General features: G+C 40.5%; 1 protein-coding gene across 3 annotated transcripts; it reads left to right on the forward strand.

The window, feature by feature from the left end:
* The first annotated feature begins 33,424 nt into the window (after positions 1-33,424).
* GK (glycerol kinase) lies at positions 33,425-112,740 on the forward strand. Of its 3 annotated transcripts, XM_045994848.1 has the most exons (21): positions 33,425-33,638; positions 44,573-44,646; positions 46,717-46,823; positions 57,428-57,505; positions 66,733-66,816; positions 70,319-70,395; positions 72,658-72,795; positions 76,321-76,430; positions 76,928-76,994; positions 80,030-80,065; positions 80,456-80,523; positions 85,774-85,816; positions 86,240-86,320; positions 99,179-99,257; positions 100,046-100,142; positions 100,668-100,752; positions 101,503-101,623; positions 101,735-101,878; positions 104,950-105,030; positions 109,185-109,271; positions 111,154-112,740. In XM_045994848.1, the coding sequence occupies exons 1-21, from the start codon at positions 33,561-33,563 to the stop codon at positions 111,162-111,164; spliced, it is 1,746 nt and encodes a 581-aa protein (XP_045850804.1). In that variant the 5' UTR covers positions 33,425-33,560; the 3' UTR covers positions 111,165-112,740. The 3 variants fall into 3 exon arrangements, with proteins under 3 accessions (XP_045850804.1, XP_045850805.1, XP_045850806.1); XM_045994849.1 differs by lacking the exon at positions 66,733-66,816 and having other exon boundaries at positions 33,427-33,638; XM_045994850.1 differs by lacking the exon at positions 109,185-109,271 and having other exon boundaries at positions 33,428-33,638.
* The last annotated feature ends 31,439 nt before the right edge of the window (positions 112,741-144,179 follow it).

The raw sequence follows: 144,179 nt of genomic DNA on the forward strand, positions 1-144,179 counted from the left end.
ATCTATTGAGAGATATGAATTTAGGGCGCCTGGGTGGCTCAGTGGATTAAGCCACTGCCTTCGGCTCAGGTCATGATCTCAGGGTCCTGGGATCGAGTCCCGCATCGGGTTCTCTGCTCAGCAGGGAGCCTGCTTCCCTCTCTCTCTCTTTCTCTCTCTCTGCCTGCCTCTCTATCTATTTGTGATCTCTCTCTGTCAAATAAATAAATAAAAATATTTAAAAAAAAAGAAAAGGAGAGATATGAATTTAGTGCCATTATATTGCCTGTAAGGTGACTGTTACTGTATATTGTCTCTGTTCCTTTCTGATCTACTACTTTTAGGCTCTCTCTTTGCTTAGAGGACCCCTTTCAATATTTCCTGTAGAGCTGGTTTGGTGTTTGCAAATTCTTTCAGTTTTTGTTTGTCCTGGAAGCTTTTGATCTCTTCTTCTATTTTCAATGATAGCCTAGCTGGATAGAGTATTCTTGGCTGCATGTTTTTCTCGTTTAGTGCTCTGAATATATCATGCCAGATCTTTCTGGCCTGCCAGGTCTCTGTTGAAAAGTCTGCTGCCAATCTAATATTTTTACCATTGTATGTTACAGACTTCTTTTCCCGGGCTGCTTTCAGGATTTTCTCTTTGTCACTAAGACTTGTCAATTTTACTATTAGGTGACGGGCTGTGGACCTATTCTTGTTGACTTTGAGGGGGGTTCTCTGCACCTCCTGGATTCTGATGCTTGTTCCCTTTGCAATATTAGGGAAATTCTCTCCAATAATTCTCTCCAATAGACCTTCTGCTCCCCTCTCTCTTTCTTCTTCTTCTGGAATCCCAATTATTCTAATGTTGTTACATATGATGGTGTCACTTATCTCTTGAATTCTCCCCTCATGGTCCAGTAGCTGTTTGTCCCTCTTTTGCTCAGCTTCTTTATTCTCTGTCATTTGGTCTTCTATATCACTAATTCTTCCTTCTGCCTCATTTGTCCTGGCAGTGAGAGCCTCCATTTTTTATTGCACCTCATTAATAGCTTTTTTTATTTCAACTTGGTTAGATTTTAGTTCTTTTATTTCTCCAGAAAGGGCTTTTATATCTCTAGAGAGGGTTTCTCTAATATCTTCCAAACCTTTCTCGAGCCCGGCTAGAACCTTCAGAATTGTCATTATGAACTCTAGATCTGACATATTACCAATGTCTGTATTGATTAGGTCCCTAGCCTTCAGTACTGCCTCTTGTTCTTTTTTTTTTTTTGTGGTGAATTTTTCTGCCTTATCATTTTGTCCAAATAAGAGTATATGAAGGAGCAAGTAAATACTAAAACGGTGGCAAAGACCCCCCAAAAATGTGCTTTAAGCAAATCAGAAGAGACCCCAATTCGTGGGGGGGGGAGAAAGGGGATAAAAAGAGGTTCAGAAAAAAAAAGAAAAAAATTTAAAAAAGAAAGAAAAAAATATATATATATATTAGATAAACTAGTTAAAAATGTTAAGAAAAGAAAAGGGTAAAAGTTTTAAATAATTTAGCAGAAGAAGAAAAAAGAAAGAAAAAAAATTGAAAAAAAAATTGAAAAAAAAATTAAATTAACTGCAGGACTAAAGAATCATGGGGAGAAAGCCATGGGTTCCGTGCTTTGCTTTCTCCTCCTCTGGAATTCGGCTGCTATCCTAGGTATTGAACCTGCTTTCGTTGGTAGATGAACTTTGTCCTGGCTGGAGTTTTTGTTGATCTTCTGGGGGAGGGGCCTGTTGTTGTGACTCTCCAGTGTCTTTGCCCAAGGCAGAATTGCACCGCCCTTACCGGGGCGGGACTAAGTAATCCGCTTGGGTTCGCTTTTGGGAGCTTTTGTTGCCTGAACGCTTTCCGTAGAGTTCCGGAGGACGGGAATGAAAATGGCGGCCCCCCAGTCTCCGGCCCAGAGGAGCCGAGAGCCCAGGGCCCCACTCCTCAGTGCGCCCCCAGAGAACAGCACCCAATCACTCCTGTATCCCCAGCCTCTAGCCACACTCCGAGCTCACCCAGCCTGCAACCGGTTCAAGGTAACCCCGAGCTGAGAGCTCAGTCCTCGGCTCTGTCTCTGTAGCCAGCTTCCCCGTTCTAATACCTGTGAGCTCTGCGACACTGCGACACCCCCGATCCTTCTGTGACCCTGCGGGACCTGGGGCCACGCTGACCCCACGTGGTCTTCACCCCGGTTTAGCCTCTGGAGCAATGTCCCTCAGTGGAACAGACTTTTAAACATCCTGATTTTGTGCTCCATTGCTCTGCCGCTTGCCGGGAGCTGGCCCCTCCCCCTGCAGTCTATTTTCCCATCATTTTGGATCCACTTCTCCGCCAGTCCTACCTTTCAGAATGTGGTTGATTTTCTGTTTCTTGAATTGCTGTTCTTCTCTTCCATCTCCCGTTGGATATGTAGGTGTTTGCAATGTTTAGATAAGCCTTCTAGCTGATCTCTTTCTACCTGATGTAGTCTCAGCCTGCTACTTCTCCGCCATCTTGACTCCTCCTCCATTACTTCTTAATTTTGCATGGGATTTCTATTTGAAGTCAAATTGTATTCTCCATTTCTTTTCCTACCTAAACCTCCAGAGAAGATTGTGTGTATGTGTTCCTCACTCACACCATCTGTCAGTGAAGAGTGATGAAAAGTATTTCTGCAGGGGTTCTCATGAGTGGTAGAACTTTCTCAGGAAATGTGCTGAGGATGGACATGTTTTCATCCTAGGGATGTGGTAGTGTCGTTGGATGGACTCCCCAAAAGAGCAGAAGCACCGATGTGAACATAGGGCTGGCAAATTTTTAACTGGGGGAGAGGAGAAAAGGGGTTTGAACAATTGGGAGTCCTCTTTGCTTCCAGGTTTAACGTAGGCACGAAACTGTCTTAACAGGTTTTCCTTCAGCTATATCAGAGGTATGGTTAGACTGAGATTATAAAGCCACTTTCAGCCTCTCCAGATAAATTACTAGTCTTCCAGCTTCTGTGGCCCATGTTGGGACCATCCTTGTGTAGTCCCGGAAGTGGCTGGTGTCCTGACGTTCTTAGGCAGAATAATGATTGTCTCCAAAGGTCCATGTCCTGACCTCTGGAGTCTTCACAGAAGTATCCTTCCATGGCAAATGGGAATTGAGGTTGGGGGTTGAATTAAAGTTGTTCATCAGGGGTGCCTGGGTGGCTCAGTGGATTAAGTGCTGCCTTTAGCTCGGGTCATGATCTCAGGGTCCTGAGATCGAGCCCTGCGTCGGGCTCTCTGCTCCGCAGGGAGCCTGCTTCCTCCTCTCTCTCTGCCTGCCTCTCTGCCTACTTGTGATCTCTCTCTCTGTCAAATAAATAAAATAAAATCTTAAAAAAAAAAGTTGCTCATCAGTTGACACCATGACAGGGAGATTTTCCTGGATTATTCGGCGGGCCCAGTGTAATCACAAAGGTCATTAAAAATGGGAAAAAAGGGTGTCAGAATGATACCATGTGAGAAAGACGGGACTGGCATTGTTCACTTTGAAAATGGCCTGGGTCCAGAAATGCAAGCAGCCTCTGGAAGCTAGAAAGAGCAAGAACACAGATTCTCCCCTGGAGTGCCCAAGAGGAGAACAGCCTTGACAGCACCTTGATTTAAGCTCAGTGAGACCCATTTTGTACTTCTGGCCTCAGAGCTATAAGGTAATAAACATGTGTTGCTTTAAGCCACCAAGTTTGTGGTAATTTGTTACAGCAGCCATAGGGAAGTAAAACAGGCCCTCTATGGCTCCGTTGTAATATTTTTCATTTTATTTTTTTACCTTATTGGATTTTCTTAATTAAGAGGTTTTTTTTGTCCTGCTTCTCCAATCCTGCCCATCTAATGTTATAATGTGATATGTATTCTTCCCCAGGTTTTTTTTTAATGAAAAATTTCACTTTGCAACTTTCCTCTTTCCCTTAAAATTCTAGGGATGTTTTTCCAGGTTAGTTCAGATGTAACTCCATACAAAAGTTAAATGTTTATTCTTTTTATCAAAGCAATTAAAGAAAATATATAGAAAAGGAATAAGTTGAGATAAGAAACATAAACAAATATTAACCCATGACTCTACAATCTGTGTGAAGTCTGCTGATAATTTTAAAATATCATTAATGGATCTAAATAGGTAGTAAATCCATACTGTACATATTAGTACAAGATATTAAGTAAAAGCTTTCCCTCTTTTCCTTCCTCCATATTCCTCTCTCCAAAAGTAACTACTCTTCAAGGCTTCTTGTGGGTTTATTTTAGAATTTGTATATATGTGTGTGTGTGTGTATATATGCATATGTGTTTGTTTTTGTATGTGTCTATCCCACACATATAGGAGACCATTCATGATTATATACCTTGATTTTTTCCTCTTAACTTATGTTATAGATCTTTGCCAATGTGACATACCCAATCTCACTTTTAGTGGCTGTATAGTATTCTATCTGAAGGCTAGTCCCAATTTATTTGACCAGTTTCCAATTAATGAATGTGTTCATGATTTCTTTTTTTCCTCTATAATAATGTTGTAATGAACATCTTTTTGAACACAATTTGAAGAACTTTTGCAAGCATACATCTAGGGTATGTTTCTAGCAGTGGCATTACTGGATGCAAAGTGCATTTAAATGATTGTTGGCTATTGCCAAACTGTCCTCCAGAAATCACTGTATCATTTGACACTCCCTCCATCACCATATGGCAGTGTCCATTTCCCCAAACTCTCACCATCACTAGATACCATTATATATATATATATATATATATATATATATATATATATATATACAGGGATTTTATTTATTTATTTGAACAGTCAGAGATCACAAGTAGGCAGAGAGACAGGCAGAGAGAGACATGGAACCAGGCTCCCTGCTGAGCAGAGAGCCTAATGTGGAACTCAATCCCAGGACCCTGGGATCATGACCTGAGCAGAAGGCAGAGGCTTTAACCCACTGAGCCACCCAGGCGCCACACCATAATATATTTTTAATTTATTACTAACTATATAAGCGATACACAGCATTTCATTATTTTGATTTTCATTTCTTTAATTTTGAACAGGATTGAGGTAATAATACTTCTGACATTTAGTTGCTTTGCTTGATGATTCACATGTTCATTTGGAGGAATGACAAATCTGATTATAACAGAATAAGTGATGTTTGTATATAGTCTAAAAATTAATTTGCGGGGCACCTGGGTGGCTCAGTGGGTTAAGCCTCTGCCTTCAGCTCGGGTCATGTTCTCAGGTTCCTGGGATTGAGCCCCGAGTCGGGCTCTCTGCTCAACAGGGAGCCTGCTTCCCCCTCCCCCTCTGCCTGCCTCTCTGCCTACTTGTGATCTCTCCCTCTCTCTGTCAAATAAATAAATAGAATCTTTAAAAAAAAAATAAAAAAAATAAAAATTAATTCGCAACTGACAAGTTCTGTGACTTTGAGCAAATCTCCCTGGGCCTCAATGTTCTCATTCTCACAATTAGGTTGTACTAGATAATCTCTAAGAACACATCTAATTCCAAGTCTACAAGTTGGGTTGACACAAGAAAAAAGGATCAGGGACACCTGGCTGGCTCAGTGGTAGTGCATGCAACTCTTCATCTCAGGGCTGTGAGTTTGACCCTCATGTTGGGTATAGAGATTTCTTAATAAACAATAATAAAATTTTTTAAAAAGATCAAAGATATCACAATTACAAACAGTTAATGTCTGAGTCCATTTGGGCTGCTGTAATGAAATACCACAGACGTAGTTTATTAAAAAAAATTATTTCTCACACTTCTGAAAGCTGGGAAGTTCAAGATTAAAGCACCAAAATTCATTGTCTGGCAAGAGACAGATTCCTGGTTCATATGTCTTCTCACTATAACTTCACATGGCAGGAGGGACAAAGGAGCTCTCTGGGGACTTTTATAACGACCCAGTCCCATTTATGTGAGCTCCGCCCTTATGACCCAATCGCCTCCCAAAGGTCCCACCTCTAAACACCATCACATTGGGGATTAGGTTTCAATATATTAATTTGGTGGTGTGAGGCAGAAACATTCAGTCAGTAGCAATAAATAAGCCACAATGTATAGATGTTTTTTAAAAATTGAGAATAATAATGCACAGCCCCAGGGGAGAGTCTTATTTATTCTTGACTTTTTTTAAAATTTTTTTTTATTTGACAGAGAGAGAGATCACAAGTAGACAGAGAGGCAGGCAGAGAGAGAGAGAGGGAAGCAGGCTCGCCGCTGAGCAGAGAGCCCGATGCGGGACTCGATCCCAGGACCCCGAGACCATGACCTGAGCCGAAGGCAGCGGCCCAACCCACTGAAATGTATTTTCATATTTTTATGTTTTAACTTTTTAGTTAAATGGTATAGAGCCAAACCAAAATGTTTAAATGAGAGGAGAAACCCTTGTTTAAAAATTATTTCTTACTTAGCAACAGGGTCCTTTCCAACTCTGTGGCTTTTACTATGAATTTATTTTTATTTCTTTTTATTATGTTCAATTAGCCAACATGTAGCACATCATTAATTTTTGATGTAGTGTTCAACGACTCAGTAGTTTTATAAGACTGGCACCAACATTGTTCAATTGTATTAATTGTTTAAGTATCATTATTTTATGTATTTACTTCCACGTATCTATATGGTCCTAAGGTGTCATTTCTATTGGGAATATTAATTCATTGCCCAAACAGATAGCTGTTGCCTAGAAATTTCTTCACAGTGGTTTTTCAGATGCCTTCCAATTTCAACTAGAATTCTATTAACAAAGTATAAAAATAGCTTTTTTTCACATAACTCTGTCAACGACTGATTTATTTTTACTAATTAAATACAGTTAAGATGACACCACATAATTGCTCTCAAATTGTGCAAACACAATTTGAAATTCTTCTGGAAACTTAACTTTTGTGGGTATTTTTTGTTTGTTTGTTTTGTTTTTAAATTAAAGATTTTATTTATTTATTTGACAGACAGAGACACACAGAGAGAGGGAACACAAGCTGAGGGAGAGGGAGAGGGAGAAGCCGACTCCCACTGATCAGGGAACCCTATCGATCCCAGGACCCTGGCACCATGACCTGAGCAGAAGGCAGACGCTTAATGACTGAGTCACCCAGGCATCCCTGGAAGTTTAACTTTTGAATAACGTTTGATATATTTCTTCTTATGTAACTGTACATTCATATTCTTTGACCATACTTCTATTAGAAAATAGTTACTGGGGGCACCTGGGTGGCTCAGTGGGTTAAGCCTCTGCCTTCAGCTCAGGTCATGATCTAGGGTCCTGGGATCAAGTCCCGCATCAGGCTCTCTGCTCAGCGGGGAGCCTGCTTCCTCCTCTCTCTCTCTGCCTCTCTCTCTGCCTGCCTCGCTGCCTACTTGTGATCTCTGTCAAATAAATAAATAAAATCTTTAAAAAAAAAAAGAAAATAGTTACTGCCTTTATAAACCAGTATCTCTCTCGCTTACATATTTTGGTGTTAAAATTTCCATTCTGGCGCATCAGATACAAGTATCTTTCTCAGGGTGCCTGGGTGGCTCAGTCAATTAAGTGTCTGCCTTTGGTTTGGATCGTGATCCCAGAGTCCTGGGATCGAGTCCTGGGATCATGGCCCACATCGGACTCCCTGCTTGGTGGGGAGTCTGCTTCTCCCTCTGCCTGTTCCCCTGCTGGTGCTCTCTCTCTGTGCTCTCTAGCTCTCTCTTTCAGATAAATAAATTTTTTAAAAAAGTACCTTTCTCATTCAGTTGTTTTCATTTTATTATTCATTGTTGTGGAAAAACATTTCACTTATTAGATCCGTTTCACTAGTTATTTTTATTACTTTAATTCTCAGAAAATTACCTCCCTTGTACAATTGACTTAAGACCTGTGATTCCACTTTCTTCTAGCATTGTCTGTGGGTGGCTTTTAATATTTAACTCATTATCTAATTTGAAATATTTAGGATATGATTCAAGTTATTTCTATTATTTTTTTTCTCCATTTTCATATTCATTTTCTTTAACATATTTATTAGTGATTTATTTTTATTACTTTGTGACACCTCACATATCATATATTGACATCTTAAAAATGTTATTTGTCTACTCTTTATTGCTATTCTACTTTATCATTCTATTTTCTCTATTTAGGATAGTATCAGAAAATTATGGCAATCGTTTAAAGTTTGACATTGTAAATCCTACACTGTTATCTTTTCTTCTAAGAATATTGCTTGGTTGCATATTTTTCTTTTTTTTTCTCTTAAATATTTTATTTATTTATTTGTCAGAGAGAGAGAGAGATCACAAGTAGGCAGAGAGGCAGGCAGAGAGAGAGGAGGAAGCAGGCTCCCTGCCGAGTAGAGAGCCCGATGTGGGGCTCAATTCCAGGACCCTGGGATCATGACCTGAGCCAAAGGCAGAAGCTTTAACCTACTGAGCCACTGAGGCCCCTTGGTTACATGTTTTTCTATAAAAAGTTTACAGATAGTCAAGTTCTCTTAAGCATTCTGTTGGTATTTTAATCAGTAATGAATTAAACACAGAAATTAACTTGTGAGATATCTTTTTTATTACATTATCTTCCTAAACAAGAGCATATATATTTCTTCCTGTGCTCAGGATTCTCGTTTCTGCTATTAAAGATGTCCAGTCCTTTTTTGTAAGTTACAGATGCCCCTCATCAGATTAGTAGCCAACAGTTAATGTTTCTATCATCCCTGACATTTCTGAAGCATGGATCATGCAGACTTGGTTTTCACCACCCAGTCACTTAACATTTTGTTGTTTACACAGCAGTTTCCCATCCATTATCTCATTTGAGACTCACACCAACCCTGTGAGACAGGTCAAGTTCCAGACTTGTGACTCCAAAGATGAACACATGTAAGAAGTTAGCCCAAGGCCCATAACTCCTGAAAATAAATCTCAAGCTCCAGTCTGGAACCCTCTCCATCTCCATTTTGGATTGAGAAGAAAACGTGTAGGGGCGCCTGGGTGACTCAGTCACTTAAGCATCTTCCTTTGGCTTAGGTCAGGATCTCAGGGTCCCAGGATTGAGGCCTTGGTGGGGCTCCCTGCTCAGCGGAGAGTCTGCTCCTTGCTCTGCCCTTCTCCCACCCCTGCTTATGCTCTCTCAAATAAATAAATAAACAAATAAATTTTTAAAAAAGAAAACAGTGAAATGCCATGTGTTTTCTTTGTTATTATTGTTGCTTACTGTTATTTCCTTTAGATCAGTAAAAATTCATGAAGGTTCACATGGTGCAAGAAAAAGCAGAAAAATCCTGGCATCGTCATTCATTACTGTTGTACTGATAAGCAAGGCTTAAGATCTTTGAGTGAAATCGGAATACCACCTGTCACGTCCACTTGGTGAGGTTTTAAAGATAAAATGTCATCATGTAGCTGACAATCCCAAAGAAATGTTTTTAAGGCAAAGTCACCAAATTTCTCTTAGTCAAAATTGTAATGTAGAAAGTGAGGAGTGACCTCCAAGTTTTCTTCCTATGCAAATATTCCATCATTCAAGGCTGTTAATTAGGGGAGCAATTTATATTTAATTTAAGGTACAATATTCTTGCTTGATAATTGCAGTTTCCATCTTTTACTGATGGTGGCAGTGCTTGTCTCTGTGGACAGGAGAACTTTTGGAGTTAGGACAATCTTGGTAGATTTCATAAAACCTTTATTAGGTCTGCTACATGTTGTATAAGGCCCGGGGGTATTATGTAAATGAAAATGAAGTGAAACTTTGTCTTACGTTAGAATATAGTAATAGCCTCTTTTTTTTTTTTTTTTTTTTTTGAGGGGCACCATTAGGATGTCCCGGGCCCTGAGGTTAATTCCTGTCAGGTGATTGTGCAACTCTGAGCCAATTCTTTACACTAGAATGTTACGACATTCTTGTTGGCGGCCATCACTGTGTCCACGTCAGTTCTTTATGTAGGTTACAGGTCATCCCACACATAGACACCCCTTTTTTTATTGCCTATGTGAATGTCAGTGTGAACCTTTATTTCTTTTTAAGGATTTTTATTTATTTTTAGACAGAGAGAGCATGGATGAGGGAAAGGGAAGAGGGAGAGAATATCCAAGCAGACTCCCCGCTAAGCACGGGTCCCATTGGGGGGGCTCTATCCCTTAACCCATGAGTTCAGGACCTGAGCCAAAACCAAGAGTCCGGCGCTCAACCAACTGACTAAGCCGTCCAGAGGCCCCAGTGGTGTGACTCTTTAAAAGTACAGTCCATGGAAGGGATTAAGATACTCTGGTCTACCTGTTAGACACTGGATTTTGTATATTTCCATAAGCGAGGCAGTCTTGGGCAAAAATTGTGAAGGTTATGTCATTTATCCTCCAGCTTCTATCTTTTCTTCCAGACCTCTCCTTGACCTTTTGCCCAGTTTTCTTCTACCGGCAGGAGCCAGATCTGAGAGGCAAGATTTAGAGCAGAGAGCACAGCTCTGGCATCAAAAAAATCTCTGTTGTCATCCTTACTCTGCTACTTTGAATTTGATCTACCCCAGACTGACCTGGTTTCCTCACTTATAAACAGGGATGAAAGACCACTTAATGAAGGCTACCATAAAATAAAACAAATAGGGAAGTATTTATGTAATTTATACATTTAGGTTATTAATGTATCAAGATCTGAACATAAATATTTTATGTATTACTCCTTATAGTAATTTGTGAATAACCCCAGGGTCTTTGCACATGCTGCTGGCCATGCTGGAATGACTTCTGCCTTTTACCCTCAGGATTCAGATTCTAGAAGGCTGGTTCAAATACCCCTCTTAGAGGCTCCAGTAGTACTTATGTTTATTTCTGTTTGGTCTTTACCACATGTTGCAATTCCCGTGTACCAGTCTGCATCTCCCTCTAGCTAAACCAGAGGCTTTAAGAAGCAGACACTTTGAGGACATGCATTTTCATAGGTCCAGATAAACTATAGGACGTCCAATAGATACTTGGTACCCAGGGGAGAAGAGGAGTAAGAATGGATAAAACAAATATGGGTAAAATGATAATATAAGACAGATGAGATGTACTCTGGAAGGTAAAGTAGGAACGGGTCATATTTGCTTGAGGAATCCACTTCATAGAAAAAGTGGAACTGGAGATAGTCTTTGAAGGATGAGAATAGTTTGACAGGCAAACATTGAAAAGACAGCATCCTAGATGATGGGAGCAGCCCAGTCAAAGGCACAGACAGAATTCAGGAAAGAGCAGACTGTCTTGGGAGGGAATGGAAAGCACACTCATTGGCAGGGGTAGAGTACAGATAGGGAAGTTGTGGGCGGTGTGGCTGGAAAGGTAAACAAGAGCTTACTCTGAATTTGGAGATGAGGAAGTTGAAAGAGTTCCCACTGCTGTTTGGCCCTTGTCCATGCCTTCCCCTAAGTGCTCAGAACAAGCTCCTCCCCCTTTTCTCCTAACACTTCCAGTGAGGCCCCAACTTCCTTTCTGCCATCAGTAACTAGCTTACATCAGGAATCTCTTCTGGGACTATCAGAGTAAACCCCTGCCAGTGATTTACTCTCATTGCCTTTTCCTCCTACTATCTGTTTGGTGTCAAAAAAGAAAAAAAAAATACCTCTGTTGTCATCCTTACTAGGTCTTCGACTTTGTCACCCTGATTTAAACAATCAGAATCTACAGACATAGGGCTGCTTTGAATTTCACTTTTTTTAATGGTTACATGATTTCAATGTGATCCGTACATGACAAATAAACCGATAAGGTGAAACATGAGAAATCACCGAATGAGTCACTTGGACAAGTGGTGTGGTGGGCTGGGGTGCAGGAGGCAGAGGGTTTACAAGACAAAAAATTCAGATGAGCTAGCAGGACAAGTCCATGTTTTTTTTTTTTTTTCTTGCCATGCCCTGAAGACTTTCAATAACCTTGCTCTCTGACCCTAGCCAAGCCTGACCAGAGCAGGCGTGGGGCCTGAAGTAATCTTGTCCTGTTAGCCTTGTGCCAGTGCTTACTGTCATGCTAACACCTTGCCTCTGACCTCTTCCATGTTGGCCAGACACATGACTATATATCTGTGTTGCCTTCTCGATGTGCATAGCTATTTGCTCATTCCAGGGAGTACAGTGCTTCCCTGAACAACCTGGTTGGCCCTTTCCACTGTAGGGCCCTGACATGGCCTAGAGATTGCACTGTGGCACTATATTGAATGCTCTGGAATGATAGTTTTGATCCACAGCCAGCCACTATCCAGCATCTCTCTAACCTGCCCTTCTGACTGCTGACAATCTCAGAAGCCATTCCCATAGATAAGTGAGCTCCTCAAGCCCTTGGACTGCTCTCTTCCACCTCATCACCATTGGTCTCCACCACAACTATCTTTGCTGGGCCAAAGATGAGTATGTCAAAGACATGAAAAGGGACAAGCGTACTAGGTTGCGTGGCTGGCCCCAGTTTTTCACCCCTACAAGCAGGCAGACACTTGCCATGGTCTCATCCTGGGTGGAGTGAATTTCCCTGCCACTTGACTTTGGCCTTGGCCATGTAACTTGCTTTGGTGAATAACATCTATATGTTAGTGCCACCATGACAACTTTGAGCCTAGGCCTCAAATGAGGAGCCAAGGCTTTGCGCATTGCTATTTGTTCTCTTGCACTTATGCCATCTCCATAGGATGAACATGCCTAAGAACAAGCCACCTTGACCAAGGGAAAAAAGAACACACATGGAGCAGACCCACCCTATTCAGTACATGACATGCAGTGAGAAAAAGGGTCACCCTAGCTGCCACATCCTGAAGCAGTGACATCCAGCTGAGCCCAGCCTTGATCAGTAGAACCTCAGGCAAAGAGTAGATGCTCAAAGACTTCTTGTCTACCCTATCTGTCCCATGTCACCACTGCTGACCAGATCAGGGTGATCACTTGATTAAAGGGAAGCAAAAGGTACATGAGATGAGCTAATCAAAGCATCTTTTCAAGGGTTTGTATGTGGAAACAAATTGTAATCAGTAGTAAGGGACAGGGCCAGCTAGACTCAGAACTGGAGGTGTCATTCAGAGCCCTGGGCAACCTCATAAATAGATAGGGAAGCCAGTCTTGAGAGTGAAGTGAGAACACAGAATGCATGTTCAAAGAGTTTAAGAGAGGGGCACCTGGGTGGCTCAGTGGGTTAAAGTCTCTGCCTTCAGCTCAGGTCATGATCCCGGGGTCCTGGGATCAAGCCCTGCATTGGGCTCCCTGCTCGGCAGGGAGTCTGCTTCCCCCCACCCCACCGCCTCTCTGCCTACTTGTGATCTATGTCAAAAAAGTAAAAAATAAAATCTTTAAAAAAAGTTAATAGTTTAAGAGAAGAGTCCCAGAAAGTCAAAAACAAAAAGATGACTAGAGTCATCTTCCCAGAGGCCTCTAGCACCAACATACACAGAGCCTCATTGAGCAGCAGGTCTTGTGTCTAAGAAGTTGTCAATCCTGTCATTAAAACCATCTGTCATCTCCCACTCGGTGTGTGTACATCCATGTGCACATGCACCTAGGTATACACAGCATTTTATTTTTAGCTAGCTTAAGTGGGTTTTGTTCCTTGTAACTGAAGAACTGGACTAAGATATTTTCCATAGTGGAGGAAGAGGAAAGAAGAGCAGCCAGTTGTGTGGCTGGTATCCCCTCACATGATAGAAAACCATACCAACTGCAGGTGGGACCACGTGTCATGTAGCTTTTCCTGAATAAGAAACAACCTTGAAGTTGAAGGGGGTTCAACAACAAAATAGGGTGCTTGCAATTTTGTGGAATGTGATGGCTGGGATCTTTGGGACATTCGTGATGGCTCTTCTGGTCTTGTCTGGCTGGCCTGATGCTGGTTGTTCTAGGATGGCCTCGCATTTCTAGTGATCGCTAAGCCGTTTTTCTAGCAGGGCCTTAGTGGCAATGACTTGTCACTCCTCTGCGGGGATCTCTCACTTCCCAACAGGCTAGCCTAGGCTTCCCCACATGATGGTTTGAGGACTACCAAAGAGGAAGCAAGAGAGCAGTAGTCCAAATGAGGAAGCTCATTTTAAGTTTCTGTTCACGTCATGGTTACTAGTGCCCCCTTAGCCAAGACAAATCATGGCGTATAGACCCAGAGTGATGGAGACTAAGCAAGGGTCTACATACAGGGTGGAGTGAACACTTTGGAAGCCCTTATTGCAACAATAGAGCAAAACTACAACGGACAGGGAGGGAGAAAGGAATACTGCCAAGAAGGGCCTGAGTACAAGGGCCAAAAGCCAAGGGTGTGGTATTTTTAAGGGAATCAGTCTAGGAAAGCCTCCATTTTGCTATAACTCAACCTGTATACCTTTAGAAGGGCGCAAGACTTTAACTTGGGGACTTGTCACTCTACAGTCATGGAAACATTGGTCTTAATAGTTATAAAATGAACCATAAGTATCTATAGTGTTTTACCCTCACTGGAATGCCTCATCTCCATTTCCTCCTTTAGAAAAGAAGCATTTCAGTAGAATTTTGACAAGGGGGGAAAATATCGGAAGATTGAAAATAAAGTGTTCCCTGAATATAGTTTACATAATAAGCTCTCTTATACGTGGTAGTAGAGAAGACTCCCAAATAAGAAACATAATTATGGGGGGATACTGTTCTGTTGCAAACCCTTCACTGGGGTACCACCAAAAGCCCCAAATCCTTACTTGAAATGGGGCTTGTCCCTTTAAGTATCGTAACCACATAGCTGTGAATCATAAGTTAAATGTGGTCACTCTGTTCCCTATTCCTGAACACGTATGTCAGCCTGGGTAGCCATCTCTGCAAAGTTGGCAGATAAGAGGCTTCCAAAGGTCACAGCAGTATGGACTCTGTCACCTGTGGAATACGCAGGCATCCCAAAGTGTCTAGACATTGGCACTAGATTACAGCAAGTTCTCCTGAATAGGCAGAAATGTCGTGTCTCCCCATCCAGAAGAAGAGGGAGTCATGAAAGGAGAGCCATACAAATGTATGCTCTTCTCATCATACAAATGCTAATTTATAAATAGAGGTTATTTCTCCTTTAACTATGTTCCTCTTGCTATGTTGCCTAACTTGAAGTCAGCAATTGTGACATCACCGTCATTTCCAGGCAGCCAGACACGGGCTACAAAGAAAATTTCCATTCGTAGACTGCAGTGTTACTAACAGCACTTAGGGAAAAGGATATGAAGGGGAGTGGAGAAGTTAAGGTATACAGTATTTGAAAACGTAAGTCCAAAGTATATAGGACAAATTTCTGAAGAGCAGGGATTTGTGGACCAACTGTTTTTATTTTTTTAAGATTTTATTTTTAAGTAATTTCCATACCCAGTGTGGGGCTCAAACTTACAACCTGGAGATCAGGAGTCATGTGGTATACTGATTGAGCCAGTCAGGCACCCCAAGGGACCAAGTGTTTTTAAAAGAAGAAAAAAACCCTCTGTTCCCTATAAGCCAGTGATTTCACGTGTGCCAATATTTTGCAAAATTTTTACATGACCTTTTAAAAAATTAAATGTCTAAGCTTATTTAAGTACAACCAGAATGAATTCTAATAAAATTTATTTTATCATAAGCAAGGAAATAGCCAACATAAGCCATGTGGTCAAAAATAAAGAAGGTCAAAATCAGAGAATTGAAATGGCAATGAAAGGGAAGCAGGTGATTTCTCAACCTAGGTAATGAATGCCCAGTAATGCACAGTCAGCCAAGGAACATGAGTAGAGGCCAAAGCCATTCAAATATGTCGAAACTATCTCTACAGGTTTTTAAATAGACTTTATTTTTGAAAGATTTATTTATTTGTTTGAGAGGCAGAGCACTAGCAGGAGAGATAGAGGGAGAAGGAGAGAGAATTCCAAGTAGACTCTGTGCTGAGTGTGGAGCCCAGTGTGGGATCTGATCTGACAACTCTGAAACCATGATCTGAGTTGAAACCAAGAGTTGGTGGCTGAACCAACTGCACCACCCAGGTGCCCTAAAACAGACTTTATTTCTTTAGAGCAGTTTTAGGTTCACAGGAAAATTGAGCAGAAATAACAGAGATTTCATATATACCCCCTGCCCCAATATCCACAGCCTTCCCCATCATCACCATCCCCCACCAGAGTAGAACATTTGTTACAGATGATGAAGCTACATTGACATATCATCACCCAGAATCCATAGTTTACATTATGGTTCACTCTTAGTGTTTCCATTCCATGGGTGTAGACAAATGTATAATGACATGTATCTGCCATTATAGTATCATAAAGAGTAGTTTCATTGCACTAAAAATCTTCTGTATTTTGCCTATTCATCCCTAAGTCTCCCCCACATGTGCCCAACAACCCCTGGCAAGCACTGATCTTGCTGTCTCTGTAGTTTTGCCTTTGCTAAATTGTCATTTAGTTAGAATCACACTGTAAGTAGGCTTTTCAGATTGGGTTCTTGCACTTAGTTATACACATTTAAGATTCCTCCATGTCTTTTCATGGCTTGATAGTCATTTACTTTTGGCGCTGAATAATAGTCCATTGTCTGGATGGACTACAATTTATCCAGTCACCGACTGAAAGGCATCTTACTCGCTTGCAAGTTTGGCAATTATGAATGATGTTGCTATAAGCCTTGGGTGCAGGTTTTATGTGGACATAAGTTTTCACCTCCTTTGGGTGAATACTAAGGAGCATGATTGCTATATCATACAGTAAGAGTATATTTAGTTTTGTAAGAAACTCCCAAACTGTCTTCCAAAGTGGCTGTACCATTTTGCATTCCCACCAGCAACAAATGAGAGTTCTAGTTGCTCCACATCCTTGCCAACATTTCGTGTTTCTCTATAGCTTTTAATTCCTCATTCTCTAACATAGATTGATGACAGAAATAAAGACCTAAGTTTTGTGCACAGTGGTGAGGAATGGGGCCTGGGTGAATGGAGTACAAAAAGTATGGTAGAACTCTGAAAAAAGACCACAGGGGCACCTGGCTGGGTGGGTTGGTAGAGCATGCAATTCTTGATCTCAAGTAATGAGATCAGGATCAAAATCATGGTCATGAGTTCAACCCGCATGTTGGATGATGTTGGGTGTAGTGCTTATTTTACAAAATAAAATTTAAAAGAGCACAGCTTTTTTTTTTCAGTGATGGCCTAATTATTTATATATATAATGTTTATATGTTTGCTTTCAGAAAAGAGCACTATTGATTCATTGTAGGTTGGTTCATTGTAGGTTGGCTTATGCTCTGAGTTCTTTGGCTTATTCTCTGAGTCATCAGTAGCAGTAAATTCACAAGACACACATGTGTACCTCACCACTTGGTGGGCAATTTCCTACATTTACATGACCTTGGCAAGTAACTGAGATCCTTGCCTTTATTTTCTTCAGCTCTAATAAATGGAGTTGAGCTAGACAATTTGAAAAATTCTTCCCAGTCCTTTAAGAAATTACATCCATATGTTTCTTCACAAATAAGAAGTGTCCCTGAAGATAAGTGCTTTCAATGGAATGTTTCCTAAGAGAGGAGAGTTTCCCAGTAAAAAGGCTATGAATGTACTTAAATTAAGATCGTCATTCCTCTTTCCTTACATGCCATTCCTGTGTGATAAATGATAGTTTCTTCCAAAATTTTTCCTAATCAGGTTTAAATATGGAGCCTAAACAACTAAACTATAGTTACCTTTTCTTTTCAAAAGCATACTTTTTTCAAATATTTTATTTATTTGACAGAAATTACAACTAGGCAGAGAGGCAGGCAGAGAGAGAGGAGGAAGCAGGCACCCTGCGGAGCAGAGAGCCCGATGCGGGGCTCGATCCCAGGACCCGGGATCATGACCTGAGCCGAAGGCAGAGGCTTTAACCCACTGAGCCACCCAGGCACCCCCAAAAGCATACTTTTTAAAAAAGAATCAGCAAGGGGTTCATAGGTGGCCCAGTCAGTTAAGTGTCTGACTCTTTTTTTTTAAGATTTTATTTATTTATTGGACAGAGAGAGATCACAAGTAGGCAGAGAGGCAGGCAGAGAGAGAGAGGGAAGCAGGCTCCCAGCCGAGCAGAGAGCCCAATGTGGGACTCGATCCCAGGACCCTGAGATCATGACCTGAGCCAAAGGCAGCGGCTCAACCCACTGAGCCACCCAGGTGCCCCAAGTGTCTGACTCTTGATTTGGGCTTGAGTCACAATCTCAGAGTCCTGGGATCGAGTCCCATGTCAGGCTCCCTCCTCAGTGGTGAGTCTGTCTTCCTCTCCCTCTGCCCCTTGTGCTCTCTCTCTTTCTCTCAAATAAATAAATCTTAAAAATTAAATTAAATAAAAAACATCTGCAAATGAATGATTATAATCCCATTGAGAGTAGAGAATGCCCTCATTCAACATCTATTTTTAAATTTTTTTTTTAGATTTTTATTTATTTATTTATTTGACAGAGAGAGAGATCACAAGTAGACAGAGAGGCAGGCAGAGAGAGAAGCAGGCTCCCTGCTGAGCAGAGAGCCTGATGTGGGACTCGATCCCAGGACCCTGAGATCACGACCTGAGCCGAAGGCAGCGGCTTAACCCACTGAGCCACCCAGGCGCCCTCAACATCTATTTTTGTGATAAAGAGAATAGCCCTTTATTATCTGTCATGATCTGTATACTAGCTGGGCTCAGCTGGGTGGTTTTTCTGCTCTAGGTGATATTGAGTAAGGTCACTCATTCAACTGGGTTGATCATTCAGTAGCTGCAATCAGCTGGGAGCTCTACTGGGGCTGAAATATCCAAGATGGTTTCATTCACATTTCTGGAAGTTGGTGTTGGTCAGCTAGAGTGCCTAGTTCTCCTCCACATGGGTTCTCATCTGCACCCCCAAATTTATATTTTGAAATGGTTTCTACAGCTGAGATTCTGCGTGTACTGCCCTACTTGTGACAGTTGTTTGTGTTTATTTTATATCTACCAGCAAAGCCTAGAGTAGAACCTTAAAACAACGAAAGAAGTGTGGGAGGGTACAGCACAATAACGTTATTACCAGAAGGTATAATTCTATGATTATTCATTCATTCACTCATTCAACAATCCCTTATAGAACACCCAGACCCTAGTGCTAAAACAATGATCAGGGCAAAATCCCTGGCATCAAAGAGCCTAGGTCATTGCATTCTGAGTGGTCAGGTTAGGGAGAAGGTGGCAGGAATCTGCATCTCTAACAAGCACTTACATGACTCAGACTAGCTGTTTTGAACCTCTGCCTTAAGCCTTTTTCTACCAATATTCTACGTGTATTATTTGTTAGCAAAGAACCAAGATTTGGGAGAAAGGGTACTAACACAAGATAAAAGACAATTTTCTCTTAACAGGGTTTTGTCAAATCCTAGAAAAATGGAAACTCTAGCATACTCATAGTCCCGTGGTTCTCAAAGTGTGATCTCTGTATCGGTAGTATCAGCATTACCTGGGAATTTGTTAGAAATGCAAATTATCAGACCTCACCTACTATACCAGAAATTCTGGGATTGGGGTCTAGCAACCTGGGTTTTAACAAGTCCCATACGTGGTTCTGATATGGGTAGAATTAGTAAATCATTGCCATATCCTAATTCTTTTACAGTTGCAACATGGCATAGAGTGATGTATAATTTTAGGTACCTACACTGAGATTATTAAAGTCTTGTGAGTGGATTTTCTAATTTGCATGGGGGGAGAGGAAGTGTCCTAATACTGCTTTCTTAAATCAAGTATGTTTAAATTCTTAATGTCTTTAACTCCCTTTACTAGCTTCGGCAAATTACCTCTTACATCGGTGTAAATCATCTCAGACCCATAAAATAAAGGAGTGTCTGAGCTACTTATCGTAATCCTTTCCATCATTAACTTTCTCTCTTATGCTTTCCAGACCCATGTCAATCCCCATCCAAGTAATCATTGCTAGAATAGCAAGAAGAGATAAGGAAAGGCTAGCTTCCCAGATAGAACAGAAAAATAGGGCAAATATGGGAAGAGCAAGAAGCATTACTGGATCTCCCCTCTCCATGAAAAAAAAAAAAAATTCTCAATGGAAATGGCGTCTTTCTTCTTATATAAATTAATGGCAGGAAACACCAGAGGAGGAATCACTGAAACACCTAGAGACTCCCCAATAGGAGTTGACTTTGATTTCTTGCTCTACCTGTCAGAAATCATCACAATGAACTTGAGACAACTCAAGCTGTTTAATCATCTTTCTGAAGCCTCAGTGTTCACCTCTGGGTTTCTTTGGTGGAAACAGATTAGCCAGAGAAAGAGCATCTTGCCTTTCATGATTAAGGCTGCTTGTAGAACACATTCACATATCCTCCAGTCCAAGTCAATGACATTTGCCCGATTTGATAGATGAGCAAAAGGAAGCCAGGGAAGAAAATTAGTTACTCAAGGTCAGGAAGATCAAGTGTTGAACTCAGGGCCAAGATCAGACCAAGATCCTTAGCATTCCAAACCAGTGTTTCCTTCACTGCTGTACTTTCAGATCTGGAATGGGGTGAGCAAGGTGGACTAGTGTCTTGCCTTCTTCCTTTTTTTTTATTTTCCTGGCTTCCCTTCCCTCAGACTGCTGTTTAAAAGACCAATAGCCCTGATGTCAGGAGCTGGAAATTCTAGTCCTGGTTCTGCCACAGAAGGCTGGCTGGTCTCAGACAAGTCATTTATGTTTCCTGGGCCTCACATGCCCCATTGTTACTCTGCCTCAGTAATAGTACGAAAAAGGAAATCGGAGTATGTATTGGCTAATTTTTATGTTTATGTCAATTTGAGTTTTCAGACTGCAGCTAGGGTTTGAAGGGTTGAGAAAGAGCAGGCAAATGGGAGTAATTCCAACTGGATAAGAGGAAATAGGACTGGGAGGTTCAGAGTAAATATTTAAGGTGTGGAGATTAGATAAGGCGAGCTAGACTCTTCTGTTTAAGACCCTTGCCTTTGCCCTTCCCTGATCTTCAAGTGCGAGCTTAGGTATGTGTAACTCCTGAAGCCTTAAGTCATCTTTCGTCCTCTCAGTTTTGTTTTGGTGAAAGGAATTGGGATGTGAAATACAGGCTGTTGTGGAAACCACAGGATCAATATATTTAAGAGTCTGTCATGTACACCTAGCCCCACTTATTCTGAAATGTTTGAATTCTTTTTCTTAAAGATTTTATTTATTTCACAGACAGATATCACAAGGAGGCAGAGAGGCAGGTGGGGGGGGGGGAAGCAGGCTCCCTGCTGAGCAGAGAGCCTGATGTGGGGCTCGACCCTGAGATCATGACCTCAGCCGGAGGCAGAGGCTTAACCCACTGAGCCACCCAGGTGCCCCAAAATATTTGAATTCTGATCCCACTATACTGGTAGGCAAATAATTTGCTGTCCTCTTAGAATCTCAGTCAAAAGTATGTGAGAGTTGGAACATGGTCACTTTTTTTTTTTTTTAATGGTTGGATATGGTAGGTTCAGTGGCTTTCTTTTTTATCGCCTTCTAGAATCAAGGAAATCCTTATCTATATCATTTAATGCCTTTTGTGGTGTTTAGAAGCAAGTTAGCCTACGTCCTGTACAGTTGCCAGAAGGCCTGTCTGTGTCTTCTTCCAGGAAATTCAGAAATACTGATTCATCTGCCCTCCTCTCCTAAGCAGGCCAGTTTATCGGTAGTTATTAAGTCCAGCATTTCTGTAAGCAGGCCTCATGGGGAACACCAGAATCTGATAAGAAAATCTGATAGGAAAATTTCCTTCCAGAGCAAGTGTGGTTAAACTATAAACACAGAGATGGACAAGAGAATGTGGTGTAGGGACACCTGGGTGGCTCAGTGGGTTAAAGCCTCTGCCTTTGGCTGGGGTCATGATCTCAGGGTCCCGGGATTGAGCCCCACATTGGGTTCTCTGTTCGGCGGGGAGCCTGCTTCCCCCTCTCTCTCTGCCTGCCTCTCTGCCTACTTGTGATCTGTCTGTCAAATAAATAAATAAAATCTTAAAAAAAAAAAAAAGAGTGTGGTATAGAGTAAGGGGTAGAGGGGGAAAAACAGAAATGATGTTCCAGAATGCAGATTAGGGAAAAGGGTGGAAGGAAATGAAAAGGTAACAATAGTAGAGTCCTTTTGAAATTGACAGCATGGTAATTATTTTAGTGATTTTCAATCAGCATCTTTTAAAAACTGGGGAAATGTATACATTTTCTGTACACAAGAGACTCGCTTTTGAAGCTCCAGTTTTCTGTCCAACTAACGAACTATCAAACTGGGCCAGAGGCAGCAATTCTTTTACAAGCAATTGGTCATAAAATTTCAACAGAACAAGTAGCATTCAGATTATATGAGGCCAGTAAAGTGAATTAATACATACCAGGGACAGGTGTGTTTGACGGCACCAAGAAAATAATCAATAGTGTAGAAATCAGAAGCAGTTCCACCAGCTGGCACCAAATTACCAGGGTTTTTTTTTTCTTTTCTTTGTCTAAATCATGTAAGTACTGCTTGCTTCTTTCTCATAAGAACCCCTTGCTTTCCCCACATGAGCAGGACACTTTTTCCACTCCTCTGGAATTTGTGCACCTGAATTGCAATTCAGAGATCAACAAAGGCTTGTCTTCTTTTTCAGTTTTGCCCCCTTTTCTCAGTTGACATAAATGGTGTGAGAACAGCATGGAATCGGAAGGGATGCACCACTCTGACTCGGGATTCAAACATGGTACCTGCATAACCAAGCAGCTCAGGGTTGTGCTGGTGAGTTCTCTTAGTTCTAAACCTCCCTGTTTCCACAATTTTCTTTTTAAGTAAGCTCTATGTCCAAGGTGGGACTCGAACTCATAACCCCAAGATCAAGAGTCACATGCTGTACCAACTGTGCCAGCCCAGAGCACGCCACCCCTTACCCCCAAACTTCCTTTTTTTGGTTGAGGCTCAGACCCAGGTTTGGGGTGTCTTTCCCTTGTAGGCTTTTGTCTGTCTGAACTACGGTTACTCTCTTCTGACTGGTGATTACTCAATGGCGTTTTCAGTTTGGAAAATTGCTGCAGGGGGAGGCAGCCCCTGCCCAGCTGGGTGTATGTTACAGGGACATTTCTTTTAAGTTTCTATGTTGTTGGATCAATCCTACTTGTGTTACAGTGGCCACTCCCGGCATCTTCTGAGATTCCAAAATTAGTCTATTTGCATGCACAATTGGAAAGAGAAAAGAGACCAAGCAGCTTGAGTAGGAAGCACAGTTTACTTAGTTTTTAGAGTCCTCTGAGAAATTAAATCATTCTAAACTTGCTTCCTTACCCAAAAATAACTTAACTTTCTAAAGCCAACTCTGACCTCCATCAGAGATGATCTAAACCAAAAAAGCTTTGAGAAACTGCCACAGATCTTGCTCTTTCTCTACCGTCTCCCTCCTGCTCTTCACCCATATATCGTAGGATTTTCTTAAACATTTATTGATTCATTTATTTTGAGAAAGAGAGAGAGAGCACACGCACTTGAGTGGAGAGGTAGAGGAAAAGAATCCCAAGCAGACTCACCACTGAGCATGGAGCCTGACACAGGGCTTGATGTGAGTCTCAATCTCCCGACCCCAAGATCACGACTTGAGCCAAAATTAAGAGTCAGACAGTTACCTGACTGTACCATCCAGGCTGTCCTGTATATCCTAGTTTTATAGAACTTCCATTCTATAATATCAACCTGGAGGTTCCTCTGGACCTCCAGTCATTCAATCTCCTTCTAATCTTAAACCTAATGAAGGAGGTTCTAGGACTTCATCAATCATTTATACTCCTTGGACCAAGGCAGAATTGTGAGCTGCTACAAAGGACCTTCCCAATGCCCTTGAAGACCTTCTAGGATTTGCTAAGGAATTCATTTTAGCTATTCAGACCTATAAACCTGGTAATTCTGGTAATTCTATCAACTTATACACATGCTTGTAAATGAGGAGAATATAAGGGCATGAATGGGAAAAGTTGGATGGACAAAGCCTTTTGATGATTTTTCTAAGTGAAAAGCTATAGGTAAAACAGAAGCTTTTTTTTTTAAGATTTTATTTATTTATTTGACAGAGAGAGATCATAAGTAGGCAGAAAGAAAGGCAGAGAGAGTGAGAGGGAATCAGGCTCCCAGAGAGCCTGATGTGGGACTCGATCCCAGGACCCTGAGATCATGACCTGAGTCGAAGGCAGCAGCTTAAACCACTGAGCCACCCAGGCGCCCCAAAACAGAAGCTTTTAAGCTAGCTAAAGATTTACATAAAACTATCCCTAAGATTTTTTAAAAGACTATAGATTGGAGAAGCAAATAAACAACGTATGATTGTTGATGGCCAAATGAATCTGGTTTTTGATTATTATACTTTAGAGAAAAACCCTTAAACAATACTTTGGTATTGACAAAAGTAATTGTGAAAACACTTTCCAAAAAAATTTAACTCCACCTTTGCTACCTAAAAGACAAAGTTGGCCCAAACAGCCTAAGAGCACTCTCCCCTCTAAGGACACAAACAACAGGGTGGGGAAACAATGCTCATATAACAGAATAGGGCAGCTCCGAGGACAAGAGTGGATCTTTCCTTACTTCTACCCAATACCTTAGGGGAAATAGATGTTATTGGGAATAGGGTGAGATGAGATCTCTCTCTCTCTCTCTTTTTTTTTTTTTTTTGAGTGAAGTTGACACACAGTGTTACACTAGTTTCAGGTGTACAATATAGTGACTCAACAAGTTTATACATGATGCTACATTCACCACAAGTGTAGCTCCCATCTGTCACCACACAACTCTAATACAATACCATTGACTACATTCTGTATACTGTGCCTTTTATTCCAGTGACTTAATTCGTTCCATACCCAGAAGTCTATCTCCCACTCCTCCCCTTCACCCTAAAGACATGGGAGCAACACTGCCAGAGTTAAGCCGCATCAACCTTCCTTTCCCCCTTCTTCGGAATATAGAAACACTATAAGTGGTAGGAATGTCTCATATCCCATGACAGTTTTGAAATTCTTACCTATCCCTTTTCAGCTGGGGTCCTTACAAGGCACTCATCAATTCCTTCTCATCCCTACAGACCCTTATTTACCTGGCAAGAATGTTTAAAAAGCAGCTCTGTAGTCAAAAGTTGGCCAGATTAGAAGCTGGTATTCAGCACCCGATAGAAATTTTAAGGCCTCGGGGCACCTGGGTGGCTCAGTGGGTTAAAGCCTCTGCCTTTGGCTCGGGTCATGATCCCAGGGTCCTGGGATCGAGCCCCACGTCTGGCTCTTTGCTCCGCGGGGAGCCTGCTTCCTCCTCTCTCTCTGCCTGCCTCTCTGCCTAGTTGTGATTTCTCTCTGTCAAAATAAATAAAAAAAAAAAAAAAGAAATTTTAAGGCCTCTCCCCTAAGTTAAAATTAGAGCTACATACCCAATGGAAAGAAGCAAACTGAGGATAACAGAGTCAGAAGGGTAGATCAACCTATGATGTCATTTAAGCCACAACACAGTTCCTTGAGGGATTAAAAGGTATGGAATTTATCTACAAATCTTGGCAAAACTAGAAATACAGCCCCAGAAACAACTGAAAATCCTTCAGCCTCTCTTTTTCACCAAGCCGAAAACATCCACTATTTACCTCAAAAGTCTTGTGATGTCTCTGGGAACTCATATATAGATCAGTGTCTATTCCTAAAACTTGGTTGAGGGGGGGAGTTTTTTAAAATTACAAATGGATCTAGAAGCACCCTTGCCCAAAATCCAGCCCAGAGCTTTCATAATGTTACTTGTCAAGGACAGATGGAAATGGTTAAGTGCCTTCTCCACAAATATTAACAGAAAAAGTTTAAGCTGAGCAGGAAGCCTTAACTGATTGATTCCATGTGCCAGAAAAACACTTTGGATCCAATTTTTCTTTTTCTTTTTTTTTTTAAATTTTTATTTCTTTGACAGAGAGAAATCACAACTAGGCAGAGAGGCAGGCAGAGAGAGAGGAGGAAGCAGGCTCCCTGCCAAGAAGAGAGCCGGATGCGGGGCTCAATCCCAGGACCCTGGGACCATGACCTGAGCTGAAGGCAGAGGCTTTAACCCACTGAGCCACCCAGGTGCCCCCCAATTTTTCTTTTATAAACTAGTGAGTTCTGAATATCCTACTTGTCTCATGGATTAAAAATTTATTCTACTTTTTAAAAAAATATTTTATTTTTAAGTAACCTCTACCCCCAATGTGGGGCTCAAACTCACAACCAACTCCAAGATCAAGAGTCCCACACTCTTCTGACTGAGCCAGCCAGACTAAAAAATTTAAAACAATAGCTTTAAGGTTACTATTTGTGTTTTTTTGTTGTTGTTCATAGGTGTTACACATGTGTGGTATTTACTAATCTCTGAGTATGGCCAAATTTAATTTATAAAAGGGCTCTGTTTAATTGGCTTAAAGAAAATTAGTGCTTATATAAAGTTCTCAGAAATGTAACAGAAATGAACCCAGATATGTTTCCAATTCATGTGATCTAAGATTAATCCTTAATATATAAAAGCTAATTGAAGTTGGTTTAATTAAAACAGGCATGTTTTTAGAGTTGCCAGCATTAAGTATAAAGCTTTTATTCTACCTAGGTTTGCCAAAAGTCAAATTAGCTCATGTTATCTCTGTTATAGAATTTGTCAGCAAGGAATATAACTTAAAAGGTGATGGCTAGCTGTTTAGTGACTTGTGAAATTTTCATGACTAATCTAAACATAATTATTAAGAACAAGTGAATTAAATAGATATTATGCTTAATAATGAATCATTGAACACTACGTCAAGAACTAATTATGTACTATACAGTGGCTAATTGAACATAATAAAAATATTTAAATAAATAGATGTAAGTAAGATAAAAGTTTGTAAATGAGCTTTTCAGCAATATTTATGTCTACTTAAATAGTTTTTCCAAATCCTTTTTGATAACTTAAAACCTTAGAGTTTTGTTAAGTTAAATTACATGATAGATAGTCTAGATCATTTCCAAATCAGATAAAATAGTGAAACATTAATTGCTAAAACATAAGCTTATTTACTTTTGACTGTTACAGAGAAACTAAAGATACTTAGGTCTACTGGTAAACATGTTTTGTGCTATACTGAGAAATTTACTCTAAGAAGGCATATGTTTTTAAAAATTATGAAATGTATTCATAAATTTGCCAGTATAAAGAATGCTAGTATAGGGGCGCCTGGCTGGCCCAGTCAGTGGAGTGTGCAATTCTTGATCTCGGGGTTGTGAGCTCAAGCCTCACACTGGGTGTAGAGATTGCTAAACAATAAAATCTTAAAATAAAAGATTGGGACCTGGCTGGATCAATTGGTAGAGCATTTGACTCTTAATCTCAGGGTCATGGGGTTTGAGCCCCACATTGGGGGTAGAGATTGTGTTTAAAAATAAAAAATAAAATCTTAAAAGAAAAAGTGTGCTAGTATCACAGTTCATAATTACTTACTTCTTAGTCTTCATTAGAAATTAAGGTTTCCAGGGTCACCTGGGTGGCTCAGTTATCTGTCTGACTCTTGATTTTGGCTCAGGTCATTATCTGAGAGTTGAGAGATAGATCCCCATGTCCAGTTCTGCACTGGGTGTAGAAGCTACTCATGATTCTCTCTCTCTGGGTGGCTCAGTTGTTAAGTGGCTGTCTTTGGCTCAGGTCATTATCCCAGGGTCCTGGGACTGAGCTGGGGAGCCTGCCACTCCCTCTCCCACTCCCTCTGCTTGTCTTCCCTCTCTCACTGTGTCTCTATCAAATAAATAAATAAAATATTTTTTAAAAATCTTTTAAAAAAAGGATTTTCTCTCTCTCCTTTCCCTCTGCCCCCACCCCCTGCCCACCCCTCACTTGCCCACTCTCTAAAAAAAGGAAGAAAAGAAATTAAGATTTCCTGGAGTACCTGGCTGGCTCAGTTCATAGAGCATGTACCTCTTGATCTTGGGATTATTTGATTGAGCACCATGTTGGGAGTAGAGATCACTTAAAAAAGAAAAACAAGGTTTCTAAAGTTAAGAATTCTACTAAATATAATTTAGCCTACTAGAAATAATAAGGAAACATTTTCATATGCCAGGAAAGTAGGATGTTATGTGTTCCATAAGGAAAGATATGAGAAATGGAGTGTGTTTTTTGTTGAGGGAAAACAAAGTTTGTGCTAAAGCAAGGGCAGTTATTTAAAGAGGGAACACAGAGACAAAATCTGAATGTAAGAATGAATGTTGTAGAAAGTTTGTGAAAAGGGAATCTTTGAAAAAAATTATGCATGATCAGGACAACAATAGGAATGAATGAGTTTTTTTCAAGACCCAGAGAAAGTTGCATGCTCTACAGTCAGGTGCCCCTGGAATGAATGAGTTTTAATATCAAAGGTACACTGGTACAAGATTAGAATTGGTTTCCTCTCACTGTTAAAACAACAAAGTTTTCTCAGATTCTTGGTCCATTCCCAATAAGAAAGTATAAACAAAGGTTTTTGTCTTTGACGTACTCTAGGTAAAAAAGTACTCCAGGTAAGAAAACTGAATTTTTGAGGTGTTTTGTCTTTATCTGGTCTTTGATTACTTAAGGAAGCTGATCTTCTCAATATTAAAAGAGCTAAGTTTTGTTAACAACTATATAACCTTCTCTATTTGCTTTTAGAATCTTTTATTGTCACCTTGGATAATAAATAAAAGAGTATTAAGTTTTTTAATTATCTGTGATCCTATTTAGGCAGGTGTTTTAAAAACCTATGATATTTTTAACAAACTTCCCCCAATTCAAATTCTAAATGAAGTCTTTTTTGAATAAATTGTCAAATTGCCAAAGCACGGTCAGGTAAGTGATGCTAAATCTTGGGTTATATTGTATGGGTGAATTGCTATTACTATAACGACTCTAGAAATAGTAGTAAATTCCTAAAGCTTTAATATGTCCTGGTACAATGTTATCACTTGTAATTCAAATTATTAAAGTGTTGTGTGTCATAGAAATAACCACATTTCTTTGTCAGCTGCATTTTAATGAACTCTCATGGAACTCTCATCGGATCTTGAACCATGGCCATCTTGAATCTTTTGTCATTTACAGTTCTTGTTTTATACTTGATGCTCTTGCAAATGTGTTTCAGCTTCAAGGAGATTCATGGAGAGGACTTTTGATAAATACAGGTTTCTGATAACAAGACTGAACTGGATACGAATTTCTGTAACTAGTGTGAAATGTGGATTCAAACAAGAAGAATTAATGACACGGGCCGGAATAAACTGAGGAAGATAATCACAGTTTTTATGAGTCTTATTTGAAACGTTGCTGGTTTTCTAATGTTTGCTCTTCCGGCTTTAAGGAAACTTTCTTTCTTAAGCTATCTATGAACAGAAATTTGATTAAATATTCCTTTGTGAACAAATATGAAACATTTGTGTTTTTCTCCCTACCTGACCCCTCCAGAGTTTAGAAACTCAGTGAATATTTCTGTTTTCATGGCAGTTATAGTTATTTGCAGAATTTATTAAGAATCTGCTCTCCTTGTACCAGAACACCATTGTAAACATTGGTTATGTTACCAAGGCTTTGACTGGAATGTTGTATTTGAGAGAGAAGTGCATAGACTCAGATATGACCAAATAGCTTTAGGGAACTAAGGCTGACTTTGTGGAGCCAATGAAGCCCCTTGGAACAGTAAGCCTGATACCTTGCTTACAGGGTTCCCATCAGCCTTATAAGATGAGTAAGGAAGGTCACTCCCTGGCAGGTGCAGGAAACTCAGGATATTTGGGGGACCTCAAAAAGGGAGGATTCACCCAAATCCATGGCTATTAATTATGTAAAAGTCTGATGGCAAGTTATTGGCATTGGCTTCTTAGCCTGAGGAGGCTGCTGAAAAGTCAATCTAAAATTGCTTATGAAAAGTTTCAGCAAAGCAGATTTAAAACAAGCTATAGAATCCATCACTATTCTTGCTACACTTCAGAAAAGAATCAGGCCAAGGTGTTGAAATTGGACTTATTTTACAAATTAGTATTCATTTGGCTGTCTTTGGTGGAAATGAGGGTGATTTTAGAGACTGTTAAGAAACAAAACCCAACTGAATAAATCTAAAGATCTAATTGGTTTTATTAAATAATTCATGAATCAAGCAGCACCTCACCTAGCAAATAGAGGGAAGCTTTGAGAAATTGTACAAAATAATGGGTGTTTATAGGAAAGAAGGTGGGGCCTGAACGTTATTAGTAAAAGAAAAGGATTGTTCTAGGCAGGGTCACTTTCCCTTGGGGGAAAAAGCAGGGGGTCTTATCATGCAGATTACTTCTTCTTCCTTTGGGTGGGGGGAGAATGGAGAGGCCCTACAGGACAGACTCCTTGGCATTGAGGAGGAAAATTCCAGACTGACCCATCAGTTAAGATTACATTTCTGGATTTGCAATGAGGTGGAATGAACTAGAGGGTATTTTGCTAAGCGAAATCAGTCAGTCAGAGAAAGAAAATTATCATATGATCTTACTCATATGTGGAATTTAAGAACAAAACAGAGGATCATAGGGAAAGAGAGGGAGACAAATGGTAAGAGGCTCTTTAATCCTAGGAAACAACCTGAGGGTTGCTAGAGGGAAGGGGGGTAGGAGGATGGGGGTAACTGGGTGATGGGGACATTAAGGAGAGCAGGTGATATAATGAGCACCGGGTATCACATAAGATGGATGAATCACTGACCCCTACCTCTGAAACTAATAATATATTATATGTTAATTAATTGAATTTAAATTTAAAAAATTACATTTCTGGGGGAGATTGAAACTGAAATTACATTAGGTATTAGGTTCCAGTTTGGGAACTCGCATAAGTCACACCATTTTGGGCCTGTGGTTTTGTTTTTAAAGAGAGAAAAAAAACCCCTGCAGTAAAACACGTGTTCAGATATTAGATTCTAGTTCTGATTGAGGGTGGTGGTTTCCCCATAAAACTGCGGGATCCTGAATTCTGGTGTCCTCAAATATCTGGCTGTGACTCTCCAACTAAGGTTTCTAGTTTTCTTTCCTTCTTTTGACTTAGAATCACTGAGAACTAAAATCGCTGTTCGGGGAATGCCTGGGCGGCTCAGTAGCTTAAGTGTCTGCCTTTGGCTTTGGGTCCTGGGATCCAGACCCGCACTGGGCTCCCGCTCAGCAGGAAGTCTGCTTCTCCCTCTGCCCCTCCCCCTTTTGCTTTCTCGGTCTCTGTCAAATAAATATTTAAAATCTTTTTTTTTAAAGATTTTATTTATTTATTTGACAGACAGAGATCATAGGTAGGCAGAGAGGCAGCCAGAGAGAGAGGAGGGGAAGCAGGCTCACCGCCGGGCAGAGAGCCCAATGTGGGGCTCGATCCCAGGACCCTGGGACCATGACCTGGGCCGAAGGCAGAGGCTTTAACCCACTGAGCCACCCAGGTGCCCCTAAATATTTAAAATCTTAAAAAAAAAAAAAAGTTGCCGTTTTGCCTGAAGCCCTGCAAACCGGAGCTAGACAACTTGAGATAAACTTCAGAGAAACTGTCACAACAGCCCATGTTTAGACAGTCTTCATGCCTTTTGCTGTATGGGCCATTCAGAAAGATCACCAGAGATACTCAGACTGCAAACTAGGAAAATTTATCAGAGTGCCACCGCCTGCTCTCACTCCCTCTGAAGATGGTATGAACTTGACATCTAGAAATCTCACCGGCAGCACTCAGGACCACAATGGTTTTATAATTTGCTCCAACCAGTAACATTTTTTCCTTTGTTTTTCTTTTGTTTCCATAGAGAGGCTTTTAAAAAAATTACCTGATTGCTTGCACAGTATGGGCCTAACTTTGGGAACCCCCTTTCAAGACCACCTCCCTAAACGAGACACAACTGTTTAACTGAATATACCTATTTTCAAAAGACTAGTTCCTGAGATACAGAGCAGACCTCTTACTTAAGGTCCAGAACAGAACATTTAAACTCCAGTTAACGGGGGAAAATATTGATCTCTGATATTTTTCCAGAAAAAAAAAAAACTTGATCAAAATGCTCCATTTTTCTTTCCAACTCATGAACTCTTGAAGTAGGCCAGGAGCAGCAACTGTTTTACATACAGTTGGTCATAAAGTTTAAACACAGTAACTGGCATTCAGATCCTAGGAACCCAGTCAAGCGAATTAATACATACCAGAGACAGGTTTGTTTGATGGCACCAATTAAACAATAAGATAGTAATCAGAAGTGCCTCCACTGGTTAGCACCAAAGTAGCAGGTTTTTTTCACTTCCTTATCTAAATCATATAATCACCCCTTCCTTCTTACTCATAAAAACCCCTTGCTTTCCTTTCATGACCAAGACCCTTTTTTGATTTCTCCAGAATCTGTGCACCTGAATTGCAATTCTGAGCCCCCAAATAAAGGCCTTTGTTGTTTTCAATTTTGCCTCCTTTACTCCGTTGATAAAATGATATGCAATAGAATAAGACAATGCAGAATGCGTAACATGGAAAGTAAATTGTTTTAGAAACATTTCCAATAACGTAAATATGCATTAAATATATTTATGTATAAATATATGTATTACATATAAAATGTATGCGCACATGCGCGCGGACAGACGCACACACCTGGAGTTGTCAACTATTTCTTTTCTTTTTTTTTTTTGTCAACTATTTCTAACAGCAGGTTTTGATTCAAAGTTTGAAAAGGCCCTGAAACAGAGGACTCAAAAGGATCCTGGCAAGGTAAATTCAAGGTCAAATGAGAGAGCCCCTTTCCTCGCCCTTTGCCATGTAGAGCAGTTAATGCATGGAGAGGAAATTGCGTGGGAGGGAGGGGACACCCGAGCGAGGTCAAGCGAGGAGCAAGGGCGCATCAGGACAGGGAGGTGCTGGATTCCCGACTGTCAGCCGAAGTAACTGGGAGGTTGATGCTACACGCTTCCCTTAAATGCTAAACCGAAAGAACTTCCGCGTTCCTTGTCCCTGAAAAGCGTACAAATAATGGGAATTCGCTGTGCTCCGGGAGGTCACACTACATGGGGCCAGTTCTCGCACAGGGAATTATTAATCAGGGCAAGGAGAGGGGAGGTGGGCGGGGCGTGGGGAGAGCGGGAAGGCCTGACCAGTTCAGTCTAGAAGAGCGACTCACTTCGTGCTCTGCACAGCCCACCAGAGGGACCAGCAGTTCTGCACTCTGGGACCCATTCGCGGGAGGAAGCCCCGGGGGCGGGTTGGGAGTTGTGCCCTTTTCCAACAGCCAGCTGCGCTCCCAGCCAAAAGGCAGCACCCGCCTCCGCCCCCGGCCCTGCAACAGAATGGCTGGGCTGCTGGGTCCCAGGAACCCATGTGACCTGCTGCGCAGGCCACCGCCTCCGCCGCGCCCAGGCCCCGCCCCCGTGACGTCTCACCGCCCTCGGATTGTCGGAGCGTTCCGCCTCTTTCCGCGTTCGCTAATTGGCTCGCCCGGCAGGCAGCGCTCCCCCTCCCCGCCACGCCTCCGGAGTCGTGTTGAACGCGTTTGGGGGCGGGGTCAGGGTCGGAGGGGCGGGGTGATAGGGTTCCGCGCGGGTAAAGGGGCTGCCTGAAGCACTGTCCGAGCGTTCTGCCGTGCACGCTGCCTCGCCGTACCGGCTCGTCGTCTGCCCCTCCCCCGCCCGCCGCCGTCACCGGGGAAACGGGCCGCGATAGCCCGCTGACCCGAAGCTGGTTTCATGGCAGCCGCGAAGAAAGCAGTTTTGGGGCCACTGGTGGGGGCAGTGGACCAGGGCACCAGCTCAACGCGCTTTTTGGTGAGCCTAGGGTGACATTTGAGGAGGCGCTGAGCCGAGGCGGGAGCCCAGGGACCTCGGGGCTGGTTGTCTAGTCCCCATCCCGCGCCTTTCCCGACCCCGGGCCCGGTCGCTAGGCAAAGGGTGGAGGCCAAGGCCCCCAGACCGGGACCTGCCACGCTGGAGCTATGCTGCGTGGGCCTGGGGGACCTCGGCCTCTCGCAACCCTCGCGGTCGAGTTGAGCAGCCCTGGCCTTGGTGGTGGAGCCGGGTCACCTACTAATAGGGGACTCCACCCCCAAAGGGAGCTACGACTCGCCGAGCATCCGTGCAGAGCGGCCCGCCTGCAGCCAGGGACAGGTGGCCACATTGACCGCTAGTGCGGGCTTCCCCAGGAGCATTTGGCCTGCGGGGCTCAGGACGTCCTTGGATGGGGCGAAAGCTGTGTCACGGCTTTGGTAGACTAACACGGCGTCCTTTGGAGCAGTAGAACGAATATAGTATTGGCGTGAGGATGCGTTGTCATCCTCTCCCACAGAAATTGCAGAAGGTGGAATGCCGGCGTGGGGGGTGGGGGGGGGGCGCAGAACACCTTAGGAAAAAGTCACACTACGCTGATTTTACCGGCATCTTTACTTAATTTCAGAGACTCGAAAATTTCGATTTCTGATACTTTGCCGGTAACAGATGGTTTTCTCCGTGCTTCACAGCATAAAATGACAGGAGAATTCTGTTTCCCTTTTTATTTACCATGTATGACAGCAGTTTTATCACAACGGAGTGCTAGCTAAGGGACTCTGCTTATTAGTATGTTTTGTACAGTTAGGAAACTTGTTCTTAAAGTGATGTAGGACTGAGTTTAGTAAAATAAAAGTAATTGAAATAAATGGTTAAGAACTCAAGCTTTCAATGGACATTTGACTCATTTGACAGGTTGATGTAAATATTGAATGATTATTTAGCTCTGTCTTCAAATCATTTTTTCATGCGTTATTTTGTATTTGTATATATTGTGTGTGTATATATATGTATACATTATATATGAAGTTTGTATGTTTCTTCCAAGTTGTTGAGCTGACCACTTGACTAAAACCTGCATTTGTGCCTTCATTTTGATACTTGTCTCTCTTGTCTAAAATGAAAAGCTTTCAGTCCAATTATAGTTTGAGTCTCCCTTAATGACTTACCCTGGTTTAGCTACCAAGACATAGTTCTACTGTCTCTTACATTGCTTATCTTTTGATCACCCAGGGCAGATTTCACTTTGTCTTATTTTCATATAAATGTAAAGTAATCCTGAATCATAAGTAAAATAATCTAACTGGATTTGATTTAATATATAAAATACACAATCATCATTATCATTTTCCCAATTTAAGAAAGATCATTAAGACGTGTGTTGGGGTGCCTGGGTGGCTCAGTTGGTTAGGCGTCTGCCTTTGGCTCAGGTCATGATCCCAGAGTCCTGAGATTAAGCCCCGCATCAGGCTCCCTGCTCCTCAGGAAGCCTGCTTCTCCCTCTTTCACTGCTTGTGTTCCCTTTCTTCCTGTGTCTCTCTCTGTCAAATAAAATCTTTTTTAAAAAAAGACATGTTTGTTAACTGTGGGTTAATTTTTGAAGTCATATTTAAGAATTCACCCACACAATTCCTGCAGGGGCCAGCCAGGTAGAAGAGAGCAGACTCAGGCCAAAGGGGACAGCCTACAGCTGCCAACCAGGAATACCAGGCAATGTTGCCAGAGCTTCAGATTTTTTAAGAAAAGCTGATAGTCTAGAATTCTCAGTGAAATCTTTCTCTTAAATGTTGGCAACTAGTTCATAAAGCCCAGTGGCGGCCAAACTCTACGTGGTGATTATTCTCAAGTTTATACAGCTTTTGCCCTCTGTGAATGTGGGGAAAGAATTTCATAACTTTGTAGGCTTCCGTTTTAGCAGCCAGCCTTACTGTGCTTGTCTTCCTTTTAACTCATCACTGTGCAGTCCATGTAGCTCAGCAGTCTTATCTATTGTAGGTCATTCCTCAGATTCTGCTGCCCAAGAGGCATTTTTCTGCATTGGTGGGGAAAGAATTGGTCAACTTCAAGTTACCACAAAAATTTGTTCAATGTGTGATATGAACAACCTAAGCCCCTGGAAGCTGGGTTCTCTTTACTGGGGTCTGTATGGCATGATCTCATTGAGTAAGCTAAGGTGCAAATTCATATTCCCATCCCGCTTATAGAATGATTCATTAAAAAGTTGATCAGTTAAGTTTTCTGCTTCTTGAGAAACAAATATGAAGGCATGCCTCACAGGTACATAAAGGATTTAGACATCATGTGTGAAGTGGAACAGAACTTAGGAATGGTTTAGCGAAGTGTTTTCTTCTTTGGTTATAAGGAAAGTGGTTGTTAAACCACTCCCTGCAAAATACAGATAATAGATTTGCTGAATAAGTGCTTCCATCCTAAGGTGATTCCCAGGAGTTGTTACAGCTGTTTTGTTCCGTGTTGTAATTATGACTCAGAACTCATTGCTTACCTTCTCAGGAAAGAATACAGTGGATGTGAACTGTCATAAGGAACCTTACAAAGTTAAAGGTGTTTGAACAACTTCCTGACCATTATTCGTCAGATTTGCATACCTCATTCCACTTTTATAAGACCCATAACCTCTGCAAGCTTTCTTCTTCCTTTTTCTGTAATAGGAATGTTAGCTTTCTCCCATGATGGACACAAGATTTCTTTATTCATGCTCTTTCATCCGAGCAAATTGCCTCCTCCCCTGTTCCTCATATCTGCTGCCTGAAATTCCAGTCTGCTTCCAAGTGGTGTCTTAACTGCCATCTCCTAGCAGGTCTTCCTCAAACCTTTGGAATTTCTACCCCTTCCTATACTACTTTTCTTAAACCTCTCTTCCAAGCTCTTACCACCTGCTCTGTATTATAATTATATACCTGCTGTGCTTCAGAGCAGGGACCACTTTTGAAGTCTTGTTGATCTCTGTGTTCCTTAAAACATCTTGGTCAACACCACAAGTGAACATGTGTTTTGTCTACAGGGAGCACTTGCTACATATTTATTGAAGAGATGTTTGTTTATTTCTCTTTAATAGGTAAACTGAAATTTGATTCCAGTTTTGTTGTCTTTTTTTTTTAACTTGCCAAAAAAAATCTTAAAGACTTCTTGACTTGGGTATGTTTATTTAATTTCTTCTATTTTAGTAGTAGACCTGCCTTTTTAGAACATGCTCACTTACAGTTGTCAGACACCCCCCCCCCCATGCATAGGCTTTGTGCTAAAGGAAAAATTTCATACTTGTCTGATAGGAAAGTGAACTGAGGTTGGCACATGATTACTCAGATTACAGCATAGGAACTTCTTGGAAAGAGAATCAGTGTAACAGGTTTTAAGGAGGGGCCGTTTCTTTAGAAGACTATAAAGTTTCAGCTGAAACAGTCAACTTCCTTCTTTAATTTGGTAACTTTGTTTCCCCCCATTAAGTTGGATGTTACAAAAAAGCAAAGACTTGGAATGTGTTGTGACTTGAAATGTGTTAGATGCAGCAATTGAGGATTTTTCCAGCATTATCTCATTTAATCCTCCTAACAACCATGGTGTAGGTAGTATTATTAGGCTCCTTTCCTGTGCCCAAGGTCACAGAGTAACGGGTGGAACTAGGATTCAAGGCCAGCTCTGTCGCACTCAGAAGCCTGTTCTCCTAATTCCTGCCTTAGGCTTCAAGGCTGCCTGGAGTGCTGTGAAGGGGAGATGAGAGGCTGGGGAAGCCCACTTACCCACCTTTCAGGTGTCCATTCAGAGTACAATCACAGATGAGTCTTCACCAAGAAAAATGTATGTACACATTTGTTTTGCAGTATGTAAAAACAAGACAAAACAAAACAAAACAAAAATACAAAGTTGCCTTTGAATAGGTCTTTCTGGTTCTGATCATCTTGTGACTCAGATTCAGTGGGTCCTGGGCAGGGCTCAGGTGTAGTCACCCTGGATAAGGGTTGCACAACCATTTTGTTCAGTAGACCGCATGTCCGAAACATGGCTAGATCGATAGTTCCGTGCTTGTTTTGGCAGGAACCACTGCCTTGGCCCGGGTTGTTCCATCAGACTTTGAGATCTCCTAAGGCTTAGGGACCGATTTCCACTTTCCTTCTTTCATTGGACATACTTAATAAGCACCCATAAGGGGCTGGGAACTCATGAAATTTGGTAAAAACTAATCTGCTCCTAGGTAGGATGAGGCCACTGTTGTGATAAGTTGTGTTTCTTTTGTGTTTTCTTTTTTCCACGAGGTTGGCTTATTTTTTTTCCCATCACCTTACACAAATGGCAAGAACACTGTCTCATCACAGAACTGCTACCCCGTTGTTCTCTTGTCTCCCATAAGCATTGCATGTTAAGGGCTTGCAATTTTGAGCCCCTTAAAGGGCAGGATGGTATCTGTTTTTTCCTCCCCAAAGCCTAACACAGCACTTCATGTATGTAGACGGTGCTCCTTACATGACGACATCTGAGCCCTTCGGATGTGTTGACTAGAATTCTAGGATTGGAAGACTAGGAAGGGTAAAATTTGTGGAGTCTTGGAAAAAGTCTAATTTGGCAGCTATAGCTATGTTAGATATAGTATATGCTATTTAATATGGTTTCATTTTTAAAGAAAAATATGTCATTTGCCATCTTTTCCTTACTCCTGTGGCTTGTTGGAAGATGCCAGGATGCATTTTGTGGTCAAGTTGGCAATGTAATATATTTGTAGCCAGTATTTTTATTTTAGGTCTTTCAAATTTATGTAGTATCATAGAGTTCTAGAGGCGGAGTTTACATTCCTGAAAAATGTTTTATCACATAGTGAAGCTGAGTATGGTGTTAAAGTGTAGGCTAGTGGGGAGATCACGTGAGGAGGGAAATGAATGTGCATGTTTATGATGGCCTGGCTCAGCTAGTCATAGGATGAGTGAGCAAGAATACGTGAATTCATCTTCAGACCCCAAGGGACAGTTTCTTCGCAAGGACAGCATGTTGTCTCTTTACCGCTGTCCTTTTAAGATGAAGAAGGCCTGCATTGTTTCAGAAAGCCCTTCTTAGATAGTTTTTTATAAAAGTAATTGTCCTTGTGTCTTCACTTTTTAAGCTCTCTCTCCTGCAGAGCTATAATTGACTCATGACTTACGCTTAGTGGTGACTAGAGCTGGTAACTTCTAATTCTACCGCTTGAAGGCAATAGTATCAGTAGCCCTAATAATAATAATAAGCATTAGTAGTAGCAGCAGCAATAGTGGTGACATTTTGGGGGTATATGCTATGTGCCTGCACTGTTAAATTTCTAACTTTACTCTTTCTTCAATTTTTTTTTTAATTTTTGAGATTTTTATGTCTTGAGAGAGAGAGCATACACACAGACACACGCATGTGTGTGCACACAGGAATGGGGGGGGGAGAAGGGGGGGGAAGAAATCTCAAGCAGACTCCCAAGAGAAGCAGGGAGCCCTTTGTAATGGGCTCCATCCCAGGACCCTGAGATCATGACTTGAGCTGAAGAGTCCAGTGCTTAACTGACTGAGCCACCCAGGCGTCCCTTCAGTATCATTCAGGACTTAAATGGTCAGTATTCCTTTTTTTTTTTTTAACCTCTCTTCAGTTTGTAATTGCCCTCCCCATAAAACAGAATCTGGAACTGATAAGGGATTCGGGCTTAGAGATGCATAGGGTGGCTTTGAGTCCTCCCCTCCACCAGTCGGTTGGGCTGCCGGCTGGTTGGCTACTTGGTTGGCTACTTGGTTGGCTACTTGGTTGGCTACTTGGTTAGCAGTAGTAGCCGCAGTAATAATAATGGAAATAGTCATGGCAGCACCAGTGGAGGTCTCATCATTTGGATGTGGACGATGTGCCTGCCCCGTGTGAGATACTTCCCTAAATTCTTCCATTGATCCTTTGATGGATGGAAAAGTCAAGGTTCAGAAAAAGTTAAAGTCAAACCGCTGATGTGGGCAGAACTGTTGATTGACCCTGTACCCCCCAGCCCTGTGTACTTCCCGGGCCGGTGCTCTTTGCCTCCGTGTTACACCAAGCATGAAGCTCTCATCCGCCTCTCTGACCAGCACAAAATTCTGAGAACAGATCCACCTCTCTGTCTCTCTCTCTTTTAAATTAATATATAACCGACATGTAACCTAGTAAGAGTGTAATGTGTACAAGTGTTGTTTGATCCATTTATGTATCGTAATACAGTGACCATGGTAGCATTAGTACCTCTGTCATGTCACAAAATTATCGTTTCTTTTTTTGTGGCGGGGACAGTTAAAATCTAGTCTCTTGGCACCTTTGAAGCTTTTATTTATTTATTTTTAAAGATTTTATTTATTTACTTGACAGAAAGAGATCACAAGTAGGCAGAGAGGCAGCCAGAGAGAGGGAGAGGAGGAAGCAGGCCCCCCGCTGAGCAGAGAGCCCGATGTGGGACTCGATCTCGTGACCTGAGCTTAAGGCAGCGGCTTAACCCACTGAGCCACCCAGGCGCCCCACCTTTGAAGCCTTTAATCCAACACTGTTGGCTCTAATCACTGTGCTGTGTGTTAGAGCGCCAGGACTTACCTATCTACTAGTTCCAGATTTGTAACCAGGTTTGTAATTCTTCAAGCTTACCACCTAAGATATAAGCAGCTGCCCACTGGGCATCTCTCTGTCTATGCCCAAATAATACCCCAGACAGCACATGATATAAAATGAACTCTGCAGTCTCGTTAACCCCTTTGTGTGCCACAATGACCCTTCCTAGCCTATCCTGTGTCTTGTAAACGCTGCCAATGCCAACCTGTCCTGTCATCCATGAGTGTCCCCCTTTCCTTTACTCCTCCCCCTGCAAACCCTTGACACATCTAATTGTTTGTATCTCAAGTTAAATCTCTCTCAGCAATGCCCTTCAGTTTCTTTCAGTCCTCACTGCTGCCCCCGCCCCTGACAGGCCCTCCGCTGTCTCACCTGGATCCTCACGGACACATGGTAGCTGCTTTTGTCACCTTGGTCTAGCCTCCCATCCCTTCCTAGGCCTACACACACTCCCTTCCAATCCACCTTAAGTCTTAGCCTAGAAGCTACTTCTTTTAATAGCCCCTCTCTCTGACCCATAACGGTCTGAGTAAGGTGTCCTTTCTCCTTTTATGTCCTAAAACTTGGTATTTGCTGACACTTAGTGGAGGACAAAAAGATCATAATTTGTATTAGCATGATTTTGTACTAGAAAAGCACTGAATTGGCATTTCGAAAACTCAGAATTTAGTCCTGTTGGTGAGTATTATCCAATCTTCTGGAGCTTACTTTGTAAGTACATGTTAGGGCCATGGGGTTCAGTTTGTGTCATACATTTGTTTTTGCTTTAGAACTCCATTGTTAACCTTTTTTCTTTTTCTTTTTTTAAAAGATTTTTATTTATTTGACAGAGATCACAAGTAGGCAGAGGGGCAGGCAGAGGCAGCTGGTGGGTGGGGTGTAGGAAGCAGGCTCCCTGCTGAGCAGAGAGTCCGATGTGGGGCCTGATCCCAGGACCCTGGAATCATGACCTGAGCTGAAGGCAGAGGCCTTAACCCACTGAGACACCCAGGCGCCCCCATAAAGCTTTTTTCTGAGAGGGCCTAAATCTGGAAGCTAATGTCAATAAAATGTGAAATCCGAGATATGGCATAGCCCAGAGGCTCTGCTGGAGCTCCCTGTCCCTCCTTTTGAGCTTCTGAAGGGTCCTGGAGATATAAGGGGCCTATTTTGAAAATGCTGGCTCACAGGAGCTCAGCGATGTCTTCCAGGAAGTACAGATTCCTTGTGCCTTCAAATGTTCCTTTTAATTAATTTTCTTAAAGCCTACGACTCTGCTGTTGTGCATCTGAAGTTCTTTTTTTTAAAGATTTTATTTATTTATTTGGCAGAGACAGAGCACAAGTAGGCAGAGAGGCAGGCAGAGAAAGAGGGGGAAGCAGGCTCCCTGCTGAGCAGGGAGCCGGATGTGGAACTTGATCCCAAGACGCTGAGATACGACCTGAGCTGAAGGCAGAGAGGCTTAACCCACTGAGCTACCCAGGTGCCCCTGCATCTGAAGTTTTAACTGACTTTTAAATTCGGTGAATTTCAAATCTGAAAAGGGAGAAAAAAGTGAGGACTATCTGTAATTTTGAGGTTTTTCTTCTTTACCACCTAATGAGTTTTAAACAATGACTATACTAGAACTTTTATAAAACAAGCTATATAGCCACTGGAAAATCTGCTAGAAAACATCGGACTACCATTCTTGCTACTGGGCGTTGTGTTCTCATATATGAGTTCATAACCCTCCAGGCAGAAAGTATTGCGAAGCATCATTAGCCTTCTTCGTACATTTGTCTTTCTGTAGACAAACAGACAGTCATTAAAACTCTTCACATGAACCTAGATGTATAAGAAAAATAGTACTGCAGAATTTCACCATCCTGTACAGTAGCCACTGCCACATGTGGCTATTGCCCACTTCCGATGTGGTTAGTCCAAATTGAGACAGACTATAAGCATAAAATATATACTAGATTTCAAAGACTTGCTTCTAAAAAAAGTAGCAGGTCTCATTAATAGTTTTTGCTGTTGATCACTTGTCAGAATGATAATTTTTTAGCTATAGTGATCTAAATAAAACATTAGTTAATTTCATCTGCCTCTTTTTACTGTTTTTTTTTATGAAAAAACTTAAAATTACATAAGTGTTTGCGTTGTATTTCTGTTGGACAATGCTGCAGTAAGCAAGTTGATGATTCTAAAAAATGGAAACCTAGATTGTCCCTCAAACTTGGAAGTGTTGCACAGGGTCAGCTCCTAAACCTCTACAGATGGTGTTTATATTCTGCACAGTTTCAGAACTCTGAAAAAGTAAGGCGGTCCAGGCTCCATCCTGTTACATCCAAATGCTTTGTGATTACCAGCATCGTGGTCTAATAAGCCGGATGGAATTTACCAAAATCCTTCCCTTTTCTCTGCCTATTCCAAAGGCCTACAAATCCATTAGTGTGAGGGTCCTGAAGTTAGCCTCATAAAAACTACTGGATGATGGAACAGGAATCCTACTCCATTCAGAGCCCCACAGGTCTGCTGTTGCGGTCTTTGTGAATCCAGCCAACCAGAAGGGACACCTTGTCTCCTAACCCAGAGTCCTTTGGGGATTTGTGAGTAGATCCTGGGAGTCATAGTAGTATGGATAAAAATAATACAACTGGTTCCCTATTAGAGATTTCCTACCACATAACCATTTCTCATTTGATTTGGTAACTGTCTTCCAATAAGTACTGGGTAGACCATATTTTTTCAGGCATTCAACAAATGTTTATCATAAGCCCTATGCCAGGCACTATTCTAGGCCCTAGAGATAATTCAAAATAAAACAGAACAAATGGCGTGAACATCCTAGAGATACACTCTTAATGCTAAGTTGTAAATTAGAGGGATATTATTTGGGATTCTGTCAAGTGCCTTTTATTTATGACATGTCAAGTTAACCTTTGACTTGTAGGATATTTTATCTCTTCCAAGGACTTGAGAATTTACCTTCTTGCTTTCCTTGTATTTATCACTTCCTCCCAAAAGTAAGATAGTGTGCTGGGGAGGGAGGGCAGCAGCTGCTCACGGTGTGTTTTCTCTTCTTACTTTCCCTTTCATAGACTGCATTGAGCAGGTAGTTTTCTCCCACAGGAAACCTAGGCATGGAAACGCTTTCTTAACTAATTGGATGTAACTTCACCACTGTAATTACAGTAATTTCGGAAGTTGAGTTTAATTAAAATAGGAATCCCGACTCTGAAAGCCTAAGGACTCTGGTACTCAAGTATAGGTTCACGCACATGAAAAAGAGTGTATAAGAGAAAAGGTGGCGAAGTTTTTTTCTTTTTAAGATTTTATTCATTCATGAGAGACAGAGGGGGTTAGGCTGAGGCAGAGGGAGAAGGCTCCCTGCTAAGCAGAGAGCCCGACTTGGGGCTCTATCCCAGGACCCCGGGATCATGACCTGAGCCAAAGGCAGAGAAGCTTAACCGACTGAGCCACGTAGGCGCCCTAAGTTTGATTTGTTTGTTTGGTTTTTTATCTGAGTATTTTTTTAGCAGTAGAAAAATTGTGGAGGATTGTACAGCACTTCTTCTTTGGTATCTTTCATCCATTGGTTTAAATGTTTTGTACCAAGGGCACCTGGGTGGCTCAGTGGGTTAAGCCTCTGTCTTCGGCTCAGTTTGTGATCTCAGGGTCCTGGGATCGAGTCCTGCATCGGGCTCTCTGCTCGGCAGGGAGCCTGCTTCCCCCTCTCTCTCTGCCTGCTGCTCTGTCTACTTGTACTCTCTGTCAAATAAATAAAATCTTAAAAAAAAATTTAAATGTTTTTACCACAGTTCAAAAATTCATGACAGGTATGTCATAGGGAGCACTTTGCCAGATAGTACAGGAAACACTTTTGCCCTGTTGATAGGGCTCTCTGTTTTTACCTTTATGAGAGCTAGATGCATTGCTGTGCTTCCCTTTGAAGGAATTTGTGCAGTGCCCTTCTCTGCCTGGGCATCTATGACTCTGTGTCTCTGTATTCAAGATGGAAGCAGGATAGAACCTTACAATGTCATCATCAGCATTTTACCGCCTCTCTCTTACTCTTGGTTTTCCTATTCTCTTTTGAGATCCATGCTCATTAATTGGTTGATGTATTCAGTTTCCTACATCTGGAGTGAGTTTTGTTTTGTTTTATTTTGTTTTGTTTTTTTCAAGAGTAAGGAATTGTCCCTTTAGCTTCATGTCCAATAGATTTCTCTTTATCATGACTCTAACTGAAGAGAAAGTAGAACATCCTGTGTGGCCTTAAAACTGATCAGACTTTTTCTGTCAGTGACTAAGAACTTGTTGTTGAAAAGCTCTGAACACCTTTGCTCTCTACGTGCATTTTTACCCTAATGTTGCAATATGTTTTTCAGGTTTTCAATTCAAAAACAGCTGAACTACTTAGTCATCATCAAGTGGAAATAAAACAAGAGTTTCCAAGAGAAGGGTATGTTTCCTGCTCTAATACGTAAAGATACCTCATGTTTATTAATCCATCTCCCCTTACAAACCCTCTGGCCTTGTAAAGCAAACTTGACCAAGCCCCTCCTGGGAAGACTTGAGAGAGAGGTTTTAGTCAAGGAAAGAAGTAATACTTGGTGACCCAGCAATAATAGTGATTGGTGGCTTGGGAATTCAGTGACGGGAAAGGAAGGGATAATAAAGTAAAGGAGTATTAAATATCGGAAATCCCACACTGACTTTGAAAGCATTTAGTTCTCCATCCATCCTTGGCGAAACACTGCTTTGCTGATTGGAGTGTAAGCATTCACATCTCTTAACATCTAATGCTAAAGTCATCCTTCTTGGGAATAATGTGCATATGTAGTAGTTGTGATTAAATAGAATGTTAAGTATATTATTTAGAATTTAATGATGTTTATGATGTACCCACTTTGAAAAACTGTGGCAGTTTCTTATGAAATCAGCCGTGTATCTGCAGATTCTGCTCTTAGGAATTTATCCAAGAGAAATGAAAGCAGAAAACATATGGCTATAGAAAGGCATACATGAATGTTTATAGCAGCTTTATTCATAATACCCCAAACTGGAAACAACCCAAATGTCTGTCATCTGTGGAATGAATAACAGTGAAATACCCTGAGGCAGATTTTAAAACGTGAAATGATGCATGCCACAACATGGTTGATTCGTATTAGTATCATGAAACATGAAAAAAGCTGAACACAAAGGAGTACGTACTACATGCCTGTATCTGAGATACAAGAAGAGACTAAAGTAAGATGATAGAAATCCAGAAATGGGTTTCCTATGGAGTATGTGATGGACTTGAAGGAGGCATGAAAGAACTTTCAGGAATGACGGAATATTTCTGTATCTTGACTGACTGGGGTGTTGGTTAGATGGATACATCCATTTGTTAAAATTCAACAAATTGTGTACTTTCGATCTGTTTATTTTACTTTAAAATTTAATGGATTTAAGAAAGAAAAAAAACTTGATGCCCTACCAAATTTTGGTATTTTCTTTCCATGAAAAATGTTCTCCTTCATTTTAGAGAATTACTTTAATAGTAAAAGCTATTGATACGATCCCAACATTAGAATGACTGTCCACAGGCCTAATCCCAGTGCAGTTTGGAGAAAGAGCACCTGGGTCTTAAAGAGATAGAAGTTAGAAATATGTGGAAGGAAGTTAGGTTTTTAGAAAAAGAATTTTAGAGAATTCAAAGCTCAGGAAAGCATGGCAAGCTCAAGACCAAGAAAAAAGGCACTTGGAATTCCCTTGTACTTGGAGATTGTAGGGTAGGATTTTTAAAAATTGGGATCCTTTTTACTTGTGGTTTTCCTTAATTGTCATTTGTTTTTTCCACATTTCTCTTCCATGTCATTTATTATGAGACTTTCATCTTTCCAGAGTTCTCGTACATTACCAAAATGGCACTGGCATTGGGTCTGAAAACTGAAAGCAATCCCTTGTCTACATGAAATAATTACTGGAAGAAATTTAAATTTTTCCCCTAAATTCTCACAAAATACCTTGGGAGAACAATGGCAAAAGAGATTAGTCTACTTCTTTTCCTTTTGCTTCATAAATAAATAAGTGCATACCCAAATAAATAAGTAGATCAATCAGTCCATCCATCCCAAGACTCATACATATATTTCACTCTACTTAGAAATAGCTGGTAACTAGTGAAAACATGTAGATGGTTTATTAAAATTCATCAGAGCCACAGGATATAAAGAATTGGGGAACTAATTTCTTACTGGATTTGAAAAAATTATTTAAAGTAGGTAGAGTGTCTGCTATTTGTGGTCTTTACTTGCCGTCTTTGAAATGATTAATTACTATTTGAAGAATAAGAAAAACACAAGGGAGTAGACTGGTATTTAAAATCATTTGTTTAGAATATTGGTGATGCTTTCCTTTGCTGATACAATTTTTGTTGATTTATGCACCAGTCACACCCTCATATGTGCACAATTATAGAGAAATAAATGACATATGTATTGCTTTCTTGTGGACTAACCAAATAACATTCTTTTGTTCAAAGATGGGTGGAACAAGATCCTAAGGAAATTCTGCAGTCTGTCTATGAGTGTATAGAGAAAACATGTGAGAAACTTGGACAGCTCAATATCGATATTTCCAACATAAAAGGTATTTGAATAGAATATTTTTCTCCATGTATGATTATCTCAATCATATTTGTACATTGCTTTATTCAGCACATAACTGAGTGCTTGTGCAGTGGCAAGCATCTCTGTGTGAACCCAGCATGTGACAATAAATGGGAAGATGAGGTCCCTGTTCTCATGAATCTTTTATTCCAGTGGGTGTGAACCCAACAATAAGAGCAGACAACTACAAGCTGATCTCAGATACTAAGAAGTCCCATGCAGAAGCTCAAACTGGATGATACAGTGGGGTGTGCCTGGAAAGGCTTACTTCAGTTTGGATGGCTAGAGAAGGCCTTTCTGAGGAGGGGACACATTTACTGAGGTCTCAGAAGCCAAAAGGGGCCAACCATGCAAATAGCTGGGAGAAAAAGTTTGAGGAAAGGAAGCAGCATGTGCAACGGTCCTGAGGTGGGAATAAGCTTAGCGTATTTCTGGGTCAGAAAAAGTCCAGTGTGTCAAAAGTGGAGTAAAAGAAGATGAGGGCAGAGGTGCACCCAGGGTTTCAGTAGGAGCAGAAATTGGGGAAACAGATAGGGCCTTGTCAGCCATGGTTAGGAGTTTGGGTGTTACTCTTAGTACTACAGGGAGCTGGCCGTGAGAATGTTTTAAGCAAGGTGACAGGATGGCAGTTTGCAGACAGCTTCCTCACTACAGTGTTGAGCTTTGTGGTTAAGTCGTGAAGGTCTGAGTGTGGACACAGGGAGACCAGTGTAGAGGCTGCTGTGGAAGTCCTGAGAAAGAGGATGGTGACTTGACTGACAGTGGTAGCAGGGGAGGCGGAGAGAAGGGGCAGAACTTGATAGTGTATTGGAAGTTAGGGTAATAGAATAGTGCTGTGGAGGGAAATGATTGGTCAAAGACGATGCTTGGGGTTTTTTTGCTGGAGCTCCCAGATAAATTGGGGAACAGCTGGGGGTGGGGGGATGGAATCAGAGCATTTTAAGAGAATCTCCCTGAAATAATTGAGAGTGTTAGATCACTACAGATCTCTGTTAATTCTAAGTAGTTTTATTGTTTTTAAAGATTTAATTTATTTGAGAGAGCGCACACAGCCATGGGGAAGGGCAGAGGGAAAGGGAGAATCTCAAGCAGACTCCACTCATTGAGCCGCCCAGGCACCCCCTTAGCTAGTTGGACCCTACGTAAGTAGGGGTAGCCATCAGTTCGGAGTAATGGTACTTTGATTCACATCACATTGGCTCTGAGATTTACTAACACTCCTGAGTCGAAACTTCGATTACTTATTTATTTTGGTAGAGATGCTGGGGAGAACCTTGGAATTTTTTTTTCAGACTTTCATCTATTTATATAAATAAAACTTACTTAAAAAAGATTGGACGGGGCACCTGGGTGGCACAGTCGTTTAAGCATCCAGCTCTTGGTTTCAGCTTGGGTCGTGGTCTCAGGGTGGTGGGATCAAGCCCTGCTTCAGGCTCTGTGCTCAGGAGGAGTCTACTTCAGATTCTCCCTCTGCCCCTCCTGCTGGTGCTCTCTCTCTAAAATAAATGGATACATCTTTAAAAAAAAAAGACTAAATGTTATCAAAACCATTCATTGAGCAGACTCACGTGCTGGGTATGCTAGGGAAACAGTGGAGCACAAATGTTGTGTAGCTAAGAACCCAGTGAGGGAGACACATGTTAATGCAATCACAAATTAATGGAATATCTGACCCTTGGTTGTCCCTACATCTATGTGGAAGTGCTTCAGAATTCTTTTAGAGTTATATTCAGCAACTTGTAGATGAGCCGTGCATCAAAGCAGTGGCTGGTTGTATCCTTGTTCTCACAGCTTTTACAGCCTAAACGACCTAAACATACAGGAGGCATTCAGTAGCACACTCCATGGTCAAAATATCCATTACCAAAGACATGAAGAATCTAGGTAGCTTCTAAAGCCATGTTCAGGATGTGTATTTCAGGATGATCAGCCTTGGTTTTGACATCATTCTACCTCTCTCATAGGTAGGGTTGGCTGCAACGTGGAACGTGGTGGCCTTCTGGACCCCGAGGCTTGGGTGCCTTTCCTTTTCCTCCTGTTTTTTTTAAGATTTTATTTATTTATTTGACAGACAGAGATCGCAAGTAGGCAGAGAGGCAGGCAGAGAGAGAGGGAGGTAAGCAGAGAACCTGATGCGGGGCTCAATCCCAAGACCCTGAGATCATGACCTGATCCAAAGGCAGAGGCTTAACCCACGGAGCCACCCAGGTGCCCCTTCCTCTTGTTTTTGTGATATTTCTGAAGGTGATGCACAGCTACTGCCTAAGTGCCTTGCCTTCCCCTTGCGCTAACTGCTCTTTAGGAGCACGTGACTCTGTTCTACACTCCTCTGTGTCTGGCCCTTGTAAAACCCATACCTGAGCCATAGTGACCCGGCATTTCCTTCTCAACGAATACCACAGCGTGGCCAAGGTAGAGACTGTCCCACCCCCCCCATTCCAGGTCAGTTGTGCTAAATTTTATTTTTATAAGATAATTCATTGAATTGGCACTGCCAAGGGCCAGACTTCCGCTTGCCTACAAAGAAGTCTATCTCGCGGAACACTGATGCTCTGAAGGATTTTCTGTCACCGAAACCTAGCTGCAAATGAGGGAAAGGGACTTTTTGGAGGTCATGTAGCTATTTATTAGTGTTAACATTAAAGCACAACTCCCCTGTCTTGTGAGCCATTATTCATTTTCCTGAGCCACACTGATAACTTCACAAACCACTTCTCTTTGTTTTTCAAGCCACTTCACTTTTTAGTTCCCATGTAGCAAATAAATAGCTGGAAACCAATTTATTGATAGTCTTAGCTGTTATGAGTTTAGGGGCATCTGGATGGCTCAGTCAGTTGAGCGTCTGCCTTTAGCTCAGGTCCTGATCCCAGGGTCCTGGGATTGAGGCCCCCCGTACCACCCACCCCCCCCTCACCCCCCGCATTGGGCTTCCTGCTCAGGGTCTCCCTTTGCCTCTCTCCCTTGCTAGTGCTCTCTCTCTCTCTCCCTCCCTCCCTCCGTCCCTCCCTCAAATAAATAAAAATCTTTAAAAAAAATAAGCATTTATCATAGCTGGTTATATTTTTTTTAAAGATTTTACTTATTTTTTAAATGTTTTATTTTTAAGCAATCTTTACATCCCTCTGCACCCAGCATGGGGCTCCAACTCACAACCCTGAGATCAAGAGTTGTATGCTTCCCCGAATGAGCCAGCCATGTGGCCCTAGCTGGTTGTATTTCTTTTGCAAATTCTCATTTGATTGGTGTTAGTTGTCCTCCATCAGAAACTTGGTGGATTTCAAGTCTGGATGAACAATGTCTCCAAAATTAAAGTTCCCTCTCCAGCTCAACAGCACACAGGAGTCCAAGAAAAGTAAATAGGCTGCTGCTTTTCTTGAGGAGTTGGGAAGTTCTGTTTGCCTGTGACTGGACTGAAGGAGCTACAGAGTATATAAAGAATTCAAGTATCAGATACTCTTCATTCATCTTCCTGTGATAGAAGCAAAACATAACCTATATGCTTTAACCCTGAGAACATAGGGGTGCCTGGCTGTTCTGGCTGGTAGAGCATGCGGCTCTTGATCTTGGGTTCCTGCATTTGAACCTCAGGTTGAGTATGGAGATTACTTTAAAAAACAAATTTAGGGGCGCCTGGGTGGCTCAGTGGGTTAAAGCCTCTGCCTTCGGTTCAGGTCATGATCCCAGGGTTCTGGGATCAAGTCCCGCATCACGCTCTCTGCTCAGCCGTGAGCCTGCTTCCCCACGCCGCCCCGCCTGCCTCTCTGCCTACTTGTGATCTCTGTCAAATAAATAAATAAAAATCTTCTAAAAAATTAAAAAATGAATGAAAACCCGAGAGCATACAATTTTCAGTGATTAAATTCTCTTGTTTCAAATGTAGTTACCACACTGTTAGAGAAAAGAGAACCCCCCCGCATCTGCTGCCTGGCCCTGCCGAACGTATCCACACACATTTCTGTCTTCTCTCTACTCAGGGTGGGGGCAGGGGTCTTAGAAAGGCACCTTGTTCTCCAAAATAGCTTCCCAGCTGTGGCTGCATCTCATTTCCAAATGTTACAACGTGCCTTAAGCACACATATTCCAGAGACTTTTTCTTACAAAGCTTTAGACATCTTCCCACACGACACTTTTAGTGGCCCCAAAGCCTTCCTCCAGGGCTCTTACTATTTCACTTCGGGTCGTTTTTGGGTTTTTTTTTTTCTTTTCCTAAAAATATTTTTAATAATTTTTAAGTGGGCTCTAGGGCCAGCATGGGGCTTGAACTCATGACCCCAATATCAAAGAGTTGCATGCTCTACCGACTGAGCCAGGCAGGTGCTCCTGATTTTATTTTATTTTTGTATTTTTTATACATTTTTAAAAGATTTTATTTATTTATTTGACAGAGATCACAAGTAGGCAGAAAGTCAGGCAGGTGGGTGGGGGGGAGGGGAAGCAGGCTTCCCGCTGAGCAGAGAGCCAGATGTGGGGCTCCATCCCAGGATCCTGAGATCATGACCTAAGCCGAAGGCAGAGGCTTTAACCCACTGAGCCACACAGGTGCCCCTTTTTTATACATTTTTAAAAACATTTTTTATTATTCATTTGAGAGAGATAACAAGCACAAGCATGAGCAGGGGGAGAGGCAGAGGGAGGGGCAGAGGAAGAGGGAGAAGGAAACTCCCTGCTGAGCAGGGAGCCCGATGTGGGACTCTATCCAAGGACCCCAGGATCATGATTGGAGCAAAAGGCCAACTGAGTGAGCCACCCAGGCACCCCCTGGTTTTATTTTTACATAAAGGTGCTTATGGTCCATAATTCTCCCAACAGTTATAACACCCAGCAGTATTTACAAAGGCTTTTTCTAAGTATATTTTCTTAACTGTCATTATAACTTTTCACAGACAATATCAAGCAAAACTGAACCAGAGATTGTGAAGTTAGCATTTAACTAGTTAATTTTACTCACAGCTCTCATTGTTGAGAAAAATACCTACCAGGAAAGAATATACAGGTGAAGCATGAACCTCCTAGATACAATGTACTACATTGCGTTTTATATATGCCATTGATGATAGTACTTGTAATTAAAAGACTGGGGGGCCAGGAAAATTATATATATTTTATATGTGTAACTGTCATATGCCCCTAAATGGGAGAAAAACCAGGGTGGAGAATTACAGAACCTGAATGTGTAATTCTGAGAAAAACAGAATTAAAATTAGGCACAATTTTTTTTTATTTTTAAAGATCTTACTTATTTGTCAGGGTGAGAGAGAGAGAGAGAGAGGGAAAAAGTATACAAGTGGGAGCGGCAGGCAGAGGGAGGAGAAACAGGCTCCCTACTGAGCAAGGAGCTGGATTCTGACTGCTAGTCCTAGCACACACACTTCTCTTAATAGTGCCTAATTTTAAGGGATGCCTGGGTGGCTCAGTTGGTTGGGCGTCTGCCTTTGGCTCAGGTCATATCTCAAGGTCCTGGGATTGAGCCCTACAGTGGGTTCCCTGCCAAGTGGGGAGCCTGCTTCTCCCTCTGGCTCTGCCACTGCCCCTGCCTATGCTTGTGTTCTCTCTTCTCTGTCAAATAAATAGAAATTTACAGACCTTTAAAATTTTTTATTTATTTATTTTAGGGAGAGAGAGTGAACATGCACAAGCACAAGTGGGGGGAGAGGCAGAGGGAGAGAAGCAAACTTGCCCCTGAGCAGGGAGCCCAGCATGGGGCTTGATCTCAGAACCCTGAGATCATGAGCTCAGTGGAAATCGTGAGTCTGGTGCCAAATCAGCTGAGCCACCCAGGTGCCCCAGAAAATTTTCTTTAAAAAACAAAACAAAACAAAACAACACAGGGGTGTCTGGCTGGCACAGTAGGTAGAGCATGTGACTCTTGATCTCAGGGCCATGAGTTCAAGCCCCACATAAAAAAAAAAAAAAAAAAAAAAAAAAAAAACCTTAAAAAAATAACAGAGGATTTTAGGGTAAAGTGACAGGAAGTTAGAACACCGAAAAAGTTCAGAGGTACTGCATAAGGCCTGTGTGCCCTGAGTAGAAACCAATAATGGAGACGTATTTATGGCTGCAGAATTCCAGAGAAGCTCTTTTGCTGGACTTTGACTGTCTGCAAAGGAATCTAAGTTAAGATAGAAGGGAAATAAGGAATGGTCAGGGAGCAACCAGTGACTGATGAGTCAGATAGAATATAGCCCTAGATTGCATTCTAAATGTGAGTTAAAGTGAGCCAGTAAAGAAGGGTAGCCCAAAGGTCAGAGGATAGTGACTCAGAGACTGTAGCTAAATCTGCAAAAATTAACCTAGTGGGGAGAAATAGGAGATTTTACTGGACCATGAATTCATTGTGATCCCACAGTGTAAAGTTGTCACTAAAACTATCGTATTCACAGTATTCCATTGCTGAGGTCCTACTGAGTTCTCTGGCCTCTGTTTTGTCCTCAGTACTGCTGGGCAATTCCTTTATGGGTCCTGCTCTACAACTATTAGTCCACTCTTTTCCACAACAATATTGATGACAATGAGGGGCATTTGGGTGGTGGAGTCGATTGAGTGACCAAATCGTAGTTAACAGCTCAGGCAGGATCGACCCCTAAGTCAGGCTCCACGCTCAGTCCAGAGTATGCTTCAGAGTCTCTCTCTCTCTCTCTCTCTCTCTCTGCCTCTCCTGCTTGTGCTTTCTCTATCTCTAAGATAAATTAATTACTTAAAAATAATGATATTGATGACAATGAATGGAAGCAGTGAGGAGCAATTATTGAGCAGTTACTATGTGTTGGGCACTATCGTAATAAGCATTAACCTAGGGGTTCCTCATTGTAACCCTGTTAGGTGAGAACTATTACCTCCCTTTTGCAGAAGATGAAACAGATTGAGATCCAGGTTCATGCTGCTAGGAAACAGGAATTCGAATTTGAATCCCAGCAGTCTGGTTTCAGAGCCTGAGCTCTAATTAAATAGTGCTGGAAACCCTATGATCTTATTTTGCTTGAGCTCATTTGAGCAGATAACCTTGTGTTCTACTTCACAGAGAACATTGAGGCTGTGGGGGCTTAATTCCTCATTTCCTATTCCTGTACTTACCTAGAACTCTTAACCACTTCCCCACATCCCAAGGAAAGCAATAGCCTTTTGTCTTCTTGAGGCTCCACCTGTGCATTAATCTCATCCCCTCCTGTCACTACAAGAATCAAGACCATGTCCATTTGATTTCTAGCTCCCCTGCTCCCCCACCACATTCTCCTTTGTCTTCCATCTTTATTCCTACAAACATTAGTGTCTTCTGATATTAAGGAAATGCCCCCAAATCTCTTCCTTTTACCCTATGCCTTGAAGTTTCTTGAAGTAAAGACTGTCAGTCATCTTTGTACCTTTAAAAAAGGTGTTCTGGTAAGTAAATTTGCTTTGGATATAGGTTATTTAGATAAACTGTTAGCTAGACTCTCTAAGAAAAAAAAAGGGCTCAAATAAATAAGAAATGAAAGGGAGGAAGTTACAACTGATACCAAAGAAACACAAAGCATCGTAAGAGAATGCTATGAACAATTATAATTATAGGTCAGTAAGTTGGACAACCTAGAAGAAATTGATACATTCCTGGAAACCTACAGTCTTCCCAGACTGAATCATGAAGAAATAGAAAACCTGAATAGGGGCACCTGGGTGGCTCGGTGGGTTAAGCCTCTGCCTTCGGCTCAGGTCATGATCTCAGAGTCCTGGGATCGAGCCCCATATCGGGTTCTCTGCTCAGCAGGGAGCCTACTTCCCCCTCTCTCTGCCTACGTCTCTGCCTACTTGTGATTTCTGTGTCAAAAAAATAAAAAATCTTAAAAAAAAAGAAAAAGAAAACCTGAATAGGCCAAACATAAGAAAAGAGCTTGAATCAGTAATCAAAAACTAAACAAAAAGGCCTCTGCCCAGCAAAGGAAATCATCAACAAAATAGGCAACCTACTAAATGGGAAAATGTATTTGCAAATCATATTATCTGATAAGGGGTTAATATCCAAAATTACAAAGAACTACAACTCAATAATTGCAAACAAACAGTCTGATTAAAAAATGATCAAGGGACCCAAATGTCATTTTTCCAGAGAAGTCCTACAGATGGCCCACAGCATATGAAAAGATGGTCATCATTACTCTTATCAGGGAAGTACAGATCAAAACCACAGTGAAATATCCCATCACACCTATCAGAATGGCTGTTGTCAAAAAGACCATGACAGCCATTAGGGTAGATATGGAGGAAAGGGAACTGTCGTGCTCTGTTGATGAGAATGCAAACTGGTACAGCCACTGTGGAGAACAGTATGCAGGTTCCTCAAAAAAGTAAAAACAGAACTACCATATAATCCAGCAATTCCACTTCTGGGTATTTCTCCAAAGAAAATGAAAACACTAATTCAAAAAGATAAACACACCCCTATGTTCATTGCAGTTATTCACAATAGCCAAGACAGGAGCACCCATGGTGTCCATTGATGGATGAATGGAATATCCAGTGGAATATTATTCAGCCATGAAAAATGAACTCTTGTCATTTGTGACCACATGGATGGACCTTAAGCATATGCTAAGAGAAATAAGTCAGAGGAAGACAAACACTGTAGGACTTTACTTCTACGTGGAATTCAAAAAACACAAAACTCATAGATGCGGGGAACAGATCGGTGGTTGCTGGTGGGAGGGGGGCAAGATGGGAGAAGGGAGATGAAATAGAAACTCCAGTCATAAAATAGGTAAGACATGGGGATATATTGTACAGCGTGGTGATTATAGTCAACAGTATGTATTGCACATTATGTAACCTTGTATGGTGATAGGATACTAGATTTATTGTGATCTCTTTGCAGTACATACACCTACCCAATTGTATTGCATACCTGAAACTATGTTCTGTATCAATTATAGACCTCAGTAAAGTACATATATTGTTCATTTTCCATAGGCCAGTTTTCATTGCTGTTACACAAAATCTCCTTAAAGTAAAATCTAAGTAATTACTTTTTTATTTAGATTTTAGTGTATTGTTTTAAAGATAAACAGTTGTTTTGAGCTTTAAAAAGAAGATTATTTTTAGCAGAAGGGAACTGTTGGTCCTCCTCAGGTCTCTGCTGGTCAGAACATTCCTATCGTGTTTTATTCTGGATGTATAATTTGAACAGTACAGACAGAAAGTTGCGTGTTCCTAGGAGTGGTGGTGAAGGGATTTTAAAAGACGCCACATGGAAGGGTGCTTGGCTGGCTCTGTCGGGAGAGCATCTGACTCTTGATGTTGGGGTTGTGAGCTTGAGCCCCATGCTGGGCATAGGGATTACCTAAAATGAAAATAAATAAACCGTGCCATATGGTGGGAGCAGTGAAAGGAAATTAGACTGTTTAGCTTACACAGGGGAAGAGGAGACCTGGGGGGCAATATAGCTTTCTCAAGTTCGTGAAAAACTTGCATGTAGGAGAAGTATTAACCTTATACCATATATCTGCAAAGCCTGTAGCAGAGATCTGTAGGTGAAAACTACAAAGAAGAGGATTTTTTTTTAAAATAACAAAGTTGTGAATAAAGATTGGTCTGCCTGGAGAGAGGCAGTATTTTATCACTAGAAGGGCTGTCTGAATGGTCACATGATGAATGGTTTTTGGAGAAGTTTAAGGGGAAGACCTGTTATTGATTATAGAGCCTTTAAAGTCAGTTCTCACCTTACACTCTAGAGAGTTCGATCCTTCAGCCTGTGTTCAGCCCAGGCTGCGTGGTACAATCGCTTGGAGAGTTGTAAAGGAAAATACTGATGTTCAGATCCTACCCCAGTCTGTTAAATTGGAATGTTTGGGTCATGGCCTGGGCACTAATATTTTTTTTAAAAAGCTCTCCAGTTGGTTCTGATGTACAGCCGAGTCTGAGAACCTCTGCTAGAGCCGAATCAAGCTGAATTGCATAAAACGGCATGGGTTAGTATTTTTACTTAGAGTAACTACGACTACAATGTTTGAGTTGTGTGAAGGTCAGTATAATGTAAATGTCATCACATACTGTATTTATGCCTTATTCAAATTCATATGTCTTAGAACATATTCCATTACGGAAACAAAACGATTTGTGAAGAACCACAGTAGGAGGTTGCCCAGTGTGAAGGATTTTATCTGTAGCTGTTTTCTTAAAATGTAGGCGTGCGTGTGCCCCCAGAGGGAAATTGCCTATAGCAGTTCATAAGTAAATGGATGAGGTGATTATTGGTCTCCATAGAATAATGAATTGGGTATTGTAAATTTGAAATCAGTGTGTTCCCTTTTTTATAAGGTCACCTGGGAGCCTTTCGTTTGGATACAGACCTGGGTCTGTGTTGTCGTGTGCTCATAGTGAAGTGGGGAGCAGTCTTGCAGAAATACAGAGAAGCACCTGACAGTGGGTGTTACTTCTCCCAGAGCTGCTCACAGACAGTATATTCATTGCCACTACGGAAGTGCCAAGTGTTTTTCAAATTGTTATGTTTCGTGATGCTTGTTAAAAAACAAAACAAAACACATGAGAACCATTCTCCTGAAGTAGTTTTCCACTTGTTTAATTTATATTCCCTTCTGTTTAATCTTCTCTTTGAAGCTATTGGTGTCAGTAACCAGAGGGAAACCACTGTAGTCTGGGACAAGTTAACCGGAGAGCCTCTCTACAATGCTGTGGGTAAGCTGTTGTTCATGGGTGTCAAATGCAAGGCCTTTCTCCACTTGCAAGCACTGTCCCTCTGAAATGTGTGGCTGAGAAACCATGCAGTCGTGTTTCCTATACTCGGATGGGATGGCCAGAATAGTCCTCAGAGAAATGAGTTGTTCTCTATTTGCCACTTTCAGGTATTTATTGACATCTTGAATCACATCTTTCTCTTACTTTCTCCTTTTCCTGATTATTTGTATTATACAAATGGTTCAGCATTGCCACAAATGTTTCATAGTCCCTGCTGTTTCTGACACCTAAAAGAGATCACGCCTCCTCCCCTGAAAAATCAAAATTACACATGTTCACAGTCATCTCTCTATGAGGCACTTGTGTACTTGTTCTTCCCATCTAGTAATTGGAATTGACTCATCTGAGGTTATGAAAATAAAATCTCCACATTTTATCTCCTTCTGCTACACAATCTGGCTATTTCAGCAGGGGTTCAAGAACTCAAAATTGTAAAAACACCAACATTAGGTATCACATCTTACTTAAATGAGAATGACCATGAGTATAATGTAGCATACTCTTCGCATGTGACATTTGGGTGGTAAATGACACTGTCAGTTGCTAAAAGGAGAGGAGAAGTTGGTTGTAAATACACTGTCACTGAAATGCGTCATTCTGTTCACAAATACCAAAACACACGTTTTCGTCAATAAAATACCAGGTTGTGAGGTGGGGAATGGAGGCAGAAACAGAGATGGGATGATTTCTAGAGTGACCTGTTTATACTTGATAGTTATTTGAGTAGTATAGTTACTTTAGTATTGATTGGAAGAAAGTGATATTCAAGCAGAAAATATACTAAGATGGTGCCTTGTAAGAAGAGCATGAAACCTTTAGAAAAAACCTTTATAAAAATTAAGGTAATTAATGCTACTGTGTTATCAGAGACCATTTAGTATGTCTTCTGTACTTGTGATAAAAAAATTAAAGGCTCAGAAATGTCAAAGAATTGGAACCATAGGTCTGTTACACAAAACTACATGTTTTAAATCTTTATTTTGTTTTCATTCTCATGAGCAAATCATGTTGAATATAAGTAAAGCAGGACATTACAATTTTCATGACTTATACCCAGGGGGTACTCTTTCATGGATCACTATTTGCCAACTTCTTGAACTAGTTAGGGTTTTCCTTTTTCTTCCCCTCTTAGGGAAAAGGAAGGACCTTCTCAAAGGAACCAGAAAGTTCCTGTTAAACTCTAACTTTGAATTGAAAAAAATGCAACTTTGGACTTTGAGTTGTCATTTTAAAATAATGCAACTAGGTTAGTTGAAGTTATACTTAAAGTAAAAGATTTAAGTAAAAATTTTATCAGAAATACTTTCTTTTCTGATGTGCTTATGTACTTGTTTCTTTTTCTTCTACCATTGTCCCTCTGTGCCCCATCCTATGTGCGTTTCAGTACTACTTTCTACTGCATCTGTAGAGTGTGAAGAACTTTTTTCAATCCTGAGCCAGGCTCATGGTCTGAGAACTTACGTGTTTGGTGCTATATTGGGTGTGTTATAGAGGGTATGAGTTATTGGCCAGTTTTATAAACAGTTTGTAACCTAGTTTTTGTAAGAGACTAACACAAAATTAGGGAATCATTGATAAACTATGCTGCTAAAATGAATAGGAATTAGAGAAAGTACATGTTAGTATGGATTTTGAATTTTGGACATCCTGTTGGGGGAACTTGATCTCTGTCCTAGACCTTGAAGAATGTGTTGGATTACATTAGGAAAAATGAAAAATAAAGGCTAGCATGAACAAGTTTATGAAAGTGAAAATGTCTACACATATCTCACCAGAGTGAAGAGACTGATCAGATTTGCAGATAGGATGACTTATTTATTAGTTTTAATAGAACTAGCAGTGATTATACTGCTCAGTAAGTCCTAACATTACTGTGTGCTACACATTGTGCTAAACACTTTGCCCATATTACTTAATCTCAATGACCCCAAAGCGGGTTTGACATGCCTTTTCTTAAAGTGAATTATGGGGGAAACAGCTACATAACTTGTCACATTGCCATATAGCTGTAAGTAGAGGTAAAGCCACAGTTTGAACATAACTTTCTCCAACCCTCAAACCTGTGTTCTCCTTTGGTTAAAAAGGGGTCGGTGAGGATATGGAGGGCACTGAAAGCCATACACTGGGGAACATGGGACAAAATGAGTAATAAAGGAGAGTTACCTTCCCATATGACGGAATGGGCTATTTCAAATGCACCTCTCGAGAACAGCTCAAGAAGTTGTACAAAACAAAATAAAACTGTCTGAGGGACTGGAAGGCTACCAAGGCAGTGATGAATTATGGGACCAAAATCCAGGAGAGAGGGAAAGCCCAGAGAGATAAGCCTGGCATTTGGTGCTGCTTATTCCCTAAAAATACTTGCAGATTCTAAGAGCGGTATCTGAGACTAAGTAGCATTTTCATAGGTTCATGGAAATAGGGAGGCAAAAGGTAGTCAGGCTGGCAGGAATAGAGATGAATGTGGGCAAAATCTTGGAACTGTGAAAGGCCTCCCCTTGAAGTAAGGTAAAGTCGAGTACACCACCCATCACAGTACTTAGAGCCCAGATTCAAGTAAGTTAAAGCACTGAGTGGATTATGGTGATCTAAGATTGCTAATGCTCTTAGTCTAACTTCCTTTCAGAAACAAAAATGAACCCTTCCTGGAGGAAAATTATCTCTAGAATTTTTCATATATGATTTCTAGTTTTCTATAAAAAGTAATTAAGCATACAAAACAAGACATGGCTAAAAACCAACAGAAACAAAGAACCTTAGAAACCAACCCATAAGAAATCCTGATATTAAAGTTACCAGACTTTAATCATAATCAACATGCTCAAGGAATCCCTTGACAGGATTGATCACCTTAGCCAAGAGTTGGAAAACTAAAAAGAGAAAGTCTGGAATTGTATTAAAAACTCAGATGATGAGTTTTACATCAGATTAGACACAGTTGAAGATGAATTAGTTGACTGGAAGAGAGATCAGAAGTAAATATCCAGACTAGAGCACAGGGAGACAAAGGTTTAGAAAACCGAAAAGATTCTGGGAGAAAGATGGGGTAAGGTGAGGAGGTCTAACATACTTGTAATTGGAGTCCTAAGAGAAAAGGAGAGAGAACCGGTAAGGTTTTTCAAAACCGATGAAAGATACCATAGATTCAGGAAGCACTGTGATTCCCAGGCAAGATAAGAAACCGTAGACAGAAAGCCATAGGTAAACATATGAGGAGACCTGAAGATAAAAAAGAAAAACTACATAGCCAGAGGTTATGACCTTCAAGAGCGCCCACACTGACTTTCAGTTGATTTTTCAATGGTAGCAAATTAAGTCTGAATACCGTAGAATGAAATACATAAAGTGTTAAATGAACATAACTTCATCCAGGATTCTGTACCCATGAAAATTAAGGTGAAATACAAAAGCAAAGACAAAAACTGCTAATTTGGTGGCGTAAAACAGTAACATGATGTTCAAAATTTATTAAGAATTAAAAGACATGGCAACAGTTGTACATGAAAGGAATTTGGGGTAGATGAGTCTATAAACTGTTTTGAGGTCCTTGTATTGTCAAGGATGCATGTTGTAATAATCTCCAGGGTAAGCAATGAGAGTAAAATAATGTATAATTAACAAGTTTATAACGGAGGAATATTGAATGATTTTTTTAAAAAAGGCAGGAAAGGAAAGAAAAAGGAATATGAAACAGGAAGGAAGGAAGGACAAATAGAAGGCATTTAAATCCAAATATGTAAGTAAGTACATTAAAAAGGATGAGATTAGATTCTCGTAAAAATCTGGCAATAAAAATCTGGCAAAAGCGTTGAAACGGGTAATCAGTGGATGGGATTAGTGCCAAGACAGTAGAGAGAAGGCAAACTGGAAAGACCTTTCAGAGGGAAGTCACAACCTGTATGTTTGTAAATCAGATAGGGCATAAAGATAAGGGGCGGTGAGGGGTGGTGGGGGACAGTGCTGCAAGAATTTTTAGCCTCAGAGAACAGATGGAAATTAAGATTTAATCACTGTCAGCCTGGGAGAAAATGGCTTGCTTCTTTGAACAAGGTGAATATTAGACTTGTAATCAAAGCTCATTTCTGAGAAATTAGGTTCGTGGCTCTTATATAAAGAGATTGTTCAAATGTAAGATGGAGACTTAGAGTCATTACCAGAGAGGTGAAAGTCTCATTTTATTACAGATTACATCACTTTAGGAATGAAGGTAAATTATTCAACAAAAGTTCAAGTGACCTTCTGTGTACATACAGGTTCTGTGATAAGCCCTAGGCAGCTGGTGACGAACTGGGCAGTCACCATGCTTGCCTTTGAGACTCAAGGCTAAGGAGAAGAATCTAGAAGTGGGAAGAGAAAGCGAATAGAAATGGAGGAAAAAGGAGTAATTAGCTGAGAAGGGGAGCCACTACTCAATTATGACAAGGATAGATTCTGCCTCCCATTTCATGTCGCCCAGGAAAGCGCTCAGGTGTCATACCTCCATGCAAGTCTCAGTGGAGAATATCAACATAATATTAAATCTTCAGCAGCTTTCTCTTAACACAGGGTGGGATTGGTAGAAACAAAACGAGATTTTCACCTGTCTTTGTCTTTGAGCTTCGTGTTTGTTTATACCACGGTCTGTGGGTCTCTCTCTCTCTCCCTCCTCCTCCCCCATGCCTTTCTCTTATAAATCTTTCACTCTAGGCCTGTCCTCTTCATCTCTCTTTACTTAATTATGTAACTGATGAGCAGCGTTTATTATAGACAAGCCAACAAGAGAAGCACCTTTCCTTAAAAATTGATTTTTTTAATGTGGCCTTCTGGTTTATGGTCCAGAGGTCCTCAATAAGCCATCAGCTTACTCACCGCCCCCCGCCCCGCCTTACGTGTCCTATCCATGGACCTGAAATACGTTTGATGAAGAAGCTGAAAGCTGAGAAAGGCTATGTTTCTCTTGTTTGCAATAAAGGTGTATGTGTTTACTGATGTCTTTTGTAACAGATACAGTTACAGGCACAGAAAAAAAGCTTAAAAATCAGTCCATGGAGGCACAGATTGCCTGTTCATCCAGTTTGAGAATGTATGTGTTAATTGTGAGGTAGACATTGGTGTGGTACCTGAAATGAGCAGTATCACTGGGCATCACTGCTTTGCAGTTGGCTGGGCCATGATGTAGCCATTGACTCCGATGGGCCACCCGGCTGGATTGCAGGACCTTTGTGGCCCTTGTGTCCTTTGGCTTCTCTCCTCTGTCTTCACTCATCCTTGCCCCTGTGGTGCTTTTCTCTCTCCCTCTTAGCATTCCCTTGTCAGTATTCTTTTCCAAAGACTTCCCTCTACCCCAACCCCTGCCATTTTTCTAAGCCTTTTTCTTCCAAAACCAACTTAAAAAAAAGATTTTATTTATTTATTTGACAAAGGGAGACACAGTGAGAGAGGGAACACAAACAAGGGGAGTGGGAGAGAGAGAAGCAGGCTTCCCACTAGGCAGGGACCCCCAATGTGGGGCTCAGTCCCAGGACTCAGGGATCATGACCTGAGCCCAAGGCAGATGCTTAATGACTGGGCCAGCCAGATGCCCCCCAAACCAACTTTTATTAGTGGTCTGCATACCTTGCTGGGTTCACAAATGCACTGCAGATGAAACTGAGCACAACTACAATGGCACAACCAAGCCCAGAACCACTGAGGTGGGGGAAATGGCTTGAATCAGTGACATTTAATATCTTCTTGTGCACATTTCACTGACGCTACCAGTGAAATGTTCTGCCCTAACGAGAATGGCACAACTGTTACCCTCCTTGGACAGATTTTGTCATTCTCTGTTAACAGTTGATGGGTGTGCATGGCAAGCCTAAAACCATTCGATTCTTGCTGCAGTAGCTTTCCATACAGCACAGCTCATGCTTTAATATCAAAGTATTATTCATATTAAAGACTTACATCCAGGGAGGCAAGAGCCACTGATTTAAGACCTTTAGTATATGAAAGAAAACCACTGACAAAAATCATTTGTCTCCGATCCATTTTTGTTTAGTTAAATGGTATGGCAAACATTTTTTTCCCTAAGATGTTGGATTTGAAGTTTCCTGTGGCTCAGCCAGTGAACCTGTGACTCTTGATCTTGGGGTTGTAATTTTGAGCCCCACGTTAGGTATAGAGATTACTTCAAATAAAATCTTCAAAAAAAAAATAGAAATAAAAATAGGGGTTCCTGCATGGGCCCATTTGGTTGAGCATCAGACTCTTGATTTCAACTCAGTTCATGATCTCAGGGTCATGGGATCAAGCCCCATGTTGGGCTCTGCACTTAGGACAGCGTGGCTTGTCCCCGCCCCTCCAATAACTAAAATCTTTTTAAAAAATCAAGTTCCCTATGACATAGAACTGTTTATGAAGAGTGCTGCAGTTTTAAACATGGATCATCCTCTTTGCCTTTTTTACTTTTTATGTACTTGTTCATCCTGGGCCAGTGATTAGACCTGTGTAATCATTTGTCAAGAACTGAAGGACCTCAAGCTCAATTTTTTTAACCTTTTCTGGGACTGGATTTTATTTCAGAGTATCAGCATGAAAGAACACTCTAAATAGCTACCTAAAACTTGGAAACACACTTGTTTTAAACAACAAAAGCATAGTTTTGTTTTTATTGTTTTGCTTTGAAAAGGAACAAATGTTTTTATTTTTGTAAGGTCTAGAATATTGAGCTTGGTTAAGATATACTTAATTTCTCCTTATTTTAAGTTGTTTATTACCAGATTCTTTGAATGTCTTACATTTCCTTCAGTCTGGGGTAAAAAAAAATCTGTGTATTTTGCAATTAATGAATTCTTTAACTCTGGCCAATTTAAAAAGAAACTGGATTTGTTTTCAACTCTGAGGTTTCTGATCTTTTCTATTTCTTTATATTCCATTTAAGACTTTGAATTCAGGGACGCCTGGGTGGCTCAGCTGCCTTCGGCTCAGGTCATGATCCCAGCATCTGGGATCGAGTCCCGCGTTGGGCTACTTCTTGGCAGGGAGCCTGCTTCTTCCTCTGCCTGCCTCTCTGTCTGCCTGTGCTCGCTCCCTCTCTCTCTCTGACAAATAAATAAATTTAAAAAAAACAAAACAAAACAAAAAAACTTTGAATTCATTCTGGCTTACCTGCATGGTAGGGGTTTCATGCTGGATTCAGACTCTGGGTTCAAATCCTGGCTTTTCCACTTACTACCATTCTGTGCCTGTTCCCTTGACAGTTAAAATGATTCTGTGTCTGTTCCCTTGACAGTTAAAATGGACACAATTTAATAATTTAAGTGTGGACCTCTTAGACCTGAGTTAAAAATGAGTGAGTTAATACTGTAGAGTATTTACAGTGCCTAACAGATGAGAAGGTTTCAGTAAGTGGTAACCATGGCTACTGTTCTGAATTGGCTGCTGGTCTTTTTAATCCAGAAATGCCAAATGGAATGATTGACTTACCCACGACAGGTGTTCTTGGGACTTGGGTCACACACACTTGAGTGAGTCATTTGTATGTTGTCATATATACACCTAAGAGCTGAAATAGTTTTTAGCTCCCCCATTGTGGCGAATATATGTTTTAAATCACCCCCCTCCCTTACACTCCATTTTTCTTTAGGTGCTTGCGATTTCTGAAAATGTCATCAGGTGAGGGACAGTCATCAATTACAGTCTCTTGTCCTTTGCAAGTGACCTCTTACCCAGCTTAATTAATAGTTTAACTTTTAGCAAGTGATAACACAAAGCAGTTAAATCTGGTTGACTATTATGCTGTCTCTGGGGGGGAAGCGAGCTGATAACACTTTGTGTAACTGTCAGCAGTCCTTGCTTAGGGTGTGCCCCTTAACCTGGGGCCTCCCGGCAACTCCCTTCCTATCCTCCCTGTAGCTCCTCCTCACAGTCAGTCCTCCCAGAGGAGATTCGTTATTTGCCTTCTTTGCCTTCGCTTCCAGTCCTTTGAAAATAATTCCGATTATTTCTGATTGATTTTAAATTTTTTTCTTAGGTTCTTTTCCCTTTTATTGTTCTGACTAATCAAAACTGATACAAATTTCTGAATATTCTCAAAGTCAGTTCTTCCCACCAAATTGACCCTGGTCCGTGGATGTTGAGGTAACTGCATTTCTCTTCACTCTTAAAACTTTGTTTTTCAGACTAGACCAAATCTAATGGATCTATATTGGATGTGAGTTTAACACAAATGAGAGTTTATCACATCCTCCAAGTGGGTTTTTTTAACTTACTCACTTCATGGTTTGAACCATTTAAAATGGTTTTTTTAAAAGATTTTATTTATTTATTTGACCGAGAGAGAGAGAGATCACACATAGGCAGAGAGGCAAGCAGGGGGCGGGGTGTGGGGGGGAAGCAGACTCCCCACTGAGCAGGGAGCCTGATGTGGGGCTCGATCCCAGGACCCTGAGATCATGACCTGAGCCAAAGGCAGAGGCTTAACCCATGGAGTCACCCAAGTACCCTGGTTTGAACCATATAAATCAGATCGACTGGGTCTAAATAAGGGACGTGCCTTATGAAAGCAGGCTGTCTAGTGTTCTGGACTCCCTAGCATCGGTTTTCCTTATTTTTTTCCCCAAATTACTCTGGAACTTACCAGTTCCCCGTTCCCTTGGGACATGCTTCTCCTGTTTGTGGAGGTGGGCTTCACCTCCTGCCACCCTTATCAGGAAAACACTTTCTTGTGGCCATGCCTTCCCAGAGCAGCCTTTTCCTGTCTTCTGTAAATCGCCCCAACAGAGATGGTGGCATGCTCATGGGCGCCCCTTGCTGAGTCAGGCTCCCTCGCTGCAGCACCCAGCAGTTTCCCATCTTGGGCTGGGTGAGTGCTCAGTAACCTGCTGAGCCACTTTGCTCACCAGGGTGCAGCTCTGCGTCGAGGTAGGGATGAGTCATCCAGAAGTGGAAGCCAGTATTCTGTACCTGCTCTTTGTCCACGCGGACAAAGACTACCGAACCAGAGACTGACATCAGGCACTGCCTTCGTGTCCCATCCACTCCCTGCCTCTTCCTCCACCTTTTCTATGCTCACACGCGTAGAAAATGCTCATTCTGGGGAACTTGCCCAAGTGGTCGGCCATTTTCCCAGTGGTCAACGACAGAACACAGACCTTGAATCTGGCCACCTCTAGCATGAATTGCCATTATTTCTCCTAATGCTCCAGCCGCTCCAGTTTCTCCCGGCCCTTCCGACCCAGTTGCCGTTGTTCGCTCTGGCTCTTCGGTTCCAGCTGCTGGCACTTCCTCAGGTATTGGTGCTCCGGCTTCTGCTCACTCCCCGGCCTCCGACTCAGACGTGCTGGGGGAGATTGACCACCATTGCTGGATGCGGATCTGGCGCTTCTTTTGATTGTTCTCAGAAATTATCTACACAAGGGGCTTGGTCCTCCAGCTTGGGGTCTTCTCTTTAGCTTTTGGTCTCTCTTCCTGCAAATCTAATTCTGCCATCTTAGCTTCTTTAATGAGTTTTCTAATTGTTTTGTTCTTAATTCAATTAATTTTGAGCATTCGTGAATTGTTTGGTAGTATATCCACCACTGACCATTTTTCTCCTTGGCAGTTGTACTAATTCATTCCTTGTATTCTAATTGCCTTAAACTCTTGGGCTATAAAAACAAAGTGAATCTGCCAGACTTCTGTGATCACGGAGTAATGGCAGGAAAGGGACTATGGAGACCATCTAGTCCAACTGCCTTATTTTATATTCAGGAAATCTAAGCCACAAGGGGTTAAATGACTTGCTTGAGTCATGTAGCTTGTTGGTGGCAAAATCAGAAGACCTAGAACTTGGCTCTCCTGATCTCACGTCCAGTGTCTTGACTCACTTTGGTGAGGGATTGATTCTGTGGATTCTGCTATGGATACTTGCAAGCTCTCAAGTGAAGAGTAAAGTGCCCAGTTATGTAAGTGGGCTTTGTCCGGGAGCAGTTAAGTCCCAGAGCCACTGGGACTTGAGAGCCACCTGGTCATCAGTTTGTCATTTGGTTTTTAAAGAAATGACTGGAACAAACTGCATATCCTAAAGTCTGTGCCCTAGAAAAGAGCTTCTCAAGTTCTAGTATATAATACTGAATAACTTGGGATGTTTATAGCAGAAGTAGAAAGACTAAGGCCTTCCTTGCCTAGACCTGCAGCCAGAATCGTGCAAGGTAGGGCTTGGAATGTGTGATTTCAAATTTTCCCAGGGGTTTCTGGTGTGCTTTTTGGGTAAGGGCCACTGCTGTGGAATCTAACAGTGCTTCTTAAAAGACGGGCACCTATTTAAAAGGTGTGTTTTTGGGCTCCCTCCCTGGACCTACTTATCTAGAATTTCAGGGAATGGGGTCCATCTTTAAGCTCCTTAGTGATTATTTACATTAAAATACAGAGAAGTCCTGATCTAGGAGGCTTTGAGTCATTAAACAGCCCAGAACAATGACTTTCAGGTCCTTTGTTCATGTTCCTTGATGAGAAATATATTTTACATCATGATTCATCAAATTCATATAACTAAAAGTTTCACATACTTACAGAGTTTAGCATACTCTGTTATTTTCCATTCTAATCCATCCTATTTCGTTTTTTAAGAGTAGGTAGTCAAAACACACCCAGTTGATTTTTAACCCCCAGCCTGCTGTAGCTCGAAACATGGAGAATTGAGATGTGTTTGTTAATTCTGTCACAGACTCAAAACTTCTCTGTTGAACCTTTTCCCAATTACTTCTGTTAACATCTGCTGGGGTTGCCTGTGAGGAAAGTCTACTTTCGTCACAGTCATGCCATATGGCCCCTCTGTGAAAAGCTGACTGCCTTGGTGCCCTTGATAGGGGAGTTCTTGCCAACTCCATGCAGCTGCTGCTAATGGCTTATATTAATCACAGCGCAAGTAATAGAAAACACAACCCTAATTAAATAAAGTGAAAAATGTTTTAAAAAGTAATTCTTTTGTTCATGGAACCAGTAGCGAAACAGTAGCTTAGTTCAGATGCTGTTTGATTCTAGACTTGGGCCATATGACCTGGATTCCCTGCAAGTCTTCCGGGATGGCTTCCGATGGAGCCAGTTCAGCTCTCTCTATGTGGGGGCAGCAGGCCCAGCCACACGCTGCTAGTGGCGCTGAGGAGAGGGGCCCTGGAGGACTGAGCACAAATCTCCGTAGGGCTGATTGGACCACACACTGTCTACCGAACCAGTCAGTGGGATGGGGACATGCATGATCCTGGAGCTGGGGGTAGGGTCGAATCTCTGGCAAACCACATGACTGAGACTGAGGGAGGGAAGATTTCCTGAAGAGAATTTGAGATACTGTTCCCAGGAGCAAGAAGAATACAGGCAGCAAATGCAGATGTGGGCTACAGACCACGGATTCCCCTGGCGTTCCTCTCTGCCGCCTCTTTCCTCAGCTGTGACGAGCCTTTTCTTGCCGCTTCTCACACCTGCAGAAACCACTCTTTTTTTTTTTTAAGATTTTATTTATTTGAGAGAGACAGCATGAAGGGGGGGAGGAAGCAGATGGAGAGGGAGAAGTGGACTCCCCGCTGAGCAGGGAGCCTGATGTCAGGCACGATCCCAGGACCACAGCCCAAGCCAAAGGCAGACGCCAACCGATGAAGCCACCCAGGTGCCCCAGAAACCAGTCTCTTGTCTTGAAGTAGCTGCTGTCAAAATAAGCTCAGGCAGCCCTCAGGGGAAATGACAATTTAAGTAATTACAAAGAACTGATTAAAATTCACTACAGAAAAGAACTTTTTTACATGAGTAGAAAGGAATAGTCTAAAGGGTGAACCAAACTATGCGATTAAGTGGCCAGCATTCACATGTGTAAGTGGGCAAGCCTGTTTTATCTTCCCGGTGCCCTTTAAATAAACTATGGGCCTGAGGCTTTTCAGGAGGCATCTGAGCATAGTCACTGCCTAAAAATACCAACTGACCGCTAATAGATTAAAAGTGATAGAAGTTAAGTACAAAACTTAAATCTGACAAACAACTCCGCTGATCTATCGGTTACCTTCCACAGCTGCTTTATGTACCGTGTGAGACCTTCTCTTTCTCAGGCCTTCTGTCAGGAAGCAGAACAGAAATATTTTCACCAGAGGATCAGAAAGTGGACGATACTTACTAGTGTAAATAATGTTGATCTCCCAAAATAGATTTTTTATGATCCAGCATGGAGCAAGAATGGCGACCTTTAAATAATTCTTTCAACAATTCTGGCTTCTAGCCTGCTTTTGAAATGGAGGAGTTTAATGTACAGAAGCATTTCATACGTGGGAGACTGAATCTTACTTTTTCCTTCAATAAATAGTACCAGATTCTGTGCTTTGTCACAGATTGCTCCCAAGTGTTATAAGATAACCTGCTTTTACCTAGTACGGTGATCCTGACCCGTGTGTTATGCCCCTGGCAACTGGCCTGTGGAGCATGGAGATTTTCTCTGTACTCATGTGTTCTTAGAAACTTCTATCCAAAACATTTTTTCATGTTTTTTTTTTCCTATAAAAATGATACCAAATAAGTGCCCTCAGGTTTGTATTGTTCTCCTAACTTGGTCTGTAATTTGGCATAAAAGCTTTAAATTCTTCCTCATAAATTTATTCTTTTTTCTAACAATATGCCCATTCATTTCTAATTTTCTAATTTCAGCCCTTTGAAAGCTCAGCATTTTAATTGCTTATGGAAACTAATCAGTCTCCTGTCCTTGACAGTGATTTCAGTAAGATCTGATTTTTTAAATGAAGTTTTTCATATATGTTGTTATATTTTGGTCTATAGTGTGGCTTGACCTAAGAACCCAGTCTACCGTTGAGAATCTTAGTAAAAGAATTCCAGGAAATAATAACTTTGTCAAGGTAAGAGATCTCTTCAAAAGTATACTATAAGAATGCTTATTTTTTTAAAAGATTTTATTTATTTATTTGACAGATAGAGATCACAAGTAGGCAGAGAGGCAGGCAGAGAGAGAGGGAAAGCAGGCTCCCTGCCGAGCAGAGAGCCCGACGCGGGGCTCCATCCCCGGACTCTGGAATCACGACCTGAGTCGAAGGCAGAGCCTCCAACCCACTGAGCCACCCAGGCACCCCAAGAATGCTTATTTTTAAAACAGTTTTAGAGATTTCACCTGAAAGACTAATTGGGCCTTACATCCTGTTGCACAGTAGTTATTTGATATGTTACACTATTCTCTGCAGACAGTTGAGGACAACTCACGTATTTACCTTTCTGTCTTCTTGCCCTGTGGTGGATTAGAGGATTTGTATTCTGAGGTTGATAGTCTGGAGGGGATTATAAAGTGTCCCAGTGGCTTAAACCATACTCCCTCTTGTTTTCTAGAAAATTCTGGATGCTTTTGAGTTTTTAGGCATTGGGATTCAGGGAGAGAAAAGTCACTCCAGCTCCTCACGGAACTCCTTCCAGTTTTTTTATATGAAGGAGGCTGATAGAAAGTGCATAAATTTCAGTCCATATGTAGAGCTCTTGAATTAAATTAAGGGAGAGAGAATTTTTGAAACAGGCAAGGTATTTTTCTTATGAAGGTCAAGGCCCACTTCTCCTACCACCCAAAAGAAGTTCTGGTTTTTTGGCATATACCTTTCATATTTGTCAGTGGGGCTCTTAAAACAGTGGTTCTTGGTTCTGAAACCAGGATTCAGATCCCATTAATTGTAGCAATTTAACAAACCATTCCCCACCCTCACCTCCTGAATAACTTCAAGCCAGTCCTAAATATACCCCTACCCATTTCCTGTTCTATTCCTCATTGTCACCCTGCCCAGCCCTCACCCCCGCCTCTAGCTGCACTTTGCTGCAAGTGATGCATGTTTTTCTCTTCAGTGCCATTTTTTTCAATTTTTAAATTATTTTTATTAACATATAATGTATTATTTGCCCAAGGGGTACAGGTCTGCAAATTGTCAGGTTTACATACTTCACAGCACTCACCATATCACAAACCCTCCCCAAAGTCCATAACCCAACCACCCTCTGCACCCCACCCCCCACTTCAGTACCATTTTAGGCAACGTTTAAACTCGCTGCCTAAATCATTAAAATGAGATATTATCAACTACCTCACTGTTGGCTTTGTGGGATGACCCTTGGTCCTTCAAATCAAAGAGGAATAATCTCATAACTTACTTCCTCTCCTTATTTTTGAGTACCGGTCTTACTTTTTTTTCTAGGAAAGCTAGAAAACCATGAGTTAAGAGTCATAACTTAGAGGGTGCATTGAAGTATTGGTCTGGTTTGAATTTTCTTACCAAACATACCCATAGCAGATAAGAAGGAAAAAGGTATCACTTACTGTAGTTAGGGGATAAATCAGGAAACTAAGGATTAGGGGAGGGGAAAGATAGTTGCATTATTTTGATGTATGTATCTTCTTAACCACTTTCATCAGCTCTTATAAATATATTTGGTATTTAATGTACTAACAAAAACAAGAGAAGGATCTGATCTGTACTCGAGGAAGACTAATAAGCCCATATGTATTTTATATTTAGCATTTATCCTTTATTCAGTACACCCTCCCTTTGTTTAATGTACTCGCTGAGTTTTTAGGCAACTACTTTCTTAATACAGAGCAACTCATTGTTGCTTTTCTTCTGGCATGTCCTTGAGCTCTACTTTATTCTCCGCTTATGTTATTTGAATATGTGTGTTTGTGTATATATTTATATTTTTTACACATACAAGTATATTGTTATATGTGTATTAAAACCTAAAATTTTCTGGTTATCATTTAATATACTCTGATTTTTAATGGTTTAAATTTTCACGTTCATGAAATATAAAATGAAAAGGCAGAATTTCAGACTAGGTTCTGTACATAATAACACAAAAGCTAACATCTACTTGCTCACCATCTAATTATAGGGTGTTGTGTCATTTAATTTTCTCTTTACCTTGCACTGTGGATGCTCTTTGAACTGCAAACCTATCACGCTGATCTTTGTTCATGAACATGCTTTTCTGTGCCATGAGATAGGAAAATTATTTTTATCCATATTACCATGGGACTGACTTTAGGGCCATTGAATATTTTGTGATTTGTTGAGATTCTTGGTTTGGTGTTTTATTTCAATTTGCTGGCTGAATTTCATGACTGTGTTTAGTCCAAGACAGGTCTTCCACTTAGCACTTACTTCAGTGCGGTGAAACTTCGTTGGCTCCTTGACAATGTGAGAAAAGTTCAAAGGGCTGTTGAAGAAGATAGAGCTCTTTTTGGGACCATTGATTCATGGCTTATTTGGGTATGTTTAAATAATAATGTTATGTATGAGAAAGTTTTCAGAATTTTTTTAGATGGTCTTGCCTTCTCTCTATTTTCTACTAAGAGTTCAAACTTTTTAAAAAAGGTTTTATTTATTTATTTCTTAGAGAGAGAGAGAGCATGTGTGTGTGTGTGTGTGTATGCATGAGCTGGGAGAGGGGCAGAGGGCAAGGGCAAGAGAATCTTAAGCAGCCTCCATGCCCAGCTTGGAGCTGATGTGCGTTCTCATGACCTGAGCTGAAATCAAAGTTTGTCACTCAACCAACTGAGCCATCCAGGCACCTCGAGTTGAAACTTGTTAGCTGGCAAAATTATTAAGAAAAGCCACTTGAGAGACAGCTGAACATTTCAGCCTCCGTTTAGGAGGCATTTTTGCAAAAAGAAAGTAGAATAGAGATTGTAGGGGACTGGGGGAAGGGGGGAATGATTACTAATAGATACAGAGTATACCTTTGCGGTGATGGAAATATCTTGGAACTAGATAGAGGTGTGGGTGCACAACATCATGAATGTGCTAAATGCCACTGAGTTGTCTGCTTTGAACTGATTAATGGTTAATCTAATGTGAATTTTTCCTCAAAAATTTTTTAATAGATGCTTTGGAAAAAAAGGCATTTTTGCCTATGTCTTCCTTACTTTTCTTGCTTTATTGCCATAATTACCAAAACCACATCTCATATTTATTATCTTTAGAAAAAGTAATTTAGGTAATTAGTAATTCATAATTTAGGTAGTCTTTTTCCTCTTGCCTATCATATGCTCTTTTCCAGTGGTCATTTCTTAAAAGAAGAAACTATTTACATAATAGAACACCTGTGTGACTATCAGCTGCTTTCAGCATTACGCAGCTGTCTCTTATTAAGCCATAATATGAAAAAATCATAGTGGATTTTCGAAGTATAAACTTTTTGCCTAAGCTGAACACAGATGAATAGAAACTAACATTTTAGACATTTCCCAGAGTTATCTTAAAAGTACATGTTCTCTCTCCCCCTTTCTCTTTGTTTGTTCTTTTGTTATTTTTATTATGGGCATTTTCAACCATACCCAAGAGAGGGAATAGTGTAATGAACCTGGGCAACAGTGTACCAGTTACGGCAATCAACTATGGCCAGTCTTGTTTCCGCTACACTCAACGTACTCTTCTCCCCATAGATAATTGTAAAGCAAATCCCCACACATAACATTTCATTTGTAATTACTTTAGTAAGTATGTGATTATCTTTTCAGCATTCAGGAGAGCTTCAGAGGAATATTGTCCCCGTTCTCACTTGCCAGCTCCACAGAGCAATCGTCTAGAACCAACACTAAGAAGCAGTGCATTCCCCAGCCCTCCCTGTGCTTGGCCAGGCCACGCCGGGGTTGGTGCTCTCTTGGCCCGCAGTTTTCATACCTGTCACATTGAAATACTTCTGACAGTAGTTCTGACAGTCAGTTGTTTGAAACCAGAGTAAGGCAGGGTGGGGCCCCTGTGAGCTGAGGGAGGGAGCTAACTGAGCTAACTGGGCGTAGGTGCTGAGATGCCTTTTCTTTTCTTTTCTTTTTTTTTTTTTTTTCTGAGATGCCTTTTCTGCTCTGTTGTTCCTTTCTTACCTCTTACTGCTCCCACACAAAAGAAAGCAGCAGTGCTGGGGGGTATTAACACAGGAGATTTTAAAATTCTGCTTTCAGGATACATACTTGGGTAGGCACAACCCAGTGAGAATTGTTATTTCAAAAAACTAAATCACAAACAGGAACAGCAGCACAGAGTTCTGTAAGATCCTGAAGAGGCAGACATGCTGATACATTTCATTTTGCCAAATGTGGTAAGACTGCCTTTTCCAAAGATAGCAGATGAAAACAAAACTGATTGTTTTTTCAGTATAACTCCCAATTTACTAGAACGCTGTTGTTTAATATGGTAGCCACTTAAGCACGTGTGGCTACTGAACACTTCAAATAATGGGAAAGCACTGCTTCCTAGCCATATCAAATATCAAATAATCGATATGCTCAGTGAGTGTAAAATATATACTGTGCTTAAGTAGGTGAAATGTTGGAGTGCTTGGCTGGCTCAGTCAGTAGAACATGCCACTCTTGATCTAGGGGTTGTGAGTTCAAGCCCCATGTTGGATGTAGAGATTAATTAAAATAAAATAATAAAATAATATAAAATAGGGATGCCTGGGTGGTTCAGATGATTAAGTGTCTACCTTAGCTCAGGTCCTGATCCTGGGGTTCTGGGATCAAGCCCCACATCTGGCTTCCTGCTCGGCGGGAAGCCTGCTTTCCCTCTCCCGCTCCCACTGCCTGTGTTCCTGCCCCTGCTGTCTGTCGCTCTCTGTCACATAAATAAGATCTTTTAAAAAATAATAAAATAAATAAATACATAGGTTAGTTGTCTCAGTAATAATTTTTCATATTAAAAGGATGTTTTGGGGGGTGCCTGGTCTCCTCAGCCACTGGAGCATACAACTGTTGATTTCAGGGTTGTAATTTCGTATTGGTTGTAAATTCGTATTTTCAAGTATCTTTGCCCCATATTGGGTAATTTGAAAAAACCATTAAAAATAAAATCTTAAATAAATACAAGGGTACTTTGGCTATATCGGGTTAAATAAAATATATGGTATTATTAAAATTAATTTTACCTTTATATTTTTAAATGTAGCTTTTAGAAAATTTAAAATTATCTATATAGCTAGCATTATATTTCTATTGGACACTGCTGAAAACTAGAAAATTAAATGATTGACATATTCCATTCTCCTGCTTCATGCACTCTGCTACTGATTATAGCCCTTGACAGCATGTAAATTAAATTGCAAATTAGGGGGACGCCTGGGTGGCTCAGTGGATTAAGCCGCTGCCTTCGGCTCAGGTCATGATCTCAGGGTTCTGGGATCGAGTCCCGCATCGGGCTCTCTGCTCTGCGGGGAGCCTGCTTCCTCCTCTCTCTCTGCCTGCCTCTCTGCCTACTTGTGATCTCTCTCTCTGTCAAATAAATAAATAAAATCTTGAAAAAAAATTGCAAATTAGGGGGTGCCTCAGTTGGTTGAGCATCTGAATTTTTTTAAAATATTTTTTTTGTTTATTTGACAGAGAGCTAGAGAGAGAGTACAAGTAAGCAGAGTGGCAGGGAGAGGGAGAGAGAGAGAAGCAGGCTCTCTGCTGAGCAGGGAGCCTGATGTGGGGCTTGATCCTAGGACCCTGGAATCATGACCCGATTCGAAGGCAGCCAGTTAACCAACTGAGTCACCCAGGCGCCCCGGCATCTGACTTTTGATACTGGCTCAGGTCACAATCCCAGGGTCCTGATTTGGAGCTCTGCATTGGACTCTGTGCACAGTGGGCAGTCTGCTTGAGGATACTCTCCCTCTCCCTCTGCCCCTCTTCTGCTCACATGCCCTCTCTCTGTCTCTCTCAACTAAATCTAAATATTTTTAAAATCTTTATAAAAATAAAAGTAAATAAATAAATAGCAAATTAGTACAAATCTAACCTGTCCTTTTATTCTGTCTAGAGTTTGACAGGAGGGGCCAATGGAGGTGTCCACTGTACCGATGTAACAAATGCAAGTAGGACAATGCTTTTCAACATTCACACTCTGGAATGGGATAAAGAGCTCTGCGAGTGAGTTGTGTTTGCCCTAAAAAGCATTTCCCATTACTATTTATAACCTAAATCTTACTATGTTCTTATGTTGTTGGAGCACCAAACTTTGTAGATATCTCAACTACAGTATACAAGTCTATACTGTGTATTCAAAAAAGAGACTATTGTTGAATATATAGCAAACAGGCCAAATTAATTGTTTTGATTAGGAAGTTAGGTTTCTTCAGAAAAGTATTTTGTAAAAAAAAAAAAAAGTACTTTGTTTTCTGTGTGCTGCTTATTTTTTATCGGCTTGTATAAAGATAGAATGATAAATACCCAAACATACAACTATGTTCTGCTGGCTTATTATTTAACTTCATGCTCAGATGGTCCATTTTTAATTGCTATTTACATTTATAAGTATGTCCATTTTTAATTGCTATTTACATTTTTGTCTTTAAAAACATACAAATGTTTCTAGATATTTATTTAAAATAGTATTATATAACCAGTTTTATCTTACTGTTTTTCAGATTTTTTGAAATTCCAATGAAAATTCTTCCAAATGTCCGGAGCTCTTCTGAGATCTATGGCCTAATGGTAAAAAAAAAATAATAATAATTTCATTTAAAAAAAAAGCTTTACTCTTCAGAATTCAAAAGTCAGTTGTGTGACCTTTTCTGGTTTGAGAGTTGTGACTTTTCTGTAAGTGTGGTAGTATATAAAATAAGAATTCAGTGCTGCTTAAATAGTTCTATAACTTAAAAATTTTAGAATCCTTTTTACCAGTTGGTTTTATATTTCATAAACTTCAATTGGCCGTTCTTTAAGTATTCTACTTTCAAAGTATTAATGGAATAATTAACTACAGAGGGTGGCGTGGGAATGTTTGAGCCCTAGTTGAAATAACTTTAGTAGTTTGTGCTTACAATTTAGAGGAAGGACTCTTCCCATTTTAGTGTTCTTTCTCCTGTTGTATGTCTTTTCATGGCCAGACCACGTTTTTATATTAGATTTTTTGTCAGCCCAAGCAAAACTTTAGCAAAGAAACTGAAAATAAAGAGTCTGTTTCTGATTTGTGATTGCTATTAAACTGGTTTCCATAAGGGACATTTTACTGTTGCTTTCACTAAAACTGAGAGAAAAAGTACTTCAGCAAAAAGTGTGCTTAGTGTCATTGAGTATCTCTGATTACACGTCAGGGACGAAAACCTCCAGGAGGATTTGAACTGGTATTTGAGCACAAAAATCTAGAATTTACGATAAAATTTCAAAATATGTCTAAGGTCAGTTACCAGAAAAATACATTGTTTAGACATTTCATGACAAATAATAGAAACTGTACTTACAGAGTTAATAATAATAGAGTTGATTACTAAGTGCTCTGGATAAAGCTTGAGCAGAGTTCTTAAATATTTCATTTATAAAAAAGCCTTCTAAAGCATCATGGAAGTTTCTAAGAGAAGCACGGCTCAACTGCAGTGAAAGTGCTTGGATGACTTCATGGCTGTCTACAGACTGCATTGGGTCAGAGAAAAAACTTATCCTTGAGAAACAGTTTTAGAGAATGGGTGGAAAAGCATTTACTGGCCTAGTTTTTTTCTTGCCTTTAAAATATTATGCTTCTGTCCTCCTTTTTCCCCCTTGCTGACTATAGAAAATCTCTCATAGCCTGGTGAGTAGGTTGCCCACCAATTATGCTACCCATTCATTTGGAAAAGATACAGTGCATTTCCGTTTAGTTTTAGACAAGAAGAAGTCCATTTACTAAGCAGATTTATCTAGCATCTCCATGACCCTCCAAATTGCTATAAGCTCTAGACAAGCTCTAGGTTTTCTTTAACCTCAGTCATGTCTGTCTGTTTTTAAGTTTCCCGTCAGACTGAAAGTGGTGTTTCCAAATAAAAGACTAAGCTAGTTTCCTGGAATGAGAAATTCTGATATTCCCCATGACAAAGTACAGTTGTGATGTGCTTTGGGCTTTGGCGTTAACAGGGAAATTAGATGTGGTTTTTAAATGTCCTAAATGCCTATTGTAAGTGACACTTGACCAGCCTTTCAGACTAGTTAGTTGGAAATGCACTGTCACTTTTTCTGCATGCTTCACCAGAGGATGGTCCCGGCAATCCTCCGGACAACCCCCCCCTCCCTGTGAAGGAAAAGGAGCGCTTTATGTGCTGGAATGCACATGAGTAGATCCCGCTGGTAGTTTGATAATACCTCCATAGTGTCAGCAAAGCCTTCTTGTATTTAAATATATGAAGATAGACAGCCTCTCAGTTTCCTACAGATTCACTTTCAGTTCCTTATGAAGTGTACCCTTCGCTTATTATCCAGGTTCAGGTTTCCTGAGAGTATATCCGGTAAATAAAAAACAAAAAAGGGAGGTCTTGAATTAAACAGAAGGCATTAAAGAAATAAAATAATACCCACCATCTAGAAGATGTTTTCTATTTTGTACAGGGTTTCCACATATATGCTATTGCTTCTTTTTTTTTTTTTTTTTAGAACTGAAACAAGCAAAGGGGGATAGAGGCAAAGCAAGAAACAGATTCTTTTTTTTAAATTTTATTTATTTATTTGACACACAGAGAGAGATCACAAGTAGGCAGAGAGAGAGGGGGAAGCAGGCTCCCTGCTGAGCAGAGAGCCTGATGCGGGGCTCCATCCCAGGACCCTGAGATCATGACCTGATCCGAAGGCAGAGGTTTAACCCACAGAGCCACCCAGGCGCCCCTATTGCTTCCTTACTGTAGCTATGTGAGGCAGCTTCTGTTCTTCTAAATAGGGAATCTAAGCTCCTAGAGGCTCACCAGTGGGAGACCAAGGAGGGCAGTCCATAGAAAGCTTTTTTTTGGCCCTGTTCCTTGTACATCACACTACTTCGTGGATCACGTTCCTTCCCCCTAATTCCTTAATACCATAGAAATTGCTTTGTATTAGAATTTTTTTTAAAAAATGAAGTTTGGTAAAATACACAGCCACTTAAATCTCATTTTTCTCACTGGAATGCTAGCCGTATTTGATCTAAATAAAAACCACTATGTGTGACCTAAATTAACTCTTGCTTATCTAAATTTGAAGAATAATGTCGGCTATGAACAAAAAATACCCAATACCCAAACGGTCTTGGGTTTCTTACTTCACTTAAAAACAGTTTGGATAAGGAAGGATGCTTGGTAAAATACAACCTTCCAAAACGAGGCTGTTCCATGCCGGTTTGATAGCTGTTCGTATGTTCGTTTTAAAGGTTGTGTTAGTTTTCCTTATTAATGGCAACGATGACAAAGAGCTATCAGACCTAGGCATTCATGTTACCTGGACTCCATTTTATACATCAAGAAATTGAGCGGCCCGCTCAGGGACTTAACACTAACTAACCAAGAGTAGACCCCTTGTCTTCTGATTCCCAGCCCAGTGTTTGACGTCTGTTCACCAATACCATGTGTTGTCTTGTCATTCTAGAAATATGTCTAGTATCTGTCATTGAACCACATATGTAGTTGAAACACTTGCTTTGTCTTGTCTGCCCACATGCTCTGGCATGTTGCTGTTTGTGTTCATTCCTGTTGCAGTTGTGTTAGTAGAGATAATAGTTTGTGATTACTCATAATCCTCTTTTAAAATTTTATTAGAAAGCTGGGGCCTTGGAAGGTGTACCAATATCTGGGGTAAGTTTCCTCTCCCTGCTACTTCCCCAACCTTACCTGCTTCCATGTGAGGGGGTTTCTTCCTCTATCTTAATCAGTTTGCCCCTTCTGAAACTATGGAAAAAAGGTGAAAGCAGCAGAATTGGCTGCTTGTTCTTAGATTCTTGTTCTTAGGTGACACAGTGGGGGCCACTGAGAACATTTTGACCAAACTCTAACTCTTCCTTCCCATACCTACTATCTTGTAGGGGATATTAGGAAATGGGGAAATGGTCAAATGGAATCAATGCAAAAATCAAAACAGTTCATTCCTTGATAAAAGAAGGAAAGGAAAAATAAATCCTATAGATGTTCTAAAAGGGAAATTAATGTTACTGTCTTAGCGTCCTTTATTGTCATTTATGCTTTCAGTGTTTGGGGGACCAGTCTGCTGCATTGGTGGGACAAATGTGCTTCCAGGATGGTCAAGCCAAAAATACGTGAGTTGAAGAAACAGACCCAAAAACCAGTAGTGTTTTGTTTGTTTGTTTATCCCTTTGGTCCTTTGAATGAGGAAAACCTGTTGAAGTTCATCCAGGCTAAAAATCAATAGCTTAGGAGTTCCAGTAAGTTTTTTGCCATTTAGTTTTCCTTCTCTTCTTCAGATAAAATACATGATGCCATATGTAAACACACTGCTGAGGCTCGTAAAGACCTTAATTCAATACATTTTCCATCCAGAAACTAAATTTTGGTTTAAAGTGTTAATGGTTTTGGTTGGGGTGGGGGTGGGGAGCGGAGGAGGACAGAGCAGAGGGGAGGAAGAGCCATGATTTAAACTTTGTTTAACGGACGCCTGGCTGGCTCAGTCTGTACAGCGACTCATAATCTCAGGGTCATGAGTTCAGGCCCCAGGTTGGGTGTAGAGAATACTTTAATATTTGGGGTGCCTCAGTGGCTCAGGTGGTTAAGCATCTGTCTTAAGCTCAAGTCATGATCCCAGGGTTCTAGAAGAGAAACCCACATCAGGCTCCCTGCTCAGTGTGGGGAGGCAGGAGATGGTTTGTTTCTCCCACTGCCTCTGGCCCTCAACCCCCACCGCCCTTGCGCAGTTCATGCACGCACTCTCTCAAATAAATAAAATCTTTAATTTTTTTTAATTTAAAGAAAAAATTTCAAAATGAACTATATTTCTCCACATATACTGTTCCTGCCCTAGTCTTTCTCACTAAAGTGTAAAGCTATATTTTTGTGGGATTTTCGATGCTGTTTTCCTGGCATTGTGCTTTCTCCTCATTACCTAGAGTTTCTCCTCCTACAAGAAGTATAGGTTTGCTGAATTCATTTCCTAATCTTGTCTCCTTACTACTCCTTCTTGGGGAATCTGTTGCAAGCCTCATATCTAAGAGATAACATTTCTTGCATTTTTCAGATAAGAAAATGTGTTCAGAGTAGTTAGGCTAGTAAGTGAAAGAAGCGGTCTTTGCCCCAGATCCATCTGATTCCACTTAGCTGGGGCTCTGAACCTCTCTGTGTTAACTGTACTCTTTGTAGGAGAGATGCACATTGACCCAGCAAGAGACTATCTACGTTTATTTTTTTCTAGAGGATTTCCTAATTATGTCATCAATGTTAACAGCAGTGGTTAAATTCTTCTTTTGTGGATAATGGAATGTCTGACCTTTTTAATGAATTGCTCTTGTGGTCTGGCGTGCTCAGCGGTCCTCATGTGACAGTGTGACATCATCTGTGTTGAGGTTTGGTCTGGGAGGAGGGGAGATAGGTAAAGTCTTTGCAGATCAAGGTATCCTGAGGTTATGACCAAGAGAGCTTGAACAAGCGTGAGTGTGGGTCTGGGAACATACTCTTTCTCCTGGCTTCTAGGCAGCTGCACCAGGACTCAACAGACAACTGGAAAACTAGGCTCTTTCCCCTCTGCCCTTTTTTCTTTGCCAGGCACGCTAGTGCTAGTAAATCAGAGGGTCTCTCTCCTCTGTCAAGTACCTAGGATGGTGTAGAGCACATGGGATGTTCCCAATAAAATTGTTGGCTTTTCCTCCTCTTTTGATTCCCTTCCTGCGAAAGTGTTATCACACAAGTCCTGGAAGGGTTAGTCTAAGCCAGGGAGGGCTTACGGAGTACCTCCACAGCCACTGTGTGTTGGAGGAAGGAAATAGAAAATCTTTGGGCTTGTATTTCTCTTCTGAGGGGACAGAAGACAAATACACACTTAATCATCAGAGAAGTCAGAACTTATGTGCCATAAGAAACTTGGAAATACTGCTCTTGGGTTTCAAGGGCAGGAGAGAAAAATCACAACAGATTATGTTAATAATGAAATGTTTTGAAGAAGGAGCTATATTGGTGAGTGCATGGGACACTGAACAAATAGCCAAGAGCGAAATGGAGGACTTTGTTTAGAGAATGTAAAGAACATTCAGCGGGGGCGGTGGTAGGAAAAAAGGCTAGGGTCATATCCTGAAGCCCTAAGTTTCAGACTGAGGAGTTTTTCTCTTGATTTGGCAGTGGGACACTTCTGAAGGTTTTGAGCTGGTGTTGAGAGTGACTAGAACTATTCATTGGTACTGTTGAAGTCCTGAGCCAAAGTGAGGAGAGACTAGGGGCAGAGACGCCATGCAGGCATCCTGGTCACAAGGACCAGGACGAAAAACAATGGGGACAGAGAGGGAGGTTGGAGGTGTGTATCCATGGCACTGTGGAGGGACAAGAGACAGGGGGTAGGTATGGAGTCTAGTCACCTGGCCCCAGTGGCTTAGCCCACCCACAGTCAGGAACAGGTCTGAATAGTATACTTTCTGTTTGGGACATGTTTGTGGTTCTGGTAAGCTGTATAATGCACACACTTGTAAATATGGAATGAGCTCAGTATGAAAGTTGAGATTTTGAATTTCTGTATTTAGAGGTGATTTTTGAAGCAGTAGGAATAGACACAACTACCAAGAAAAAGTGTACGGCTAGAGGAAATAGGTGCTTAGGAGAAGAAACAGAAGGATTAGAAACTCATAAAAATGGACTGCAGTTATTCACTCCTGTGGAAATCCAGGGTAGAGATACTTAAGAGAGGGAGGCTTGGGGCACTCGAGAGGCTCAGTTGGTTGGGGGACTGCCTTTGGCGAGGGTCGTGGCCCCAGAGTCGAGTCCCACATCGGGCTCCCAGCTCCATGGGGAGTCTGCTTCTCCCTCTGACCTTCTCCCTTCTCATGCTTGCTCTCACATACTCTCTCTGTCAAATAAATAAATGGAATCTTTGGGAAAAAAAAGAGGGAGTTTTTGTCAGAGGTGCAAAATGCTACAAAAAGACTGAGAATGAGAAGAGACCATTGTATATAGAAAATAGGTTTTCAGTGGTGACTCCTAAGAATGAAGCTTTAGGAGAATGCTCGAGAGGAAAGCGGGGTTGCAAATGGCCAAAAGAGATGTGGGCAGGTAGAAAATAGAGACGTGAGACAGAACATAATTTGCAAAAAATGACCATCTAGAAATGGTGAGCAAAGTAGATGGTTCATAAGTTAACAGGATCATGCCAAGAGTGGTGCATATTTTGTTTGTTTGTGGTTTTAAGTTACAACAAGGCCAGAGAAAGTTTCTTTGGAGTCTGAGTGGAGACAAGATGGGAGCTGTAAAATGAATGAGAGAGAAGCAATGGTCAAAATGAAGTCCAAAGAGGTTGCAGAGGGTGGGGCTGAGAATTGACTCAATCTCTTCAAGTCTCAGCAGGGAGCACAGGACCGCCAGCTCAGAATTCTGTGGAAAGCCCATCTCTGTTTTGGTGCCCAAGAACAGATTATGGGTGATTCTCATTTTTCTTTCTGCTTTTCTGTATTTTCTGATTTTTCTTGAATGAATGTTGATTATTTGAATGTTTAATTTTGCTTTTAAGGACAAGAACCTAAGATAGATGCCCTCTCTCCCCAGAGGCATTAAGTATTCTAAAGGAAGCCTTGACCCTCATGGCTTTGGCTGGGGCCATTCACCCTCTTCCTGTGGGCCAGCTTTGACTCGCTCCTCCATGAGGGATAGTGGGCAGCCTTCGCTGTCACAGAGGTTAGAAAAGTCAGACATCTTTCTCGGATCCTCAAACGTAGTACCGTCTTGAGAAAGGATAGGCAGCCCATATAAATGCTGAAAGCTCCATGTATGTTTGATGTCTGGGAAGAAAAAAATCATAAAATTTCAGAGGAAAATAATTGCCTGTGTACTACTTTGCAGATTGTGGCCTGTAGGTAGCAAGAGTCTCTTCATACATTGATAATACTCATTAATTACATATAAAGTATACTCACTTAAGAATTCACTTTTATTAAATGCCTTGAGCCTCTGTGTTAGTTCGGTACTTTCAGACTTATATACTATGGTTCGGTGTGCAGGGTGTTAATATGGGGACTAAATTGGTACAGATTTCTCCTTTAAAAATGTGAAATAGGTAATTAACTTTTTAAGGCATGAAACAGATGATCATTTTTAAGAATATTTATTAAAGGAGATTAACTTAAAATTCATAGCTTTTCCAGCATTGTGGAAGTAAAAGGGTGTAGTGATTTGTGTGTTTTCCTTCATAAATGTCTTATTACCTATACATAGTCTTAGTTGACTGGTGTCTTTAAAAATGCAGAAATTTGTTAATCATGTGCTCCCTGAATGTGTTGGCTATTTGTCCACAGGCAAAGAATATAATTGAGTGAAAAGAGATAGACCATTTTGCGTTACTTATTCTCAACAGCGGTGCCTGGAAAAATGTTTGCTAGAAAAAAAATTGCCCTTGGTTTCCATTTGCTTCACACCCACATGATGGGGCCTGCTGACTTCGTGCTTACTAGTAATGGCTTCTGCTGGGATCCTTCTGCCTGTCCCTGAACTGAGTGCTCCCTGTTCTCCCACCTGCTGGAATATCAAATTGCACAGCAGTAAGGCTCATGGGGAGGGATCCCAAGCCTTGGCAGAATGGTTTGTAGAGAGCCAAAGGTGACAGTCACAGCCAGCTCCATGGAAAGCTGTTTCCCTGTGACCCTTACTGGTATCACTTTGGATTACTTCTCTGCCTGGCACACATCAAAACTACTCACTCATGTCCAAATGCTAGACTTGTTGCAGAGTCCAAAGCTTATACTTATGTGGCTGCCATAGAATAAATTCACTTCTTCCATGGCGGCCATGTTCCATTCTCGCTCTGACCCTCCCACCTGTTAGAATGGCCTAGCCTGCAGAGAGAATGGGAAAGTGAGGCCTTTAGTAGCTTTCCTCTCTATGCCACTCTGATCACTGAGGTCCATCTCCACTTTCCTGCATTCTGGTCTTAGCTGCCCCCCCTCCAGGCCAGAAGATAGCACAAGATAGCAGTTCATGATTGTACTAATGACAGAGCTAAGCAGCCAGCCCCATCGGTGAAATGCTTCATTCCACGTGAGTTAGTAGCAACGTCACTGGGACTGGGATGTAGAATTTGTTGTCATTTGGTGATATTTTATACACACAGCCTTGGGTTGTGACTAGGCACTAAATACTATGCTTGCATTTTTCCATTAGGATTGCACTAAGTACATTTTCTTCTAGACTTAGTCTTTAAAACGTTATTCCAAAAGGAATATGTAATGCTTGTAAACTTTTGGAAATTTTCTAAAACTTTAACATAATGACTTATTATAGGTCAGTTTAAATGATTTGTATTATTGATGTTTCATGATTTATTTTTAATAAAATTGTCACACTGTTCCTTCTTCCCCCAACTATAGGTATGGAACAGGCTGTTTCTTACTATGTAATACAGGCCGCAAGGTTGGTTTTGAAAGTCTTCTCTAACTTCATATAAATAATGCTTGAGTATAATTTGCTATTAAGTTACTTAGTCTGCAGATTTTATTTAATTTTTATTAGAGTTTAATTTAGAGCTCAATAAAAATGATGAAAATCTCTAAATTTAAGTGGCTCTAGTAAGAATATTTTAGGTGTTTTTGATTGTTGGTGGGATATCTGTACTAAGGCTATGTCAGATTCTTCATGCAAATCTAATTTGGAACAAGGAATAAACATTTTGTACTGTTTAAATGTGCTGTTCTTAATACTGGTAATTTTGACTCTTTTAAATTGTTACATATTTATTGAATTATTTTTGTACTTAGGTCATCTTAGCTTTAAAAAATACTGTTCTGCTATCTTTTTATTTTCCTGGCTACTGAAATATTTTTCTCTTTCCTACAGTGTGTGTTTTCTGAGCATGGCCTTCTGACCACAGTGGCTTATAAGCTTGGCAGAGACAAACCAGTGTATTATGCCTTGGAAGTAAGTAGTTTTTGATCAATATGGGTAGTATGGCAAACAGTCAAAGCCAGTGAAAATCATGATGCTTTTTAACACCTTTTCTGGTTAATCTTAATATGTAGGACTAAAAAAATTCAGTTTTTTTCCTTGCCATTTGGTTGAGTGGAAGGAACCTGGAATTGAGCTGGGGACAGGACTCCCGGGAGATCTTGAGTATATGGGCTCCTTGGTTCTTTTACCAGTCCCTTGTGGCACCTTGTAGCTGCTTGACTTGCTCTCCAAGTATTTCTGTTAGCTGGAAAATTCTGTGTTTTATAACTACAGTGCCCCAGTGTTCCAAAGAGAACCACTGGGTGCAAAACCAGAGGAACTCTCTTCACGTGTATCCCCATAAAAATAGGCTTTCTGTCCAATTTTGATTTGGGAAAGAAAGTGAGATTTATGCCATGTTTCAGTAGAAGTATTTGTTTCAAACACGTTTATAAAGTCTAGAAGGAATAGATCAGTCTAAGTCTGTAGGATATATTGAATTTATATTAGAGCCATTACTTTCATTGATAAGGTGAAAGAAGCAGTATTCTTTTTATTAAATCACATATATACTCTTTTTTTTTAAGATTTTATTTTTTAGTAATCTCTATACCCAGTGTGGGGCTCAAACTCACCCCCAAGTCACATGCTCTACTGACTGAGCCAGCCAGGCTCCCCACATTCTTTTGTTGTTGCTGCTGAATATAGTGGACACATGATGTTACATTAGATTCAGGAGTACAGCTTAGTGATTTAGCAAGCTTACGCGTTCATGCTCACCACAGCTATAGCTCCCATGTGTCCCATACGGCGCTATTACAGTATCATTACCTGCATTCCTTATGCTGTGCCTCTTATTCCTATGACTTACTGATTCCATAACTGGAAGCCTGTGTCCCTCCGCCTTCACCCATTTAGCCCATTCCCCACTCCTCCCCTTAAATACATTTCTCAAAGGCATCTCTTTACAGTTCATTTTAAATCGTTCCCTTGAAATGTACAAATACACAGTTGATCTGAAGGCTTACTGAGGCTAGTTTCTTAAAGCGTCTGATGATAATTTGGCCACAAGTGTTAGACTTCTGTTTATAGTTCATAACTAGAATTGAAACCTCTTGACTCCATTCATTTCACTTGACCCCCCACCCTCCTCTCCTCTGGCAACCACCCTTCTGGTTCTCTGTATCCATGAGTTTTGTTTGATTTTGTTCATTAGTTTGGTTTTTTTAAGTTCTACATAAAAGTAATATATGGGTTTCTCTTTCTCTTTCTGACTTATTTCACAAGGCATAACACCCTCAAGCTTCATCCATGTTGTTGCAAATAGTAAGATTTCATTCTTTTTATGGCTGAGTAGTATTCCTAAATACCTCCATATCTATCCATATATCTGTAGTATGTATATGCATATTCTTAATATTCCTTATATATATATACCTATATATAAAAAAGTATTCATTTATATATATAATGTATATGTATATATGTATCATAGATGTATGTATATGTACACACACAAACACACACCCCTTTACATAATCCCTATGCATTCCTCCATTGATGGATACTCAGGTTGTTTCATATCTTAGTTATTATAAATAATGCTGCATTAAACATAGGGGTGCATATGTCTTTTTGAAATTAGTGTTGTTGTTTTTTTTCATTAGTTGCTCTGCTTAGAGTGTGAAGAATTTATTTCCATTTCTTTTCTTGCCCCCTTCCTGACATTAAACACTCTGCTCTCTCCCCCACCCTCTTCTCTGTGGATAATAGCACTTGGGAAACATTTGGTCATGTAATAATGATACCATATCGTTTCTCAAAAGTTGAATTCCTATTAGCCCTGTCCTGCTCTGTTTCCCCATGTGGAAAGTTTGGTGCAGGGCTGGGCACATCAAGTACGTACTATCTGTTGAAAGTTACCTTTGGCAGTTGAGTAAGCTGCTTTCTTTTTTCTTATACTGGAGACAGTCTTTTAGAATTAGAGATGACTTAGACCTGGAAAGGGCCCCTGGGATAGGGCTTACCTGGTCTTCACTTCCTCCCAACACGAAGAGCCTTCTCTTCTTTCCTTCACCATAGCCTTCCATCTTCTGCTTGAAGATAGCACCAAAAACTGCTTCTTACTAATACCTCTACCACTGGACCTGGATCGACTGCCAAGAACATTCAAATACTAGGGGGCGGCTGTTGCTTTTTTTGGGTCTTTCTACTCCTGGATAAACTTCTCCAGTGCCCTGATGTCATACGGTTTCTGGATGCTTTCTAGTTCTGACTGCCTTCATTACATGCATTCCAATTTGTCAGAATCTTCCAGAATGGAATAGAATACTCTACATGTAATTTGACTTGTACTCACTAGTGTGATTTATTCCCCTCTGACCATAAACACTGCTTCTGTTACTCTAGCCTGAGAGTTCATTAATTTAGTCTAATAACCCCATCATATCATTGGCTCCAGGAGCAGATGTTAAAATATCTGGCTCTTTTTCAAATGACTCATTGTCATGTCACATCCTATCCATTCTGTATTGGTGTGGATCTTTTTTTTTTTTTCCCTCTTAAGTAATCTCTACACTCAAGCTGAGGCTTGAACTCATGACCCTGAGATCAAGAGTTCACATGCTCTGCCAACCGAGCCAGCCAGGTGCCCCTGCAGATCTTTCGTTAATCTATATTCAAGTCTTTGCTTCTTCCTGTCAAATTTCATGATACTGATTTCAGCCTATAGTGACACTGTCTAGATTCTTTGACACTCTTTAATCTGTTACTTGTCCAGTTTTGCCTCATCTGGAAACTTAACAAGTATATGCTTTAAGGTTTTGTTTCAGTTCACGTAATTTTTTAATACATTCAAAGAATCTTTTCTCACCACTGGGTGTGGTGCATAAGGAATGAATCTTGGAACAGTGAAAAAATGAAATAAAATAAACAAACAGGTAAATAAATAAACAAAAGATTCATAGAATTTTAAAGCTGAAGGGGATGGTACATTAGACTGATAACAGGCTTTGTTATGTCCTCACAAGGCATTTGAGAGTAGGAAGTGAAATTGGAGTCACTTGGCCATGGTAACTTTCGACAGCTAGTTAGCCGCAGATCCAGGATGCAAATTCAGGTTATTGGACATCAAAATCTAGACACCTGGCTACTCCTCTGCCATCCATCTCCAGTCTCCCGAGTCCATTTCTTTTCAGTGCATCTTGGGTATGTCCCTCACCTTGTCTGCTAACTCCGCAGCCTCCCTGAGCCACAACATACTTAACACACACACATTCACACACATTCACAGTAGGAGATAGGATTTTTTCTTTTTTCCCCCCGTATCTTCTCCTAACATCTTAACATGTTACTGTCAAGTAACAGACATGTAAAAAAAATTGGACCAAACCAAAAAAAGAGGGCAAAGCATAAATCTACACTGGTAAAACTGTTTCTCAGTCAATTCCTGCTAATCCCACTTGGTCACACCACTTCCAGTTTTTGTAAGTGCTTACAAAGTGTGGATTTAATAATCATTTCTTTAATTTGACAGATCGTAGGGTTGGCAGTCTGAGGTATTAAAAACTTCCCTTCCATTCTTTAAAAACTGAAACCTTAGCGGCCCATCTTAAGTCTTTTAATCTTGCATTCTCCCTCTGCTGATTTAAAACAGCGGCATGCATTTCCTGTTGTTGTCATTGTTTTGGGTTTCTTTTCTTTTCTGGGTACCTTTAAATTTTGAAGATACTATTTTAACCGTAGGTCACTCCAGTGACTCAGTCCCGTAGAGTATCCGACTCAATCTCAGGCTTGTGAGTTCAAGCCCCACACTGGGTGTGGAGCCAACTTTAAAAAAGTGTATTACTTAACTGTATATTTTCTTAGCAGTGTTGATAGTTGTTTAGTAATTTGAATGTCCCACCCATGATGATGACTTAGAATGCTTTTCCTGTCACCTCTACCAGCAATCCTGTCACTGAGTTTAAAGTTTTCATTTCCACCCCCCCACCCCGCCTTTTTTTTTTTTTTTTTTTTTTTAAGTAGGCTCCTTGCCCAGTGCAGAGTCCACAGGGCTCCAACTCTGAGATCAAGATCTGAGCTGAGATCAGGAGTATCAGCACCAGATGCTTGAACCATCTGAGCCCCCGCCCCGCCCCCCCCCCCCACCCCTCTTCCCGCCCCTCTGGTTCTCTTAAGCAGGCAGTAATTCTTTTTTCTTATCAGTAGATAGTAAATCATGCCTAAGGGCTTATTTTATCATTTTTTGTGTCCAGTATCATTTTTGGGGGGTCAGACCTTTTATGGCGCTCCCCCTATTTTTTCTTGCAGAAGGGCCTCCTTTTGTGGTTCTAAGAGCCTCAGGTAGTAAGCCTGTTCATTTTAGGTTTGTTGTTATTTTGCCCTCTCTGGGGTGGATATAAAATCTTAGATGATACCATGTGTTCTTCTACATCCCTTCCGGCCATTTCTGATGCTAATGAGACCTCTGATCTAAATTTGGTTTCTCTCACAGATAACCTGGCTTATCTTCTGGGGATGGGGGTATGGTTAACATGTTCTTATTGTTGATGTTCTACACTTTTACTATGATGTGCCTGGGTTTAGATTTGATTTTACTTATCCTATTGGATATATTAGATAGAAGTCTGTCTTCAGTTCTAGAAAATCCTCAGCAGTTATCCCTTTGAGCACTGTTATTCTCTTACCTCTGGCCTCTTGTGCAGTTGCTATTTTATGGATATTGGAACCTTTCAGTGCATCCTCCCTGACTCTGAACTGTTCTTTTATATATTTTTCATCCCCTTGCTTCTCTGTGCTGCATCCCTGGCTAGTCCTCCCTCCCTACCTTACATTCCAAATTCTTTCTTTAAAACAAACAAAGCGGGGATGCCTGGGTGGCTCAGTCCTATAAAGTGCCTGTCTTTGGCTCAGGTCATGATCCAAAGATTTTGGGATCGAGTCCCGCATGGGACTCCCTGCTTCTCCCTCTGCCTACCATGCCCCCTGCTTGTGCTCTCTCCCTCTCTCTCTGACAAATAAATAAATAAAACCTTTAAAAAATAAAGCAAATCAAAACTTTTTTATTGTGAAATATAAAACACATACAGAAAGATGCATAAAATACCACTCATACAGTTTGACAAATGATTATAAAGGAAAGACCCATGTATCCTCTACCCAGGGCAGGACACAGAACACTGCCAACAGCCAGGAACCTGTGTGCCTTTCCCACTCCCAGCCTCTCACTCTCCCCTAAGGTCACCAGTGCCCTGGCTTTTATTGTAGTCACTTCCTTACTTTTCTTTATAGTTCCATCACTTAAGAGTACAACCCTCAGGGCGCCTGGGTGGCGCAGTCAGTTAAGGACCTGCCTTCTGCTCAGGTCATGATCTTGGGCCCTGGGCTTGAGCCCCGAGTTGGGCTCCCTGCTCAGGGGGGAGTCACTTTTCCCTCTCCCTCTTCCCACTTGCCTGTGCGTGCTCTCTCTCAAATAAATAAATAAAATCTTTATTAAAAAAATATATGTGACCCTCAACACCAGAGTTGAGTTCTCATGTTTTTAATACTTTGTCTATTAAAAAGAGAAAAGAGAAGGTGAGAGAGACTGAGTTATACAGTATATATTCTTTCATGGGGCTTCTCTCAACATCATATCTGTCAGATTCTCTGTGGTATTACCTAGAGCTTTGACATCATTCCTTTTCATCACCATATGAAAATGCCACGGTTTAGTGTTTATCCAAATGTTGATGACCTTTTAGTTGTTTTCTCTTTTCGCCTCTGATGAAAAGTGCTGCTATGAACATTTCTGTGTACCTCTGCCGTATCCATCTTGCGGTGGGAGTAGAATATGTGTATCTTCCGTTTGGGTAGAGGACTGCAGACTGTTTTTCTCAGTGGAGGCAGCAAGTTAACTGTCACCTGCGGTGTATCGGAACGTCATCTCCTCATCTTGTTGCTTCTAGAGTTGACCCCACCTATTATGCTCTTAAATTTGACTCAGTAACTTCATTTCCACCGTTTTTCACTGGTATTTGTTCGTACCCACCTTATCTTGTTTTACTTCTCTCTCCTTTTGCTTCATAATTTCATGGCCGTTTTTCGAAAATGGAAATCGTGCCTTAATTTCTCTCTTCGAATTCTTCCAGCACTGACTTACTTAAAGTCCTTGTCAGATTAAAGTGACTTCTCTTCCAGCTAGTAAGGCTTGTCAACTGATTTCGTGATAATAAGATTTCTTCCCGTGTCTTGGACTTTTTACTTCTGGTCTCATCTTCTGTTAAGCCATAGCCTTTGTCAGCAAATAGTTCTCCGTAGGCAAGTAGGAGAGCGCCACCTAGCACCTGGCTTCGAGCACTGAAGCTGATACTATTCCTTGTCTTTTGCAAGCAAGCCACATTGGACCCCTTTCTCTTGGAGGAGCTGGCTCCTGGCCCCAACCCCTGCTTCCTGACGCATACAGAAAACCGAAGCAGAACCTCCTATGCTTGTGGTCTCAAGCCCTGCTCAGTTGTGCATTTCTGTTTCTGTACCCCTCGACCGCTGCTCTGCGTTTGAGTCAGCATGTGTTGTTTTAGTGTTCCCTTTTTACATTTTGCCCTGTTATCCTCTGCGTCTAGAACAGAGAGAGAGGGGATTTTTAAAGGGCAAACTCACCATTTCTGATGTGGACATCACCAAGAGAATTCTTTTTTTTTCCTCCCTCCTCCCTGGCATGTGATTCATCTGGTCCTGATACATTAACCTCTGTAGGTTCCTATTTTCATTATCAGTAAAAAGGAATTGGGACACATGATCCTTGAGTTGTTCTAAGACTTTTAAAACTCCTCTTAAACTGATTCAGTTTGTCCCACTCGTTCACTAGGAAATTTTCCTTTTTATTCTTTGAAGACTTTTTAAAGTAGTCTCTGCACCCAACGTGGGGCTCGAACTCAAAACCGTGAGATCAAGAGTCATGCTCCACCAATTGAGCCAGCTGGATGCCCCTGCTGGAAAATCTTTCTTAGTGGTGGAAGAGGTTGAAGGGAAATAGAGCAGTTGAGTAGGTCTGCCTTTTCTCTGACATCTCTTAATAGGATGGCATCTTCTTAAGCTGTGCTTCTCCCTTCTGTTGTTTATCTTTTTAAAAATATTATTTCACAAAACAGAAATCCTTTAGGGACCTTTAATATTTATGAAGTTAAGATTACTTAGGATTTGAGACTTGCATGTTCTGTATTGTGTCACTGAGATGCAAGTTCCCTGAGGCCACGGTACTTGTCTGTCTGCTTCACCACTGTTGGAGTAGGCTGGCATGGAATGGGTACTCAATAAGTACTGTTTACATACCAAATCCTAATGCCATTTTTGTCTCTATAAATATGAGTTGCAAAGAGGACTTCTGTATAGTCCCCCTTGGTTTCTTACGTCCTTCCTCCCATGTCGTCTTTGGTATGATTGATGATGATAGTGTGTTGAGATTTCCTTTTTAGAGTTTTCATCCTTTTTTAAAAAAAAGATTTTATTTATTTGAGAGAGAGAGAGAGAGAGAACACAAGCGGGGGGTGGGAGGAAGTAGAGGGAGAAGCAGACTGCCCAGTGAGTGGAGAGCCTGATGTAGCTCCTGATCCCAGGACCCGGGGATCATGAACTGAGTGCCGCCCAAGTACGCTGAGTTTTTCATCCTTCTTAAGCCAGATACTCCATTTTTGGTATAAGCCTGTATGTTAGTTACCTATTGCTTTATAACAGTCTTAACCACAAACGTAAGTGACTTACAACCACTTGCCTCACAAAGCTGCACTCAAGGTGTTGGCTAAGGCTGTGGTCTCATCCAGTGCTCCGTGTCCTTCTAGGCCCTCTCACTCAGATACTGACTGGGTTCGGTTCCTTGTGGTTGTAGCACTGAGGGCTTAAGTTTCTTGGTGGTCAGCCAAAGGCTGCCCTCATCTCCTAGAGGCCACCTACAGTTTCATCTCACATGAAGACCCCAACAAAGGACCCCTGTACTTTCTCAAAGCCCACAAGGAAGGGAGAGAGTCCATACAACAGCTGTGGTAATCTTTGTAGCTTAATCCTGTATCCTGCACCATGGGTCCCCCATCGCCATTGATGTCCTGTTGATTGGAAGCAAGTCCTAAGTCCCACTGCACTCAAGGAGAGAGGATCCCCCATGGGCAGGAGGTGGGGACCATGGAGGCCACCTTAATTAAGGATCTGTCTGCCATAGCCTGTAAACGGTGTTCATGGACTTTTGTGATGTAATATCCTGGAAAGTATACTTTCTGAGTGGTAAAACCTTTTTATCTTAATTTCCTAATTTGTTACTGAAGTATTAATAATACAGATTACATTTTAAAAATAATGGTCCCCCAGTTTAACTCTAGGTTTCAGTTCTCTCTTCTGTGTAATTAAAAATGCTATGGAGTTAGATTTTGCATTTGTAATCTTAAACACAAATTAAGTACAGTATAAATTATATACACAGATGCATATTACTCTTGCATACACAAAGCTATGTTTACTGTGTCTAATGGATGATTTTAAGCAATTTGAGGATAATCTTAGTTTTACGTAATTTTTCTCCACACCCACTGATTTTAACCATAACTGCCTTGTGTCATACAACTACCCTACATCCTGAGATGTTTCCTTTATGTGGATACTGTTCATGGCAAAGAGCTCTTGAAGAAAAGTACATTTGTCTGCTATGACATTACATCAGATATACTTTATTATCTTGTTGTTGTTAGAGAACACGCACAAGCATAAGCAGGGTTTGTGAGAGGAGCAGCGGGAGAGGGAGAAAGAGAATCTTTTTATTATTTTATAAAGATTTTTATTTATTTGTGTGTGTGAGAGAGAGAGTGCAGAAGTAGGAGGAGCAGGCAGAAGGAGAGAAGCAGTCTCCCCACTGATGCGGGACTCGATCCCAGGACCCCGAGATCATGACCTGAGCTGAAGGTAGATGCTTAACTGACTGAGCCACCCAGGTGCCCCCTACTTCATTATTTTTAATCTGCTCTTCTGATAGCCTGTTTCTTAGCTTTCCAATTACCAGGCTATGTATTTAGTTGTTTTTTAAAAGATTTTATTTATTTATTTGAGAGAGAGAGAGAGAGCGAGAGCGCGCACGAGCCCCAATAGGGTGGGGAAGGGCAAAGGGAGAGGGACAAGCAGACTCCTCACGAGCAGGGAGCCCTATGTGTCCCTGACCCCAGGACCCTGAGATCACGACCTGAGCTGAAGGCAGATGCATAACCAACTGAGCCACCCAGGCGCCCCTAGTTTTTAAAATTATTTATTCCCCCATCATTTCATTTATTTTTCTTTATACCTTCTCATTTCTATTATGTCTTTCTTAGAGTACAGCTATTCAGTTTGTATGCACCTTTCCCTGGGTCAAGCCTTCGAATGAGAGTTCATTCATATTTGTAGACAAGACACTGAAGTACTGCGTCTTAATATTTAGGATGTAGTTGATGGTAACTTATTTGATAGCAAGTAGACTGTCACCGTCTATCATTTTAGGCTTCTGTTCCTGTACCCTTTTTTCCTGCCCTTCTTGAAGCATTATACCATCTTCCACTTTATCCCCTGCCTCTGAATTCAGAAGACTACATCTTCTGTGAATTTGGAGGTTTCTTTCATTTTTATTAATTGTTTAGAAGGCTAGCTAATACCATGTATTATGTCCAGGTGCCAAAATTATATTCTAATTTCAGATGACTGTTCTTAATCTACCTTTTATTTTCTTATATTGAGTTTATTTTTTTGCTTACAGGCAAACACTCCTATCTATATACTCCTGATAATGAAATTTAAAATAATTTTCTTCCGGAGCCTTGAGAGTGGCTTTATATTTTTTTTTCTTTTGTTTCAATCAAAGTGATGCCCTCTGGCTCATGATAAGTTACTTTTCATGAAAACCTTGATATTCCTTTTGCTAAAATAAATTTCTTCCTCTCAAAAAAAAAGTATCTAAGCATATAGTGTACTGCCTTTTCAGTGGAAATGAGGTTTATCAGTATTTGGTTTCCCAAAGTATAAAGTTCCACTGGATGATAACCACAAAATCATTACACTAGACTTGTAGCCCAGCAGCTGTTTGAAGTTGATTAGTTTACTCACCTAAAAATATTGAAAATATTTGCATTTCCTGGTTAGATACAGTTTCGGCCCAGTGTCTTTTGAGAGTATAAGGAGAAAGGGACACCTGTTTTTTGAATTAGATCTAGAATCGTACTGTCCAATACAGTAAGTCACTAGGATTATGTGTCTTGTCCAGACTGAGATGTGGTGTAAGTGTAAATGTATTCCTGATTTCAAAGACTTAGTATCAAAAAATCAAACACCTCAATAATTTTTATATTGATTTCATGTTGCAGTGATGGTATTTTTAATATATTGGAGTAAACACAATATATTACTATTAATTTGTCTCATTTTACTTTATTAATATGATGGGTACAAAATTTAAATGACATATGTAGCTGATATTAATATTTCTATTGAACAATGCTGGTCTAGAAAATCTTACACTTTTTTTTTTTAACAGCTAACATCTTTGAATTGTTTGCTTCCAAAGGAAATTTGAGAGGAAAATTCTAAAGTCTTTAGTTTTCCTTGATGGTTCCACTAAGTACGCACATATATAACATATGAAAGTTAGGAAGTGTATTGAAAGTGTATCTCCACAGAGATAGCGGGTTAGAGTCTCTTCAAGGTATTTGTTGAATTGGGCTTTTTCCCCCATTTTTAAAACCTGGTTAAATTTGCCCAGTGATGTCAGATCTCTTCCTCAGTAATTTTTTTATAGCTAAAACAAAACGCTGCTGTATAAAGAGAACGACTGTGGCAGTCTGCCGTTTTGCAGAAACATATAGCTTCTCACAGAAGCTATGAATGCTGGTGCGAGTCATCATGTTCCACATCTAGTTTGTTTATAGCCTGGAAGTTGACAGCAAGGAGGGGTGACCATCTGTAATTTAGTTAATTGAATTGGAGGCAGGGAGGTAGGCAACAGATTAGAAACATTCTGCTTTCTGTACTTAATCTCACCTGATGTTTGGTTTGGGATGACTCTGGAAGGAATTTACATTAATAATCTGTATGAATGAAACATCAGAAACAAAAAACCTTTTTTGAAATTCCTAATTGTTTTTTTTTTCCATTTTATTTATTTTTTCAGTGTAACAGTATTCATTCTTTTGCACAACACCCAGTGCTCCATGCAAAACGTGCCCTCCCCATTACCCACCACCTGTTCCCCCAACCTCCCACCCCTGACCCTTCAAAACCCTCAGGTTGTTTTTCAGAGTCCATAGTCTCTTATGGTTCGCCTCCCCTCCCCAATGTCCATAGCCCGCTCCCCCTCTCCCAATCCCACCTCCCCCCAGCAACCCCCAGTTTGTTTGTTCTGGTACTTTTTTTAAGCTATTTTTTTAAGATTTTATTTATTTATTTGACAGAGATCACAAGTAGGCAGAGAGGCAGACAGAGAGAGAGTGGGGGAATCAGGCTTCCCACCGAGCAGAGAACCCAATGTGGGGCTCGATCCCAGGACTCTGGGATCATGACCCAAGCCGAGGGCAGAGGCTTTAACCCACTGAAACACCCGGGTGCCCCTGGTACTTTTTTTTTTTTTTTTGCCCCACCCAGGATCTTTTTATAATAGCTTTATTGAGATACAGTTCACATATCACATGATTCACCCTTTTAAAGCCTACAGTTCAGTGGTTTTCAGTATACACAGAGTCATGCAGCCATCACCACAGTCTAACATTAGAACATTTTTATCACCCCAAAGAATAACCACACCACCCCAACTCTAAGCACCCACTAATCTATTCTTTGTCTCTGTGGTATCTTACTGTGGACATTTCATATAAATGGAATTGTGTACCTTACAGATCTTTTGTTACTGTAACTTTAACTTTGAGTTATATTTTCAAGGTTCACATTACATCAGAGCTTCTTTCCTTCTCATGACCAAATAATATTCCATTGTGTGAATATACTAGATTTATTTGTCTATCCTTCAGTCAGTGGAATTTGGATTATACTTTTTTAACACATAGAAAACTAATGAAGCTAATACTTACATTCACTAATAACCTTCCCCTCTCTGCTCATATTGAGCCTCATAGTAGTTTAAGCATGTGTTGTGATAGTCACCACCATTTTAGAGGTTATAAAATGGAGGCTCACTAAGCCTAACTAATTGGCCTAAGATCACATAGCAGTTAAAAACTAGCATTTGGACTCAAAACCTATTTATCTGACTCCAAATTTTATGTTTTCTTCCTTATTGCCACAGCCTCCTCCCCCACCTTCCCATCCCTTAGTGATTTTGTTGAATAATTACTTTGTAGTTAGCTTTTTTGCTCACTTTTTTTGTTGCTGTTGCTTGATTTAGGAGCACTGGGTGTTACACGCAAACAATGAATCATGGAAGACTACATCAAAGACTAGTGATGTAGTGTATGATGAATAACACAATATCGTCGTCATCATATACTGTTAGAGGAAGTGTTTTTGAAAAAAACTTTTAATATGGCCTCTCCTGATAACTCGGGAGATGAGGCAGACGTGTTTTCTGCGTGATAATCTACTTCATAGTTCGGCAGCAGTCCACAGAACAGCAGATTGGACAGGTTCAAGGTTGTGCTGGAGGGCTCACTTCCTTGCCTTCCCTCATGAAAAAACTTCTAATGACCTAGGTGAAACTATGTTTGCATTAGTAGACTTCATTTATGATACTTGTCAACGCACCAAAGTTCACATTTTTAAATGATATCCATCTTGGCGTGTCATGAATTAAGAAATGCTCAAAAAAATCTTACAGTGCTAACAGACATTCTCTCTGGGCTTCCTTCTCTTTTGTAGGGTTCTGTAGCTATAGCTGGTGCTGTTATTCGCTGGCTAAGAGACAATCTTGGAATTATAAAGACCTCAGAGGAAATCGGTGAGTATGTTCTAACAAAATGTTAGAATCTGAAGAATGAAAATTTTTAATATTTTACCTTTGCACGCTGTTATTACTTGTACTTTGAGCCATGTGTGACATTAAATGATACAGATTCCTATTATGAGTTGGATTTACACAGAAAAGACTATTTTGTGAAGATTTAGAAAATAACAGATTGATATAATTAGTGGTGACTCTTAATAAACTGGCAAGGTAGGGCCTAAAAATTACTCACGTAATTTGAACAGCAAAGATGGCCAGAGTTCGCAGGTAAAGTAGTCCAGTTACATTTACCTGATGAGAAAGAACTTTAACTCTTAAACTAAGCAGTAAAACCCTGGTGCCTATCGTTTCACTATTAATATGACTATTTTTAGTACCGATAATTATTTTTGAACTCCTCTCCCCATTCTTTCATCGACTTCTTTATGTCGTCCTGAAAGTGAAACAGTCAGAAACACACTTCTTCCTGGGGCTGCACTGGAGACTCCTTCAGCTCATAGTCAGCCACCTTAGAAATAGTAGAAATGAGTTAAAATACCTGAATGAAATGAGTCCAGTTCCTTTATTTCTTGGCCTGGCTTACACTGTAGTGGGAGGTGTTCAATGTGGGGAAGTGTGCTTCTGTTGCTCCTAGCTTACGTCTTTCATTCGGAACATTTTACTGTACTAGTGAATAAGAAATCAAAAGCCCGATCCTAATGTTTTATACAGATGTGTTTATTGACTAAAGTAATAGAATATTTTAGAGTGACTTTTATTTCTCTCTCTTTTTTTAATCTTAGAAAAACTTGCTAAAGAAGTAGGTACCTCTTACGGCTGCTACTTCGTCCCCGCGTTTTCGGGGTTGTACGCACCTTACTGGGAGCCCAGTGCAAGAGGGTAAGAATTGAATATGAGGTGTCCTTTTATAGGTCTTGATTTATTTATGAAGTTAGCTAATAGCTAATTGGTTACTAGTTTCCTGTCTATTTTCAAAAGATTTTAAAGTGTTGAAACCTTTTCTGTTGGAGAGCATTAATTTCAGAACCTTTAAATTGCAAGAAGTTAGAAATCATCTGACAATAAGCCCCTGCCACATCCATGTTAGTATTATGATCTTTTTTCTTCAAGGCCTCTGCCAGTCATGTGTCCAGCAGACATCATCTAGATGAATTTTGATCTGGTGTTACATTATTGTCTTATGTTCATTTGGATCCTGGACTTTTTCCTGTGTGGATACAAGATTGTGGACCAGAAGAACTTTCTAAGCTGCTCAGTGTTTATGTCCAGTTTTTTTTTTTAAATGTGCATTTTCCCCCTGGCCTTGTGTATCTAACAAGGTCAACCTTTCCATATTCAGGACATCTCAGATTGATGACTTGTGTACTCCACTCTAATCTTAAAAATCTTTGTGTGTATTTTTAGGATCATCTGTGGGCTTACTCAGTTCACCAATAAATGCCATATTGCTTTTGCTGCATTAGAAGCTGTTTGTTTCCAAACCCGGGAGGTAATAAAGGCTTTTTTTCTTGTACTTCGTCCACTTTTGTTACTTTCAAATGAATTCTATATTAATGCTGGAAATTTATTACATGCTTCATTATTAAATACCTAATCAAAAATTAAGCCTTCCTAAGGTCTCTTCTAATAAATATAAGTTTTTCCCCTTTTTCATTGCTGTCATGACCTTCTGAGTTCCTGTCATCTGCCAGGCACTGAGTGTTTTACAGTTGGGGGGATGTTGAGTAGAAAATGTTAGGTAAAGGAAATAGTAGCACAAACATAGGCATCAAGGCAAGAAACCAGGGTGCGAAGTTGGGGTTTTTACATGGCTGGCTCTTTGGGTGAGGGTAGAGGTGTAGTGAGGAAGAAAGGTGGTATAATGTATGAAGGCTTGGAAGACCAGAATAAGACATCTAAATTTGAGGGGCACCTGGGCAGCTCAGTTGCTTAAGCGGCGGCTGCCTTTGGCTCAGGTTGTGATCCCAGGGTCCCAGTATGGAGCTGTGTGTTAGGTTGCCTGCTCACTGGAGAGCCTGCTTCTTCTTCTCCCTTTGCCCACTGCTCTATTTGTATTCTCTCTTTCTCTGTGTGTCAAATAAATAAATAAATTCATTTATTAAAAAATTTTTAAAAATCTAAATTTGATTCTGTAGGCTTTGGGAAGCTCATCAGGGTTTTGGGGTAGAAGACTGCCATTTTCAGAGCTGTCACCATGGATTAGTAGTTTAATTACATTTATTGCATTGTTTTATTTAAGATTTTGGATGCCATGAACCGCGACTGTGGAATTCCACTCAGTCATTTGCAGGTAGACGGAGGAATGACCAACAACAAAATTCTTATGCAGCTGCAGGCAGATATTTTGTATATCCCAGTAGGTTAGTAAGCCTTCGTTCCTTTACATTCTGAGAGTAATGTTGCTTTCAGAAGAACTGGTATTTTTAGGCATATGTAACTGCAAAGATGTTGATGTCGCTGTCTTCCCTCAGTGAAGCCTTCAATGCCGGAAACAACTGCCCTGGGAGCAGCCATGGCGGCGGGGGCCGCGGAAGGAGTTGGCGTTTGGAGTCTCGAACCAGAGGATCTGTCAGCGGTCACAATGGAACGGTTTGAACCACAGATCAATGCTGAAGGTATTATGTTTAAAAAATGAAAACTTTGGGGTGCCTGGCTGGCTCAGTCAGTAGAGAAACACGCACCTCTTGATCTTGTGGTCATCGGTTTGTGTTCCATGTTGGGTGGAGAGATGACTTAAAAATAAAATTTCTTTTAAAATTCAAATTTAATATATTTAATTTAATATATTATAATTTAATTAAATATATTAAATATATTTAATTTAATAAATTTAGTATACCATGGAAAGGAGAGAGAGTTTGCCTTTCTGTTTATTCATAAGTTCAGAAACTAAGTGAAATAGCAAATGCTACTTTTTTAGATTTGTTACTAAGAATATTGGGGTACACTGTATATGAATAGTTCCTTCTTATTAAAAAAACTTCCAAAATCACTTTTTTTTTTTTTTGCCATTTGCTTCTATTTACAGTCATTTCATGCAGAGGGATAACACTGCTTCTAGCTTGCTAACACAGCCTTTTTTGAAAGTAAGAAGGGAGATAGATGAGCCATGGAGCTGAACATCTTTGGTGCCTGCCAGGGTTTTTTTGTTTGTTTGTTTTGTTTTTGAGAAGCCCTTGGTTTTTTGTTTTTTCTTTAATTCTTATTTTTAAAATTATTTTTATTAATATATAATGTATTTGTTTCAGGGGTACAGGTCTGTGGTTCATCAGTCTTAGACAATCCACAGCACTCACCATAGCACATGCCCTCCCCAATGTCCATCCCCCAGCCACCCCATTCCCCCCTCCACCGCCCCAGCAACGCTCACTTTGTTTTGTGAGATTAAGAGTCTCTTATGGTTTGTCTCCCTCCCGATCCCATCTTGTCTCATTTTTCCCTCCCTTCTCCTATGATTCTCTGTCTTATTTCTCAACTTCCTCATATCAGAGAGGTCATATGTTAATTGTCTTTCTCTGATTGACTTATTTTACTCAGCATAATACCCTCCAGTTCCATCCACGTCATTGCAAATGGCAAGATTTCATGGAGTTTTTTGACGGCTGCATAGTATTCCATTGTAGATATATACCACATTTTTTTTTAATACCACATCTTCTTTATCCATTCATCTGTTGATGGACATCTAGGTCCTTTCCATAGTTTGGCTATTGTGAACATTGCTGCTATAAACATTCGGGTGCACATGCCCCTTTCAGATCACTACATTTGTATCTTTAGGGTAAATACCCAGTAGTGCAATTGCTGGGTCATAGGGTAGCTCTACTTTGAACTTTCTGAGGAACCTTCATGCTGTTTTCCAGAGTGGCTGCACCAGCTTGCATTCCCCCAACAGTGTAGAAGGGCTCCCCTAAATAACACCTCACACCAGTCAGAATGGCTAAAATTAACAAGTCAGGAAATGACAGATGTTGGCGAGGCTGCCAGCTAGTTTTAACACATGATTAGACGGCCTAAGGGACATCCTGGTAACTTTTAAGCCCAGCTGAGCTGGCCTGACAAAAGTGGCAACAGTGTAAATAAATGAGCCTCAAATACCTGATTTAGTGTCCTAACCAGCTAAGCTAAGCCACAGGCTCTGACCAACACCTTATTGAAATACATTCAATATTTGGTGCAATATTTGGTGCATTTTTTTCCCAGTGGTACATGTTTTAAAATAAATGAGTACAAAAATAAGGCTTTATATATATTGAATTTGATTTTATAACTTTTTAAAAACCTATGTATAAAATTGCATCAAAGTAAATCTACTTTGATGCACTACTGGGAAATAAGCTTTCAGATACATTTTTCTTTAAATTTTCTGGAAGACTAAGCCAGCACTGCTCAATTTTAGTCCTTCCCACATGCAAGAAAGTAGATTGTAACACTAGTAATTTTACAGTCAGAGAGTATACCATGTAACTTAATGTAGAAATATATTTCAAAATCTGGTACTCTATCTGTAAGTAATTTTTGCTTTTTAATATTGGATTAAATGGAGCTCCAAAAATACTCTACCACTGGAAAATACAAATTTTTTAAAATAAACAATGTTTAGAGTGAGTATATGGTCTCATGATGCTAATCCCATTCTTAAAGCAAGGAATTTTTGTGCAGAAGGGTTTCCTGATTTCTGAGGATAGCCTTCTTTGCCATTTTTTTAAGTTCTTAGCCCAGAGTTGGTCACTCATGTCATCTGTCCTTCCTTTCAACAGCCCCACTCCTCTCCATACAACACACACACACACACACACGTGAGATGGGTACCTAGGTATAAATAATTCATTCTCTAGCAAACTTCCTTTAGAGCCCAGTACAGGCCAGAAATTGTCCTGATGGGGGAATATAGAGATGCCCTTCAGGAGACGCATGCATGTTGGGAGAGGCAGATAAAGCCATGACAGTTCACTGTGGTGGCTCATAGTCTCAGATGTGTGGGAAATGCTGTAGGAAGATCGAGGAGGGACATTAAGTGGGACCCTGGAAAGCTTTCTGAAGTGAGTGATGCTGGAGCAGTGTTGCCCAGGTGTCTCAGGCTTCAGGTGCTGTGGAAAGACCAGGAAGCCTGACAGGGATGCCTTCCTGCATGCCTCGCTGTCACTAGGAGGAGTACATGTGGATGGACACACCAGTGGTGCCCATTTTTATTTAGTCCTCTTACCATGGATTTCCATGGTTAAAAAAAAAAAAAAAATCCTGTCTCACAGGAATGCAGTTTGAATCTTGTGAGAGATCAATACTCGTTAAGTCCTTTGACTAGACCGACCAATAATTCTTCTTCTAGTCTTTGCACATTATAGTATACCCCTTCCCTGTACTCCAAGCTTCTCCTGCTTCCTCCCCACAAGAAAGAGCAAACAGATCCAGTGGGAATCCCTTTCTAATTCATCAGCACTTGTTTGTGAATGGCCTGGTCTTCATCCGTAGCCCGGCTCCCAGTCTCCCTTTACCCTGCACGCGATGCTGAATTTCCCCTCCATTTTCCAGTAGGTATCTCTCCAGACCCGAGTTCTGGTAAAGCCCCACGCCAGTTGAATGTGTCACAATTTGTTGAAAATGCTGAGTGAACATAAGTACGGTGCTTAGACTATCTCTGTAAACTACTTTTCAGATGTGTGTTTTTCCTACCTTCTATTTCTAGAAAGTGAAATTCGTTACTCTACATGGAAGAAAGCTGTGATGAAGTCAGTGGGCTGGGTTACAACTCAGTCTTCAGAAAGTGGTAAAAATGTTTTTATTATTCTTGTCGCTTTGCCCTAGTATGTTAATTAACTTCTTTAAGTATCTAACCATTTACACTTAGTAAGGCTGCTCTGAAGAAAAGCATTATCATATGTCCAGGGTTTCTAACATTTTGAAAACACTTTAAAGTTCTAAACATAAAATGTAAATTGTGAGATAGATACATACTTAATTCTATCCTGCCCTCTCTTTTCCTTATTAGTTTCCTGGTACTTCAGTGGGTAACTGAGCTTTCTAAAAGTAAAATTATTTCTTTCTTCTCAATGAAAAAGAAAATCAATTAGAGTTTTCCTTTTTTAATTTTTTTTCACTAAGTGTCTCCTTTTACCTTTTTGGGGGGCTGTCTTCATAGCCTGAACCAACCAAAACTTAGGTTAATTTCAGAATATATTTCTCTACTTCCTAGGCAGATTCCAAGTTCTTAGTGAATGTACATTATGAGAACTCATTGGAGTCAGAGAGGAAGAAGTGTACCAAATAGTAAATTAGAAGTATCATAATAGATTGGGAAATACTCTTGGCAGAAAATAGAAAACCATTTTTTTCAGTCACTTAAGTAGGAAGGTATTGGGCTTAAGTAAACCATTCAGTCATAGACAGCCTTAAGCTGCCTTTACCATGCACTTGATAATTAAGACTTAAACTTAAATTATGCCTTTAATATGCCATAATATTTAAATTCTTTGCTAAGTGAAGATTTAGAATGTAATAAATTGAACAATGTCCAATAATATACTGAAACATACGCTTTAATGGAGAAGAGTTTATAAATGAAATGTTACCTGCCTTCCAACCCAAAATTGAATATAGAATTACTTTTAATGTATTTGGCTTTTGGGAGATACTTCTGGAACCATCCATTACCACAGATCACTGATCTGTATTTTCAGTCCTGGATGTTCCTACCTGAAGCTTTTTTCCCTCCGAAATAAGCTTAATATCCTTTTTCTTCAAATCTTTTGTTCTGTTCAGTTTTCTTTCCAAGTTGGTGGCAAAGCTTTTCTTTTCTTTTTTTTTTGTAGATTTTATTTATTTATTTAACAGAGAGAAATCACAAGTAGGCAGAGAGGCAGGCAGAGAGGAGGAAGCAGGCTCCTGGCTGAGCAGAGAGCCCGATGCAGGACTCGATCCCAGGACCCCAAGATCATGACCTGAGCCGAAGGCAGAGGCATTAACCCACTGAGCCACCCAGGCGCCCCAAAGCTTTTCTTAACTAAGATCTTTTGTGATTTTGAGACCCTTTATAACAAAACTTCTGGATCATAAGTTTTCCTAGCCTGGTGCTTAGTTGCTTGCAAGATACAACAGCATGGACCCTGATTTATTTTCTGGTTACCCTTAATCAGTGGCTAATGAGCAGTGGAGTCCTGTTTTCGTTGACTTGGTGGATTTTTTTAAATGGCACAGTCATCCCTTTGTCCCTCCCTGCACCTAGTGTGCCCCCCCCCACACACCCACCCCTTACTAGCTAGCAGTTGAAGATCAAATTTTAATTGAAAAATTCCCATAAAACCAATTGGTCATTTTCAGTTTGTCTACCTTACTCTCAGTGAATTTAAAACATAAGAAAAAATTAAAGAAATCGTAATTAGTTTCTGCTGTTGAGTTTTAGATTTTTCAATTTTGTTTTTGTTTCAGACTGCAGTGCATTTAAGAGTTTGAAGACATTTTTTAGTAGAATTTTGAAACACACTCTAATGTATAATATTGAGTCTCTAGGCTCTATAATAAACTCAGAATTATATTCAAGTAGTGACATGCTTATTGTATTTCTTTAAGCAGTATAAACTATATATAACAGTAGCAGTACAGATAGAATCCTATTTTAATAATCTTGAAAGGATATTAGAATTGCTACCTGGTCTTTCATGCTCCTTAAATTGCTTTAATTTATGAGGAAAATACTATATTAGCTTAATTTCCAAAAACAGTTTGCCACTTTTAAATCAGTCATATTTATTTTCTTATTTCTAACTATATTTGAATATTTTGTAAACAATTTTTAATACACATTTTGACACTCGTTTTAAAATGTTGTAGAAGTGATTGGGAGTCTGATACTTTTTAGAGAGAGCTCATTAAGATTGGCTTTGCACTCCAGACACACCAAAACAACATTTTGAAAACAGGTCAAATTGGTTTAAAATGCACAGCTATCAAATAACGTGTGTGTGTGTGTGACCAAAAGGTATATATTTTCATTAAATAAATGCCACCTGTTGCCTAACTGAACATGAGAAAAAAATACATATATGATATAATACAAATTTAAAATTAAGAATTAATTAATACCACCTAATTTGGTAAGGACCTGTGAATGCCGGTAGTCCTCAGGGTCGTCTTTGCAAACTAAAACTCACTGTAGCCATATAAGGAAATTAGTGATTAGAACTTATCCGAACTGGAAAAAAACCAAAAACAAAGAACTTAGCATAACTGATGCCTTGCTCTGAAAGAACACGAATATATGTTCCCTTTCCAAAAGTCAAATCAAAATGTGGTCTCTACGAATATGGAAACAAAAAGAAACCTTGGTTTAATCTAAAAAATAATATGAGTAGTGGTAAAATGGAGGAAAATGGTTTATACCCCTCTTTTAATCTGCCTTCTAAGGCAAAGAAATATGTGGTGAACGGAAAAAAATCCTCTCCCAAAAAGGCAAATAAATGACTATCATCAGTTTATTATATCAAAAACTATGCCCGTAGCAAACAACTAGCTGCATTTCAGTGAAGCCCTTTCATGCAGTGGTTGTATATTCTTAAAACTCGGAGGTTAATTTTGAATATGCTTCTTTTTTAAAGAACATTAAATAATATAAATATGTAATTTTTAAATTTAAGAATACCATATATGTATAAAGAATATTCTTTAAAGGAAGGGATTTTGACAGAAGTTAGATTAGAAAATACTAGCACAACCATATTCTCAGGCAGTTTTTTAAAAATATGGATTCAGGGGCGCCTGGGTGGCTCAGTGGGTTAAGCCGCTGCCTTCGGCTCAGGTCATGATCCTCGGGGTCCTGGGATCGAGTCTCGCATCGGGCTTTCTGCTCAGCAGGGAGCCTGCTTCCTTCTCTCTCTCTCTGCCTGCCTCTCTGCCTACTTGTGATCTCTCTGTGTCAAATAAATAAATAAAATCTTAAAAAAAAAAAAATATGGATTCATGGGGCTCCTGGCTAGCTTAGTCCGTAGAACTTGCAACTCTTGACCTTGGGGTCATGAGTTTGAGCCCCATGTTGGGTGTAGAGTTTACGTACATACATATATGGATTTAAAAAATTTTGGGCTGCCTAGGTGGCTTAGTCAGTTCAGTGCCTGCCTTCAGCTCAGGTCATGATCTCGGGGTTCTGGGATCAGAGCCCTTCATGGGGCTCCACACTCAGCGAGGAGTCTGCTGCTTCCTCTCCCTCTGTCCCTCGCCCTGCTTGTGCTCTATCTGTCTCTCAAGTACATACATAAAATCTTTTTAAAAATATATGGATTCATACAGTTTAGTTTTTTAAGCTTTTATTTTTAAGTAATCTCTGCACTCAGCATGAGACTCAAACTCAAAACCCTGAGATCAAGAATCGGACACTCCACAGACTGAGCCAGTCAGGCACCCCTGTAATTGGAGGGCAGTAATATTAATTGTGAGGTGTATTTCCTTACATAGCAAATTCTGGTTAAAAAAGAAAACAAAACCAATATTTTAGCAAAAGTAGCCTTTGAAGTTCATTTTCACTAGACCATGATAACTCTTCTCTGATAGCTAAAGGGCCTCTACTTTGAATTGGGTTGCTCATTTAGTATCTTTGGGGTAAGAATGGAAAAAGCAAAAATCAACAGCCTCCCAAAAAGTTCTCCATCAACTCTCTTCAGCTTTGCCAGTGGAAGGCTTATGTGGGTTTATATATGTATTATGTTCTCAGCTACCTGTGGCATGCTATCTGTATTGTTTGTTAACTGTCATAAGCCTTCAAGATTGATTATATTTTTGATTTGAAGTAATAACTCTGCTAGCTTTTATGAATATACTATTTTATAACTTATTTTGTTTTGCTGTCATGTGATTCTTAACACAAATATTGTAATTATGTGTCTCTCTTTTGGTTTGCTTGACTGGAATTCCCTTCTACTTGGATGACCACAGGTGACCCTAGTATCTTCTGTAGTCTACCCTTGGGCTTTTTTATAGTGAGTAGCATGGTAATGTTAATCGGAGCAAGGTACATCTCAGGTCAGTTACTCTTTAAATTAGACAATTTTATTAGTTAGCACTAATGTATTTGTGTATAACTTGGCAGTTATATGTTTAGTGTTTTTCATTCTTCCTATATTTCATTCTTCTGTGTTTAGGAAGCTGGAAAATCCATGAAAGGTCTAATTTGTTAGACCGATTAATCTTTCAGGGCAGTCAGAATTGAGGACTGTGGCTCTGCTTAATTCTTTTATTATTAGTAAATGACAGTTTCCTTGAGGGGCTACCTTCTGCTGTCAGCTGTGGCAGGAAGCAGAAGTGAAAGTAGTGCTGTGAAAGCTTACATGAAAGGACTTTCAGAGTGACAGATGAATGTTCAAATATAATTTTTTGACAATTTAATTGGCTCTCAAACATACGTAAGTTCTCCAAACTCAAGAAAACTTGTGATGCGAGTCTAAGTATTTCAGTTCTGGTTAAGAGTTTCCACCAGAGTATGTTAGCAGAGTCTCTGGAAAACTCTAAAATTGGGGAACGTATATAGTCTCTTTTATTTTAGTTAAAAGAATGTATTTTGTGAGATGAAGTTTTAAAAATGATTGTTGAAATAATAGGAGTTAGACTTAATATTTTTTGCACCTTAATTTCTGCTCATTAGAAAAATAAAACTACTCAGCATGTTATGAAATACATTGCATAACCTGTGATAATTTAAATGTAATAATCGTTCTGGGGAGCTTTTCCTCACGATAGCTCAATTTTTCTTCCAATTGAGGCTTAAGAGCTTACGTGGCAATGACTTGTCCCATATGTTACCAAGAGAGTGAAATGTTTTTTTCATATTTTTTTCATGATCTTCATAATTAGAGAAAGAGTTCAATTATTTCTCATAATTAATTAGATGTTGACCTGGGTTTAACATGAAAAATGTAAACTTTATTGATAATGGAAAGGACATCTGATTGTAGAAATCTGGCAAGCCTTAACTTAGCTTGACGTCATTAGTTCAGAGCTATATAAAATTTGGAATGAAAAGCATTTAGAGTAGCAGAACATTAGATTATCTTTTATGATAAAATATGAGTTACTTTCCTGAGAACTTAAAACTAGACTACCATTTTCCATATCCTTCATATTTGGGATCAGTTTATTCAAATCTGCTTTCGTAAAAACAATACCTTATGTTGGTATTAGTGCTTTCACCTTATGAAGGACTTCTGGATGCATAAGTCTATGCAGAATTCACAGATGTCTTTTTTCTTTCTGCTGCTTAAGAATGTTTGGTGAAAAAGTCCAAATATTGTAATTTTCCAAAATCTCCAAAATGGATATCCAAAAATATTTCCCAAATATTGTGATAATCCAAAAATAAGTATGGTTTATTAAGAAACTTATGACTTGTTTTCAGAAAAGCTGTATCATATTTTCATTATCCTGAGTTTTTTTTTTTTTTTTTTTGGCTACATAATGATGGTTTGGAAAGGGGGGAAAATATTGCAACTGAATGTTTTCAGTGATTTTTTCCTCCTGTTTCCTCCTTGGTACCATGAGGATGAAAAGTCCTACTCTCTATCAGAATTGAGCCATATAGCTTATCTCTAAGCTAAGGGGTACATTATATGTCTAAATTCCTAGGCTTCCAAATGGATATGATTACCATCTTTAGGTTCTCTCTCTTGGTAACATACGCTGAGATTTGAGAACAGTGGGAATCGCTTGCCTTGATAAACAATTAACAGTAGTGTTAATATTTGCTAATTTTGGAATTGGCCTAGTTATTTGTTTGCATTTTAAACTGAAGCCAGTATTTAGAAATCATGTGGAATGTGTAGCTCAAATGATTGAATAGTCTTCATTGCCTCAACTCCTAAATTGCGTGTGTGTTGTTACTGATACATGTGGTTTTTGTCCCCCGTTTTAGGTATCCCATAAATGATACCAACTCATGGATTCCAAAGATGCGAGCTCTTTGCCTAATGAGAGAATCCAGCGATTGTCTCTTAATGTGATGACACTATTCGTAGACTCTGATTTTATTTATAAGCCACTTGCTGCATGACCCTCCAAGTAGACCTGTGGCTTGAAATAAAATGCAGCAGAAAGAATGCTATAGAAACATTTGGTGTGTTTTTTAACATCAAGAGTTAAGATTGGGCCAGCCACCTTGGGGGCTGACCCCTCCTTTGCCATCGTGTCCTGCCCCATTCCCTCTGAGATCTAGGAAGAATTCAGGTCCTTCATTTCATTGGAATCTTTCATCAAACACACTCAAACGCTGATGATGATCTAGGATTTGGTTCTCTGCACTACACACACTTGACTAAGGGGTGATTACTAACCAGCTAAAAATGAGTGGCTTTTTGTTCCGTTTCTTTTTAACAGACCCTAAAAGTCCTCTTTTCTGCATATTAAGGAGGCCACAACATCTTCCGCGAATGTTTAAATGGACACCTCTATGGAATTCTTAAAATGCAAATTGAGTACTCTCATAGCTTAGACATTTTCCAGAAAGGTATTTGCCAAAACTGAAATTCTTCAGATATTTTACATGGTCTCACTCATTCACTGAATTGCTGTCTGGATCTTCTAGGGAAGGACACTTTTTCCTTTCTTTTTTTCATCTCTCCTTTTTATATTCTTCACTTTGTATAACATACATGCCTATATATATTTTATATAGTGAAGGCAGCCCATTTATAAATCAAGAGTACATTTTACATGATCTCACTAATACACTGAATATCTGTCTGGATCTTACAGGGAAGAACACTTTTTCTTTTCATCTCTCCTTTTTATATTTCTTACTTGTATGTCTAACATACATGCCTATATATTTTATATACAGAGGGTAGCCCATTTATAAATTCAGAGCACATTGTATTCAGTAGGTTATAATGGGGCTGGTCTTAAGTGGACCATTGTATGTATAAATATTTTGGGGAAATCACTGTATACATTTTGGGCAACGGTTACGCATATTTACAAGGAGAAACTTTTTCTTAAAAGAGCCAGCATTTAAAGTTTATGTTCTTAGCCAATAAAAGGAAATGTACTTTATTGTGACTTCATCTATATTTCTTATACCTTACCTTTTTATTTAATTGTTTTAGCTGGATATATGTCTTTAAAAAGAAAGGAAAAAGACAAAACTGTGGAATACTATGGTAAATATTGTTTTCAAACAAGCACTAGTCCATATAAAGTTTTAAGTGCACAGTACCATGTTAACTTTGACATAATTTTAGAAATACTTGGGATTGTTTAGAGGGGATAGTAAAAAAGGTTAAACACTGAAGTAGAAGAAAACCTTAGGAATAAAGCCAAGAATCTCTCTGTATCCAAATATGTTACTAGTTGCTTGTAAGCAAGTATAATTTCTGTTTGGGATCACAGAGAATTATCTCCACAGTTACTGTCCTGAAGAAAGGTTTGCAATTAGAAATGGCTTCCAGTGAAGCCAAGAATTTCTCAAAATGGTATTACATGTTATAAAAACCTACTTAATCCAGCATCTGAATGTCAATTTTTTAAAATCCTGAAATTAATCTCTGTTTACTATAAATAAAATACTATCTCCTAATATTTTCTTCAACCAGTGCTGAAAATGGGGAAATATTTATATATTAGTATAAAAGGTCTTGTTTTGTTTGGCATTAATGGTGGCTTGCATTTGCAGTTCTGATTATGCTGTTTCTAAATTATTCAATCTACTTGGGTTTTATTGCTGCAGCTGCCACTTGAGTGACAAAAATATTATAGAAAGGTACTGTGAAATTATTACTCTGTGACGAGGGTACTTTTAAACATAATTATGTTTCTACAAAATCAGTTAATTGTAAATAATTGTTAAATCACTGTTCAGATAATTTTAAGATTCCATTAATTTTCTATAAATTGAAATATTTATAAATGTTTGAAACTGTGCATATTGGTATTTAATGATAAAATGACTTAAAATAAATTGACCCCTCATTCCTACTTGCATTTCTCATTTATAGACTAGAACTTAAAATCAAGGTTAAATCCAGAAGGCTGTTTCAGGAAACATAAAGCTCAGCTGCTAGCACTTAATCAGGCACGCTCTAAAGAACTAACCAAGAGCCTAAGAAGTAGTTTCTGAAATGGTGAGCACCTTAATCATTCTATTGGAAAAGACTACACTGTTCCACCTCAGCATCCAGAAAAAAACGGGTGAGGTCAGAAATAGTGATCACTTAGGGCCTCTTGTGCTAGCCATGCCTTTCTACTGGTTTCTTTCTGTTATCTGGGTTTGCTGATGGAGTCAAATGTACCATTATTCTCTCAACCTGATGGCCAAAACTTCAATCTTTCGTTCTTTAGTTAATCTGCAAAAGAAGTAAGTGCATCTTTGCTTCTGTAACAGTATCTTAGAATTTTTAGTGTTTCTTTTGAAATGCCCAAACTTAATTCTTTCGCTTTCTGAGTGTTTTGTTACCATGTTGGGAATGAATGCTAGGTATTTATGAGAAACCAGCAAAAAAAGATGTCATAGCCCAGAACCTAACAGCACTGATGGTACAGTAGGTAGCATTTAACTCATCGTGTCTCCCTAACGGTAAGTAGAAGCACAAACATTATTTTTACAGCTTTAATGAGCTATGAAATTGATACACGGAGAACTGCACATATTTAACTTATACACTTTAAGGAATTGGGACATATGCCAACACCCATTATACCATCACCACAATCATGGTAATAAACAAATCCATCCCCTCCACACGTTTCCTTGTGTCCCTTTGTTTTGTGTGTGTGTGGTAAGAATGCTTAACGTGAGATCTACCCTCCTCATGCATTTTTAAGTGCACAGTACCATGTTAACTGTAGACGGCACATGAGACAACACATCTCTTGAATTTACTTTTCTTACGCAACTAACTAAAGCTATTGAACAGCTGCTCTGCTTTCCCCCAATCCCTGGTAACCACCAACCTATTCTCTGTTACTGTGAGTTTGACGTTTTTGTTTCCTTTTTTGATTCCACACATAAGTGAGATTATGTGTGTTTGTCTTTTTGTGTCTGGCTTATTTCACTTAGCATAATGTCTTCCAGGTCTAGTGATGTTGTTGCAAGTGGTAGGGTTTCCTCCTTTTTTGAGGCTAAATATTTCATTGTGTGTGTATATGTATATATACATACACATACACACACATACCACATTTTTTTATCCATGCATCTGTTGATGGACTTCTGGGCTATTTCCATATCTTGGATGTTGTGAATACTGCTGTGGTGAACATGGGAGCGTAGATCGTTCTCTGAGATCCCAGTTTCCATTCTTCTGTGTAAATACCCCGAAGTGGGATTACTGAATCCTATAGTAATTCTTTTAGTTTTTAAAGGAATGTCCGTACTGTTGCATAGTGACTGTACCATTTTACGTTCCTACCGACAGTGTAGAAGGATTCCAGAAATAATTTTTGACTAAAAATACTGAAATAATGAAGTCTACTTGTTCTTTGTTTTTGCAACCTAACATTTTTTTCCTGACAACTTTCATGAGGTCACGTAATAGTTGGAAAAATGAGTGACTCTGAGGGCACCTGGCTGGCTCAGTTGGCAGAACCTGCAGCTCTTGATCTCAGGCTTCTGAGTTTGAGCCCCACATTGGGCATAGAGCCTACTATAATAATAATAATAATAACTTTAAAAAAAACCCTCTACTTTTAAAGATTTTATTTTTTTTAAAGTAATCTCTAAACCCAGTGTGGGGCCCAAACTCACAATCCTGAGATCGAGTCACATACTTAGACTGAGCTGGCCAGGCACCCTGAAAACTGACTTCTAAATCGACTCAATTACTACTTGGCCTGTACTTTGTATAGGTACTTATCTTAATTCCAGTTTTATGATAAAATACTAGATATGCTAAGCACCATAGAGAAAAAGCTCTCAAAAGTATTTCCTGAGGTTTTCCTTTAAATCCCATTTAGTGAAAATGACCCATTAAATTACATGTGGGGACTATAAAGATAAATACTCTGAGAAGCAGAAGGTCGGTTCAAAACAGGTCGCTCAAGGGGTGCCTGGCTGGTTCAGTTGGTGGAGTGTGCTGCTCTTAACAATGTTAGGGTTGTGAGTTCAAGCCCCATGTTGGGTATACAAATTGCATAAAAATAAAATGTTAAAAAATAAATAAATTGGTACAAACATGGAACAGAATATGTGTAGCTTTAGAAAATGATACTGTAGAAACATGGAAACTATCCAGGAAAAAATAAAAGAGCAAGGTGCAGAGGAGTGCATAAGTGTGCTCTTTCTGTTAAAAAGAAAAGCTGGGATGTTTGCCTATGCTGTGAGGACATTTTAGGAGCTGTTAATAGTGTTTACTTAGTAGGACAGAAAGTAGTGATAATCGGACATGCGGGAGACAAGGGTGAGAAAAACCGTTCCACTGTTCATACCTGTTTGAACTACATTAATTGTTAGCGTATGTAATCTTGAGCCATGTTAATGTATTAGCTGTTTAACAAATCTAATTTAAGGGGTCCTGATCTCAGCCCAGGTCTTGATCTCAGGATGGTGAGGTTAAGCCCTGCGTTGGGCTCCATGCTGGGCATTGAGCCTACCTAAAAAAAAAAACAAAAACAAGACTTCTGAATTTAAATTCAGAAGTCATTGTACATGAGTCTTCATGGCATCATTATTCATAACAGCCAAAAAAGAGGAAACAAGCTGTTGATGAATGGACAAATCAAAGGTGATATAGCCATACAGTGGAATATTATACAGCTATAAGAATGAATAAAGCACTGATAATCCATGTGGTAACATGATTGAGCCTTAGAAACTATACAAAGTGAAAAAAAGACACAAAAGCCACTTACTGTGTGATCCCACTTACAGGAAATGCCCCAAATAAGGAAATTCATAGAGGGACAAATGGTTACTAGTTGCCTGAGTCTGGGCTGGCGGGGAAGGGAAAAGAGAAGAAACTGCTAATGGGCATGAGGTTTTGGCGGGGGATGGGGGTGGTGGTGATGAAAATGTTCTAGAATTAGTGGTAAAGGTTGTACAACTCGGTGAATATACTAAAACCCACTGAATTATACACTTCAAAGGGGTGCATTTATGGCATATGTATTATATCAATGAAATACATAATGTTACGAATTCGGATGTTGTAAGTTAGTTACCCACAGGCAAATTCAGGCCACAGGCTTGTTTAAAATAACAAAATTATTTTTAATTTGCATTAATGTAAAGTCAGCCTATGACCAGTCCCTGATGGGAAATAAGTTCGTAATCTCTGAAATGAGCCCTCGGAAGGAAGGCTCCTTGAAAAAGTGGAGGTTAGTGAATTTAACTTTTTTTCTTCCATTTCCATTAACTTTTTCAAGTATCTAATATTGGAAATAAGGGAAATGATTTAGTCACTAATACATAAAAGATTGCGATGAAACAGAAGATCCGGCCTTCTATTCACCTTCCCAAAGGTTTCCATGGATGGTCTGTCCAATAGAATGTATTCTATACTAAAAGGATGCATTTAATCTGCTTCTCCCAAAGCCTTGATAAATAGGCAGTCTTCCAAAAGTGTTAGCCAAAATATATTGCCATAATTATCAGTAACTTGATTTTTCTCTAACTGGAACCCTATAGTGGTGTCATTTCTTAAGACTCTAAACAGTTTTTTTAAAAAAAAAAAAAGATTTCTTTATTTGAGCGAGAGAAAGAGTGCAGAGGGGAGTGGAAGAGGAAAGGGAAAGAATCTTAAGCAAACTCCACACTGAGCGCAGAGCCCGACCTCACTGCCCTGAGATCATGTCCTAAGCAAAAACTAAGTGGGACACTCAACCGATTGGCACCACCCACGAGCCCCAGGTTCTAAACAGTTTACTTTCATATGTTCATTATCTCCCCAAACTGTGTCTCCCCCAACTGTTTAAACCTTCAGCCCTTTTTGCTGATTTACCACCACAGTTTCTTTTTTTTTTATTTTTTTTTAAATTTTTATTTCTTTGACAGAAATCACAACTAGGCAGAGAGGCAGGCAGAGAGAGAGGAGGAAGCAGGCTCCCTGCCAAGCAGAGAGCCCGATGCGAGGCTCGATCCCAGGACCCTGGGACCATGACCTGAGCTGAAGGCAGAGGCTTTAACCCACTGAGCCACCCAGGCGCCCCTACCACCACAGTTTCTTAAAGGAAGAAACAATAGGTCCGTTTGTAATATACCTGTTCAGCTCATTGTAAACTGAATTCAAAGAACAGTGAATATTTGCGGGTTCACAGTCTACATCACTGGTTTCTCAGCTCAGGAAGCTTTATTCCTTTTTTTTTTTTTTTAAACTAAACTCTACGTCCAGTGTGAGGCTTGAACTCATGACCCCTAAGAATCACGTGCGCTACTGATAAAATGACCATTTCTAGGGCGCCTGGGTGGCTCAGTGGGTTAAGCCTCTGCCTTCGCCTCAGGTCATGATCTCAGCGTCCTGGGATCGAGCCCTGCATTGGGCTCTGCTCAGCAGGGAGCCTGCTTCCCCTTCTCGCTGCCTGCTCCTCTGCCTACTTAGGATCTCTGTCAAATAAAATGACCATTTCTTAGGGTGCCCGGCTGACTCAGTTGGTAGAGCATGTGACTCTTGATCTCGGGGTCCCAAGTTCAAGCCCAAAGGTAAGCCTAGTACTTGCTTTAAAAAAAAAATGGGTGCCTGGATAGCTCAGAAAAAAAAGACTTTTTTTCCTATTGTTCCTATAGTAAGCATCTGCCTTTGGCTAAGGTGGTGATCCCGAGCTCCTGGGATCGAGCCCTGTGTCACGCTGTCCAGCTCCCTGCTCAGTGGAGAGCCTGCTTCTCCATCCACCCCCTCCCTCTGCCACTCCCCCTACTTGTGCTCTCTCATGCAAGCTCTCAACCCCTCTCTCAAATATATAAATGAAATCTTAAAAAAAAACCTGAGCATTCCTGTGCTGGTTTTTTTTTTTAATCAAATAGTTATTTTGGAAATAGGTAAGAATAATACTGCTCTTAGGAAAATTGGAAAATAGAAAGAAGAGTAGAAAATAATCCATAATCCTAAAATGATGTCCGTGGTTTTTTTTTTTTTTCCCCCAAAGTTTAAGGCAGTGTTTTCAGAGATCTTGAATGTTCATAAACTTGATGTAAAAATTTAACACAAAACAACACAAGGTGTCATGTGTATGGACACATACAGGTGAACCAGAAGAATAACACTTGCACAGGGATGCTAAATACCGAGTTTAGGAGGGTGGTTATCTCTGAAAGGGAGAAGATGGAATCAGAGAACCTGAAAAGTTGTGTTTCTTCAAAAAATTAAAAGCGCTAAAGCCATTATAGCAAAATCTTAAGCTCTGATGCTTCCGAGCAGTGAGTACACATGTATTTACTATCTTCTCTATACTTAAAATATTTCATAATAGAAAGATAAGGCATATCGCTCTCCTAAAATCATACATGCTTAACCCATCCCTTCGTGTCCATTAGTGCAGTTTTGCTTATCCCGAAAACCTTCCCAATTAAAAGGGCTGAAGTCTCACTGATCAGCTGGCACAAATATTCAAAGCCCTTTTCTTCCCTCGGAGAGAGGCACAAATACATGCCAGGCCTGGACAAGAGCCGTGGGTATGGTGCACAGGGCTTTGCACGCTCTGAAGCCCGTTACTGCTTATTACTGCTTCCTAGTTAACTTCAGTGACTCTGGCTAATAGAATTGCACTCCCTGGTAACTGCATGGGCGTCCCAGAAGGAAGGTTGCCTTTCAAAACCAAGGAAAGAAAATCCTGTCTTCATAGGCATCCCCACATTCTCTGGTTGAGCCAAGCAATTGTTCCGTTCAAGCCAAAGATTTGTCTCCCACAACTGGAAGAACTGCTGAGGCTACAAGTGTTAACAGAGACTTCTTTCACCTGATCATAGTAGGCGGGCTTTCAAATATAACAAGTTTTTATTGAATTATTTTAGATGCGCATAATGCCAACATTAAGTGATTCTAACATGGATAGAGACTCAACCATTTCTGCTGAATTGTTTCAAACATCCAGGCACAATTTACAAAGCCATGTGCACCAACAAGATTCCTTTATCTCCTCCAAGTTCATCCCCTGTAGCCAGATCTTTAATCACCTTGCTAAAAGCCCTCTAGATAGAATAGGATCCAGTGACTGGGCTATTAAAAGCAGGTTTCTTGTTAGAAACAAATTTAATCTCTAGGTGGCGCTGCTCTCCACAGTTAGGCTTTTCTGTTTTAGGAAACTATCCGGTCAGCTGTAATGTACTGACCAAGTTCGGGTACTCATTGCTCGTAATCCTACTAAAATAAAAGCATTGTAGTGGTCACGGGAGATATCCATGATGCCTTCATGTGAGGATCATAAAAGTCAAAGGCTTAAGCAAAGCCATAAATCCATCTACACGTCCCTGCAGCCTTGATTTTCCTTAGTGTTTTCAGGTCATCATAAAATTAGATTATTCTCTTCACAATCTATACTTTAACATTTATCCATTATTTAAAAACTGGAATTATCTGGTAATTACACATTATATGCTTTCCTAAATGTATTCACAAGGGTCTTAGTTATAGCCTGTTTTCTTTAAAGGTATTTTTATATTTTTAAAGATTTATTTTAGAGCCCAAGCTCAAGGCAGGGGGGTTGGGTGGGGGGCGTGGATAGGGATAGGGAGCTGAGCTGGAGCCAACACCGGGCTCGATCTCGGGACCCTAAGATCGTGACCTGAGCAGAAAGCAAGAGTTGGTGGCCTAACTGACTGAGCCACACAGGTACCCCTGAAAGTTATTTTTAAACACATCGGTTCATAATTGACTTCTGGGATGACATGGTAGAATCAATCAATTCCCGGAGCACCTGGTGTCTCAGTCGGTTAAGCGTCTGCCTTCAGCTGGGGTCATGATCTCAGGGTGCTGGGATTGAGCCCCACATCTGGCTCCCTGCTTGGCGGGGAGTCTGCTTCTCCCTCTCCTCCTGCCGTTACCCTTGCTTGTGCGTTCCCTCTCTCCGAAATAAAAATTCAAAAAAAAAAAAAAGAATCAACCAATTCCTAAACAAAATTGTGCCCCCTTTCCCTGGTACCAAATTACTTTTTTTCCTATTGTTTTTGTTTTACACCTGTTTGGTTCTAGAAAATTATAAAGAAATAATCTTACAACAATCCACAAACACGGTAAAATCAAGACAAAATTTTGTTCATTGAACCATATGTTGATATGATTATTGTCTCAATACCAAACTAATATTTTTTACTCTTAATGGTTGTCATTAGCTTTTTACATGAGCTTTACAAAGTTATGAAGAAAATATTCTTACTACAATCCATCAGCTTTTAGATCATATGTTCTAAGCACCATAAGCACTTTAGCATCCAAATAAAATAAAACTTAATTTAGAAAATGATGAGAAATCTAATTTATAGAATATTTTGTAGCAAAAACAAAAACTTTCCCCAGCTGTACAGGACAAAGGGTTTACTTTGAAAAAAAATCACAGTAATCATATTAATGTTATTCAGCTACAAATAGGATTAAATTCCTTTAATCACAAAACAATTTTGAGCCAACAATTATAACACCCTAATTCCTTGGTGTCTTTTGAGTAGACTATTTTATTTGTTTGTTTTTGTTTTGAATTTTGTTCATTTATTTAAGTAATTTCTGCACCCAGAGTGAGCCTCGAACTCAGGACCCTGAGATCAAGAGTCACATGTTCCACTGACTGAACCAGCCAGGTGCCCTAAATAACGTATATTTGAAATTGAATTCTTTTTATATAAAATAAAACATTTTAAATTTTGATTTAAGTAGGCTCCACACCCAACATGGGACTTGAACACACAACTATGAGATTAAGAGCCTAATGCTTAAAAAAAAAAAAAAAAAAAAAAGAATTGCATGCTATAGTGACTGAGCCAGCCAGGTGCCCCTAAAATAAGACATTTTTAAAAGAAATTTCTGTGCATATACTACTCTAAGAAGAACGATAAACAACTTTGGGATCACATAATCTCAGTGAATTTTTAGCTTTGAGAAGTAATGGTATTTTGCTTTGCATTGTCCTATTAGAAACTTAGTTGGGTGTGTATAGATGCTAAAAATGTATAAGCAGGAAAACATAGTGAAAGACTGTCTTACACCAGCACTCTTTTTGGAGCTCTGCTCTAGAAAGATATTAACAATGTTTTTATCCAAACCAGGTAAGTAGATGTTAACTTGAAATAGAGTGAATGGCCTTAGAGCTATATTATTCCTGTCTCTGCATTCAGGTTTCTAGGTTAAGGAATGATTTGAGTTTTGTTCCCAAAATTGTTTTTAGTGGAGCTCACTTTAGTCTCCTTGGAAGAAGGTGTGGAGAAAGGCAGGTATGGTTTTTCCTACCAGCTTGAATTATTTATTGACTTTAGAATATGCAGATGAACTTGGCCATTCTAACTACGTGGACTTAAAGATGTTTCTGAAATCAAAGGGAAAAAAGAATTCAAATCCAATTCTGCCATTAAATATTTGATTACTAATGTAAAATATACTTAGATTATTACCAAAATGTACATGAATATCTTCTCAAAATCATGAATAACAGATGATTCAGTTAGTGATGTCTTCAGTGTGAGCATTTCACTTAGGGTAGTTGCGGGTCGATAGCTGGGTGTATCAGTTACCCATTGCTGCATGGAAGACTACCGAAGAGGAAATCCAAAAAGCTATACTCTTTTTTAGGAAAGCATGCATAGGTACTAAAACTGTTAAAAATGCAAAGGAATTATAACCAAGGAAGTCAGAATAGTGGTTACTTCTGGGAGCGTGTCTTTCATTCATTCGGCTGCCATAACAAAAAAATACCGTAGACTGGGGACTTCAACAACAAACATCTATTTCTCACAGTTCTGGAGGCCGGGAAGTCTAAGATGAAGGCACCCATGGCAGAATCGATGTCTGGAGAAGGCCTGGTTCCTAGACACTTCTTTCTGTGTCTTCATAAGGCAGAAGGAGCAAGGAAGCTCCCAGAGCTCTTTTCTTAGGGCTCTAACCCTATTCATGATGGCTCCATCCTCATGACCTAATCACTTCCCCAAAGCCCCTCCTCCAAACACCATCATACTGGGGATTAGGCTTCAATTTAGGAATTTGGGAGGGATACAAGCATTTAGTGTACGGCAGATGGTATGATATGGGAAGCTTACAGGATGATGGCCATTCTAGCTCGTGATGGGTACATGGATGTTCACTTTATAACAACACATAGCTTCTTCAACTACACACTACATATTATATACTATATTGTACACTATATACTATTATATACTATATAGAGAGTATACATTCTATTATATATACTCTTTCTGCATCTATATCATATCACAATAAGAAGGGCTAAACATATAAAATATCTAACAGAGACCATGGATGAAAATATCTTAAATGGGGGCGCCTGGGTGGCTCAGTGGGTTAAGCCGCTGCCTTTAGCTCGGGTCGTGATCTCAGGGTCCTGGGATCGAGTCCCGCGTCGGGCTCTCTGCTCAGCAGGAAGCCTGCTTTCCCCTCTCTCTCTGCCTGCCTCTCTGCCTACTTGTGATCTGTCAAATAAATAAATAAAATCTTTAAAAAAATAAAAAAAATTAAAAAAAGAAAATATCTTAAATGAAGAAAAAAAGCACGAGAGCAAAATCACAAGCCTATCCAAAACTCTTACTCTCTTCCCTGCTATATTTTTTCCATAGCACTTACCAGCATCTGACACATGGATTTTATGAAATGACTTTGTCATCTACTTCCCTTACCTACATCTGGAATGTATTTTTCATGAACACAGGATTTTTTTTTTGTTTTTAATCCTCCATGCCTAGGAGTGTGTAGCACATGGTGGGTGCCGAATATGCATGTATTGAATTAATGAATGAGTGAATAGCATTTTAAAAATTAACCTTTTGCTGCAGGAGAGACTGTTCTGGTGGTTTGCTGCTTTATGAATGATGGGCCTCCTGGTGTCTTAGATAATGATTTTCCATCATGTATCTGGTGATCAGTCACTGGAGTGTCGAGCTTCCCACAGAGTTTGGTGGGAAGGAAGGCCCATTGGCCATTTTATCTCCTAAGAGTTGCCTTTTCTGTCACTTTTAAGCTTATGCATTCTCCTTAAAGGTTGAGGTAAAGTGAGGAAGGTTAACAGAAATTACCACAACTCAGAGCAATTCTGGGACATAGATCCTGCATATTACAGTCATCCTGTTAAAAACTCCATGATAACTGAATTTCTCCTGCTGTGACCATGTTAGGTCAGAGAATACTATTGAGGTTCCTAAGAGAGGTCTACACTACACTATTTTTTAAAGTAAATTTTTAAAGAGTTTATTTATTTTTGAGGAAGGGGGCATGAGCAGGGGAGGGGCCAGAGGGAGAAGCAGACTCTCTGCTGAGCAGGGAGCCCGATGAGGGACTCAGTGCCAGGACCCCGGGATCATGACCTGAGCTGAAGGCAGATGCCTAAGGACTGAGCCACCCAGGTCCCCTACACTACACTATTAACAGTGCTTTCCTATTGGACTATGGGGATGGGGACTTTTAAGTTCTACTGGATATATATATATATATATATATATATATATATACACACACACACACACACACACACACACACACACACACACATATATAGTTTGACTTTTTAAAAAAGTTTAGTAACGAATTGCAACTACAAAGAACAAATTGAAAGCAAATTAAAATTTGCAGGAATCTTGAAGAAAATGAAAATACATTTGAAAACATTGGAGGAAAGCAATGGGGGAAAGAACATAGCACCTAAAGTCTTGGGCTCTTTGCCTGGATTTGACGCACAGTAATGAGTCTTGTGGCCTCCATCTCGTTGTTTAACTTGCTTGCCTCAGTCCCTCATCTAGAACATAAAGATAACAATCCCTTCTTCTTAGAGTTATGAGGATTAAATTAAATAATACATACACATTGCTCAGAACAAGGGTGTCAGAACAACTGCACAATAAACGTTAGCTAGTATGATCCTTTAATCTGTAGGGGAAATAGTAATGATACAATGTTATAAAAGCAAGAGGATCAGGCGCCTGGGTGGCTCAGTGGGTCAAAGCCTCTGCCTTCAGCTCAGGTCATGCTCCCAGGGTCCTGGGATCAAGCCCCACATCGGGCTCTCTGCTCAGCGGAGAGCCTGCTTCCTCCTCTCTCTCCTTGCCTGCCTCTCTGACTAGTTGCAATCTCTATCAAATAAATAAATAAAATCTTTAAAAAAAAAAAAAGCAAGAGGATCTACAAAAGAAGAGGGTCCCTACATGCCCTATGCCCATCTCAAAATGTCAAATGTCCTCAGAGGCCAGGCAAGAAATGTAAAGAGGGAAGAAGGAAAGCAAGCTGGGAGACACACAGGTCTGTAGAAAGACTGCGTACGTTGCCTGAATGGCGGTTGTTGCCATGGGGAGTTGTGGGTCCCTGTTGTAATCTCTTAATAAGCATAATCCTACTCATATAGAGTACACACCGAGGACCTGAGAATACACTACTTTAAATTCAGAAGCTCTTGGGAGGTGGGTGAACAAAGCCTGAAATATATTGCATGTCCTTAAAAAAAGAGCAGCCAGAATTTCTATCTAGATCTGTCTTCCTTTAAGGCAAAATGCCTAAGAGGTTCAATATAAAATATTGACCTTTTGGTTTATAAAATGTTCACATGAGATGACGATGACAGGCAGGCAACAATGGTGATGATGATGATGATGACGATGATGATTGAGTTGTTACTATATTATCCAGCTTAAGTACTGTACATCTTTTATCATGCATTATCACATTTAAGTCTCAGAAATACCCTTTAAGTTAGTTAATATTACTTCTATCCTACTAGATAATTTATTGAGCTATCAGAGTATGTTTTCTCCCTGCTGTATACTTTTTTCCTTTTAATGACTGGAGGATTTAGGCTTGGGAGGAGGAGAAAGATGTAAGTGCTTCTGAGGCCAGTGAGGAAAGAAAGGGAACATAGGAAGTGGGTCCCAAGTTTTCACAAGAGGAGAGCCTCAGGCTCTTCTCCCTACCAAGACTTAGGGAGTGGGGAGAAAACTTGAGAAGCCTTGTAGGAGAACAGGCGTGGCAAGGAACAGGTAGTGAGGTGGTGCTCAGGGACGCTGATCCTGTGACTAGAATCTTCCTCCGGAAGAGACAAGCATCTCAAATCCCAAGGGGTAGCCAGAGATGTTGAATGCTTTGCCCAAGGTCAAAGAGCAAGAGCAAGTAACAGAACTGAGATTCAGGGGACACTAGGCGTTTGCCTTCTGCTCCGGTCGTGATCTCAGAGTTCTGGGATCGAGTCCTGCATCGGACTGCTTCCTCGGCGGGGTGACTGCTTTTCCCTCGGCCCCTCCCCCTCCCCCTGCTCGTGCTCTCTCTCTCTCTCTCTCTCTCTCTTTCTCTGTCTGTCTGTCTTCAACAAATAAATAAATAAAATTTAAAAGAAATGCATTCACTTCTAAAAAAGAAAAAAAAGAGAACTGAGATTCAAGGCCAAGTGTGTCAGACTGCCAAGGCCAAGCTCTTCACCAATCTACCAGACTTCTTAGCATCATTGACTCTCTTCCAGTCTTGATGAACTGTTGTCCTGCCATATGAGTTTCTGGACCCCAAAACTGGTTAATGTATACATTCAGAAATGGTACCAAGAAATGGTAGTTGGACAGGAGACAGTCATTTAACTGTCTTCCCTGAAATCCTACTGGGTTAGCTTTGATTCCACATTCCATTCTGTGGCACAGGCTTATTTCCACTTTCACTCTATGAAGTCGCCATGATGACTATTTGCAAGTGTATTTACTTGCAAGCCCTTATTTTCTACTTCAGTAACTTCTGCCATTAATATTTATTATTAATCCATAAAGCACACATAATTGGATCTAAGTAGGTGACCCTAAATTAGCAAAGTCCTAGCCCATCAACTGCAGAAGATTTATTGGTTCCAGGAGTAATTCATTTTTTTAAATCACTGATTCTCTGGGGGGATTTCAGAGCCGCTTTTCATGGCCATTGCTTCTCAGATAACTGACAAAATCTCCTGAGCAGACTTTGAAAGTGCTGGATATTTGATAAATGTCCAGAACTTTCATTTAAGGTTAAGGACAGAAGGTGATCATTGCTCTGTGAATAATACCAGAAAAGGAAAGACTGTCTTGATATACTCCGGATAAAAAGGGCACAGTGAGTGATACCCTTGATAACTTAATTTGGTGTACAAATTTCTTTTTTGTTGTTGGTTATTTTGGTTTTTAAAGATTTTATGTATTTGATTCAGAGAGAGAGAGTGAGAGAGAGCAAAAGCAGGGGGACCAGCAAGCAAAGGGCGAGGGAGAAGCAGGCTTTCCACAGAGCAGGGGGAGCCTGACATGGGACTCCATCCCAGGACCCCGGGATCATGACCATGACACCTCTCTGGCAGTGATGAGTGTGGAAATAATAAGCTGAATTATCTCTATTAATTTCACAAATAAAAGAATGGATCAAAAAAAAAGACATCTCAGAGAAACAACAATCATTCAGGGAAAAAATTGAAAATAAAAAGCCAAAGAAATAATTTACTGTGTCTTAAGACTTTAAATACCACATTTTCAACACAGAAGGAGAGAAAGGGAATGCAGGGGAAGGAGAGACAGATTGAGAAAGAAAGTGGGGGATAGAGAAGCAAATGAAAAAACAAGCAAGGGCACCTGAGAGGCTCAGTCAGTTGAGCATCTGACTTTTTTTTTTAAGATTTTATTTTATTTCAGAGAGAGAGAGACAGAGGAGGTGAAGAGGCAGAGGGAGAGGGAGAAGCAGACCTCCCATTGAGCAGGGAGACCAACATGGACTTGACCTCAGGACCCCGAACTATAACCCAAGCCAGAGGCAGGCGCTTAACTGACTGAGTCACCCAGGCACCCCTTGATTATTTTTAGTAAAACTTATTGAAGAGAAACCTATATAGAAAGGACGCTCAGAGCCTCCCCCATCCCAGGAAAGCAGGAAATAAGTCTCCCATGTGGAAGGAGCTGCCCATGTACCAGGAAGTAAAGAGACATCCTTATCACCAGATGTGGGGAATTTAGAGGCCAGAGGCTTTCTAAACAAGCCTGGTTACTTTTTACTAATTTACTACTGCAATCCAAATTCTGTCTAGAATTCCTGGCTAATTGACACTCCCAAAGTTAAGTTTTCTTTGTTCTGTCAATTTCTCACAGATTTATTATGTCTTTCTCTACAAAGGATAAAAACTGTGTGCCTTGGTCATTTATTCAGGTCTCAATTTCATTATTGGACCTCCATGCACACTTAATAAAACTTTGGGTTTCTTCCCCTGTGAATGTGTGTCGTGTAAATTTAATTCCTACTGCAGCTGGAAGGCCTTGAAAAGAATTTCTCATTCCCTTCAAAACCATGTGTGGCTGACTGATTAATTGCTGCTGGCTGGATTCCAGCTCCCTGTATCCTGCCCCTGAGTGATTCTCTTGGACGATGACTCTGGGCTTGATTATGTGACTTCTTTTACCAATGAGACAACAGTAAATGGGAAGCAAGCAAAAGCTTCCAAAGTCGTAGCACGTTGGGATATTGTCTCTTATTTTTGCTTGATGCCCTGAGACTACCATGTCAACAAGACCAGCTCTCCTACAGAAGAGGAGAGCCCATGAAACAGTTAGGAAGTCACCTCAGCTGAGGGCTCATAGTTCGCTGACCAGTGCACGACAGCCCAGATGCCAGCAGTAGAAGAAGCACCCATCTGAGCGTAGCCCAGACTGCCAAAGTTCAGAATTGTGAGTCCATGAATGATTGTTGTTTTAAGCTATTATGATTGGGGGGATGATTATGACCCAGTAAAAGCTGATACCAGTAAAAGCTGACCCAGTAAAAGCTACATAAAAGAGTCTTGTTTCCCTCTCTCACAAGTCAGTAGTATGGTATTGTGATTTATAATAAGACAAATATATTTGGTCCTTGGCACAGAGCTTCTAAAACCCTCGGAGTTTCCGGTGAGGAGAGTGGTAAAGGTGTCTTTTGTTATGTTTTGTTATGTTATGTTTTGTTATGTAATGAGGTGAGTTTGGGGAAAACGCTTGAAGATGGAGTTGCCGGTGGAACCAATCATGTTCTTAGAGGGTTGGAACTCCCAGCCCCACGCCCAGACCTCAGGGTGGAGAGAGGGACGGGAGATCACACTCAATCACCAATGGTCAATCATTTAATCAATCACACCTGGGTCCTGAAGCCTCCACAAAAACCCAAAAGGAAGGTGTTCAGAGAGCTTCTGAGATAGTGGAGCGCTGGAGGTGCGGGGAGACAGGAGGGCTCCAAGAGCTTGGCGGCCCTGTGCCCCTTCCCACACAGCCGGTCCTGTCTGTCTCTTACATATGGCTCTTCCTGAGTTACATCCTCTTCTGATTCACCAGGGACCTGGTAAGTAAATGGTTTCTCTGTGTTTTGTAAGCTGTTCCAGCAAATGAATTGAACCTGAGGAGGGGATTCTAGAAACTTCTGATCTATAGCTGATCCGTGAGAAGCTCGGTGATGACTTGGATTTGTGATTGGCATGTGAAGGTGGGGGTTGGAGTAGGGGGTGGCAGTCTAGTGGGACCGAGCCCTTCACCTGAGGTATGTCACGCTATGTGCAGATAAATGGTGTCAGAATCCAGCTGACTTATAGGACACCCAGCTGGTTTTGCTGAGCTGCTTGGGGGTGTGTTGGGGCGGGAGATAATCCGCGCATGGCAACTGAGTGCAGGATCACAGGTAGAATCCTTATTACTGGTATTATGGAGCCATTTGTGGAGCTATGCATCAGCTTTGATGCCTTCCTCTCCGTCAGCCTGCACATATGCATCACCACACTCTTGTTTTTACTTCCTAGAAATCCGAAATGCCTCCCTTGTGGTTCATTTATAGAGGCAGTATCCTAGTCCAGGCTTGCTCTGAGAGTGAACGGGGATGGCTCTTTCTCGACGCTCCCTGCATCACCCCCGCCCCATTCGGATCTGCTGTCCGGTGTAACAGAATGAGCATTTTCTGGCAAATGTGACCATGCACAGCACTCCCTTCTGTGTCCACTCCTTCAGTCGCTCTCATTCACCCAAGCAGAAAAGTCCCTGTTTTCCCCTTTCCCGGCCTTTGCCGCCCCATCCCCCACTTCTGGCCTCACCTCCACAGGCCTCTCTGCTCGAGCTCTTCTTTCAGGTTGGCTAATGGGCAGTGCCCCAGCCATAGAGTCTTTTGTGGCATGCTGTCGCTTTCACCACGAATTTTTCTGTTTTTTTTAAAAAAGATTTTATTTTTATTTATTTGTCAGAGAGAGAGCACACAGGCAGGCAGAGAGGCAGAGGGAGAAGCAGGCTCCCTGCTGTGCAGGGAGCCCGATGTGGGACTTGATCCCAGGACATGGGGATCATGACCAGAGCGGAAGGCAGCCGCTTAACCCACTGAGCCACCCAGGCATCCCTAATTTTTCTCTGTTTTGCCCCCATGGACTTTTTTTTCCCACCTTACTCTGTCCCCCCCTGGCTTCGCCTGCTGAGGGAAGCCTTTCCTGATGACATAGGGGGAGGTTCTAGCCTCCTGGACTGTACTGACGTCCTGTCTCATTCGGCGGTTGCGTGTGCTCATGTTGGTGTGGCGCCTAGGATGAATGTCTGTCTTCCCAGCCATACTACACACTCTGGAGAGTAAGAAGTACTGAATTTTGCTGCCCCTTGGCACCCTAATCCCTTAGCATAGTGCCTGACACATAACCGACACCCAGAATTTGACTGGATAACTTTGATGGGCAGAATTATGATTGCACTTGGCATACGAAATAAATTCAACAGATAGTTCCTGAGTTAAGAACTGCTGAATGCATAAGCCTGGGATAGGAAGGGGATAGTGAATGAAAAATTCATATCCGAACTGCACTGCGTTTTTTGCATGTCATACACTAAGTATTTTTGAAATGAATGAGTAATTTAATTAGAGGATTTTGAAGGGATAAATAAGACTGTGTGCAAAAAACCAACAACATTTCCTTTATTCTTGCAATAATCAATTACGTGGTTTCCTTTGTGTAGCTACAGCACTAATTTGTAAACAAAACTTAAATGAGTACTTCCGTGCCTATCCATCTATGAACAGTGGTGAAGTTCTGTGGGATAATACTTAGTGATCGTAATTACTGAATATCTCTATAGTCCGCAAAAAGATCTCTCTTGGTTTGTGCAACATTAAACTCTTACCACTAGAGAAATGAGCATAAATTCAAGTCCCCTTTTCTTAAGCATAAGTAGCAATCAGAACCGAAGATAAATATTATTTTGACCCCGATCATCCTCCTTATTAACCTTCTTGAAAGCCTCTCCATGTCTCAAATGTATACAAGTATTAAAAAAAAAAAAGTGGTGTCCTAGAAAATCCGCACGTTTGGAAGTACCTCACAGACATCCCGCAGTGCATCACTGCAGGAGTGGTCCCCGAGCTGCCCACACCTTTCTGTATCCGCACCTGTGATTCCTGGGTGCACTGACTGACTGCTTGGCTATGTGACTTGCCTTGCCTACAGAATGATGAGTATAAAATGATGGCTTATTTAGGACTGTGTGAGAGGGTTATTTTTATTTTATTTTATTTTTTTACCCAGCTAAAGCTAGTGGCCCCAGTCTTGCTACTCTACCAGTTTTCTAAACACGAACCTGATCTCTGAGTCCATTACTTACAGGCCTTCAAGATTCGGAAGTGGCCTTAGGGCACCTGGCTGGCTCAGTTGGACAAGCAGGCAGCTCTTGATCTCAGGGTCATGAGTTGGAGCCCCATGCTGGGTACAGAAAGAACTTAAATAAAACTTAAAAAAAAAATTTCAGGGACACCTGGGTGGCTCAGTTGGTTGAGTGTCTGCCTTTGGCTCAGTTCACAATCCCAGGGTCCTGGGGTGTATTTCCACATCAGGCTCCCTGCTCATTAGGGAATCTGTTTCTCCCTTTCCCTCTGTCCCTCCCCTCAACTCATGTGCATGCTTGCTCGCTTGCTCTCAAATAAAAGAATAAAATCTTTAAAACAAAAATTCAGGAGTAGGTGTGTGTGTTTAACTTTCAATGGGTCAGAAAAAGCCCCAGTGTCCATGGAATTACATATGCTTCTGTAGAGTCTAATCTAGGAGTCACTTCTCAGTGTATTTTGAAATTTCAGCCTCTAACTAGGAATCATGCATAGGGGATCTTTGGCCACACATGACACTGACCTAGGGCTCTAAGTCTTCGGGAAGGAGAGATGTCAGCCGTGATTTCCTGTTGAATTTCTTTCTTCTGCATATTCAGCATCTTAATGCAGTACTCTGACTGGGATGCAACCCTCTTGACATTGTTAAACAGTGATAAATAGGTCCAGATGCTTTACTTTAAAAGGACAGTTTAGTTAATGTTCCTCGAGGAGAAGCAATAGTAACCAGTGATGCCATTTGTCTGGTCATTCTGGGCTCCAGATGGCCTTATCCGTGCTTGAGGAAATACGAATGTTTTATTGAGCTGGAAGATTAAATACGAGCTGAGCCACTTCTACCACTTTGGGAGGGGTTTTAAATTGAAGCCGCAGGCATTTCTGGTGAAACGCACACATGTAATGTAACCAAGTGATCAAAACTGCTCTCTTTTGCACCAGGAGGAGTGAGCTGTGTCTGTTCCACAAACAATTGATAGAATACTCCCTCCCTGCCTCCTAGCAGAAAAACACTTGGGAGTATTATTGACTAAATTTACAAAAGAAGTAGTTTCAGGACTATGTATCTTTAGGTCTCTAAGATGATTAAATAGCTTCATGAAAGATTTTGAAAGCGGGATTACCCAGATAAAATGCTAGTAGGTGATTGCTTAGAAGTCATGGTTGGTTCTTTAACTTCAAATACACTTCCTCCAAAGGTCGTCAGATTAGTTACATGATGGTTACATCAAGGAGATAAGATTGTCACCCTTATTCCACACTAACACTTAATAAAAATGAGCTGCTATTAGTACTTGATCACCAGTGATCACTGGGAACCCAGTTTAGATGCTGGAAACAATGGGAACTAGCCTCGAGAGATGGCAAACATGGCCCAAATCTTTGCCTTTGTTCCCAGTGTGGTTGATTTATCCGCCCCTCGACTGGCCATTGGCCATGTGACTTGCTTTGGCCAATGGGACACCAAAAATGTGATGCAACCACAGGTTTGAGAAGTGTTTGTACAGTTTGGGTTTGCCCTCTCTTGCACCTCTCGGGCGAACGCCTTGTGAAGAACCCCCGGCTGTCCTGCAGAGGACAAGAAGCCCTGTCACTAACAGCACTCCAGCCAACAGCCACCAACCTGCCAAACATAAGGGGGTCAATCATCTACATTATCCATCTGGCAGTGTGAGTGATCCATGCTCGAAAGCAAGTGAAATCAACACAAGTAGCCTTGCCCAGAATCTGCCCACTGACCCACAGTCCCGAGAGCTAAATAAATGCTGGGTTTTAGTTGCTGATTTTTATAGAAGTTAAGCAGTAAAAGCTAACTGCTACATAGCTTCAGCCAAAACAGAAGAGTGATTGGAAGACCCTTGTGTGTTTTGAGGCTGAAGGAAGTGGAGGAAAAGACAAGATAAACTTGAACTTCAGGAGCAACCCGTACCAAGGACTTGAACATGAGCACAAAATAAAACTGATCACCGTCTGGGATGAAGAGAAATTTTAAAGGTGCATGTAGCTAGTGAGCAATATTAATTTTTTAAAAACCTGTCCAGTGTTCACCTAAATAGAATTCCAAATCCACCTTTAAAAACATTTCCTGCCTGGGGTGTCTAGGTGATTCAGTCCATTAAGCTCAGAGGCTTAACTCCTGATCTCAGCATCCTGGGATCCAGCCCTGAGTCCAGCCCCTGGCCAGGTTCCCTGCTCAGCAGGGAGTTTGTTTCTCTCTCCCTCTCCCCACCTGACTCATGCTTGCTCTCAAATAAATAAATAAATAAATGAAATCTTTAAAAACATGCACTGCTTCACTACAGCGAAAGAAACACTTTGCTTCAAAGCAGGGACCGCCTGAGAATAGCAAGCAAGCGTTTGCAACTTTAACCACCCTGGAGTCCTGATGCTAGTCTGGGCTTTCATCAAAGGCAAATGCGTAGTAGCTGCAGAAGCTGTTGGCCCATCAGAATGTTTCCTCTGGATCTTCTTTACGAAATATCAGTCACTACATGTTCCACATAGGCTAAAAAAATGTATTACCCTTTCTGGCACTGTGTCAGAATGGAAAAATCAAACCTACTAGTAATAAATGAATAAATATGAAGAGTGAGGGCTTCCGTATTTTTAAAATATATTTTTATTGAGATATAATTGATACAACAGTGTGTGTTTAAGGGTATACAACATATTGATTTCATATGTTTATATATTTGCAGTATGAAAAACACCATAATATCAGCTAACCTCTTGATCACTTAACTATTCTTGATGGAACAATGGAGAGCTAGTCTAGAGGTTTGGGACGTGACGTGGGTGACTTGTAATCACTATGCTGTGCATAGGACTCACTTACCTATCAGTTGCCTTGGACCCTTAAATACCATCTCCCCAGATTCCACTCCCCCACCCCAACCCCTGATAAATACCATTCTACTCTGGTTTTACAAGGTAGGCTTTTTTAGGTTTCTTACACAAGTGATAGTGTACATCATTTGTTTTTATCTGACTTACTCTGTATAACGTCCTCAAAGTCTGTCTGTGTTCTCATAAGTGGTAGGATTTCTTCGTTTGGCATGGCTGAATAAGCTGTTGTGTATGTATACATCACATCATCTTTATACGTTCATCCCATCATAGAAAGGTAAGGTGTAGTCAAGTTTTGGTTATCTTGAATAGTGCTGCAATGAACGTGAATGCAGATAATTCTTAGATGCTGTTTTCGTGTCTTTTTTTTTTTTCTTAAGAAAAAGTGTATTTACTTTGCCTCCATTTTGAACATTGGGGGCTGGTAAACTCTCTGAGAAACATGGGGCTTGAACTCTGGACGCTGAGATCAAGAATTATACGCTCTCCTGACTAAGCCAGCTGGGCATCCCTCCAATGTTCTTCATTTCTACTGAATATATTTGACCTATATCAATGTGTAAATTTAATGTGTATAACATGGTAATTTGATCAATTTGTATATTGAAATTAGACTCTAATTGTAGCAATAATGAACACTTCTGTCACATTACATACTTACTCTTTCATTTTAGTGGTCAGAACAGTTCTAGTCTCTTAGCAAGACGTTTTCATTTTCCTTGGATTTTTACTCAGGAGTGGGATGGCTGGATGGTGTGTTAGTTGTATTTTTAACTTTCTGAGGAATTACCATATGGTTTTCTGCAGCGGTTGCACCAGTTTACACTCCCAGCAATTGTGTGCAAGGCTTCCCTTTTCTGTAAATGTTTGCCAACGTCTGTTTCTTTTCGGTGATCACCATGCCAGCAGGTGTGAGGTGGTAGCTCATCGTGGTTTGGTTTGCATTTCTCTGATGATGAGTGATATTCTTTCATGTATCTGTTGGCCACCTGTACATCTTCGGAAAATGTCTCTTTAGGTCCTCTACCCATTTTTAAAATTTTGCATTTTAATTATTTTTTAAGCAGGCTGCACAACCAGCAGGGTGTGAACTCAAGACACCGACCTCAGGACCTGAGTTGCTAACAAGAGTCAGACCCTTACCTGATTGAGCCACCCAGGCACCCCTCCATTTTTGAAATCAAAGTTTTTGAGGGGTGGTGGTGTTCAGTTATATGAGTTCTGGATGCATTTTGGATATCCAATCCTAATCTGATAAATGGTTTGCAAATATTTTCTACCATTCAGTAAGTTGCCTTGTTTTGTTATTCAAGTATAATTAAGATAAAGTATTGTTAATTTCAGGTATACAGTATAAGAATTCAGCAATTCCATATGTTTCTCAGTGCTCATCAAAATAAGTGCACTCTTTATCCCCTTTATTTTTCTCACCCATCCCTCTATCCACCTCCCCTCTGGCAACCACCAGTTTATTTTCTGTATTTAAAAATCTCTTGTGGTGCCTGGGTGGCTTAGTCAGTTAAGTGTCTGCCTTCAGTTCAGGTCATGATCCCAGGGTCCTGGGATGGAGCCTAAGGTTGGGGGGTGTCCCTGCTCAGTGGGGAGTCTCCTTCTCCCTCTCCAATTGTTGCTCTCTCTGCTTGTCCTCTCTCACTTGCTCTCTTTCATTCTGTCTCTCAAATAGATAAATAAAATCTTTTTAAAAAACCTCTTGGGATGCCCAGATGGCTTAGTCAGTTAACCATCTGCCTTTGGCTCAGGTCATGTTCCCAGGGTCCTGGGATCAAGTCTCATGTCAGACTCCTTGCTCAGCGGGAAGCCTGCTTCTCCCTCTATCTCTGCCTGCCACTTTGCCTGCTTGTGCTCTCTCTCTCTGACAAACAAATAAATAAATATTCTTTTAAAAATCTCTTATTGGATCTTTCTTTGCTCAATTTCACAATGAGTGAAATCACATGGTATTTATCTTTCTCTGACTTATTTCACTCAGCCTAATAATCTCTAGCTCAGTAACCAAGATATGGAAGCCACTCAAGCAAGTGTCTATCAAGATGAATGGATTAAGATTTATTGTGTGTGTGTGTGTGTGTATAACATACACACTATGTACATAACATACATACATATTGTGTGTGTGTGTATATATATAACATATATACTGTGTGTGTATATATATAACATATACTGTATATACATATAACATATGCAGTGTGTATATATATAACATACTGTGTGTATATTTTGTGTGTGTGTGTATATACACACATATCTATAGAAACACACACACACACTCTCTCTCTCTCTATACACACACACACACACACATACACACACACACACACAGTGAAATATTTGCCACAAAGTGGATGGACCTAGAGGATATAATGCTAAGCATAGTTTGCCTTTCCATTTTTTGGTTATTTTTGCTGTGTTGAAATGTTTTAATTTGCTATGGTCCCACTTGGTGGTAGTAGTGCTTATGCCTTTTGGTGTCTTACCTGAAAAAATCATTGCCAAAACCAGTATCGAGGAGCATCTTCCCTATCTTTTCTTATAGTAGTTTTACGTATCTAGTCTTAGTTTTAAGTTCTTAATCCATTTTGAATTAATTTTCATGACTAGTGTAAGATAGGGGTCCAACTTAACTTTTGACATGTGGTTATCTGGTTTTCCTAATACCGTTTGTTGAAGAAACTGCCAAGCGTTCTTGGCTTCCTCGTGAAGTATTAGTTGGCTGATAAATAGAACCCAGAAATAACCCCCCTTGTTTATCGTGTATCTTTTTTTTTAATGCTGTTAAAACAACTCTAGCTTTATAGTATAGTAAGAAATGAGGACATGTGAAGTCTGCAGTTGGATTCTTTGGCATGATTGCTTTACTACTCGGGGTCTTTTGTGGCTCTCTACAAATTTTAGCTAAGTTAACTCTGTTTTTTGAAAAATGCCACTGGAATTTTAATAGGGATTATATTGAATTTATAGGTGGCTTGGGTAGTGACATTGTGATCATATTTTTCCAATCTGTGAACTTCTGGTATCTTTCTTGGCATTCGCTTATCTTCAGCTTCTGTGTTCAAAGTCTTAACGTTGCAGAGATCTTTAACTTCCTTAGTGGGGTGTATTCCTAAGTATTGTTTTTGATGCTATTGTAAATGGGTTAGTTTTCTTTTCAGAGGTTTCATTGTTAGTCTATGGAAACATGACTCATTTTTAAAATGATGTAGATAAATAATATTTATCACATAATATTATATAGGTGTGTTGTGTAGTTCTGCTGAAATCATTGATTAGTTCCAACCATTTTCTGTTGCATCTTGAAGGTTTTCTAGTCTCTCATCTGCAATAATGACCATTTTACTTACTTTGCTATTTAAATGATTTTTAAATTTCTTTTTATAATTGAAGTATAGTTCAATTAGTTTCGGCTGTATGTCATAGTGATTGAACACTGCTATACATTATGAAGTACTCATGGTAAGGACTGCTATCCTGTTACCGTGCAGTTGGAACAATATTATCAACTGTTTTCTCTATGCTGTATTTTTCATCCCTGTGACTGACTTTATAAATGGAAGTTTGTACTTCTTATTCTCCTTCACCTATTTGACCTATTCCCCCACCCTCCACCCCTCTGAAAAACCACTAATTTGTCCTCTGTGTTGGACTCTGTTTCTGTGTGTATGTGTGTGTTTTAGATCTCACAGAGAAGTTAAATCATACAGTGTTTGTGTTTCTCTGGCTTACTTTGTTTAGTACAATATTCTCCAAGTCCACCTATGTTGTTGCAAATGACAAGATTCCATTCTTTTTTTTTAATGGTTGAGTAATCCCACATTCTGTATAAATACTACATCTTTACTCGTCTGTTGATAAACACTTGGGTTGCTTCCATAATCTTTGCTATTGTCAATAGTTCTGCTGTTAACATAAGGGTCCATAATTCTTTTCAAATTGTTAGGTTTATTTTGGGTAAATACCTAGAAGCGGAATTGCTGAGTTATGTTGTATTTATATTTTTAACTTTTGAGATGCTCCATACTGTCTTCCACAGTGGCCATACCAGTTTACATTCCCACCAGCGGGGCATGAGCGTTCCTTTTTGTCCATATCTTTGTTGCCCTTGTTATTTCTTGTCTCTTTGATCGTAGCTATTTTGATGGATATATGGTGATCCCTCATCATGATTTTTTAAAAATTTTTATTTATTTTTAAAATTTCTTTTCAGTGTTCCAGAATTCATTGTTATGCACCACACCCAGTGCTCCATGCAATACGTGCCCTCCTTAATACCCACCACCAGGCTCACCCAACCCCCTTCCCCCCTCCCCTCCAAAACCCTCAGATTGCTTCTGAGTCCACAGTCTCTCATGCTTCATCTTCCGCTCTGATTTCCCCCAACTCCATTCTCCTCATCATGATTTTTTAAAAGATTTATTTATTTGAGAGAGAGTGCACATGCCTGCATCTGGGGGGCTGAGGGGGAGAGAGAATCCCAAGCAGACTCCCTGCTGGTGAGCAGCCTGATATGGGGCTGAGATCATGACCTGAGTCAAAATCTAGAACTGGACACTCAACTCTCTGTGCCACCCAGGCGCCCTGTGGTGATTTTGGTTTACGTTTTTCTTTTCTTTTCTTTTTTTTGTTTTAAGACTTTTTATTCATTTACTTGACAGAGTGTGAGCACAGCATGGGGAGTGCCTGGCAAAGGGTAAGGGAGAAGCAGGCTCCCCACTGAGCAAGGAACCTGACGCAGAACTTGATCCCAGGACCATGATCTGAGCTAAAGACAGATGCTTTACCTGGGTGACTGAGCCACCCAGGGCCCCTTGATGATTTTGGTTTACATTTTTCTGATAATATTGAGCAATTTTTCATGTGCCTATTCTGGCCATCTGTATGTCATCTTCGGGATGACATTACTTTTTTTCTGTAGTGAAATATAATTAACCCACCATGAGGTATTAGTTCTCCGTGTACATCCCAATAACCCAACACCTGCTACATGTGGTGTGGCGGTAGGCACTGAGGGAAGGAGGAAGAGACAGTGGCCTGACTGAGACCAGGTGTGGTGGTGCAGAAGCTGCTTCAGAGGGTGGGGGGCTGGTTGGGGTGGGGCCACAGGAGCATGCCGGGGTGGGGCAAGCAGTGTAACAAGGTGGAGACAAGGTGTCACCTTGTTCTTGTGTCTGGCCGGCTAGGCTGAGGTCAGGCAAGAAAATGGCCATCTGTCAGCACTTCCATTCCTAGATAAAGCTCCTGCACATCCCTGTTCCTCCAGCGAACATTCTAAAATGTGTCCCTAAGTCTCCTTCACACAGAACCCATGTGTTCTTCAGACTCTCCTTCTGTGCTGGCTCTTGGACCAGATCCCACAGCGTATTGGTTTTATAAGTGCGCACACGCCGTTTCCTCCCAGCTTTGCAGCTCTCCCAGAGTTCAGCCCTACTGATTTGCAAAGCCAGACCTGACAGGGCCATATCTGTCTGGTCTAGGACGCTCTCCCCCAGGCCAGGCCAACGGTGTGCAGGCCTGATCCCCTCGGTCCTCCGTGCTTGGATGACCCCCCCGCCCCCGCTCCCCTGCTGGTAGGTTGCTCTGCCAAGAGTTTGGTTCCCTGATGCATCTCTGCCCCCTCTGCACTTATCACCGTGGCCTTCTCTTGATGTCTTCAGCTGTAGGAGAGCAGTTCTTGTGATCTTTGGCCATCTGCTCAGGGAGCTGAATTGCATGGAATTGCTGCCTCTGTGGGGGGAGGTGTGTGCAGGATTCTTCTGCTGTCTCCCCCCCCGCCTCACTTTTATTTCCCTGTCTTGACTAGTTACTCAGTCTAAAACTTGTGGTACTGGTAAGAAGGGGCATCCCTGTTGTGTTCCTGACCTCAGAGGCAAAGCTTTTAGCTCCTCACCCTCACCGTGGGTTTTGTCTTTTCATGTCCTTTATGTTTCTCCTATAATCATTCCATTGAGGGTTTTTACCATGAAAGGACAGTGTATTTTGTGAAATGGTTTATGTTGGAATTAAAATGACTGAATTTTGGGGCACCTGGGTGGCTCAGTGGGTTAAGCCTCTGCCTTCAGCTCAGGTCATGGTCTCAGGGTCCTGGGATCAAGCCCCACATTGGGCTCTCTGCTCGGTGGGAAGCCTGCTTCCCCCGCTCTCTCTGCCTGCTTCTCTGCCTACTTGTGATCTCTCTCTCCCTGCGAAATAAATAAATAAATCTTTAAAAAATTAAATAAAATGACTGAATTTTTATGGTTCATTGTGCTGAATCACGTTTATTGATTTGTTTATGTCGAACCAGTGTTTTATCTCACGGATGAAGCCCCCTTTCTTGTGCTCTATACTCCTTTTTATGTGTGTAAAGGTTATGGATATCTTGTTGAGAAATTTCGCATCTGTGTTGAGCAGGGATGTTGGTCTCTCTTTCTAGTGTCCTTACCTGGCTTTGCTGTCAGAGTAATGCTGACCTGGTAAATAAGTTAGGACGCTTTCCCACTTGAATTTTTTGGTAGAGTTTGAGGTTTAGTATGAATTCTTTAAATATCAGGTAGCATTTACCAGTGAAGCTCGCTGGTCCTGAGGTTTTCTGTGCTGGGAGATCTCTGACTACTGATGCAACCTTCTTCCTAGAAATTGATGTGCTCAAACTTCGTTTCTTGCTGATTTAGTCTTTGTAGGTAGTGTGTTACTATGAATGTATCCATTTCTTCTAGTTTGTCCTATTTGTAGGCAGATAATTGCTCATAATATTAAGATCCTTTATATTTCTGTGGTATCAGTTATAATGTCTCTTCTTTTACTTGTAATTTTAATTGAATCTTTTTTTAGTTTAGCTAAAGGTTAGTCAGATTTTGAAAAACCAGTTTAACTTTTTTCTATCTTCCTGATTTCTTGCTTTTTTCCTTTTAAAAAAAAATTTATTTTTTTTTAATTTCTTTTCACTGTTCCATAATTCATTGTTTATGCACCACACCCAGTGCTCCATGCAATACCTTCCCTCCTTAATACCCACCACCGGGCTCACCCAACCTCCCAACCTCTCCCCTCCAAAACCCTCAGTTTGTTTCTCAGAATCCACAGTCTCTCACAGTTCATCTCACCCTCCAATTTCCCCCAACTCCCTTCTCCTCTCCATCTCCCAGTGTCCACCATGTTATTCCTTATGCTCCACAAATAAGTGAAACAATATGATAATTGATTCTCTCTGCTTATTTCACTCAGCATATCTCTTCTAGTCCTGTCCATGTTGCTACAAAAGTTGGGTATTCATCCTTTCTGATGGAGGCATAATACTCCATTGTGTATATGGACCACATCTTCTTTATCCATTTGTCTGTTGAAGGGCATCTTGGTTCTTTCCACAGTTTGGCAACTGTGGCCATTGCTGCTATGAACATTGGGGTACAGATGGCCCTTCTTTTCACTACATCTGTATCTTTGGGGTAAATACCCAGTAGGGCAATTGCAGGGTCATAGGGAAGTTCTATTTTTAATTTCTTTTTTAAAATTTTTAAAATGCTTTTATTTATTTATTTGAGAGTGAGATAGAGCATGAGAGGAGAGAGGTCAGCAGGAGAAGCAGACTCCTGAGCAGGGAGCCCGATGTGGGACTTGATCCCAGGACTCCAGGATCATGACCTGAGCTGAAGGCAGTCGCTTAACCAACTGAGCCACCCAGGCGCCCCTATTTTTAATTTCTTAAGGAATCTCCAGACTGTTTTCCAAAGTGGCTGCACCAACTTGCATTCCCTGAAGGCAGTCGCTTAACCAACTGAGCCACCCAGGCGCCCCTATTTTTAATTTCTTAAGGAATCTCCAGACTGTTTTCCAAAGTGGCTGCACCAACTTGCATTCCCACCAACAGTGTAAGAGGGCTCCCCTTTCTCCACATCCTCTCCAACACATGTTGTTTATTCTCTTGTTAATTTTGGCCATTCTAACTGGTGTAAGGTGGTATCTCAATGTGGTTTGGATTTGAATCTCCCTGATGGCTAATGATGATGAACATTTTTTCATGTGTCTGATAGCCATTTGTATGTCTTCTTTGGAGAGGTGTCTGTTCATGTCTTCTGCCCATTTTCTGACATGATTATCTGTTTTGTGTGTGTTGAGTTTGAGGAGTTCTTTATAGATCTTGGATATCAGCCTTTGTCTGTAGAGTCATTTGCGAATATCTTTTCCCATTCTGTGGGTTGCCTCTTCAACCATACACAAAAATAAGCTCGAAATGGATAAAAGACCTCAACGTGAGGCAGGAATCCATCAGAATCATAGAGGAGATCATAGGCAGTAACCTCTTCGACATCAGCCACAGCAACTTCTTTCAAGATATGTCTCCAAAGGCAAAGGAAACAAAAGCAAAAATGAACTTTTGGGACTTCATCAAGATCGAAAGCTTCTGCTTAGCAAAGGAAACTGTCTTTTCCTTTTCTTTAAGTCTCTTGTATTTCCACTCTGATCTTTGTTATTTCCTTCCTTCTGCTAACTTTGGTCTTTGTTCTTTATCTAGTTCTTTGAGGCATAAAGTTAGGTTTTTCAAGGTCTTCCTATTTTCTTAATATGTACATTTAGCCCTATAAACTTCCCTCTGAAAAAAAGTTTTTGCAACATCTCATTTTTATTATGTTTTGTTTCTGTTTGAATTTGTTTTGTTTAAATGTATAATAAGTTTTTAAAAGTACTCTTCGCTCCATGGCTTTGCTGTTAAGTGTGGTTAATTTGCTCATACTGGTCGATTTTTTTCTAGCTTTCCTTTTATGATTTCTGGTTTCATACCACTGTGGTTGGAAGAGATAGCCTGTATGACTTGACTCTACTTAAATTTGGTACACATGTTTTTGACATTGTACAGTTTATCATGGAGAAGGTTATGTATGTACTTGGGAAGAATGTATTCTGCTCTTGGATGTAATGTTCTGTAAATGTCACATTAATTTGGTCTAATGGATCATTCGAGTCCAGTATTTATTTTGTTTTCTTTCTAGATGATCTATCCATTGCTGAAAATAGTGTATTGAAATCCCCTATTACTGTACATTTATTTCTCCCTTCAGATGTGTTAGTATTTGTGTAATAGACTTCTGTGGTCTGATGTTGGATGTCTATATACTTCGGATCTCTCTCTCTCTTTGGTGATTGACCCTTTCTTTTTCACTTTTTAGCATTTTTGGCTGATAAAAGTATAGTCATTTGTACTCTGATTTTTAGTTTCTACTTGAGTGGAATATCCTTTCTATCTCTTCCTTTGGGCCTTTGTATGTCCTTAAAGCTGAAGGGATTTTCTAGTAGGCAGCATATAGTTGGGTCTTTGTTTTTTTAATAATATATCTAGTCACTCTGCCTTTTGATTGGTGAATTCCAAAATTAGTGATTCATAAAAACTTTAATAGTGCTCTAAGTGTTTTCTGGTTATTTCATATTTCCATTGTTTCTTGTTTTTTGTTTTTTCACTTCTGTCTACATTTGTAAATAAATGATGTTTTTCCCCTTTGGTGGTAAGATTGTTTGCTCTTTATCTTGTATGAATCTACTCTAAGTCTTTGTGCTTACCTTGAGGCTTGCGGAACACATAAATAAAACAGTTCATCTCAAGCTGACAGCAACTTTCTGCAAAAGCTTCACTCTTTTGCTCCCCTTCTTTATATTCTTGATGTCCTTGTTCACCTCTTCTATAGTGTTTATTCATTAACAATTTTTAAAAGATTTTATTTATTTGACAGAGAGCATAAGCAGGGGCATGGGGCAGAGAGAGAGAGGGAGAAGCAGGCTCCCCGCTGAGCAGAGAGCCCTATATGGGGCTCGATTCCAGGACCCTGGTATCGTGTTCCAAATGGAAGGCAGATGCTTCATCGACTGAGCCACCCAGGTGCCCCCATTAACAAATTTTAATCCTTATAAATTTTAATACTTAGACCTTTTAATACCATTAAGTACACCGTCCTTTTACATAGAGGTTTTTACGTCTTACCAGTGTGTTAGATACTTCCATATGTTCTAATGTCACTGATGAGTGTCTTCATTGCACCTTGAAGAACTCGTTTCGACATTTTTTGCAAGGCATGTTTAGTGGTGATGAATTCCCTTGGCTTTTGTTTGTCTAGGAGACTGGTTATTTCTCTTTTATACCTGAAGAATAAATTTGTGAGGTAGAGTATTCTCAGCTGATCATTTTTCCTTTGAACACTTTCAATATATCGTTATACTATCTTCAGTTCTGGAGGGTTTTCTTCCGAGACATTCACCTAGCCTAGTGGGAGTTCCTCTGGAGATGACAATCTGCTTTTCCCTGGCTGCTTTTAGGATTCCCTATCTTTGATTTTTAACAATTTCATTACAGTATATTAGGAGAAGTCTTTTGCATTGAGATAAAGAGGTCATCTATTAGCTTCATAAACTT

The sequence above is a fragment of the Meles meles genome, chromosome X, assembly GCF_922984935.1.
Source record: "Meles meles chromosome X, mMelMel3.1 paternal haplotype, whole genome shotgun sequence".
NCBI lineage: Eukaryota > Metazoa > Chordata > Mammalia > Carnivora > Mustelidae > Meles > Meles meles.

What these genes read in the sequence shown, in the direction of transcription:
- GK (XM_045994848.1), top strand. Translation starts at nt 33,561, where the DNA reads ATGGCAGCCGCGAAGAAAGCAGTTTTGGGGCCACTGGTGGGGGCAGTG. An exon ending in TTGATTCATGGCTTATTTGG is followed by an intron (nt 72,796 to 76,320) that starts GTATGTTTAAAT and finishes TATTCTGTCTAG; the next exon opens with AGTTTGACAGGAGGGGCCAA. An exon ending in CTGAGATCTATGGCCTAATG is followed by an intron (nt 76,995 to 80,029) that starts GTAAAAAAAAAA and finishes AAATTTTATTAG; the next exon opens with AAAGCTGGGGCCTTGGAAGG.